This window comes from Chenopodium album, chromosome 5, assembly GCF_948465745.1.
Source record: "Chenopodium album chromosome 5, dcCheAlbu1.1, whole genome shotgun sequence".
Taxonomy (NCBI): domain Eukaryota; kingdom Viridiplantae; phylum Streptophyta; class Magnoliopsida; order Caryophyllales; family Amaranthaceae; genus Chenopodium; species Chenopodium album.
Genome location: NC_137838.1, coordinates 36,970,775 through 37,114,953, shown reverse-complemented (window position 1 = coordinate 37,114,953; position 144,179 = coordinate 36,970,775). Strand labels below are relative to the sequence as shown.

Genomic DNA, 144,179 nt, shown 5'->3' with positions numbered 1-144,179 from the left:
GCACTTAGGGCATCTTTTTACATATTGATGACAATCCCTATTCATGGTAGTCCAGTAGTATCCTTCTCGCATTATCTTTTGGACTAGCATTTTGCCATTTACGTGAGTCCCACAAATGCATCATGGACTATCCTCATTGCTCTTTGAGCATCCTTTTTTCCTACACATAAGAGAGCTCGACCCTTAGGTACCTTATTATGTAACTCGTTGTCTATGAGGTTGTATTGGGAAGCCAAGAGTCTTAATGCTCGTTTTTCTCTTTTGTCAGCATGAGGAGGGTATTCTCCTTTGGTGACATAATTAAGTATATCCGTATACCACAGTTCTTCTTCTTCTTCTTCTTCTTCTTCTTCTTCTTCTTCTTCTTCTTCTTCTTCTTCTTCTTCTTCTTCTTCTTCTTCTTCTTCTTCTTCTTCTTCTTCTTCTTCTTCTTCTTCTTCTTCTTCTTCTTCTTCTTCTTCTTCTTCTTCTTCTTCTTCTTCATCTTGGATTACTTCATCGTCTTCTACATCTTGAATCTAAGCCGGTTTATGCCTTTTTACTATAGTAAGAGGCATTTGCTCGATTTCTGTAGGAATCCTAACCATTGAGGCTAGTTTAGCTAAGGCATCAACAAATTGATTTTCCTCTCTAGGTAGATACGTGTATTCTACCTTCTCTGACTGATTGGTGAGAGTTTCCCGATAATTTTGGTAAGGGGCTAGACTTTCGCTCCTTACTTTCCATCTCTTAGAGATCTGATTGATGATCAATGAAGAGTCCCCGAATATTCGTAATTTCTTCACTCCCAATGCAAAAGCTGTTTCAAGGCCTACCACGCATGCTTCGTATTTGACAGCGTTGTTGGTAACGTCGAAATCTAGATTTATGGAGATTGGAACATGTTCTTCTTTAGGCGATACTAGTAATACTCCAACGCCACATTCTTTTTGTTTTAGGCTCCATCGAAATATAAGGTCAAGTGTCATCCTCCGTGACCATTAAGTCTTCGTCTGGAAATTCATTGTCATGTATTGGCGTTGAATCTTCTATTGGCAGGTCCGCTAGAAAATCTGAAACCACACAATCCTTTGATAGCCTTTTGAGGCATGAATCTTACATCGAGCTGGGCTAAGTTTACTATCCATCTTGATATGCGCCCATTGAGTGTAGACTTCTCGAATATATACTTGAGTGGATCCAATTGGGAAACTACAAAGACTGTATGCATGAGCATGTAATGTCTTAACTTGGTTGTGGCCCACACCAATGCGAGGCATAATTTCTCAAGTGGTGTAAAGCGTACCTCATACTCGAGCATCTTTTTACTTAGATAGTAGATTGCATTTTCTTTGCCTTCTACTTCTTGTGTGAGCATGGCTCCCATTGTTTCTTTGGTGACTATTAAGTAAAACCTAAGAGGTATTCCTGGAAGTGCTGATGCCAATACGGGAGGATTTGCGAGATAGGCTGTGATCTTTTCAAAGGCTTTTTGACACTCGTCATCCCATATTACTTGTACATTCTTCTTAAGCTTTTTGAATATTGGTTCACATATTGTTGTTAATTTTGATATGAACCTGCTTATGTATTGCAACCGGCCAATAAATCCTCGAATTTGCTTCTTTGTTTTGGGCGGTGGCATTGACATGATTGCCTTGATCTTGGTTGGGCCTATCTATATTCCTCTAGAGCTTATGATATAACCCAAAAGCTTGCCTGAGGTAACTTCAAAAGCACACTTGGTTGGGTTCTACCTCATGTTGTATTTTCTTAGTCTTTTGAAGAATTTTCTCAAGGTTATTTGATGGCCTGGGCGATCTTTTGACTTCACAATCATATCGTCCACATATACCTCAAATTCTTTGTGCATCATGTCATGGAGCAAGGCAGTTGCTGCCCGTTGGTAAGTAGCACCTGCATTTTTCAACCCGAATGGCATTACCGTGTAGCAGTAAGTACCCCATGGTGTTATGAAGGTTGTTTTCTCCATGTCTTCTTCTGCCTTGAGAATTTGATTGTAACCCGTGTATCCATCCATGAACGAGAGAAGTGCATTATTCGCAGTATTATTTACCAGAATATCGATGTGTGGTAAAGGGAAGTGGTCCTTTGGACATGCCTTATTTTGATCTCGATAGTCGACACACATTCTTACCCTTCAATCCTTTTTTGGAACTGGGACGAGGTTGGCGACCCATTCAGGGTATTTGGATACCTTGATAAAACCTGCAGTTATTTGTTTTTGAACTTCTTCTTTTATTTTAAGAGCTACGTCGGGTTTCATTCAACACAACTTTTGTTTTAGAGGTTTCATTCCTGGAATTAGCGATATGGTGTGTAGAGTTATTTCTCTATTACTACCTGGCATATCTTAATATGACCAAGCGAATACATTGATGAATTCTTTAAGTAGATTGATTAAAACGGTTCTTTCTTGTTCATTAAGTGTTAATCCGATTTTAACTTCTATTTTATTGGTTGAATCATTTGAGATATCAACCGTCTCAATTTCCTCAATTATCGGTGTCTTCTTTTCAAGTGTTTCCATTGCTTTAATAAGTTCTTTGTCATTTTCATTGTTAGTTAAGCAATGTTCGTCATCTTAGGTTAAAGAAAAGCGCGAGGAGTAAGAGGAAGAAGACATATTATTAAACTCATAAATCATTACATCGAAAAGAGATATGTCCTCAAGGACTTGATTGCTAACTATCCTAGGGGCAAATATATAAGAAGGGGGTGCTACAACTAAGGACTTAGATGACTCTACAGAAAAAGACTATGGCTCCGACTCTAACTCAGACGACTCTTCGAACATCAGTCCTTGCCTCGTCGTAATGGAGATTCTCCTTCCACTTGGAGTAGTCACCTTGACTGTCTTGCGCCACCCTTGTAGTGATCCTTCCGCTGGAGTGATGAGCTTTGAGGGGTCAAAGCTTTCGCTTTGTAGGACCGTTTGGATGAGCGAGGAGTTATCCTCTATGTACGTTGGCTCATATTTTTCTCGCCCTAATAGTAATCCCACGACATTAAAGTCAAAGCATGGGGGTGCTTTCTCCTTGAGGATAGGAGTTGGGATTTCATCTAGAAAATATCAATCTAGGAAAATTTCGAATCCCTGTTTCCTTATGCCATTTACAACAAAAGGTTCGGGAAATTCGTAGCATTGATAGTCCTTTCCTTCTTTTATGAATTCTCCATTGAGTGTAAGAGGATACTGATCCATTGGGATTGCTTTCTTTTAGATACGAGCGTTCCTACGTGCCTTTGACATTTCCTGGGCTCGCTTGAGATCTTCCCGAGTCGGTTCGAAACTAAGTCCGAAAGTGTCTAATTTAGGGAGGCCAGGTGGCTCCAGCGATTTTGCTATTCCTTTCTTCTTTCCTAGAGTCATCCAAGGTTAATGTCCTTGTTTCTTCAGAATAGCGTTCACTATCATATTGGAGTGGGGTCGTGGCAGAGAGGGGTCCTTTCATCCTACCTGATTAAGGAGACCTCTTCATTAAAGCCCCACAAGTCTTCATCGTCTTCATCGTGCTCCACGTTAATGATTGGATTTTCTATAGCTTTAATCCTCATGGGTGAAGCATCGATCGTGATGGGAAATCCTCCAACTATGGCCTTTACCTGTTAGTGGAGTGATGAAGGGACGACCTTTAGGTCATGAAGCCAAGGGCGCCCCAATAGTAAGTTGAATGAGGCTTTTATATCTACCACTTGAAATGTAGTAGCGTGTTCTATCGCTCCCGCCATTATATTCATGGTAATCTTGCCAAGAGCTTGGCGACAAGTGTTATCATAGGCTCTTATTCCTTGTGTTGACGGGGTTAAGTCTTCATCCCTTATGCCTAGCATCCTCACATTTCTGAGTGCACAGTCATTAATGGTCGATCCATTGTCTACAAGAGTCATAGGGACGTTCATTCTCTTCCAAACTACTATGAGGTTTATTGCCTTATAATACTTGTCACCTTCTGAAGGTAAATCCTTGTCAGAAAAGGTGATCAAGTTGATAGGACTAGGGAGATCACTCGTAAGGAAGTTAGCCAACCCCTCAAGAGTAGTGTCAAAATCTATCCCTATCTTATCGAAGGCATTCATCACTGCCAACCTATGCTCTCGAGATGTTGCTAGAAGCTTCCATACATTCATTTCAACCATGGTTATCTTGAGCTGTTTGACAATATCATTGTTTACTATGATAGGTATGAGAACTTGCTGCATAGTTGGTATAGGTTGTGTTGAAATGGGAGGTTGAATTCTCCCAGATCTCGTGAGGACGTCTATAGATGAATCCTCTTCAACCCAGAAATCATCCATGGAATATGACATTGAAGGTGGAGGTCCTTCCATGTCTTTTAAGTAGACATCTTCTTCATCACTATCCCAAACCCCATTAATGCTCTTTGTCTTATGACTAGCTCTTTGTCATCAATCATTTTCTGAACTAAATTTTTAAATTTAAAACAGTTTTCAATAGTGTGACCCCCTGATTGATGGTATTGATAGTAGAATCTATATGTCCTTTTTAGTGATTCAAATGGTCTCGGTTTGAGAGGTTTGACCTTGCCACACTCGGAGAGCATGTCGAACATTTTAGCGTATGACATCAAGAGTATAGAGTCTATTACTCTTCTTGGGTCTTTCAATTACTTGTAGAGAGAAGGGTTTCTTCTTTGTGGGTGGAACCTTGTCACACTTTTTCTAAGCTCCTCTAATTGTCTCTTGGCGACTTCAAGAGCTTCACGTAACAAGTTTGATCCCTCCAACATGGAGAATGTAAGCAACTGTACATCCTCTTTACTTGCTAGTTCTGGAAAGTCATCCGTGGCATTGAAAAATATTTCCTCCTCTTCTTAGATAGCATGGATTTCTTTGATTGGCTTGATGAGAGAAGAGGGATCAACCTCGTTTTCTTCATCAGATATGGCCAAGGAGTGAGCGAGAGGTGCATTGTAAATGCTCGGCTTCTTACTGGCAGGAGGCACTGGCAGTTTGTTGTTATCGATTAAATCTTGGATAGCCTCCTTAAGCTTCCAACAATTTTCGGTAAGATGGCCCCTACCTTGGTAATATTTGCAATGTGCATTGGTCTTCTAGTTAGATGTCCTCTTCTCGACTGGTGGTTCCCCAAATGATCCAACAGGAGTTATAAGACCTTTTGCATTTAGTCGGTCAAATAGAGTGTCATAACTCATACCTATAGGAGTAAAGTTTCTCTTAAACTGGTTCTTTTGTCCTTGATTATTCATAGCAAGGACTTCACTTAAGTTAAAGGTACTAACATTTTTTGAGTGGGTGGTTTTGGAAGAAGAAGGATTGTCGTTCTTCTTGCCTTTCCAGCCACTGTTGGAGTTACTGTTAGCAGCTTTCAGCTTAGCTAGGTCGTCTTCAATATTAATTCCAATGTCATAGACGACCTTGAAGGAATGGAGATTATTCTGGTATTTGAGATGCTTAGAGTACTTCTCTTGAAGGTTTTTGATGAACAACCTTACAGATTCTTTTTCGCTTGGTACTTAAATCATCTTAGCAGAGGTTTCTCTCCATTTGTTGAAGAAAGAAGTGAAACCTTCATTCTCCTTCTGCTTGAGAATTTCAAGTTCCCTTAAGTCAGTTTCAATTTGAGTGTTGCACTTGTACCTATCAATGAAATCACTTACTATAGACTCCCAAGTAAAGGTTCTTTCTTTCTCAAGAGAGAAGAACCATTGTTGGCAAACATTTTCAAGAGATAGAGAGAACAAAGAGGGAAACACCTTCTTGTCAATACCCTTAATGCTCATTATTGTTTCAAAGGCTCTTTTGTGAAAATAAGGGTTGTTAGTCGCTTTGAATTTCGGGATGTCATTGGCATTGAACTTCTGCGGAAGAAGATCCTTGTCAACCGAGACCCCTTGCGAGCTAATTCCTTGAAACTTATAGTCACTAGACAGATTGCTCAGACTTTCTTGCATGAGGTCCATTTGTTGTTGCTTTAGAGGATCGTCGATTTTGAGGATTAAAACCTTTAACGCCTCAGTCACTGTAATCAATTGGTTCCTGAGCTCATTAACTTCCTCTTGAGTTGCCATTATTGTCTTAGCTTTCCTTTTACGAGCGATTGGTTTGTTGAAAAGTTGAACTTGGATAAAAAGGTTGTCTTTGATCAAACGCCCTTCCTTTCTAGAACACACGCTGTGAATTAAACCATTTTTGTTTTAATTACTTGACTCAAATAGACTTTAACTTTAAAGGTTTTAAAAAAGAAAAAAGCAAAAATAGGGTGCATATTTTTGGCAAAAATAAGGTGTACATTTTTGGGGATTAAGTATAGGGTTCATTTTTTGGCAAAAATAAGGTGTACAATTTTGGGGATTAAGTATAGGGTTCAAACAAGTGGTTTAATTGGAGGATTAATATCCGACTTACCCCCATAAAAAAATGACGGAAAATACGTGAATACAAGACTATCTTAGACATGGTCAAAGTGTGCATAAGTGTGTGTTTTATGTGGTGAGTGTAAGTGACATGCTTTGACTCTTGTGTAAGACCATGGGACTTAGTGCTTAGACTCGATTAATGACTTGACACGGTATTATTACCAGTAAAACTTAACCGAATTGACTAGAAAACTTTTCAATTAGACATAAGGTGATGACTCGAGCAATAAACCGAACTATTGCCAAAACGACAGGACTGGCGCCTCTCTTTGCAGTGTAGCGCCAGACGACAGGACTGTCGCCAGGCGCTATGCTCCACAGAGTGGCGCTGCAGTTTTAATCTTGGCGCCATTGCTGGAACGTTGATCTGGAACTGCTTTCGGTATTATTACTCTACAGGGTATGCCTAAAGTCGTACTAAGTCAACTCTGATTAAATTATTAGACTTTAATTACTTTAATTAATTAATTAATTAATAAGGCAAAGTTCTTTTAGTCATAAATCAGTTTTGTTTAATCTTAACCAAAGTCAAACAAACGGTTAGGAAAAACACATATAGTATGCGCAACCAATAATGCACAACTAGTCAACTAGGCACAACATGATGCAATGAGTTTGCAACCTAACCATGGCTCTAGTTCTCTAAAGTTTGGGATATGGGTTAGTCAAAAGAGGGTCCAGGGTTAATTGTCCGGATGCCCCACGCGGAAGCCTAATCGTGAAGGGTTGGCACGAGTGGATGGGACATTGCGAGTTAAGAAAAAACTCGCTTCCATGGTTTGGTGAATTCAACATTCTCGGATGTACCCTTTGTTGTTCAGAGCGTTCCATCAGGTAGATGGAGCATGAATTCCCAAAGGGTTATGTTCCTATGTAGAACACATATGGGTTTCAGAAAAGTGAGAAAAACTCAATCAAGAAGTAGGATCGAGAAAACAGTGCTAAAAACTGGTCAAAATTAAAACGCATATTTCTGGCTTGGTATTGGAAGAACTTCGCGCCAGCAAACAGAGGCCGGCGCCACAATTTGGCTTTAGCTCCTGGTGACAGAAGCTGTCGATTAGTGCTAAATTCAAATAAGTGGCGCTAGACTTTGTTTCCTGAAGCTAGTTCCTACATGCCTCAGCAGCTTTTTGTGCTCAATAAAATTTTTCAGTTTCGCGCAGCATTATTTCGGTCCTAGTTGTGAAATATATTCCTCAAATTTCCTACGTGTAAAAATCCTATGTTTTAACTCATTACGAATGGTCTTTCCAATAAGATCTTTTTATGCATATGACAATAATGTTAATAAAAATTACGCACATGAAATACTTATAACTTTTCGAGTCTCATCCACTCATTCTAAATCATTGCTGAAATAAATTTCAGGAATTAAAATAGAAGTCCTCCCAGTGGAGTCGCCAAAAAACTGTAGGGAATATATTTCGAGCATTATCCCTAGCTTGAACCCCACTGTGATCATACACTAAAGTATGGTGGCGTCCAAAGGGAAAGAAGATAGAGCAAAAGAGTTGCTAATAATTTTTAGGAACATGTAAACCGTTAACGAGGTGAAGGTTACACCCCTTAACGATCCAGGAGATCGTTAACTCTAATAGGTCTGGAACCATGACTAGTAGTTCGAGGATGAAGGTACAAGCATTAGTAACTTCAAGAAAAATAAAAATCAAAACAATTAAATTAAATAATTGAAATAGAGATTGGGGACCAAACCCTTAAAAATTAAAACCTTTCACGTCTAGAGCGAAGGCAACTTCGAACTTGGCTAGGTGTTTCTTGGTTTTGTGAATGCGGAATTTTGTATGCAAAAGAGTTGGTTTAGAAAAGAGAGAGAATAAGCTTAGAGAGAGGAGAAACAAGAGAATTAGAAAACTAGAGAGTTGATGATTTTTGATAGTAATTGATGATGGAAAACGGAGGTTTTAGGAGGCTATTTATAGAGAAAATCAGCCAAACGAATAGAAAAACAAATCAGAGTTTCGAAGAGGATAAAACAAGTTAGCGCCAGATGCTGGACAATAGCGTCAGGCGCTAATTCTTGTCGTCAGGCGCAAGAAAATATTTTCACACGTTTTCTTAATTCTGATAAATCTTAGCCGTACAGAAGGGCAAAATTGTATTTTCCTTAAAAACACTCTATTATTCTGACTAAAACTTTTAAAAGTCAACCAAAGTCAATTTATCAATGCTAATTGAATTAGGAATGAAAATAACCTTTTAGAAGAATCTAGAAGACTAAAATCAATTCTAAATGCATTAGAAATAATAATTCCATATTAGGCCCTCCTCTAGATCATTGGGCTGCATATAAGTATCAAACCGGGCCCAGTTTATTAATTTGGCCATAACTTCCTCATTATTCATCGGAATTGGGCTTATAATATATCGTTGGAAAGCTCTTTTCAAGCCCCATCCATCTAAACCATTATTGGACCCTTAATATGGAACAAACAAAACAATATTGGCTGTTTTCTTAAAATAGGTTTTCAAAAACAGTGAGAAGAGAAAAGAAATTAAAACTATCCGCAACACTAGACATTCCACACTTTCACTTCATTCGATTATGATTCGACGCGAAAGGTACTCATGACCGAGTTTGGTTTTGGGGAGACACAAATGGGTGTCTACAGTTATACTTAACTTTGGGATGCAAGGGATACAATATCCCTCTAACTTTGGTAGACGATGGGTCGGCTGTTAACGTTTGCCCATTACGAACGGCAAAAAATACTTACGCCTAAATCGAGAAAAAGATTTCCAATCAAGAAAACAAAGCATTAGGGCCTATGATAACTCGAGAAGATCGGTGTGTGGAACTGTTAAGATACCAATTACCACAGGCCCAATTCAAAAGATGGTTAAATTCCATGTTATGGACATAAAACCTACATTCAACCTTTTACTTGGACGTCCTTGGATACATGAGCTTGGTGCAATACCATCCTTACTTCATCAAATGATTAGGTTGACCTATCAAGAGCTTCCTATGACTATACATACTTCTCCACTCAAAATAGCAATAAATGAACAATCACTCTTAGAAATAAACCATGATAATGATGAAGTGGACATGTGGGGATTCGCCATGGAGCCAATCTTCACAATTGAAATGGAAGAAGGCTTTGAAGAACCATTCAAGCTTGATCCATATTCCACTCCGTTAGTAAACAACATCTTGCTCAAGAGTAGTTACTTTCCTGGGATGCCTTTGGAAATAGGAATGAAGAAATCTCTTTTACTTTCTATCCCAAAGAAGAGCTTCTCCTTTGGATTAGGATATAAACCAACCAAAGAAGAATTGGAGTCATATGATGCAAAAAACAAAGCACGTAGAGACAATAATAGGAAAGGGATAATCACTTTACTCCCATCCTATCAACAAACCCTTAATGGACAATTCATTAGGGAAGGAGAAGATTGCCCATGCTACGACTTTCCGGAACCCTTAGTTTTGGAAGGAATCAAGAAGCCGGGATTTGAAATCTATCATGATTGCTACTTCTTAGATGACGATCTTAGTATCGTTAAATCAAAACACCCAACTCTAGGGTGTTATGATGGGCAAGCATTTAACTTACTATTTCGACTAGAGCAAAATCATGTCGCAACAATTGCAAATCAAAACGCCATTCAAGATGAAGCTTTTGACCCAACCTTGTTGATCACCCCTTCAAACAAAACTTTTGAGCATGGATGGAGGAAATCTTTCAAATAAATCAATCACAAAGGCGATAAACTGGAAATCGTCACAGGCGAAGAGAAGATGTTTGAAGAATCGGACAATGAATTCATTATAGACTCTAGGGAAGCTTAAAATTTAGGCCTTGTGGCCATTAATGAGTCTTTATTTTCTAGTTCTTAGGACGAAGATACCAAAAAGGATTCTTCTCTTGATGTACTTTCTTTTTTTTTAATAACATGAACTCTATTTCCGAGTATATGCCTTCTCTTGAATCTTTCGAATACTATAACAATCAAGTAAATGAAGAGGATAACATTAATAAATTGGTTGAACTAATGAATGAATGAGAACAAAAGAACCCTATCGTTGAAGAAACTGAAATAGTTAATATAGGATCTAACAAAAATAAGAGAGAAGTCAAAATTGGCTTAACTCTAAATCCGAAAGAGCGATCAACCCTCATATCGGCGCTTAAAGAATTAGAAGATGTGTTTGCTAGGTCATACAAGGACATGCCTGGAATAGATAGGGAAATCGCGGAACATACCATTCCCTTGAACCCTACTTCTAAACCAGTAAAACAAAAACTTCGACGTATGAAACCTTATGTTGCATTAAAAATAAAAGAAGAAGTACAAAAATAGTTGGACGCCGGTTTTATTCGCGAATGTAATTACCCAGAATGGGTAGTGTAGACACTCATTTGTGTCTCCCCTAAACCAAACCCGATGATGAGTACCTTTCGCGTCGAATCATAATCGAACGAAGTGAAAGTGTGGAAAGTCTAGTGTTGCGGATAGTTTTAATTTCTTTTCTCTTATCTCTGTTTTTTAAAACCTATTTTAAGAAAACGGCAAATCCAGTTTGGTTTAGTCCATAGAAAGGGTCCAATAATAGTGTATTTGGATGGGGCTTGAAAATAGCTTTCCAACAATATATTATAAGCCCAATTCCGATGAATAATGAGGAAGTTGTGGCCAAATTACTAAATTGGGCCCTGTTTGATACTTATATGTGGCCCAATATCTAGAGGATGGCCAACTATGGATTTATCATTCCTAATGCAATTAGAATTGATTTTAGTCTCATAGATTCTTCTAGAAGGTTCTTTTCATTCCTAATTCAAATAGCAATGATAAATTGACTTTGGTTGCGTTTTTAGAGTTTTAATCAGAATAAAAGAGTGCTTTTAAGGAAAATACGATTTTGCCCTTCTGTACGGCTAAATTTTATCAAAATTAAGAAAATACGTTAAAATAATTATTAGCGCCTGACGACAGGGATTAGCGCTTGGCGCTAATGCTTGGCGCTTGGCGCTAGCCTTAGCGCCTGGCGCTTATGTCCAGCGTCTGGCGCTAACCTGTTTTATCCTCGTCGAAACACTGATTTGTTTTTCTATCCGTTTGGTTGATTTTATCTATAAATAGCCTCCTAAAACCTCCATTTTTCATCATCAATTCTATCTAATTATCATCAACAATCTTCAAATATTATATTTTCTCTAGTTTTCTTATTCTCTCTAGTTTTTAAGAATTCTTCTCTCTTTAACTTTCTATACAAAATTCCGCATTCACAAGATCTACAAATACCTAGCCAAATTCGAAGTTGCCTTGGCCCTAGACGTGAAAGGTTTTAATTTCTGAGGGTTTGTTCCCAAATCTCTCTTTCAATTATTATTTAATTTAATTTTTTGATTTTATATTTTCCTTGAAGTTACTAACGTGTGTATTTTGTTATTAGAAAGAGGTACGAGGAATCCAAGTAAGTGCTTTAATTGTTTTATTGATATTTTGATATAGAAATCATGCTTAGATTGTTATTTTGATTCCTAGTATCATGTTTAGGGTAACTTTAATATCAAATATGACAATTGTGTTTCCTGCGATGCTTCCTATTTTCTTCCTAATATTCATGTTAGTATCATGTTAGGGTTGAAGCTTTGATTTTTATTGCTTAGTGACATGCTAGGGTTTGTTATTAATCTTGTTAGTATCATGCCTAGGATCTTGCTATTATTATGCTTTAACATTATTATGATTTTTTTTTTTTTTATGATTTATGATTGTAATTGTTATAATTATTGTAATGACTATTATTATTATTATGATTATAATTGTTATTTTTTTTATGTTGCTTGATATATTGTTATTGCTTGATCACACCTTTTATGCATGTTTAAAGGGAATTGCTACTTGTAATCAAGCTTAATAAGATAATTAATAATCTTGTTTAGGGTTAATTTGATTATAATTTAAGTGATCGCCAATAATAGTTTATTTGTGCATTAATGTTTAACGAACATAGATAAACAGGTTTAGGGTAAACCTATTGATTGCATGTTAGTCAGAATGCGCACATGAATACGATCAGATAAAGTAGAGGCCTATTATTAGGGCAAGTTCAATCTCTTTTAGGTTGGATTTGTACCTTCATCCCCGAACTATCAGTCATGGTTCCAGACCTATTAGAGTTGACGATCTCATGGATCGTTAAGGGGTGTAACCTTCACCTTGTGAACGGTTTACAAGTTCCTAAAACTTGTTGGCGACTCTTTTGCTCTATCTTCTTTCTCTTTGGACGCCACCATACTTTGGTGTATGATCACAGTGGGGTTCAAACTAGTTATAATGCTTGAAATATTCCTTATAATTTTTGGCGACTCCACTGGGGAGGATTTCTAATTTAAGTCCTGAAATTTATTTCGACAATGATTTAGAATGAGTGGATGAGACTCGAAAAGTTCTAAGTATTTCATGTGCGTAATTTTGATTAACATTATTGTCATATGCATAATAAAGATCTCATTGGAAAGACCATCCATAATGAGTTAAAACATAGGATTTTTACACGTAGGAAATTTGATGAATATCTTTCACAACTAGAATCGAAATAATGCTGCGCGAAACTGGAAAATTTTATCGAGCACAGAAAGTTGTTGCGGCATGTAGGAACTAGCTTCAGGGAACAAAGTCTAGCGCCAATTATTTGACGTTAGCGCCAGGAGAAAGCTTCTTTCGCTAGGCTCTAAAGACAAATTATGGCGCTGGCCTTTGTTTGCTGGCGCCAAGTTCTTCCAATACCGAGCCAGAAATATTCGTTCTAATTTTGACTTGTTTTTAGCACTGTTTGCTCGATCCTACTTCCTGATTGAGTTTTTCTCACTTTTCTGAAACCCATATGTGTTCTACATATGGACATAACCCTCTGGGAATTCATGCTCAATCTACCTAATTGAACGCTCTTAGCAACAAAGGGTAAATCCGAGAATGATGAATTCACCAAACCATGGAAGCGAGTTTTTCTAAACTCGCGGTGTCCTATCAACTCGCGCCAACCCTTCACGGTTAGGCTTCCGCGCGGTGCATCCGGACAATTAACCATGGACCCTCTTTGAATAACCCATATCCTGAACTTTAGAGAACTAGAGCCATGGTTAGGTTGCAAACTCTTTGCGTCATGTTGTGACTACTTGACTAATTGTGCTTTATTTGTTGTGCATCCTCTATTTGTTTTTTCCTAACCGTTTGTTTGACTTGTGTTAAGATTCAATAAACTTATTTATAACTAAAAGAACTTTTCCTAATTAATTAATTAATTAATCTATTTGAGTAATTAAAGTCTAATAATTTAATTAGAGTTGACTTAGTACGACTTAAGGCATACCCTGTAGAGTAATAATACCGAAACCAGTTCCTGAGCGACGTTCCAGTAATGGCGCCAAAATAAAAACTGCAGCGCCACTCTGTGGAGTGTAGCGCCTGGCGACAGTCCTGTCGTCTGGCGCTACATTGCAAAGAGAGGCGCCAGTCCTGTCGTTTTGGTGATAGTATTGTTTGTTGCTCGAGTCATCACCTTATGTCTAATTGAACAGTTTTCTAGTCAATTCAGTTAATTTTTACTGGTAATAATACCGTGTCAAGTCATTAATCATGTCTAAGCACTAAGTCCCATGGTCTTACACAAGAGTCAAAGCATGTCACTTACACTCACCATATAAAGCACACACTAATGCACACTTTGACCATGTCTTAGAGAGACTTGTACGCGCGTATTTTTTCGTCATTTTTTTTAGGGAGGTAAGTCGGATATTAATCCTCCAATTGAACCACTTGTTTGAACCCTATCACTACAAGAAAAATCTCTTTTCATAGCGATTATTTCGTAGCGATTGTACATTCGCTACAATATGCAAGTATGTTTGTGAAATAATGAAGGATGTCATATCATTTTTACAATCTCCATGGTTTTTCCATATAAAATCGATACGAAAAACATAATATTACATATCCAAACTATTTTTACACATTTATATAATTTATAGAAATCGTATCATTTACAATCGCCACTAAATCATAAAAATCGATACGAAAAGCCTTTTCAACACAAGATATATAAATATTGTTTGACAAAGAATACATTAAATATGTCATAGCTTATTGGTGAAACATTTAATATAAGAGTTTGAGGTTGCATGTTCGAATCTTGTAAAGATCATACGCATGTTTTTTTTTTCTTTTTTTTAAGAAAATGAGTTAAACATTTATAGCGATTGTAATCGCTACAATAATAACCACGATAGGATGTAGTTTTTCGTATCGAATATTGAGGCCAACCCCAGCGATATTAAAAACCACTATTAAAGGCTAAGGCAATGGGGGATATTGTATCGAATGACCATTCGTTGGGAAAGATTTTTGTTGCAATTTGACCGATTAAATGCAAAAGGTCTTATGACTCCTATTGGACCATTTGGGGACCCACCGGTCGAGAAGAGGACATCTCTTATCAAACCATTTTTATTTTTTTTTAAAGTTGAGTCATAGATTTTTTTTAAAATTTGAGTCAACCCGGATTTTTATTCTCGTATCCTGCACAAAAGTCAACTTGTTTTTGTCATATCCAGAGTTCTAGAAAGATTTACGTGTCGTGCAACCTATTGATCTGTAGGCCCAAGTTTTATCTTTCATTTGGCGTTGGTTTTGTCCCAATCTGAGTCACAGATAAAAAGTTATAACTGATTTACTACAACCTGTCCAGTTTAGGAGTCTTTTTTGCGTCAACTTTGTTTTTTTAATTTGTTTTTTTCGTGTCAAGCTAGTCTTAGCCAAGTCCTTTAATCCATGTCAACTCGTATAACATAGGATTATAGATTTTTATTTTTATTTTATTATTTTTATTCCCTTGAATCCTAACTCTTCTAGAATTCTAGTCCTCTTCCTAGTTTCTTGTGATCGATTTTTGTGTTAACCTTAACATGTGTTCTTTGTCTTTGATTGTGGTTGATCTTATTTTGTGACTAACGATTGCCAATGGACCGTTTTCACCTAGTAAATAGCATAAACATTAAAATTGAACAAATTAATCAAGTTAGTTTGTCTTTTAGTCTTCCGTGCTATTTGGTCATTGGGTCTTTTGTTTTTCACAACGTCCTCATGTCTAGCCATGCGATCATATCACGAGTCTTAATAAACTAACCTAATCACACATGTTGAGTCATTGCACACACTTTGTCTTCGAGTAATGCACTATATTGTTTATGACCGTATATTAGGACCATGCATACGTCATTTTCCGTCATAATAAGAATGAGTGGAGTATTTCCCATCAGATTTCAAAATTGTTTCATACACTCTTCCTTTCCAATCCAAGTATTGAGTGAATGCATTAAGTGAAATCATCCTTATACAGTACTTGAGTCTAAAATCACTAGGCAATAGTTGGAAGAATAAGGGGAACATCATTCCTTCCTTCTTTTCTTCTAATCAAAGCATCAAAAACAACAAATTTCTTATCCCCCCTAGCGGTAAAAAGTACTTCATAAGCAACCATGAAGACGAAGTACAAGACAAGCTTCCATACAAGATTTCATGCTTTTTTTCTTCTTTTGTTTCAACCTTCTCCCCTAATAAGTCTAGGATAGGTTCCCGATATCTATGTTCCATCAATGAGCATTCCTTTCCTTTGCAATCGATCATCGAATTCATTCGAAAAAAAAAAATAAATAAAAGTCAATTACCGAACTAAACACAAGGTGCACCAATGACTTGAGGCACCTTTGCAACCCTGTCATTCCCTATTAACAGCTCAATAACATATTCATTTCTTCGTCAACCACTTTGAGCCTCGTCTAACGATTGACTTTATTTATTCAACCCACATTAACTTAACCCTGGGATGGGAAGGTGAGCAATTTGTGTAACAGTCAAAAAGCAAGTTCAAATTAAAAAAGGGAAAAGAATAAGTAAATAAAAAAAAAAACAATGTCTAAAGGCAAGTGTTCCAATGTCTTTGATATGAACATGTCTCAAATTGCATCTCTCATCGAGTTCTTGGTACCGTGTCTAAGAAACATGAATTCTAAGTGAGTGATGGACCGCATGATCTGAGATTGCCTACATTTATTCAAAAGAATAAAAAAAAAAAAGAAATTCAAAAAAAAAAAAAAAATAAATAAAATAAAACTTGCAAAGTCTAATACATAATTGCATATCTTGGGGGCTTCTCTCGGGTCTTGAGCCTTTTACCCCTTTCTTCCTTAAACCTTAAGATTAATAACATGACAACCCTTGAAAGACCTCTTTGAGGTGAGCACACACTTGTGCAAAGTTCGGTTAGAGCTACGTTCGGCCTGATTCCTAAAGGATACGTAGGCAACCTCACATCGAGGTGCGGCCACATTCAATATTCATATCCATGCATGATCGAGTTAAAGAATATCCAACGTTTACCCCTACCCATTTAGAGCTAGACTTGGGGCTTGAACCTAAATCACTTAGCCTACATAGCCTAAAGAGTCATCATCTTTGACTCTTCTCACATCTCTTTCCATCGCCATAACCCTTGCAGCCAGCCTTAGTATCACATTCACACACTTCACTCACATATCCATATCCATATCAATCATCCTTCCTTTTAAAAGCCCTTTATCATGAAATCTTGTTTCAACAATGTGCATGTTTCATCATATTTAAAAACAACATTCATTAGAAGAAACATTGTATACTTGCTTAGCTTCCTAACCTGCGCAATATTTATTGTTTCATGCACCGCATAATGTGCTAAGAAACATTTATATATCAATGATTTTTAATCATACAAAACATATCGTACTTAGCTCCTTGACCTATGCAACATTCATTATGCAATAATCACTTGTATACGTGCTTAGCTTCTAGACCTAAGTGACGTTCAAGATCGCTTCTTTACACCATATATGATGCTTAGCTCCATGATCTAAGTTCATTCATCGTGTCACATGATGTAATTATCCTTAGCCTCCTGGCCTAAGGACATGCATCATGCATACATTACTCTCAAGAAAAGCAATTTAATCCATGCAATTCATTTTGTATTTCTCAACGAAGAAGTTCAAAACTTCTTTCTTTTTTTTCGCGTCTTTTGTTTTGGGGAAGTTTTAAAAAACTTTTTCAAAATTTTCTCATTGAGGAAATTTCGGAAATAAAAGTTCACTTTTCACATCTTTCTTTTTCAGGAGAAAGTCGGTACCCTCCACTCATGACAAAAATTGACGGAAAATTTTTGCTTTTGCATCTTTGTTTGCTTGTGTCTGCACACATACATACACACACAAACTCACAAGTCATACACATGTCATGTCACATCAAGTCAAACTTGGTCAAGTCAGTGGTCAAGTCAATCACAATATATACAAGTCCATTGGCAAATTTATTTTTGCAGGTCTCATCTACAGCCCACGTTCGGGGACAAGCGAACGAACTACAACCCACGTACGTGGACAAGCGGACCATCTACAGCCCACGTCCGGGGACAAGTGGACCATCTACAGCCCACGTTCGGGGACAAGCGAACCATCTACAGCCCACGTTCGGGGACAAGCGAACCAACTACAGCCCACGTCCGGGGACAAGCGGACCATCTACAGCCCACGTTCGGGGACAATCGAACCACCATCATTTCATGACGCAAGGTTCTTGATACACAGAGACTTGCAATCTCATCATCTATCAACTTTCCTCAAGCATGGAAAGTATTATCCGGTGGATTTCTTCAAGCATAGAAAACCGCAAAATTCCTTTGTCGGCTTTCCTCAAGCATGGAAAGCATTATCGGTGGATTTCTTCAATCATAGAAAAACGCCAAAATCATATGTCGACTTTTCTCAAGCATGGAAAGTGTCATCCGGTAGGTTTCTTTAGGCTTAGAAATCTACCAAACTCATCTGTCGGCTTTCCTCAAGCATGGAAAGCATTTTAATAAATGTCATCTGGTGGATTCCTTTAAGCATAGGAAAATACGAAACTCATTTGTCATCGATACACTAGTGTCAGATAAGCGCTCTATCCCTTTACTCTTTTATTTGTGGAATTAACATTTTTTGCAGGTATCGGAGTATAAAGAGTGATTTAGGATCGCAGAACGTCTTAAATCATTCTCCGTCCCTATCGACTACATTGACTATCGTTTTCGAAACTAACGTTTCTAAAAACTCAGTCAAAGTGGGGGCTTCTGTAGACACCTAAAAATGTCTCCCCAAAACAAAACCTAATGATGAACAACCTTTCACCGCCATTATTGGTCGGGTTGAGTATTTAATCTTGGAGTGCTTAAATCCATATATCCACTTCATAAACCAACTCAACTTCTAGCCCATTTCCCCAAACCATAACTTATTTTCCTCTTTTCGTGCCTTTAAACCCAAAATAATTCATTTCGTGTCCTTTAAAATCATTCATTCCTTGTCCTTTTTATAAAAACGTTTAATCTAGTTTATAATGGTCCATAATCCGGGTCCAATGATGGAATAGTTGGATGGGTCTTTAAAAGAGCTTTCCAACGATATATTATAAGCCTAAATTCGAGTTATAACGAATAAGTTATGACCAAAATATTAAACTGAGCCCAAACCGAATCTAAGCTCACCTTACCTACGACCCAATGATCATGTGAAGAGTCCAAATTATTTAATCCAATTTCTAAATCAATTAGGATTAATTAGAAACTTCTATAAGTTTCTAAAAGATCTTAATTATCCTTTTTGAAAAGATAAGATTAAAGAGTTTGAAATTGAATAAAACTTTTCATTTTGAAAGTCTTATTTCTATCCGAATTGAAAGACGTTCAAAGATAGACATATATTATTCTCGTGCCTCATATTTTTTTATCCAAATTTTATATGGTTGTATAGCCCTTGAAATTATCTTTCCAATGATACATTATAATATCAATTTCGAGCAATTACGGAAAAGATATGAATAAAATGTCAAACTCTATCCAAAACTGACACCGTCTCAATATTTCGGCCATATATTCTATTCTATATAATATTTTAATCTGACTTTATTTTGGTTAGAAAGTACACTTCAAGATCTTTCCAACGATATCTTATTCATCTCATTCCGCTTTCTGGATCAAAAGATATGATAAAAATAAAACCGCAAAAACTGTAGTCTACCGAGTTTTATTCCGATTTAATTCAGATCTTATCTTAATTCTTCGACCCTTTTTTTTTCTCTATAAATAGAGGTCATATCACCCCTTTTCTAAGGATCAAAAATCTTGATCACAAAATAATTATCTTCTCCCTCTTTAGCCTAAATACTAGCCACCCTATTCTCTCAAAATACTTCCCCTAATTAAGCACTCCATGGAGTTCATACAATACCCAAAGTTCTATACTTAAACCAAGGCGTGAAAGGTATAATTAACTAAGGGTTTGGACTAAATCAATTCTAATTTTTATTTAATTTAATTGTTTCAATTTGATTTATATTTTACTTGAAGTTACTAACAGTTTATTCATGATGTAGCAATTTAAAGGAACGTGTGGAATGTGAGTAATTAATTAATTTAATTACTCTTATTTTATTTTTATATTGCTAGTATCATGATTATGTTATTTATATTTGATTTGACTAACGCTATTATTTTTAAATTGCTTCCAATATTAATGTTTATTCTATTATTTTTATGATCGCCATATTGCATATTAAAGGGAATATGTAATTGAAAATCACGACTAATAAGATAATTTGGACAACCGGTTTAGGTTTCTTTTAATCTTGTTATTTAATCAAGTGATCACTAATATTTTGGAATAATATGTTGCATTAATATTAAACCAATTTAGCATAATAATAGTTTGGAGCAAATTGAATATTTTGTTTATATGCCTTTGAGATCGCAGGAATCACTTTTCACTATAAGAATCGAGTAGAGGCCAATACGGGCGAATGTGACTCCATAACTCACTTTGTACCATCATCCCCGATCTTCCTTTTGTGGTTCCGAACCATATGTAGTTAGTAATCTCATGGATTATGAATTGGGTGTAACCTTCACGGGTCAATCGTTGTTGCCTTCGTTGTCCCTTATTCGTGGTTGTCGTAAATGATCCGTGAACGGTTTACAAGTTCCTTAAAAACTTGTTGGCGGCTCCCTACTTTCCTTGTCCCTAATCGTATATGTCAATTCCTACTTCCTAAGAGTGCCAAGCATATTCACACATGCTTTAACGTAGGCGCACTTCAACCAACGCCTACACAACCGTCTCAGTTTCCTCAATTATCGGTGTTTTCTTTTCAAGTGTTTCCATTGCTTTAATAAGTTATTTGTCATTTTCATTGTTAGTTAAGCAATGCTCGTCATCGTGGTTTAAAGAAAAGCACGAGGAGTAAGAGGAAGAAGACATATTATTAAATTTAGAAATCATTACATCGAAAAAAGATATGTCCTCAGGGATGATTTCTAACGATCCTAGGGGAAGAGATAGAAGAAGGGGGTGCTACAACTAAGGACTTAAATGACTCTACAGGAAGAGACTCTGACTTCGGCTCTAACTCAGACGACTCTTCGAACAACAGTCCTTGCCCCGTCGTAATGGAGATTCTCCTTCCACTACGAGTAGTCACCTTGACTGTCTTGCGCCACCCTTGTAGTGATCCTTCTGCTGGAGTGATGAGTCGTGAGGGATCAAAGCTTTCGTTTTATAGGACCATTTGGATGAGCGAGGAGTTATCCTCTATGTACGTCGGCTCATATTTTTCTCGCCCAAATAGTAACCCCATGACATTAAAGTCAAAGCCTAGGGGTGCTTTCTCCTTAATAGAAGTTGGGATTTCATCTAGAAAATAGCAATCTAGGAAAGTTTCAAATCCAGGTTGCCTTATGCCATTTACGAAAAAAGGTTCGGGAAATTCGTAGCATGGATAGTGCTCTCCTTCTTTTATAATTTGTCCATTAGTGTAAGAGGATACTGATCCATTGGGATTGCTTTCTTTTGGATGAGAGCGTTCCTACGTGCCTTTGACTTCTCTAGGGCTCGCTTAAGATCTTCCCGAGTCGGTTCAAAACCAAGTCCGAAGTGTCTAATTTAGGGAGGCAAGGTGATTCAAGCGATTTTGTTATTCCTTTCTTCTTTCCTAGAGTCATCCCAGGAAAATGTCCTTGTTTCTTCAGAATAGCGTTCACTATCAAATTAGAGTCGGGGTCGTGGCTGAGAGGGGTCCTTTCATCCTCCTTGATTAAGGAGACCTCTTCATTAAAGCCCCACAAATCTTCATCATCTTCATCTTGCTCCACATTATTTATTGGATTTTCTATAGTCTTAATCCTCATGGGTGAAGCATCGATCGTAATGGAAATTCCTCCAACTATGGCCTTTACTTGTTGGTGGAGAGATGAAGAGATGGCCTTTAGGTCATGAAGCCAAGGGCGCCCCAACAGTAAGTTGAATAAAGCCTTAATATCTACTACTTGAAATGTGGTCGCATCTTCTATCGCTCCCGCCGTTATATTCATGGTAATCTTACCAAGAGCTTGTCGACGAGTGTTATAATAAGCTCTTATTCCTTGTGTTGACGGGGTTAAGTCATCATCCCTTATGCCTAGCATCCTCGCAGTTCTAAGTGGACAGACATTAATGGCCGATCCATTGTCTACAAGAGTCATAGGGACGTTCATTCTCTCGCAAACTACTATGAGGTTTAATGCCATATAAAGTTTGTCACCTTTTGGAGGTAAATCCTTGTCGAAAAAGGTGATCAAATTGATAGGACTAGGTATTCCTGAAATTTATTTCGCCAATGATTTAGAATGAGTGGATGAGACTCGAAAATTTCTAAGTATTTCATGTGCGTAATTTTGATTAACATTATTGTCATATGCATAAAAAAGATCTCATTGGAAAGACCATTCGTAATGAGTTAAAAACATAGGATTTTTACACATAGGAAATTTGAGGAATATCATTCACAACTAGGATCGAAATAATGCTACGCGAAACTGGAAAATTTTATCGAGCACAGAAAGCTGCTAAGGCATGTAAGAACTAGCGTCAGCAAACAAAGACAAGCACCAACATTTTAACGTTAGCGCCAGGCAAAAGCTTCTATCGCCATGCGACAACTTCTGTCGCCAGGCGCTAAAGCCAAAAGGTAGCGCTGGACTCTGTTTACTGGCGCCAAGTTCTTACAATACCGAGCCAGAAATATGCGTTCTAATTTTGACAAATTTTTAGCACTATTTGCTCGATCCTACTTCCTTGTTGAGTTTTTTTCATTTTTCTGAAACCCATATGTGTTCTACATATGGACATAACACCTTGGAAATTCATGATCCATCTACCTGATTGAACGCTCTGAGCAACAAAGGGTACATCCGAGAATGTTGAATTCACCAAACTATAGAAGCGAGTTTTTCTAAATTCGCGGTGTCCCATCCACTCGCGGCAACCCTTCATGGTTAGGCTTCCGCGCGGTGCATCTGGACAATTAACCATTGACCCTCTATTGACTAACCCATATTCCGAACTTTAGAGAACTAGAGCCATGGTTAGGTTGCAAACTCATTGCATCATGTTGTGCCTACTTGACTAATTGTGCATTATTGATTGTGCATACTTTATGTGTTTTTCCTAACTGTTTGTTTGACTTATGCTAAGATTAATAAATTGATTTATGGCTAAAAAAAGTTTGCCTAATAAATTAATTTGAGTAAATAAAGTTTAACAATTTAATCAAAGTTGACTTAGTATGACTTTAGGCATACCCTGTAGAGTAATAATACCGGAAGCAGTCCAGATCGACGTTCAAAAAATGGCGCCAAGATTTAAACTGCAGCGCCACTCATGGAGTGTAGCGCCTGGCGACTGTCATGTCGTTTGGTGCTACACTGCAAAGAGAGGCGCCAGTCCTGTCATTTTGGCGACAGTTCGGTTTATTGCTCGAGTCATCACCTTATGTCTTATTGAGCAGTTTTCAAGTCAATTCGGTTAATAGTACCTTGTTAAGTCATTAATCGAGTCTAAGCACTAAGTCCCATGGTCTTACACAAGAGTCAAAGCATGCCACTTACACACACCATATAAAGCAAACACTAATGTACACTTTGACCATGTCTAAGGGAGTCTTGTATGCGCATATTTTGCGTCATTTTTTTAGGGGGGTAAGTCGGATATTAATCCTCCATATAAATCAACTTGTTTGAACCCTATACTTAACTCCCAAAAATATATACCTTATTTTTGCCAAAATTATGCACCTATTTTTTCTTTTTCTGTTTCAAACCGTAAAGTCAAGGTCAATTTGAGTCAAGTAATTAAAACCAAAATGGTTTAATTTACAGTGCGTGGTCAATAAAGGATGGGAATTTTATCAAAGACAACCTTTTTATCTATGTCCAACTTTTCGACAAGCCCATTGCTCGTAAAAGGAAAGCTAAGACAATAATGGCAACTCAAGAGGAAGTCAATGAGCTCAGGAACCAACTGATTACTTTGACTGAGGCTTTAAAGTTTCTAACCCTCAAGATTGATGATCCTGTGAAGCAACAACAGATGGACCTCATGCAAGAGAGTTTGAGCAAACTGTCTAGCAACTATAAGTTTCAAGGGATTAGCTCACAAAGGGGTCTTGGTGGACAAGGATCTTCTTCCGCAAGAATTTCAATGCCAACGACATCCTGAAATTCAAAGCAACTGACAACCGATACTTTCATTTAAGAGCCTTCAAAACAATAATGAGTATTAAGGGTATTGACAAAAAAGTGTTTCCCTCCTTGTTTTCACTATCTCTCGAAACCGTTTGCCAACTATTTTTCTTTTCTCTTAAGAAAGAAAGAACCTCTACTTGGGAGTCCATAGTAAACGCTTTCATTGATAGATACAAGTGCAATTCAAGTTGAGACTGACTATAGGGAACTTGAAATCCTCAAGCAGAAGGAGAATGAAGGTTTCACCTCTTTCTTTAACAAATGGAGAGAAACCTCAGCTAAGATGATCGAGGTGCCAAGTAAAAAAAAGTCTGTAAGGTTATTCATCAAGTACCTTCAAGAAAAGTATTCCAAGCATCTTAAATATCAGAATAATCTCCATACCTTCAAGGCCGTCTACGACATTGGAATCAATATTGAAGATGACCTGGCTAAGCTTAAAGCTGCCAACAATAACTCCAACAGTGGCTGGAAAGGCAAGAAGAACGACAATCCTTCTTCTTCCAAAATCACCCACTCAAATAATGTTGGCACCTTTAACTTAAGTGAAGTCTTTGATATGAATAATCAAGGACAAAAGAAACTAGTTAAGAGGAACTTTACTCCTATTGGTATGAGTTATGACACCGCATTTGACCAATTAAATGCAAAAGGTCTTATAACTCCTATTGGACCATTTGGGGACCTACCAGTCGAGAAGAGGACTGCTAATTGGAACCCCAATGCACATTGCAAGTATCACCAAGGTAGGGGTCATCTTACCGAGAATTGTTGGAAGCTTAAGGAAGCTATCCAAGACTTAATAGGAAATAACAAGTTACCATTGCCTCCTGCCAGTAAGAAGCCAAGTATTGATAATGCGCCTCTCGCTCACTCTTTGGCCATCTCTGATGAAGAAAACGAGGTTGATCCATCATCTCTCATCAAACCTGTCGAAGAAATCCATGCTATAGAAGAAGAGGAGGAGATCTTTTTCAATGCCATGGATATCCTTCCAGAATTAGCACGTAAAGAGGATGTACGGTTGCTTGCATAATCCATGTTAGAGGGATCAAACTTGGTACGTGAAGCTCTCGAAGTTGCGAAGAAACTTCAGAAAAAGTGTGACGAGGTTCCACCCACGAAAAATAAACCCAGGAGAGAGTTCACACCCATGGGAATGACCTATGATACTATCTTTGATCGTCTCTATGATCAATGACTAATCAAACCTATTGGCCCCACTGAGGATCCAACACAAGAAAAGCGATATTCAAGATGGGATCCCAAGTCCTACTGCTAGTACCATCGAGGGAACGGTCACACCACAAATGAATGTTACAGGTTTCGAAACCTCATTCAAGATCTCATGGAAGCGAATAAGATCTCATTGCCTCTAGCTAGCGACGAAACAAAGAAACACTTTTCTTTGCAAGTAATCGATAAACCCAAGAGGAGTAATAGACTATATACTACAATTGGGATTCTATATGCTCAAATGTTCAAAATGCTCTCCGAGAGTGGCGAGGTCAAACCTCTCGAACCGAGACCATTTGAATCGTTAAAAAGGACAGATAGATTTTATTGTCAATATCATCAATCAGGGGGTCACACTATTGAAAACTGTTTTAAATTTAAGGATTTAATAAAGAAAATGATTAATGACAAAAGACAAGTCCAAGTTCCACAAGAAGAAGACATAAATATTAATGGAGTTTGGGACAGCGATGAAGAAGACGTTTACTTGAAATACATGGAAGGACCTCCACCTTCGGTGTCATATGCCATGGATGACTTCTGGGTAGAAGAAGATTCATCAATAGACGTCCTCACAAGATCTAGGAGAATGCAACCTCTTGTTTTGACACAACCTATGCCAACCACGCAGCAAGTACCCATACCTATCATAGAAGACATTGACATCGTCAAACAGTTCAAGAAAACCAAGGTTGAAATGAACGTATGGAAGCTTCTGGCAACATCTCGAGAGCATAGATTGACAGTAATGAATGCCTTAGATAAGATAGAGATAGATTCTGACACCACTCCTAAGGGGTTGGCTAACTTCCTTACGAGTGATCTCCCTAGTCCTATCAACTTGATCACCTTTTCCGACAAGGACTTACCTCCAGAAGGTGACAAGAATTATAAGGCGTTAAACCTCACAGTGGTTTGCAAGAGAATGAACGTCCCTATGACTCTTGTAGACAATGGATAGGCCATTAATGTCTGTCCACATAGAACTGCGAGGATGCTAGGCATAAGTGATGAAGACCTAAACCCGTCAACACAAGGAATAAGAGCTTATGACAATTCTCGTTGTCAAGCTCTTGGCAAGATCACTATGAATATAATGGCGGAGCAATAGAACACGCTACTACGTTCCAAGTAGTAGACATTAAGGCTTCATTCAATCTATTTCTAGGATGCCCTTGGCTTCATGACCTAAAGGTCGTCCCTTCATCTCTCCACCAACAGGTAAAGGCCATAGTTGGAGGAATTTCCATTACAATCGATGCTTCACCCAAGAGGATTAAAGGTATAGAAAATCCAATAATTAATGTGGAGCACGATGAAGACGATGAAGATTTGTGGGGCTTTAACGAAGAGGTCTCCTAAATCAAGGAGGATGAAAGGACCCCTCTCTTCCACAACCCCCACTCCAATATACTAGTGAACGCTATTCTGAAGAAGCAAGGACATTTTCCTAGGATGACCATAGGAAAGAAGAAAAGAATAGAAAAACCGCTAGAATCACCTGGCCTCCCTAAATTAGACACTTTCGAACTTGGTTTTGAACCGACTCGGGAAGATCTCAAGCGAGTCCAAGAAAAGTCAAAGGCACGTAAGGACGCTCGCATCCACAAGAAAGCTATCCCAATGGATCAGTATCCTCTTACCCTCAATGGTCAATTCATAAAAGAAGGAGAGGACTATCCATGTTATGAATTTCCTGAACCGTTTGTCGTAAATGGCATAAGGCAACCGGGATTCGATATTTTCTTAGATTGTTGTTTTATAAATGAAGTCCGAACTCCTATTCATAAGGAGAAAGCACCCCCATGCTTTGACTTTAATCTCATGGGATTACTATTTGGGCGAGAAAAAGATGAGCCAACATATAAAGAGGATAACTCCTCGCTCATCCAAACAATCCTACAAAGCGAAAGCTTTGATCCCTCAAAGCTCATCACTCCAACGGAAGGATCACTATAAGGGTGGCGCAAGACCGTCTAGGTGACTACTCCAAGTGGAAGGAAAATCTCCATCACAACGGGGCAAGGACCGATGTTCGAAGAGTCGTCTGAGTTTGAGTCAGAGTTTCTCCCTATAGAGTCATCTAAGTCTTTAGTTGTAGTGCCCCCTCCTTCTATCTCTTCCCCTAGGATAGTTAGCGATCAAGTCCCTGAGGACATATCCCTTTTTGATGTAATGATCTCATAATTTAATAATATGGCTTCTTCTCCTTACTCCTTGTGTTCTTCTTTAACCCAAGATGACGAGCATTGCTTAACTAACAATGAAAAGGACAAAGAACTTATTAAAGCAATGGAAACACTTGAAAAGAAAACACCGATAATTGAGGAAACTGAGACGGTTGATATCTCAAATGATTCAACCAATAAAAGAGAAGTTAAAATCGGATTAACACTTAATGAACAAGAAAGAACCGATTTAATCAACTTGCTTAAGGAATTCATCGATGTATTCACTTGGTCATATGAAGATATGCCAGGCATTAATAAAGAAATAGCTCAACACACCATACCTTTAATTCCAGGAATGAAACCTGTAAAACAAAAGTTACGTCGAATGAAACCCGACGTAGCTCTTAAAATAAAAGAAGAAGTTCAAAAACAAATAACTACATGTTTTATCAAGGTATCCAAATACCCTAAATGGGTTGCCAACGTCGTCCCATTTTCGAAAAATGATGGAAGGGTAAGAATGTGTGTCGACTATCGAGATTTGAATAAGGCAAGTCCAAAAGATGACTTCCCTTTACCACACATCGATATTCTGGTGGATAACACAGCAAATCATGCACTTCTCTCGTTCATGGATGGATACGCGGAATATAATCAGATTCTCATGGAAGAAGAATGCATGGAGAAAACAACCTTCATAACAACATGGGGTACTTACTGCTACACGGTAATGCCATTCGGTTGAAAAACGCAGGTGCTACTTACCAACGAGCAGCGACTGCCTTGCTCCATGACATGATGCATAAAGAAGTTGAAGTATATGTGGACGATATGATTATAAAGAATGTACCAGTAATATGGGATGACGAGTGTCAAAAAGCCTTTGAAAAAATCAAAGTCTATCTAGAAAATCCTCCCGTATTAGTATCAGCAGTTCCGGGAATACCTCTTAGGTTGTACTTGACAGTCACCAAAGAGACAATGGGAGCCATGCTAGCACAAGAAGTAGAAGGCAAAGAAAATGCGATCTACTACCTAAGAAAAATGATGCTCGAGTATGAAACACGCTATACACCACTTGAGAAATTGTGCCTCGCATTGGTGTGGGCCACAACCAAGTTAAGACATTACATGCTCGTGCATACAGTCTTTGTAGTTTCCCAATTAGATCCACTCAAGTATTTATTCAAGAAATCTAAACTCAATGGGCGCATATCAAGATTGAGAGTCAACTTAGCCCAGTTCGATGTAAGGTTCATGCCACAAAAAGCTATCAAAGGATATGTGGTTTCGCATTTTCAAGCAGAGTTTCCAATAGAAGACTCGACGCCAATACACGATAATGAATATCCAGACAAAGACTTGATGGTCACCGAAGACGATACTTGGACCTTATACTTCGACGGAGCCTCAAACCAAAAGGGATTTGGCGTTGGAGTATTACTAGTATCGCCTTATGAAGAGCATGTTCCAATCTCCATAAAGCTTGATTTCGACGTTACCAACAACGCTGCTGAATACGAAGCATGCGTGGTAGGCCTTGAAACAGCTTTGGCATTGGGAGTGAAAAAGCTACTAATATTCGGAGACTCTTCATTGATCATCAATCAAATCTCTAAAAGATGGAAAGTAAGCAGCGAAAGCCTAGCCTCTTACCAAACTTATCTAGAAACTCTCACTAATCAGTTAGAGAAGGTGGAATACACATATCTACCTAGAGAAGAAAATCAATTTGCTCATGCCTTGGCAAGACTAGCCTCAATGGTTAGGATTCCTACGGAGATCGAGCAAATGCCTCTAACTATAGAAAAAAGGCATAAACCGGCTTATATTCAAGCTATAGAAGATGATGAAGTGATCCAAGAGGAAGAAGAAGACGAACCGTGGTAAACTAATATAGTCAACTATGTCACCAAAGGAGAATACCCTCCCCATGCTGACAAAAGAGAAAAATGAGCATTAAGGCTCTTGGCTTCCCAATACGTACTCATAGACAACGACTTACACAAAAGGGTACCTAAGGGTCGAGCTCTCTTATGTGTAGGAAAAAAGGATGCTCAAAGAGCAATGAGGATAGTCCACGAAGAAATTTGTGGAACTCACGTAAATGGCAAAATGCTAGTCCAAAAGATAATGCGAGAAGGATATTATTAGACTACAATGAATAGGGATTGCCATCAATACGTAAAAAGATGCCCTAAGTGTCAAATCTACACTAATGTAAAACATGTTCCTCCATCTCTACTCTACACCTATACTTCGCCATGGCCATTCTCTACATGGGGTATTGATATCATTGGCAAAATCACTCCCCCAGGAAAAGGAGGTCATGAATACATTTTAGTGGCAAATGATTACTTCACAAAGTGGGTCGAAGCACAATCATACGCTAAACTCACTGCAAAACATGTAGCACTCTTTATCGAACGAAATATTATTTGTCGATATGGAGTCCCACATGAAATGAGAAGTGACAATGGAACTCACTTTCAAGCCGAGTGTGAAGAATTGCTACAAAAATATGGTATTCAAAATCATCATTCTTCTCCTTATAGACCTCAGGTAAACGGAGCAGTTGAAGCAGCTAATAAAAATTTAAAGACTATCATCGAGAAAATGACGGAAAATTACAAGGATTGGCCTGACAAACTCCACTTCGCATTGTGGGGTTATCGCACGTCAATTCGCACGTCAGCAGAAAATACGCCATTTTCCTTGGTTTATGGAATGGATGTCGTACAACCTGTAGAGCTAGAGATTCCATCTCTACGCATCGCATTAGAGAGCAAACTCGATGAAGTTCAATGGACTAGAGCGAGATATAAGGAGCTAATTCTACTTGTTGAAAAACAACTAGAAGCTCTACATCATACTCAATGTTATCAAACTCGTATGGCTAGGCATTTTAATAAGAAAGTCAAGACAAGAAACATCAAAGTAGTAGATTTGGTGTTAAAAGCATTAAGGAAAAATGTTTTGGATCCAAGGGGAAAATTCAGACCTAATTGGTCTGGACCTTATATTGTCAAAACAATCTTGTCAAGAGGTGCAGCAAATTAACTGATAGGGAAGGCAATGAGTTCTCGAACATGACAAATCTTGACCAACTTAAAAAATACTACCCATAATCACTTAATCACTTGAGTAGGACACTCAAGAGAGCTACGTTAGGCCTGATTCCTCAAAAAAGGATACGTAGGCAACTCTTTACGGGTGCGGCCACTTTATTTTTTCCAAACCTCGCAATCCAGACTTAATAAAAATTCAACAGAAGATCGAAGAAACATCGGCGTCATAGAAAAAATTCTGGCGCCAGCCGATGAACCTTAGCGCCAGACGACAACCCCTATCGCCTGACGCATGACTGCCGCAGCTGGCGCCAGTCATAAAATCGCGGCGCCAATTTTCTATACAGTATCTGGGAATATTTCGGTGTTTTTCGAAAAATTTTCGACATCCGTACTTGAAAAAATTTCTGGAAATTAAATTTTCGGTTTTCATTGCTTTAATAAATTACATTTAAAGGAGATAATTTAATTAAAAAAGCTGGAATTTCATTAATAAAATAAACTAACAATTACATTATTGATGGAATTTAAATAAAGCTTAAATAAATTAACTCTGAATTTAAGACTAAGTCTAATAATTGAAAGTTAAGCAATGCTCTTATCTTTTTTCTCTTTCTTTGCTCTCTTCCAATTTTTATCTGCCTCTTCTTCCTCATCCATAACTTTAGCTAGTAGGCATCCTTTAGAGGACCTACATTCAATTTAAGAGTAAATAGTCTCCCCCTTATCTAGGACCCGATGTTTCTTCTCTGTAGTGTCAACATTCCTTTTTCCTGTATCCTTCGTAGAGCTTTTCTTCTTAGGCATTGTAGGCGTTTTGAACTCAACTCTTTCACCCATGCATTCCTTAACAGAAATCACTTTGTCAACTAGACGACTATTCACATTAGTTTTACTCTGATTCTTCTTCATGTCCTTTGAAGGTTTCTTCAGAAGCAACTTCTTCACATCATTGGGCAAGGAATGAGGAACCTTTTGGGTAATCACTTCCCATAACGGTCTAGTGCTCCAATAAGTATCAAATTTGTCTACTTCTTGAGAGACAGGAAACTCATAGGGACGACGAAGATCACCGGAAGGAATTGTTTGAAGTAGGTCGTACTATCTTTTTACCCTGCAGGGATAATAAAAACTCATTCGGGACAAGCTTGGAAGACGGCAGAAAGGTTGCTTGTTAACACAACCATCTTTTCTATTTTCCACCAAGGGATGACCTACTTGATGGAAAAATTACAAGACCCAAAGACCTTCCATTAATGGCGCCCCATCTTAGAGAAGTGTTTCTTCCTTCTCACAAAGCAGTTTGGAGTGTACTTCTCAATATTGTCTGGAGGACTAATTAATTCTAGTCTTTCCATTAGCCACATCTGTAAAGAAATTCAATGCAAATAAATTAATGTTACTATACAAAAATATGTTTTTGATTTCTGTAATTAAAAATATTATTTTTCTACTTGTAATAAAATTGGAGAGCCCCGAAAAAGCGCCTTTGGATTCTTCTTTAATTCGACAAGGCTAAGCATAGTCTCTCCAACTATTAATGCCATTAGATTTCTCCCAAATTCAATCTACTCCAAAATAGTTGATATAATTGCTTGACCCTCATTAGTTTTACCACTAGTGAGAAGATATTGATTAATCATGCAAAAAAGAAAAGTCCTTCTATAAACATGAAAGGACTCAGAATAAGGTCTTACAAAATAATGGCGAGCAAATTCTTTCAAATTAACTATGCTACCATCTACTATTTTTCTTAGATCTTTGACTTTTAAATTAAAGAAGTTCTCAAAATCCTTATAATAATATTCATTTATTCTAGGGATTACTACAAGATCTAATGCAGCACCGAATTCTTCCGGCAAAGGGCTAATTTCATCATACCCTAATCTAAACCAATGTGTGTCCACATCCCAATATTCTAGGGCGGTATGAATAAAGTCTACATCAAGATCTACCCCTTTGACACTATAAATACCCCCCATATGAAAAACATCTAACTCTTTTCTCTCCTTGACAGTTAGAGACCGACACCATTCATGAGTGAAGTTGGTAAAACTTTTAGAGACTAGAGACATGATTATTATTTTTTTCAAAAGCTAAAAATATATTTAATCTGCTGAAATTATGATGAAAATCGGCTGGGCAGGGGGCTATTTATACAAAAAATCGCCGCAGGTTTAATCCGGTAAGGATTCGGAGTCAGCGCTCATCAGCGCCAGACTTCAAACATTAGCGCCTAACGCCAGAGCCTGGTGCCAAACGATAAGCGTAGAGCGCTAAACCAAAACGTGTGGCGCCAGGTGGCGCTAACGTGTCTTATTATACGAGCTTTCCAAAAACCGCGTTTTTGGGCCTGATTCGAGTCTGACCAATGACTTTACGGTTTTTTATTCTTTTTTATACTTTTTTTCTAAATTATATTTATTTCTTCTTCTTAATTAATATAAATATTATATTACTTATATTATTTTTTGGTTCTATTTAGAATTAACTTTTAAGTTTTTATATAAATCCAATATTTTCTACTTTTATTTTTTCATTTTTTCTTTTTGGGGGAGAAAGTCGGATACCCACCATCAATAATAAAAATGACGGAATTTTTGCGCAAAATTAATTTTCACACACAAACATGCACATAAAAATAAAAAAAATGGAAAAAATGATAAACAATAAATAAATACTGAATAAACTTATAGTAATATGTATATACAAGCATGTCTAAATAAAGAGTCCAAATAAAGGCAAAGTTCTATACAAAGTCAAAATATACAAAAAAAAAAAAAAAGCACGGGAATAAACTACGGCGCCGGGGGACGTACACCCATCATCTCATAAAACTGCACCGTACGAGGAGTAACCACTCCACTAGCTCCAGCTCCAACTCCGGTCTCCTCGGGAGGTGGAAAACTCAGCACAGGACCCGTCCACCCAAGATCAACCTGAGGCTGAGGTTGCGGAGGCTGCTGCGATGACGAGCCGACCTCGTACATCCCACCACCTCTAAGAGCCGAGGTAGCCTCTCCCTGGCCTACCGTCGCAGCATGTGCACCCTCAGATGAAGAGTCTGAGCCCTCTACCGCCTCGGTGCAGGCAGCCTCAGAACAACCACCCCGACCGCAAGAACTAGTACGGTGACGTCTCAAGCTATACCTCGCCGGCTCCCTCCGCACCTCAGGTCTCGTACGGGTACGGAATGGGCTGATCCTGCAATAGAAACCAAAATTAGAAACATGCAAAATAGAAGCAGTAATGCAAAAATAAGAAAGGAAACTACCTCCTGAACGGCGTCGTCGCGACGACATGTAGCCCTGTTCCTCATTCGAACGTGTTAGCTCCGGAAGGCGTCTATGCACCGTGCCATCGCGGTGACCACCTCGCGCGAGAACTGTCCAGAAAATAAAGTCAGTAATGATGCTTAACATATATGGACACTACCTGCAAATAAATAAGCTTACCCGAGTCTGGTGACGAGGGATCGACCGCTCCACGAAGCGCTCACCCTCAGGAGTTGGAGTAATCATCTCCTCAATCGGCCCGTATGTCCCCTGATAATGAATGGACATACGAGGTGGCACGAACTCAGTAGGATCAGCCTGACAAAAGTAAATCAAAGTCAGTAAAATGTCACTTGGGGGCTACTTAACGAAAGTTAAAAGCTGGAAATCATACCGCCACCTCCTCACCCAATACAGGGACTAGAGCTAACAACGGCAGCGGCTCCTCCTCATAGCACCGCCCAGGGATAGTATAAGATTTGCAAGGGGTACCAGCTCTCTCGGACATGCTCACCAACCTCGCGGCGTTGAACATGTGATTCAGGGGAGGAGCAAGAACAACGAAAGTGTCCGAGGAATGCTGAATAGCAACCCTCTCTCCAAGATACGCGATCGCTCCATATGTCCCCAAGAAATAGCGATGCTCAGCAGTGTACTGCGTGGCTAACCTAGGGATAACTAAGCTGACCCACGGCCGGTACAACACGTCAGGCTACTGCAAAGAATGCCTATCATATAAGAATCTATCGAAGGTAATGCAAAGTGTTCAAATATATAAAGAACCATACTGAGATGATCTAATCTTGGACATAAGCAGTGGACATCATAGTGCGGCAGCTTCCCCAGGAAGCACTCACTGGAAACCTGCGCGGCGACGGTCTCGCCAGCGCAACTGAGGGAAAGTACATGTAGAACCAGATCTACAAAAGGCAAAAATTATCAGCAAGTGCTAATCAAAGCTTAGACCTAAACTTTAAAGGGAGATAAAGTATACCTCTACGACCCTCCAAAAGCCGGATAGAGCGACGTTCCCCGTGAAGGACCGGTGTCGACACGAGTCTCGTAACGCTCGGATGAAGTAAGCATAGACCAAGCTGGCCCAGTCATAAGTCCCGATGAAGTGTAGATCACGGACTGCAGGCAGGTAGTAAAGCAGCACTCTACTACCCTTGCCAGTATGTCCCGATCAAGTGTAGATCACGGACTGCAGGCAGGTAGTAAAGCAGCACTCTACTACCCTTGTCAGGGGAGAACGTCCCTGACAGCAAGATAAGTACAAAGATGCACACCTGCTGCTCTCGGGTGGTCGCACTTAACTAGGTCGACTCTACCTCAGCACTGAACTTGGTCGACTCTACCTTAGTACGAGCCCGAACAGCAATCGGACCCAATAGCTCCTCGACCTCAGGGGAAAACACGCTGATCTCGTTGTCAAACGGCAGCGCAACAGAGCTAAACTCCAGTCCCGTAATAAGACTAGAGTCGGTCGAGGTGACCATCATCTCACCCCAATGAAAGTGGAAAGTGTTGGTGGGGTCCCAAAAGAACTCCACCAGAGCACGAACCACGTGGTGACCCCCGCTATTGGCAATCATAGCTTCTAAGGTCTCTTAAAGAGCATCTAGTCCGCAAGACTCCCAGAGATGTCTCACCTCTCCGTCGTTGCTGATGTACATCTTGTACAGGTCGCCCAAGATGTCGCAAACTGAACCATGGCAGCGCGTCCTACCAATCGAGATTTCCCGTCGCACCCTCTCAGAAATATGGTGGACGGGAGAGAAGTACAGAGGCCGCTCATCCCACTCAGGGTGTCGGCCGAGAGAAGTGGACGGGTCGGCGTCGTCCTCTACGGGCTCGTGCTCCCGTCAAACGTCTCGGGAACGTGAACCTGAACCTCGATTTCTAGCCATGCTACATTTTGCATAATCATCATAAATTAAAGTTCTATAGTATCTAAGGTTCGCGTAGCCGCATGATACTATGTTCGCAAAAACAGAGTACGTAGTACTAAAATAGAGCACAAATTCAAATTGAGAATATACGGAATTTTTCAAGCATTCAAACAATTTCTTGCAATACTATAGTAATTATTGTGACAAATTGGACAAGAATTTCTAGTAAAAACGTCAAGAACAAGCCACATTGTCTTCCCGACCTAAAGAGGTCCAACAATGGTGATTTGTTCGTTTATTCACAAAATTGAGTCAAACAAGTCTCAAATTACTCCCAATGCAATATATAAACTGATGAGTGGCATTTATGCCACTCTTTTATCCTTTTTCTCTAAGGATTCTCCCCTCGTTTGCACTTGTTTGGCCCTCTTTCTAAGTATTTTTACTTACTTTTGCTTTCTCTTTTCTTTCTCCTTTATCCTCCCTTTTCTTAGTCTTCCCGCTTTGTTCTTACTGTGCTTTTCATGCTTATGCTTTGTAGGAACCATCGAGATTTTCAAGAGGAGGAAGCTAAGCTCAAAGGAGGCTAGAGGAAGCATGATTCAGAAGAGGTTCGGCCGAACCTCCTGATGGTGTGGCCGAACCAAGGTGTGGCCGAACCAAGGTGTGGCCGAACCTGCTCAGTGGTTCGGCCGAACTTCGAGGCAGGGGCAAGATGAAAATCGGCAGTTTTGCAGGAGTGGCCGAACCGCAGGAGTTCGACCAGACCAGGATCAGGGAGGTTCGACCGAACCTACCCATGGTTCGGCCGAACCTACCTTGTAGTCCGGCCGAACCTTCCCATTTGTTCGGTCGGACCTCTCCTTTTGTCAGCTGACTCTGTACGGACTATATAAGCCCTTTTTTTAGAACGTTTTGGGGGATGAACTGAGTTTTTTTTTTTTTTCTACATTTTTAGCTTAATCTAGAGAGAGAAACTTCATTAGTAGAGAGGGAAAGTGTGGATTTCTATTGATGAACTTGGATATTGAAGAAGGAGCTTGATTGAATCTTTGTAAATCTTCATCTTCAATTAATGAGCAATCTCTTACTCTCTTTCTTTACTTTTGTATCTAGTTTTGTTTGCTTATTTTGATTTTCCTTCTTTGCTTATTGATCATGTTGATGCTTATTGATTTGATGATTGATATTGTCTTCAATATGATTTGTGAGTAGTCACCTAGCCAAGGGTGTGGGGATGGTGTAGTTGTTAATTGATTCATGCTTATGATGTTGGGGTTATGTTAATGGTGATTAAAGTCTTTGTATGCTTGATATTCTTTGGTCTTTCTTGTAAGTGCACATTGTTAGTTGATCAAAGATGAGTCTTTACTAACAAGTAATGGAAGTTGACTTAGTTGAGATTCATTAATATCGATAATTCTTTGTTTGCACCTTCTAATATATGGTTCTAATGTGGAAGCATAGAGGCTATGTTAGGAGGAATCGATTAACCCCGGAAGGCGGTTAGATCGAGCTTTATTTCGATATTCTTGCATGCTTAGTTTACCATTGCTTTGCTTCTGTGTTATTGCATGATCAAGTGACATCTACATCCACCCACTTCCCTTGGTGTTTAGTTATATTGATCTTAAATCATTCTTAATCCTTAGTTTAATCTCTTAGTTATTCATACTTCTTGTCTCGAGATAGCTTAAAGTCTTAAGTAGTGAATGCGGTGTTTATGCATGTCTCCCTGTGGTTCGACCCCTCTATTTACCCTATACACGTATTAGGTTGGTAGAGCGTTATAAATTAATTTGACTTAGGTGTAGTCGCTTAACGACACGATTATTTCCTTGTCAAATTGGCGCCATTGCCGGGGAGACGGTTTCCATTGTTATTTCATTGCTTGTTTAAGACTATCTCACCTTTATTTGTTAGTGTTTGCTACTTTTGTTACTTGTCAGTGCTTACGTTCTTCTTAGCTTTGTTGTATGACCAGAGGACGAACCCGCTCAAGATCTTTAATTCCCATCGATCCAGAGCTAGAGAGGTCTTTGTCCCTACTTCGAAGAGAAGCAAGAGCAAGGAGTAGAAATTCCCGCACTCCAAGGAGAGGAGTAAGAGAATTAGAAGATACTCCACCCTCTTCGCCCTCAAGTGAAGAATTAGATAGCCCTAAATCATCTTCGAATTCAGAAATCAACCCTTTCTCAACCTATAAGTTTGGAAGTAAAGAAGGTTCTAAAATGGGAGAGAATACGCCTTTGAGTCGTCTTGGGGCCCCCGAAGCTTTTAGAGCGCAAAGTGGGATCTTAACTCCTACTACTCAAGCCAACAATTTCGAGATCAAGCCTAATTTGATTGCCTTGATTGAGAGGAAACAATTCTCGGGTGGAAAGTTTGAGAGTCCTCATGAGCACCTAAAAGAGTTTGAGAAATATTGTGACACAATAAAGGCCAATGGAGTGACTCAAGAATATATTCGCCTCAAAATGTTTCCATTTTCGCTAATTGGGAGAGGTCTAGAATGGCTAGAGAAGGAGGTGCCCCCTAATTCTCTCACGACATGGGACCAAGTGACTACGGCTTTCTTGAGGAGGTTTTATAACCATAGGAAGACCGCCGAGGCTCGGTCTTTGATTCAAGGTTTTCGCCAAAAGAGTGGTGAGTCTCTAAGTGCGGCATGGGAACGATACAAAGAGCTTCAACGTCAATGCCCACACCATGGGATACCCAAGTATCAACTCATTCACACTTTCTATGGAGGTCTCACACCTGAAGGAAGAACAAGCCTAGACGCCGCGGCCGGTGGTCCAATTATGAACAAAGGAGAGCATGAAGTGGAGTGTATTATAGAGGAAGCCGCAAAGCACTATGATGATTGGTACGAAGGAGAAAGGGATGCTACTTCTAGCAAGGGCGTTTATGCATTGGAGCAAGCCAACGCAATCAACAGCCTTTCTACCCAAATCTCCAAAATGACCAAGCAAATGGATGAATTGATGAAAGAAAGGTCCAACCCTCATGGTAATATCTCCCCTTCAACCAAGGGAGGCAATGGTATGGATACTTCCTCCCCCTCTTCTTACAATACAATGCCCCAAGGGTGCATGTTTTGTTCTAATTGTGAAACCTATGATCATGATACCTCTCACTATGTCTATGCTTGTGAAGTTCAACCCCCTTCCCATGAACATGATAGTAATATGGAAAATGTCAATGCTATGAATTTTGCTCCTAGAATGGGAAATGTAGGAAACTTAAGGCCAAACTCCAATCAAATGGGGAATTGGAATCAAGGTGGAAACCGTGGTTGGAACCAAAATGGTGGTGATTATGATAACCAATACCATGGTGGGGGAGGCCCTTCCAATTTCAATGGAAGAGGCTACTCTAACCAAAGAGGGTATGGTAATCAAAACCAACAACCTAATCCCCGATACCAAGACCATCAAAATCAAAATTTTGGTGACCAAGGTAACATGGGAAACAATCAACAAATCAATGTTCCTAACCAAGGCACCGGAGGCAATAGGGGCCAATTTGTTTCTAACTATGCCCAAACTAATAGGCCTCCAGGTTTCCATCAACCCCAACTTCCTCCACCTCAACAACCTCTTCAAATTGAAGCCCCTCCAATAGATCCCGTAATGGCTAAATTAGATGCTCTTTTAAAAATGCGTGAGGAGGATCAAAAGAAACATGAAGAGGCTCAAAAACGAACCAATGCTCATATGAAAATGCTTGAGACTCAAATTGCTCAACTTGCATCTAATTCGTCCCCTTCTTCTTCTTATCCTTCTTCTTCTCACATCCCAAGTCAAGGAGTCAACCCAAAACCTTTGTATGCCGTGACAACAAGGAGTGGGAAGGTAGTAGGGAGTGACCCTTTAATTGAGGAAGAACCCCAAGAAGAGGCGGAGTTAGAGAATGAGGGTGAAAAACCCAATGAGCCATTGAGTGTTGAAAAAGAAAAACAGGTTGAGGTGCTCAAGGAAAAAGAAGTCACCCCCTTGCCCCTAAATCGCCAACTTAGAGAGGAGAAGCTACCCTTTCCACAACGATTTGTGAGAGCTAAACTTGATGCCCAATTTGGGAAGTTTTTGGAAGTCATTAAGAATTTGCATATCTCCGTCCCTTTTGTTGATGCTATGAAGCAAATGCCCCACTATTCCAAATTTTTGAAAGATCTTTTGAGTGGAAGAAGGGAGTGTGAGACGGTGAGTTTAACCGACAATTGTAGTGCAATTCTTTCCAACAAACTACCTACCAAATTGAAAGATCTGGGTAACTTTTCCATCCCTTGCTCTATCAATGGCATTGAATTTGATAAAGCCTTGTGTGATTTAGGAGCAAGTGTGAGTCTCATGCCCTATTCCGTCTACCAAAAGCTTAGTGTAGGAACCCTCTCTCCCACTAACATTACTCTCCAACTAGCGGACCGTTCCGTTAAGTTCCCCATGGGCAAAGTTGAGGACATTCCTCTTAGGGTAGGAAAGTTCACATTCCCCGTGGATTTCTATGTGCTAGAAATGGATGAGGATGAGAGGATTCCTATAATTTTGGGTAGGCCATTTCTAGCCACTTCTAGAGCTATCATCGATGTGAAGGAGGGGAAGATATCCTTGAAAATTGACAATGATTCTATTGAGTTTGATTTGAACAATGTCATGCAACAACCCTCCTCAAGTGGTGAATGCTTTAGGGTAGATATTCTTGATACGGTTCTTGATGAATTTTCTCGCTCCCACTTGCATGCCACTAATGATCCCCTTGAAAGTGTGTTGTTTAATGAATCAAAGATAGGTACTCACAAAGAAGACATACAATTCTATGAGGATTTGCTTGAGGAAAGCAAGGAGTGCAAAGGCGCGAGCATGGAAGAAGAGGCTCCTTACATTCACGACCTCTTTCAAGTTGAAGAAAGAGAAGAGAGTCCCAATGGTAAGGGAGCACCAAAGGTAGACTTGAAACCTCTACCTTTGGGCTTGAGGTATGCATTTCTTGGTCCCAACGAGTCTTTCCCCGTGATTGTAAATTCTAATCTAACGGAGGAGCAAACCTCCCTCTTGATCAATGTTTTGAGAAATCATAAAAAAGCTTTGGGTTATACTATTGATGATATCAAGGGTATAAGTCCATCTTTATGTATGCACAAAATTGATCTAGAGGGAGATGCCAAACCCGTCAGGCAAAGGCAAAGAAAGCTTAACCCTTCCATGCAAGAGGTTGTACGGAAAGAAGTGGCTAAGCTTCTTGATGCGGGAATTATTTACCCAATTGCTCATAGTGATTGGGTATCTCCCGTGCAAGTTGTGCCTAAGAAAGGGGGCATGACGGTAGTGAAAAATGATCATGATCAACTAGTACCCACTAGACTTGTTACCGGTTGGCGCATGTGTATTGACTATCGCCAACTTAACACAAGTACATGCAAAGATCATTTTCCACTACCGTTCATTGATCAAATGTTAAAAAGGCTTACAAAGCATTCCTTCTATTGTTTCCTTGATGGTTACTCGGGATTTTTCCAAATCCCAATTGACCCTAAGGATCAAGAGAAGACAACTTTCACATGCCCCTACGGTACTTATGCGTATCGTAGGATGCCTTTCGGGCTTTGTAATGCCCCCGCAACATTCCAACGTTGCATGATGTCCATTTTTAGTGATATGATTGAGGATGAGATAGAAGTCTTCATGGATGACTTCTCCGTTGGAGGAGCCACCTATGAAGATTGTCTATCTAATTTATCTCGTTGCTTAGAAAGGTGTGAGAGGGCTAACCTCGTGTTGAATTGGGAAAAGTGCCACTTTATGGTCGAAAGTGGGATTGTTCTTGGGCACAAAATTTCCCATGCCGGCATTGAGGTTGATAGAGCCAAGGTTGAGGTAATCGAAAAACTTCCTCCCCCCACCAACGTGAGGGAAGTGAGGTCTTTTCTTGGCCATGCCGGGTTCTATCGGCGCTTTATTAAAGATTTTTCAATGATCGCTAAGCCTCTCACATCCTTGTTGCAACAAGATAAGGAGTTTGTGTTTGATGATGCTTGTCAAAAGTCATTTTGTAGGTTGAAAGAAGCCCTTTGCACCGCTCCTATTGTCCAAGGCCCGGATTGGTCTCTTTCATTCGAGCTCATGTGCGATGCAAGCGACGAGGCCATTGGATCGGTTCTTGGACAACGAAAGAATGGGAACCTTCATGTCATACATTATTTGTCTAAAACTCTCAATGATGCCCAACGAAACTATACAACTACCGAGAAGGAGTTCCTAGCGGTTATCCATTCATTCGAGAAGTTTAGAACCTACCTCATTGGTTCTAAGACAATTGTGTATACCGACCACTCGGCTCTCAAATATTTGATAGGGAAGAAGGAAGCTAAACCAAGGTTGTTGAGATGGGTTTTAGTCCTCCAAGACTTCGATTATGAGATGAGAGACAAGAAGGGAGCCGAGAATGTGGTGGCGGATCACCTCTCAAGGTTGGGCGATGCAAGGTTTGAAGATGACGGCTTGCCAATAGAGGACGCTCTAAGAGATGATGTGCTTTATGTCCTTGAAGTGAAATCGGAGCCTTGGTATGCGGATATTGTGAATTACTTAGCTTGTAGTGCCATACCACCAGATTTCACTTCACAACAACGTCGAAAATTCAAGCACGAGGCCAAGAGATACATTTGGGATGATCCCATTTTATTGAAAAGAGGGGTCGATGGTTTGTTGAGGAGATGCGTCCCCAACGACGAGGTTCAAAGTGTTCTCCATATGTGCCACTCTTCTCCTTGTGGTGGGCATATGAGTGCTCAAAAGACCGCCTCAAAGGTCCTTCAATCTATGCTCTTTTGGCCTTCTCTATTTAAGGATGCGTGGATATTTGTCAAAACTTGTGATAGATGTCAACGGATGGGGAATATTTCTAGAAGGGATGAAATGCCGCAAAATCCCATCCTTGAGCTTGAAGTTTTTGATGTGTGGGCTATAGACTTTATGGGCCCTTTCATTTCTTCACATGGGAACAAGTATATTTTGGTCGCCGTTGACTATGTGTCTAAGTGGGCGGAGGCCGTGGCTTCTCCAACGAATTACTCTAAGGTGGTGGTCAACCTTTTCAAAAAGGTGATCTTCCCGAGATTTGGTGTCCCAAGAGCAATAATTAGTGATGGGGGATCGCATTTCAAGCACCACACCTTCGTTCGACTACTTGATAAATATGGGGTTTCTCACAAGCGAGGGCTTGCATACCACCCTCAAACGAGTGGCCAAGCGGAGGTCACCAATAGAGAGCTCAAGGTGATTTTGGAGAAGACGGTTGCTAGGACAAGGAAGGATTGGTCCTCCAAACTTATTGATTCACTATGGGCTTATAGGACCGCCTTCAAAACTCCAATAGGGACCACTCCCTACAAGCTTGTCTATGGGAAAAATTGTCATTTGCCCGTGGAGATGGAGCATCGAACGCATTGGGCAATCAAGCAAATCAACTTTGATCTCCATAGTGCGGGTGAGCAAAGGCTTCTAGAGCTACATGAGTTAGAGGAGTTGAGGATGAATGCCTACGATAGCGCAAGCATGTATAAGGCGCGGACTAAGGCTTGGCACGATGCTCAAATTGTCAAGAAGGAATTCGTCAAAGGCCAAAAAGTCCTCCTATTCAACTCCCGCTTGAAGCTTTTCCCGGGCAAACTTAGGTCAAGATGGAGTGGGTCGTACATTGTCACGGAAGTGTTTCCTTATGGAGCCTACGAAATTTCCCAAGACGGCCACTCCCCTTTCAAAGTCAACGGTCACCGTCTCAAGCCCTATCATGAAGGATTCCCAAGTGATGAACCAGTTTCTGTGACACTTCTTGATGTGCATCGTCAATTCGACCCTCCTTGATCAACTCAAGGAACGTCGAGCTAACGACGTTAACCAAATGCGCTTCCGGGAGGCAACCCGAGTTTCTAACCCTTTTATACTTTTTCTTTTAATGTTGCTTCTATTTTTCCATCTACGACTTTGGATTGTTTGGATTTTTGGGTTTTGATTGTGCTTGGGCTTTAGATATACTTTGCATCTAGCATGATTGTAATGTGTTTAGATGTGTGTTAAAGGACTATTTTTACTTGCGTGATTCTTTATGGAAGTTTGGCCGAACCACTTCATGTTCGGCCACTGTAGCAATTTCAAGGATTTATGGCAACATTCTGCCAAAAACAAAAATATTGACTTCTGGCAGAAGGTTCGACCAAACCCATGGGAGGTTCGACCGAACTTATACTGTAGTGCGGCCGAACTTCCCTGGTTCGGTCACTCCTTAATTTTTAGAAATTTCCAGCAACTTTCTGCCAGAATCTGAAAATTTGCAGTTCCAGCATAGGTTCGACCGAACCCAAGTATGGTTCGACCGAACTTAATTCGTAGTGCGGCCGAACTTCTCTGGGTTCGGTCACTCCTCTCTTTTTGCGATTTTGCTGGAACTTTCTGCCCGGATTTTAAAAACTAGAGTTTTGGCAATGGTTCGACCGAACCAAAGGGGAGTTCGGCCGAACTGTTGTTGTGGTTCGACCGAACATACCCTCGGTTCGGCCGAACCTATCTTCAGAATCGAAAAAAAAATGCTGCCATGTTTTCTATTTTGCTGCATTTTCGTGAATATCACTTCCATATTTGTCACCTACCCCATTCTTCTCCTTCTCACTCTAAACCTCCATTGCACCTCCCCTTACAACCTCAAATCTCCATCAAAATCACTCCAATCTTCATCCTTTCTCACTTATTTTCCATCCTTCACTCAACTTTTGCAATCTCTACCAAAAATTCCTACCAAACAAACCCATCTTTCCATTTTCCCCAATTTCAAGGGTTTAAGTGCTTCGGTGTTTTTGGGTTTTTACTTCCTTCCAATCAATTGTGGTATGTTTGTTATAGCTTTTGCAAGTTTATTTCTTTAATTTCTTATAGTTTTACCATGTTTTACATATTTAAGTGTGAATTATGGTATTCTTGAAATTATTAGTAATGACTTGTTTATTTCATGTGGTTCTTTGGATTGACTTGTTGCAATTGATTGGTTGTTCATAGTAGAACATGTTCTTATGATGATTATGCATGTTTATCTTGGTTTTATTTTGATCTCAATGTAATTGAGTGTTGATTTCATACTAGGGTATTCATGTTACCATTTTATGATTGAGAAACGCATGAGTTGGATGTTATTGGAGATTGTTATTCATGGTTTTGGCTTGATTTTGATGGTTTGATGATTGGATATCATGAAAATAAGGGGACATCATGCCAAATTTCCCTTAGACCTTGTTAGGACTAATTTAGGAATGACATAGGAATCCTTATTCAAACCTTGGTCAAAATGTATTCATGCGTGCCTTGAATTGTATACTCTCAAGCATACACTTTTACCTTGGTTAAGTACTTGGCTTCTTATGTCATTTCCTATCAATTTGTTCTAATGATATGCTCTTGGTGAATTTGTAGAACCACGATGTTCGGCAAGGGAAAAGGAAAGTCAAAGAGGAAGAGGGTGGGAGAATCCTCAGCAACGCAATTCCCACCTCCTCCCGGCATCAACGATCATGGCATTATTGCTCCGGACGAGCAATTTTGGCCTATATATGCATCACTCATCAAGCGTCCGATTAGGTCCACAAGGTTCTTTTGCCCTCAAACTTTGAGGAAGCTGGGAATATTGGATGAGGTGACTAGGTTGGCTCAAAACTTTGGTTGGGGCGACTTTATCCACCTCCACGCTCATACTTACGAGCGTGTGACCTTGGAATTCCTTGCCTCCCTCCGCAAGGAAGTTTTTGAGCCGGAAGATGTCGATGAGGATCCTCAACTCATTATACACTTTAGGATGTTCAACGAGGATCACTCTCTAACGGAGAGTGATCTAAATGAGATCTTCTTTTGGCACGCCACTGGCCTTGATCACCCGTCTGAAATGACCTCCTCCCATCGCATTCCTTACAACGAGCAAGAGTGGTGGAGGAGCATCACAAACAAGGATAGGTTCCAAACTAATACCTCAAAGGTCAACAACATCATCCATTTAGCCTTGAGGTATTTTGTACGGCTTCTACAATACGCCGTGTTCTTCAAAGCCAACCTCGGCTCCATGGTAAAAGACGAGGTCGCTTGCCTATTCTTGGCCGACAATCCTCAACGGCTAAAATTCTAATGTTCCTCCACCTTTATCCAACGGCTCTTGGATACTAGGGACAACCGTCTAGGTGATGAGATATTTATGGGTGGCATGATTACTATCATTGCTCTCTCTTTGAAGGGTGGAGCATACAAGGACCAAATTGAATTCCCTCCCTATGCTCTATCCATAAGCGCCCTCCGTCACAGCCGCTTCCTCAATTTCACTACTAGCAAGCGTCGTTTTATCCTCCTGGTCGATAGGGAGATCGAATGGTGTATCCTCCCGGACCCCGACCTCACTACGGTGGACCACTCCGCTCCTCTCAAATGGAAGATCCCTCAGCAAATCATCCCCAATGAGCTGAGGCGAACTAGAGCCCGGGGTGGAGCTCCTCAACCTCCACCGGTCCTCCATCAAGAGCAAATCAATCCCCCCCTTAGCGGGGGAGGTGAGGCATCTTCTTCTTCTTCCTTTCCTCCTTTTGATTTCAATGCCCTTCGTAGTACCCTCGATGATATTCGTCGAGACAATCAAGCTTCCATTGAGCAATGGGGGTACTACGCGAGGACAAATTATGACAATCTTGTGCAAGCGGGCATTCAAGCGCCCTATGTGAACTACCCTTACCACCCTCCTCAAGAGGGTCCGGTCAATCATTGGGGACCCTATGATCCTCAAAACCCCACCCCCCCTTGCTACGCCTATTGGGAAGGTCCCATCGACCCTACCCAACGCGTTGGCACCCCCCCATACGACCCCTATCGTCCGGGTGGGTGTGATCCGGCTTATGACCCGGCTTCCGCATCCACCCCCGCTCCTTTTGATGGTGGTTGGGGTGCCCAAGGGTGGCCCTATGAGCACTTTAACCAACCCTTCCACCCTTTCATGGATACTCCCGGGTTTGATCCTAACAACCCCCCTCAACCTAGGGGGCGAGGAGATGATAACCAGTGATGCTGTGGGAAATCTTCCCTTTCCCCCCGATCTTCTCACTTGTCACTTTTGCTCGGGACGAGCAAAGGAATAGCGTGGGGGAGGATGTCCTTTTGGTTGGTTGAAGTGTACATAAGAAGGTAGAGTGGTAGGGTAGTTGCTTGCACATGAGGAGGATAGTGAGGATAGTGGCTTTGTGGTATTGTTGTGGCGTTGTGGCGGTGGTGATGATGTTGGTGATGTTGTGATGGTGATGTGATGAGATGGTGATGTTTTATGATTATTGATGTGATGATGATGATGATGTTTTATGGTTATTTTTGCTGATTTATGATGATTTTCTTTGATGATCCCCGAGTCTTTGTAGGTGGAGATGCTCCCGAAAAGAAAAAAAAAATCCAAATTTCCCGAAACTCCAAATCCCCTTAATCCAAACTTTGTAGATAGCTTTTTATTAATTTTTCTTCTTTTTGTTTGATTCTTTAGTCTTTTTCTTTGTTTTCTAACCTTTTCTTGTTTTGTTGTAGTTTCTTTTGTTTGGCTCACCTTTATTGAAGCTTGAAGCGGAGATGTAGGACGTTAAGGAGCAACACTAGCTCCCTTGGTGAGATTGGATATTTTACCTTGTCTTATATTTCAAGCGGCATTCGGTGAGACCTTTCCTCTCTTTCTTTTCCTTTTTTTCTTTGAGTGCTTAGTTTAGGTCTAGTTTAGGAAGAGTTGAATGGTTCGAGGTTGATTGATTTTGGTTCCAAGGAACCTGGGATCGTTGATGTTGATATCAACGATCACTTGTATGTCGATTGGGATTTATTTGATTTACATGCCTCGATTATGAACCTTTTTAATTTCTTCCTCCCTTTTGTGTGTTTTTCTTGTTCTCTCTTGTGTAACGAGCATGACTAAGACAAGTTGAGACACTTTTGATGTGGATTTGCTCATTCATTTGGATTCAAGAATTTATGTGCCTTTTTGATGACATGGCTTTGAATGCTTACCTTCCTAGTTGATGAGGGTTTACACAGTTTAAGAATTCTTAAGGTTGAATTAGACACATTGTAAGCTAAGGTAGCCCGGTTTAGAACTCTTGATGACGTTTGAACCCCTTAGTTCACGGGAAAGTGGTAAGATGGTGTTGCTCTCCGTAGTGAATAGGATTCCCTTGGTTGGTATTTGCTTATTTTTATCCCGTGTGAGCGTCATTTGTTCTAGCCTTCATCACTCTTGTGAGCGGCGTTTTGGATCCTTAACTATGCATGTCTTAATCTTTGTGTTGGTAGTTAGCTCCCGAGATCGTGACCAAACAACTTTAAAGGAGGAAGAGGGCATTTCTTCTCATTTTTATTTGTTTTCTTTGTGTTTTGTTACAAATTTGGTATTCATTTTTACATCCACCCACTTGCTAACCAACTTGGGCCTCATTCCCCTTTCTTGATCTAGCCATATTACAAACCTATCGGCCTATGTTCTACCAACCCTTGTAGTTAGTGAAGCATTGGTTTTTGAGGTACGAATTCGAGAGTGTTGGTTTTAGGGCAAGAAAGTTGTGAATATTGGTTCAAGTGAGATTTTGAAAGTTATTCATGAAAGAAAATATTTGCAAAAAGTTTGTGAGGAAGGATGCAACGTATGAAGTTCAAAAAAAAAAGGGGGAAGGAAGAGGAAGAGGAAATGATGAGAGAAATGAAGTAATGTTATGAAATTTTGTATTGAAGGTTGTAATTTGAATTTAGGTTCAATTCTTAGGTGGTTCTTGAGAGATGGCCACTCTTTTGCTTCACTTAGGATTTGCCACCAAAAATTTTCAAATTAATTCCTAACCTTAACCCTTAGCCATGACATTACAACCCAAGTTAAAACCCTTGGACTTGGAGAAGTGCGGTCAGAGAACGGTGGAGGGAGATAAATTTCAACCCTATGGAAAGAGTGTGCATAGTTGAGATGTCTGGATAACCTCATGACTCCACAATGAATTCTTTTTCCGGTTCCCTCGAGGAACCATGAGGAGCTAACTTGGGGATGATTTGAAGCTAGTGGAGAGAACGCGGACCGTCTTGGTTGGAGCTAGGGCAGAGGATGAAATCATTAGTTCTCTACGCTTAGCTTAGGTTTGTCTCTCTCAACCATGAGCATCTTAGAACGTGTTCCCCCTCTTTGAGTTGAGAAAAGTAAGCATTATTTGATTCATGTCCCTATGTTAGAGTCCATTTGGAGCATTTCCCATCGTGAAACTTGATTGATTTTCTTAACCCTTGTCATATTATGCTTGTTGTGTGTGTTGTCTTTTTGTTTTAGTATTCCTTGCTTGAGGACAAGCAAAAGGCAAGTGTGGGGGATTTTGATGAGTGGCATTTATGCCACTCTTTTATCCTTTTTCTCTAAGGATTCTCCCCTCGTTTGCACTTGTTTGGCCCTCTTTCTAAGCATTTTTACTTAGTTTTGCTTTCTCTTTTCTTTCTCCTTTATCCTCCCTTTTCTTAGTCTTCCCGCTTTGTTCTTACTGTGCTTTTCATGCTTATGCTTTGTAGGAACCATCGAGATTTTCAAGAGGAGGAAGCTAAGCTCAAAGGAGGCTAGAGGAAGCATGATTCAGAAGAGGTTCGGCCGAACCTCCTGATGGTGTGGCCGAACCAAGGTGTGGCCGAACCTGCTCAGTGGTTCGGCCGAACTTCGAGGCAGGGGCAAGATGAAAATCGGCAGTTTTGCAGGAGTGGCCGAACCGCAGGAGTTCGACCAGACCAGGATCAGGGAGGTTCGACCGAACCTACCCATGGTTCGGCCGAACCTACCCTGTAGTCCGGCCGAACCTTCCCATTTGTTTGGTCGGACCTCTCCTTTTGTCAGCTGACTCTGTACGGACTATATAAGCCCCTTTTTTAGAACGTTTTGGGGGATGAACTGAGTTTTTTTTTTTTCTACATTTTTAGCTTAATCTAGAGAGAGAAACTTCATTAGTAGAGAGGGAAAGTGTGGATTTCTATTGATGAACTTGGATATTGAAGAAGGAGCTTGATTGAATCTTTGTAAATCTTCATCTTCAATTAATGAGCAATCTCTTACTCTCTTTCTTTACTTTTGTATCTAGTTTTGTTTGCTTATTTTGATTTTCCTTCTTTGCTTATTGATCATGTTGATGCGTATTGAATTGATGATTGATATTGTCTTCAATATGATTTGTGAGTAGTCACCTAGCCAAGGGTGTGGGGATGGTGTAGTTGTTAATTGATTCATGCTTATGATGTTGGGGTTATGTTAATGGTGATTAAAGTCTTTGTATGCTTGATATTCTTTGGTCTTTCTTGTAAGTGCACATTGTTAGTTGATCAAAGATGAGTCTTTATTAACAAGTAACGGAAGTTGACTTAGTTAAGATTCATTAATATCGATAATTCTTTGTTTGCACCTTCTAATATATGGTTCTAATGTGGAAGCATAGAGGCTATGTTAGGAGGAATCGATTAACCCCGGAAGGCGGTTAGATCGAGCTTTATTTCGATATTCTTGCATGCTTAGTTTACCATTGCTTTGCTTCTGTGTTATTGCATGATCAAGTGACATCTACATCCACCCACTTCCCTTGGTGTTTAGTTATATTGATCTTTAATCATTCTTAATCCTTAGTTTAATCTCTTAGTTATTCATACTTCTTGTCCCGAGATAGCTTAAAGTCTTAAGTAGTGAATGCGGTGTTTATGCATGTCTCCCTGTGGTTCGACCCCTCTATTTACCCTATACACGTATTAGGTTGGTAGAGCGTTATAAATTAATTTGACTTAGGTGTAGTCGCTCAACGACACGATTATTTCCTTGTCATAAACATAATAAAGCAATTTCATGGCATAAAATTTGATAAAAAAAAAAGAATAAAGCAATTTAAGTTTTGAATTTTCAAGAAATTCGTGAACAAACATGTGCAAAATTCTTTAAAACCGGGGTGAGTTTGAAGAAAACTTACACAGATCAGGAAAATGGATGGAGTAAGATTTTATTTGCAACAAATTTGAGCAAATTCGGTTGAGAAACGAGCAAGAACGAGCAAATTAAAGTTCTGAGTGATTCTCGAGCAAAAAAACGAGCAGCAGCAGCGAAAATGAAGAAGAAATGGGTATTTATGGAAAACCCGACTCTAGCGCCAAGCGACAGGCCTTGGCACTAGTCAATAAGGTTTAGCTCCTGGTGCTAGTGCCAGCGTCTGGCGCTACATCCAACTATGCGGCGCTAGCATTATATCAGCGGCGACATATTGTTCAGCCACTCATTGCGGGTTTTCCAACCTCTTGCAATATATTTTGGGTTCCTTGGTACGCTAGTTAGCCCCTCTAAGCAATTTGACATGATTTTAGTAATCGGCTTGATTAGAATTACATAAAGTGATCGACCTGATGAATGATCGTCTCACTTAGCTTAAAGCGCCTAAGCATTGGCTCATCGCAAAGCACCGACATTATGGTTCTCATAGCAAAGAACTAACAAAATGGTTCATAATGGTTCATAATGGTCCAGCAAAAGGAACCGACATACATGTTAAAAATTCAGCAAAAAGCACCGACATATAGGTTCAAAAGCAGCAGAAGCGCCGACGTACTGGCATAGCGGAAGCAAAGTTCAAGCGACCTTTTCAAAGATCGACAAGCGTAGGTCTTCGGTAATTTTCTTTGGAATATAATCGCAACAGATGAGGATATCTTCAAGCGAAGATATCTTCGGCAGCGTTCCCTAGCTTGCAGAGAGTTGTCACAAACAACTGGAGGTGATTTCAAGCGAAGTTGTCTTCGATCGTGTTCCCTGGCTTGCGGAAGATGGTCACAAAATGCTAGAAGGTTGTTTAAAACAAAGCAGTCTTCGATCGGGTTCTCTAGCTTGCAGAAGTCTATCATAGCGGAATTGGAGGCAGTTAGAAGCGTATTAGTCTTCAGGCGACATTCTCTTGCTTGTAGGAGGTCGTCAAAAATATAGAAATACAGCGATGCGGCAGCAAATCGGCTACTTTCAAAGACGTGTGCTTGACGGTGCAAGATACACGTTTCTTAACTCTTTTATCTATTTAACTAACGCTACTTTACCGGTATCGGTGTTACTAGAGTTATTTAGGATCACAGTACGTTCTGAATCATTCTCCGTCCCTATCAATACTTTGACTTTTGTTTTCGAAACTTGCGTTTCTACAAAATCAATCAAAGTGGGGGCTTCAGAAGACACCAATTTGTGTTTCCCAAAAACCAAACCCGGTGATGAGTACCTTTCACGTCAAATCATAATCGAATGAAGTGAAAGTGTAGAAAGTTTAGTGTTGCGGATAGTTTTAATTTCTTTTCTTTTCTCTCTGTTTTTGAAAACCTATTTTAAGAAATAATCCAATCCAGTTTGGTTGGTCCATGTCAAGGGTCCAATAATGGTGTAGTTGGATGGGGCTTGAAAATAGCTTTCCAACGATATATTATAAGCCTAATTCCGATTAATGATGAGGAAGTTATGGCCAAATTACTAAACTGGGCCCGATTTGAGCCTTATATGCGGCCCAATGATCTAAAGGAGGGCTTAATATTGATTTATCATTCCTAATGCAATTAGGAATGGTTTTAGTCTTCTAGATTCTTCTAGAAGGTTCTTTTCATTCCTAATTCAATTAGCATTGATAAATTGACTTTTGTTGACTATTTGGAGTTTTAATTAGAATAAAAGAGTATTTTTAAGGAAAATACGATTTTATCCTCCTCTATGGTCAAATTTTATCTGAACTTAGAAAACGCGTAAAAAATTCGATTAGCGCCTAACGCCAGTCATTAGCGCCTAGCGCCTGGCGCTAACTTCGTTTTTTCACTTCAAAACTCTGATTTGTATTTTTATCTTCTTGGCTGATTTTCTCTATAAATAGCCTCCTAAAACTCCGTTTTCAATCATCTACAATCACAAATTCTTTAATTCTCTTCTATCTCGAAGCTAAAGCTTTCTTTCTCTCTATTTTCTTAACCAACCCCTTTATACAAAATTCCGCATTCACAAGACAAAGAAACACCTAGCCAAGTTCAAAGTTGCCTTCGCCCTAGACGTGAAAGGTTTGATATTTCTGAGGGTTTGGTCCCAAAACTCTCTTTCAGTTATTTAATTTAATTGTGGTTTATTATTTTCCTTGAAGTTACTAACGCGTGTATTTTTTTATTAGAAAGAGGTACGAGGTATGCAAGTAAGTGCTTTAATGGGTTTTATTGATATTGTGATGTAGAAATCACGTCTAGGTTGTTATTATGATTCCTAGCGTCATATTAAGGTGTTTTGATCTTCCTAGCATCAGGTTTAGGGTAACAACTAAAGAATGCTAATATTAAGTATGATTAAAAGTATGATGCCTTTTATATTCTTTCTAATATTTATGATTGTTAGTATCATGTTAGGGCTAAAGCTTTGATTTTTAATATTTAGTGACATGCTAGGGTTTGTTATTAATCTTGTTAGTATCATGCCTAAGATCTTGCTATTATTATGCTTTTACATGATTTTTTTAATTATTATGATTATAATTATTATGATTATTATGTTGCTTGATTATATATTTATTGCTTGGTCACACCTTTTATGCATGTTTAAAGGGAATTTGTACTTGTAATCACGCTTATATAAGATAATTAATAATCTTATTTTGGGTTAATTATGATTATAATTCAAGTAACCGCCAATAATAGTTTTATTTGTGCATTAATATTCAACCAACATAGATCAAACAGGTTTAGGGTAAACCTATTGATTGCATGTTAGTCAGAAAGCGCACATAAATACGATTAGAATAAAGTAGAGCCCTATTATTAGTGTAGGTTCAATCTCTTTTAGGTTGGATTTGTACCTTCATCCCCGGACTACTAGTCATGGTTCAAGACCTATTGCAGTTGACGATCTCCTGGATCGTTAAGGGGTGTAACCTTCACCTCGTGAACGGTTTACAAGTTCCTAAAAATTGTTGGCGACTCTTTTCCTCTATCTTCTTTCCCTTTCGACGCCACCCTGCTTTAGTGTATGATCACAGTGGGATTCAAGTTTGGGGTAATGCTTGAAATATTCCCTACAGCTGTCCTAAGAAAATCATTTTCAATTGCTATATGCCTCAAGGCTAATAAGTCTCTGACATGAAACAATTCCAACTCTCTTTTGTCAGCATTGGTCAAAGAATAAGACCAGTCGCGCAATGTATTATAAAAATTCTGAGACATTATTATTGAAATATGAAATTCTAATTAATTTATGTTTTGTAATTTATGCTTGGAAATACTCAAAATACTCTTTCTATGCGCGCAAACCACACCGCTGCAGAATAAGCGCACGGTGAACCAAAGAGTCCCTCCATCATCCGGCTACGAGGAGTAGTATCCCTACTAGTCCCTATAGCTCTAGTAGCAGAAAAACTCAAAGCAGGACCCGTCCAACTGGAAAACGGCGTAGACTGACTCCAAGAAGTAGGAAGCGTCGGTGGAGGAATCGTCTAAGACACTGGAACTGAAAACAAGCCGGGCACCGGTGGAGGAAGCGCCCTAGACAACGAAACTGAGTATAAACCCTAGTCCACAGGAGTAATGATTAGCTTGAACCCAGGCTGCGAAGTCTAGTAAGATGAAGGTCACTGCCACTCACCTTGGAAGTGCTGGAATGGCTGGGAAGGCTGAGGCTGCTGCCATTAAGTCTCCTGAAGAGGTTGAGAAGACCGAGGCTGCCGCTGAGACTGAGAATGTCGACGAACCTCAGGAGATCGTCTCCCACGACTAGGCTCCCCCTTGTCAAAGCCTCTATGCCTCGAGCGCGAGCGGAACCTTTGTCGCTCCTAAAAGACACAAAATCAAAAGATGTCAATGGTGTAAAAGTGAACATACCTCAAGAACATCGCCTGAACCGCCCCGACAACTCGCACCACGCCGAAGCTTGATGATGCAGTACTTCAAAGCGTCAACCAGCTTCATGAATTCCATCATCTCCAGGTGCGTAAGCTGAGAACAAAGCTAAGAAAAATCAGTAACAAGCGGTATTAAAAAGGATGAATAATGTGAAAAAAAGCTTACCGGCTTAAACACATCAGGCAAAGACTCCTGCGCCTGTCTGAAACCCTCTGGCATTTCAGTAATATGATCCTCAGTAATACCGATCGTCCCTGGGTAGCGGACGGATTGAGGCGGGACCTCAATCTTCCCCACACGGCAAACAGTCGTCTGAAAATACGATCGAATAATCAGATTATTCGACATTTTTAACAGAGACTAGCAATAAAATTCTCAAAACAAATCATATCTAGGGAGACGAGGTGGATGAGCCAAAGAGGGAAGAAAGTCCTGCGAATAATCGCCCTCCATACGCACAAGCTCCTGCCAAGGAAAAGTGTAGAGCTCACCCCTGTTTATCAACTCCCTAAGCAAACGTAAGTCCAGCATCGACTCCGGTGGAGGCAAGGGCACCGCAAAGCGATCATCACTGTGCTGACGAACAACAGGCTCCCCAAGATACCAAGCAAAGCGTCCAGTACCAACAAAAACAGTACAGTACGCAGAAAGCTGCAAGGCCTCGGGAAGATCAGTTATCCCACCCCAAGGCCGATACTCGATCTCAACAGCAACCTGAAAACCATAAAAAGTTGCAATGAACGCCAAAAATAACGTCAAGGTAGAGAATAACATGCTGCAAAAACAATTCTTACTCCAACGGAAGAGGTGCCTCGGCGTAGCAGCCAACGCAACGTAGGAACGGACTCCACTTGTGACTCGCCTCAGTCACCCATAGCTAGCTCCGACAGGGAAGTCATGGACTGCTCCATGACGCCGTCGAGGGGCCAATCCCGAAAATTACTCATAGAACCATAGCTACAATGAAAAGTACTCTCTATGCACATGAGTCAAACAGATTAAAACAAAACAAGAAGAAGAAAGATCGTCATCTCTACGGCTCTCCATAAACCGTAGACAGTGGCAGGGGCCTAGTCATTCAGCTGCATACAGCCATGACGTAGCGACAAGGAAGATCGGCATATCCAAGGCTGACCCAACTAAAGGATCCTATCTCGCCGATCTTGACCAGAGAAGGTAGGTAGGAAACGAGCGCACGCGAACTCGTATCAGGAGAAAGAGTCACGGAAATGAGATTCAAAATGAAGATCCGCACTTGCTGCTCAGGTGATATCTCATCTATGTCAAAGCCATGGGCCAGAACATAAGCCAACTTTGATCGCCCACTCTTAGGACCACCTCGAGGCACCGGCTGAGTCTTGATATTCTGAATGACCGGACCTAACAAATCTGATACCTTAGCCGCCCCCCAAGTAAGGTCACGAATTTGTCGCACGACCCAATCGGTGAAGCATAAACCGCTGATCATGCTAAAATCTAGGGGGGTCACTGTCATCTCCCCCCAAGCAAAGTGAAAAGTGTTGGTAGTATCCTAAAAATACTCCAACAACGCGCGAACGACTGTCGAGCCACAACCCCGGGGGCTGCGAAACCCCACGACCGCCGAATAAAAATCTCCTAAACCAGGAGATTCCCACAAGGCGTTCGTAACAGGATCTCTCGTGATAATCCCGTATAGCCAGGGAACCAAATCTCCAGCTCCGGATCCATGATGGCGAAGCGTGCCATCAACTATGCCGCCAAGTGGACGGTGAGAAACGTGGTCCTCACGGCAGAAAACCCACTCATCTGGCGTCCACGGAGGTGAAATCCACCTGCCCCTACTCGAAGAAGGGCGAGGATCGGTCTCTAGGGCATCGTCACCCATACCCTCAGGAACTATGGGAGTGTCCTCCTGAAAAGCCTAACACCGGCCATGGGTAGAAAGATCGCGATCCCGTTGTCTAGCCATGTTATTAAAAAATATATATATATAAATGCTTAGCATCGTTTCCTAAGTTTTTTAGTTATTTATTCAAAAGCGGCTTAACAGCTACCTCAAGTTGCATTTTCTATTATACGCAAAATTTTACCTCAAGGTTAAAAATTATCAAAATAATGGAATTAGTTCTAATATTTAGTTTCTCCATGACGAACTAATACTATGTTCTCCTAATTGCATGATACTATGTTCTCCATGACAATATAGTACATACACAAGACAAAACACGTTTTAAAATTGCACAAGAACGATAAATCGGCACATCATGGCATATTTTACAAGATCTACAACCAACATATCACAATTTCAAGTGCAAAAGAATAACATGAACAACAAGAAAACCATTTCACGCAAGTAGTATCAAAAAATGGTGATTTGCTCAATTTCTCACCAAAACACACAAACTTGGTCTCAAATTGCTCACAAACACACATATATTCATATATAAGTCCATTCATAGCAAGAATTTTTACATGGAAGCTCAAAATTAAAAACCCCCAATTTGATATTTTAGGGTTTCAAGCAAGTATGGAATTTACAAATAATTTTGAGACAAAGCAAAGGAAACTTACATAGATCCTTGTGAAAAATCAAAATTAAGGAAATTAGGAAAAAAAATTGGAGCGAATTTGGTGGAGATTTGAGCTACAAAAGCTCGAAAAAACCCGCAAAAATGGTGCAGCAACCACCACGACACGGTGGTCTAATGTCGTGGCACGGTGACGCTACCCCGTGTCACGGTGAATCTAGGACGGCGGCAGAGCTCAGGCAGAAGAAACGGCAAGCAGCGGAGCTCAGGCAACAATAGCAACGGCGAGAAAACGGTGAGATAAGTTCTCACGCACCGAGAACAGACACTGTGTCACGGTGATGGGCTTCGTGGCACGGTGGCCGAAGACGCCAAAATAAAAAAAAAATAAAAAAAAAAAGAAGAAAAGGTGAGAACAGAAGGAATTTGAGAACAAAAACTGGCGAAAATAGGAAGCAGGAGCTCAAATTTAAAGACAAAGTGTACCCCGTTCCCGTGCCACGAATCCTGCTACCACGTATAGGCATTCACGCGCGTGGGACGGTGTTTTTATCGTGGCGCGTTGACAATTTCATTAAAAAAAATAAATAAATAAAGGGGTCCCGCGTCATGGGGATTTCCACCGTAAGACGGGTAAATCCACCGTGTCGCGGGATTCATCCCCGTGACGCGGTGCCCTTTTGTTTGTCCTGCACGCTCCTTTCAACCTTCTGACAGTTATTTTAACATCTTTGACCCAGTTGGAACGATTTTTCGCAAATTTTGGTCAGTTATTTTCTCACCGGAATTGCGAGGAAAATTTTAATTGGTATTTAAAGGATATCAAATTTACCGATTTGCCCCTAACAAGCATTAGGGTTGCATTTTAGAAATTTTCAACACGTAACATGGTCGGATAGTCGACTTGAAGGTAAATCATTTGCGGCCCACGTTCAGGGATAATTGAACCATCATACTTGCAAATTTCAGCAATTATATCAGTAGTCGGTTTTCCTCAAGCATGGAATACATTATCGGTGGATTTTTTCTTCAAGTATAGAAAATCGCCAAGTTGGCTTTCCTCAATCATGGAAATCATTATCGGTGGATTTTTCTTCAAGTATAGAAAACCGCCAAGTCGGCTTTCCTCAGCATGGAAAGCATTATCAGTGGATTTCTTCAAGCATAGAAAAACACCAAAATCATATGTCGACTTTCCTCAGGCATGGAAAGTATCATCCGGTAGGTTTCTTCAGGCTTCAAAAGCTACCAAATTCATTAGTCGGTTTTCCTCCGGCATGGAAAGGATTTCAAGAAACGTCATCCGGTGGATTCCTACAAGCATAGGAAGGTGCCAAACTCATTTGTCACCGATACACTGGAGTCATATATGTATTCTATCCCTTTAGTCTTTTATCTGTGGAACTAACATTTTTCTGTAGGTATCGGCGTATCCCTATCGACTACTTTAACTATCGTTTTCGAAACTAACGTTTCTACAAACTCAGTAAAAGTGGAGGCTTCTATAGACACCTAAAAATGTTTCCCCGAAACCAAACCCGATGATGAACAATCTTTCACCGCCATTATTGGTCGGGTTCAGTATTTAATCCCGAGAGTGCTTAAACAATCGTGTTTAATTAAATTCAATTTTTGAATAGTCCATGGATTAGTCTTGATGTTTAGTCAAAGCATAGTTCATTTTTAATTTCAGCCCAAACCTTTTTATTTTATTTTATAATTTTTGCCCAAACCTTTTATTTATTTTATTTTTTAATTATTTTGGCCCAAACCTTTTATTTATTTTATTATTTATTTATTTATTTTGGCCCAATTAATAATAATAAATCAGAAATGGCCCGAAATCATCAATCGGCACTTAAAAATGTTGAACGAAATTAGGGTTAAAAATGAATTTAGACAAAAAAAACGGACTACAGGCTCCCGCGTCACGGCAGCTGTCCATCGTGTCACGGGATCCAATGTCGCGCCACAGTGGGATTCCCCGTAACACGGTGCCTGTGCTATGACACGGGGCAATTTCGTGTATTTTCCAAGTATACCCTTCACGCGTTTTATTCCTCGTACCCTAAATATTTCCCGCGTCACACAGCTATCCACCGTGTCACGGAAATTTGCCCCGTTTGACGGTGCCAGGCACCGTGACACGGTGCCCTCTGCCGTGTCCCGGTGCTATTGTTTAGGGTTTTTATCTTTTTAGGGTTTCCTGTGTTCCCTCAGCACATTTTTTCTATAAATACCCCCTCATTTCTGATGTACGGGGCATCAATTAATTCTCTCTTTTTCTCTCTTCTATACTCTAGCCTAAACACTAGCCTACATTTTCTCTTTCAAAATTCCCTCTTCAAGCACTCCAAAGAGTTCATACTTTACTCGTGGTCCTGTCCATTAGCCAAGGCGTGAAAGGTAGAACTATTTGAGGGTTTGGCCCCAAATCAACTCTATTTAATTTAATTTAATTTAATTGTTTTTTTATTATTTTTCCTTGAATTTACTAACTCTTTATTATTTTATAGTTGCAAGCAAACAGAATCAAAGTAAGAATTATGTTCCTTTTACTTCTATTAATTTTCTAACGATTTTATATTGTTGGATTTATTGTTAAATTGCTTCCAATATTAATGCTTATTTTATGAACACCATATTGCATGCTAAAGGGAATATATAATTGAAAATCACACCTAATAAGATAATTTGGACAACCGGTTTAGGTTCCTTTTAATCTTGTTGTTTAATCAAGTGATCACAAATTTTATAGAATTATATGTTGCATTAATATTCAACCAATTTATCTTAATAATAGTTTGGAGCAAATTGAATCTCTGTTTGTATGCCTTTGAGATCGCAGGAATACTTTTCACTATAAGAATCAAGTAGTGGCCAATACGGGCGAATGTGACTCCATGACTCACTTTGTACCATCATCCCCGATCCTCCTTTTGTGGTTCCGAACCATATGGAGTTAGCAATCTCATGGATTATGAATGGGGTATAACCTTCACGGCTCAATCGTTGTTGCCTTTCGTTGTCCCTTTATCGTGGTTGCCTTAAATGATCCATGAACTGTTTACAAGTTCCTTAAAAGCTTGTTGGCGGCTCCCTACTTTCCTTGTCCCTTATTGTATATTTCAATTCCCACTTCCTATGAGTGCCAAGCATATTCACAACATGCTTAACGTAGGTGCACTTCGAACGACGCCTACAACGCCTGGTTCATTCGGTCATGTAAATTCCTTAACTGGGTTGCGAACATGGTGCTTGTAAAGAAATCCAATGGTACCTGGTGCATGTGTGTAGATTACACTAACTTGAACAAGGCATGTACATAGGACAGTTACCCGCTTCCAAAGCTTGACAGTCTGGTCGACTCTACAGCCGGGCATTACTTGATGAGTTTTGTGGATGCCTACTCCGGCTTCCATCATATACCCCTGTGGAAAAAAGATCAAAAGAATACGGCCTTCGTCACTGATCAGGGGTCATTTTGTTATACAGTGATGTCGTTTGGCTTAAAGAATGCGCCATCTACTTTTAAACGGATGATTAATACAATCTTCATTAATCAAATCGGGAGGAATGTAGAGGCGTATATTGATGACATGATAGTCAAATCCAAGCTATAGACTAAAAACCTTGCTGATCTCCGAGAAACCTTCACCACAATCTGGCGGCATAAGGTCATATTAAATCCTAAAAAATGTGTTTTTGGTGTTGGGTCTGGGAAGTTTCTTGAATTCCTCATTAATAAAATGGGGACAGAGGCTAACCCCGAGAAGTTACAGGCGATGATTGACATGAAGTTACCCCGCTCTATCAAGAAAGCTAAGAGGCTTACCAGTTGTCTGGTTGCGCTTGGGAGATTCCTCAGCCGGTCAAGTGACGAATGCCATTATTTCTTCCAAGAAATTAGGAAGAAGACTAGATTTGAATGGGGAGATGATGCTGAGGCGGCCTTTCAGAAATTAAAAGAACATTTACAATCTTAGCCAAGGCTTGTTAGCCCTCTTCCAAGGGTGACACTGTATATATGTACCTAGCCATCTCAGATCATTCCCTTAGTGCTGTTCTCCTTGTTAAGAGAGACGGTATTCAGCTCCCAATCAAATTCATTATCCATGTTCCTAGAAATGCTGAACTCTGGTACCCCATGGTTGAAAATTTTGGCCTCGCTCTTTACATGGCTGTTAAGAAGTTGAAACCATACTTCTTAGCACATCCTATGGTGATCTATACAGATCAACCCCTCACGCGGCCAATGACAACCCTGGAGTCATCCGGTAAAATGCTCAAATAGGATATTGAAATGTAGAGTCTTGAAATTACCTACAAACCAAGGAAGGGAGTGAAAGGTCAGATATTTGTCGATTTCATTGTCAAAATGACAAGGCCGGTTGCTCCAAAAAACCTTGATCAGGTTTGGAAGGTACATGTAGACAGGTGCTCTACTATGAACGGCTGTGGTGCAGGCATAATCTGTCAATCTCTGGAAGGAGATAAATATGAATTTGCACTACGTTTCAAGTTCCAAGCCTCAAATAATGTGGCAGAATATGAATCCCAACTAGCCAGCATCTGCATGTGTAAGGCAACAAAGGCAACAAAAATTGACGTCTCCGGCTATAATCAAATACTTGCATGCGGTCAAAGCTGAGGCTTGTACACTTGAAGAATTTAATCTAAGTCAAGTGCCAAGGTTTAAGAACAACCAGGTGAATGCTTTGTCATAATTGGCATCCTCCACCTCTTGTGATACGCCTCGGTCGGTCTTACGGAAAGTTATTAAAAAGAGGAGTGTATCTGATGAAGTGCCCGTTGGAGTACTTGACCGAAACTCTACCTGGATGGATGGCATCCGGGCATATCTGACAGACGGCACGCTCTGTGACTCACCCCAGGAGGCTGCCGTACTAAAGAAGCGTGCTGCAAACTTTGTGATAAGGGAAGGAAAACTCTTTAAAGCGGGGTTTTTGAAGCCTCTACTGAAGTGTGTCAACCCAGAAAAGGGGAAAGAATTTCTCAACGAATTGCTTGCGGGATACTGCGCCTCTCAAGCAGGCGACAGATCTTTGGTCGTTAGAGTCAGGCGGCACTATTTCTGGCCCACTCTTGAGTCAGATGCCATGGAGTTTGTTAAAAAATGTGACAAGTGTAAAAGATTAGGCAAGTTGATCATCATCCGGCTACTAACCTGACGACAATCCACATCCTAGTCCTGGTTGCCAGAGGCGGTCAAGGGCATCAAGAAAAAGGATGTCATCTCCTTCATCTGGAAGAACATTATCACCCGGTTTGGAGTACCTATGTCTATGGTGTTTAATAATGGTCCTCAGTTTGAGATACCTCAAATTAAGACTTGGTTGGGAGATCAAGGGATCTCATAGTGTTTTGCATCAGTCCACCGACCCCAAGTAAATGGCTAAGTTGATGCCCTCTATAAGCTCATCTCAGACGGTATCAAAAAGAAAATTGAAAGAGCTTGTGGTTAATGGGATGAATAGTTAATTCATGTCCTATGGGCCATCTGAACAAATAAAAAAGGGGGAACCGATGAAACCCCATTTCTCATGGTTTACGATGCTGAAGCCATCTTTCCCATCAAACATTATGAGCCAACTCTACAAGTCATGATATACAATGAAGAGGCAAACTGAGAGGCCATGCGGCTAGCATTAGACTCACTTCCGGAGCGTAGGGGCAATGCTGCCTTGCGTCATAAGATTTACTGTGTAAGAATGACTTGTGCCTATAACAAGAGAGTGCACAAACGGCCCTTGAAAATTGGGGACTTTGTGTTATGTAAGATGGAGGCAATCGGCAGGGCCAATGAGCAAGGAAAGCTAACTCCTAATCAGTAAGGCCCCTACCGGGTCTATGAAGAAGTGAGAAACGGCACTCACCGCCTAGAAACTCCAGACGGTAGGCGGCTGCCCAGAACTTAGAACGTAGACAACTTGAAAAAGTACTACTTCTGAGACTTGTAAAGTTTTGTAAATAAAAAGCCTATTAATGAAAAAAGTTGCTATTTGTTTTCAAATCATTTTAATTACTTTGTATATATACATGTGTAATGGTAAAGGACCATCTATGCAATGCACAGATGGTCCATTAAATGAATTAAGCAAAGTTAAAAACTTAGTGGCTAAATCAATGTTTAAATTAAGAGGCCAATGGCCGGATGTAAACTTATTTTATAAATTCGTCTGCTCCAACATGAATATGGCGTCCGGCGAAGCCTCTCCGAATGTTATCGTCGCAGAGGGCATTCTATAATTTGCTCTACAAACACATGCAGAAGGCAAAGATTAAACGGTCAAATTAGTCAAGTCATAGTTGTCAGACTAAAATAATCTAAAGAATGATTAACTTTAAAAGCCGAATGTCAAATGACATCAGTCGGTTGATAATCGAAGTTCTGAATTAGATTATTTGACGAAATTGTACAAGTCTCCTCCATAGGGCAGACGAACTAAGTGCAATGGATTGCACGTACCCCAAACAGCCTTAAAGTTGTGTAGGGACCATCAAGCTCACAATTTGTCCCCTGCTTCATCAACTACCAGGCGGCAAGTTTTAGCCTGATTTACTGAAAGAAAGTTTTACTGGATTGCAAATACCCTAGAAGGAGGACTGACAAGGGGAGAACTGTATGTCGTTATCTACCCTTCCCCCAAGTCAAACAAAATTTGTAAACACCTAACCAACCTTATATGAATATAGGGCAAGTTAAGGGTCGATCCCTAGGGAATGCAATGATGAAAACTAGAGTCTAAGTCAAGCTACCTCGAAGATGGAGTTGAGATTATGGTTGGCACTATGGTAAACTAAAGCAAGTCTAATCAAGTAAAACAAAGGTCTAAACACTAGGGATATGGGTTCCACATGCAAGTTCAATGATAATGCTAGTTTAGAGCTCAATCAATTAATTCAAGTATTGCAATGGACAAACAATATTAGCAATCAAGAGAGTTCAAATGCTATCTCCTATAGGCCAATCTAGGTGTCACTATGAAAGGCAAATCAAGAAGGATCACAAGCAAACCCAATCAATTAGAGCAACTTTCAATTCAATTGTTCATGTCATTAAGAGTTGCAATGCAATCTAGATTAATCTTATAGGTTGATCACTCCTAGTCTAATCAATCACATGCAAAACTATGTCAACCAATTTAATTGCAACAAATCAATTAATCAAAGAGCATCAACTAACAATTTCATTAATCAAACATGCTTCCCCCTTTCCCTAGCAACTAATCTACTCACTAATCATGGTGAAATTCAAGAACAAATAACTAGAAATTGCTTTAATCTTCATTTCTATATCAAAATCCAAGAGAAATCAAAATAATCAACAATATCAAATTCAAATCCAAAGAAGAACAAGCAACAAGCAAAAATCAAATAGCAAGTAAGTAAAAGATGAAAGAAGAAAGAGATTCTCACTAATATTGATGATTGAAAATGAAGAAATCCAAACTTGATTGATCAAATGTTGAGTTACAAATCCAAAACCAAGAACTTCTCTCTAACTTCTCTCTAAATTCTCTCTCTAAAACTAAGCTAATGAAAATTATCAAAAAGTTCCCTTTGAAAAGGAATTACAATTCTATTTATAGGTAAAGAAGAAACCGGAAAATCCCGCGGTCTCTCTCGATGAATCCGCGGCCGCGGAGAAATGGGTACGGAACCCTCCGCGGGCTTTCTGGGCAGCACCCGCGCCCGCGGCCAAAGGTGCCGCGCCCGCGGCCAATCCCCTGCTCCCAAAACTCAATCAGGGGGCCGCGGTCTCTCTGAGAAGGAGCGCCCTCTCCAGATTTCCCGCGCCCGCGGAGAGCCAGCGGGGCAACCGCGGGGAGCTCCTGCCAAAATCTTGCAATTTGCTCTTCTTAAGCCCGCGCCCGCGGCTCCACTTACCCGCGCCCGCGGCCTGCTGGAAATACCTTGGAGACCTCTCCGAGGTCTCTCCAAGGCCTCTCTAAGCCCTCTCTAGCCAAATGCTTCTTCCTTACTTGATCATTAAGGCCCCAACTTGATTCCTTTGCAAAGGTGATACTCTGAATACCTACACAATCAAACAAAGAAAGGAAATAAAAGGAAAAAGAGCCAAATAAAAGGAAAACACGAGGAAAACACGAGAACCATAAAGAAAAGAGGAGAAAGAGAAACCTAAGGAAAAAGGACCAAAAATAAAAGAAGAAAGCATGAAAAGGGAAAGAAATAACCTTAAAAGACTACCCTATGAGTGCCATAAATGACACTCATCAAATTCCCCTAAGCTAGACTTTTGCTCGTCCCGAGGAAAACAAAGGCTAAAAAGGAATAAGAAGGGCTTATTCGAAGTAAAAAGAAAAAAAAAAAAAAAGGGGCGAGAATTTACACTAAGACTCACTGTCGTAGGAATCACGGTTGTTTTTAGCTACAACAAGCCATTTAAACCCCTAGATCGCTCTAGGGGACGAGTGATGCTCTCGTAAGGGTATCCTAAGAGTTTACCCATAACTCTCCACCAAACCCCCAAGAGGCAAACAAGAGAAGGAAAAGAAAGAGGAAAAAGGAAACAAAATCTTTACGAAATGGACTTTACAAAGAGACTATAATTCAAATGAATAACAACCTTTCTAAAGAGAATTATGGTATGCACGTTATAAGATACCTAAGGTTGATTCAAACATAAACATGCTAAGCATAGGAACTAGTTATGACATTCCACTTTCATCCCAAACGGTTTTACTGCATTCCCCCTACTTATCTCATGTCTCCCCTTAGTGAGCATCTCATAGATTCCGCGAAGGAACCGGAGAAAGATCAAATTTTTGGGCTACTCGACATCTTGATTTCGCATCCCCTTTCCTTAGTCTACAACCTATGATTCCCTCCACCGATGAAAGACTCAACTCCTAGGTCCAAAGGTCTTCCCCAAGGTTGTAACGCAAGGCAAGAAGGGTTAAGGTAGACTAAAATTTAAAATTTGGTGGTTATCCTAAATTGTGAAGCAAAGACCGGCCAAATCTCAACACCAAAATTAAGTAATCACCAAACAAAAACGTATTAACACCCCCAAGCTTATTCAAAGCAACAATCTACAAACATTAGAAGAAAAAGCGCAAGCGCTTTCCCCCCAAGCTAAAAGAAACATTGTCCTCAATGCATAGAGAGGAGAAAGACACTTGAATTTTTTTTTTTTTTTTTTGTTTGCATTTTCTCATTTATAAATTTGTTTGAATTTCCTTGAACTCCTTAAAAGCATTAGTCCTTGCCTTTTTTTACTAAGGACGGCTTTTACATAAGCATTTTCCATTATTTACCAAATATAAACAACTCAATTATGTGTACCAATTCGAACCAAACCCCAACTTCATAGACCACAATCACCAAACATTTACCTTTGCTTCACAAAAACCAAAAAAAAAAAAAAAAAAAAAAGAAGGAGAACGAAACAAAAGGCTCAAGATATCTAATTATGCGGCTTGAAAAGAGGGAAAAGGGTTCAAAGGGGTATCAAGTAGGCAAATGTATCCCAAACCAAAAAGGGACTATCCTAGAAAGAGAAAAATACCTCCCCGAAAAATTGCCTTTGTCCTCCCTAGGTAGTTCGGTCACGGTCGAAGGAATCATACGCTAAGATTCTAGATTAGGTTTGCGAAAATCAAGGATCCATGCCGCTCATGCAAGAGTATGATAAAAGCTTGAACAAATATAAATCTCACATGGTTGTAGCAAAGACTCACTAAGGGTGTCAAATCAAAGATAGGGAGCAACTACCAACATGCCACAAACGAGTAGAATCCGGCTTCATGATCCCCCTAGTTCTAGACCACTATCTTAGCATGCTTTATCCTAGAATCAACCAAACGTAATCTCAAACCGTGCATACCATTATCACCTAAGAAGACTATTATTCAAAAGCAAAAGTCCATTGCATACAAGTCCAATTTTCAAAAAGAGAAAGAGTGAAAATAAAGACTCAAAAAGTTATGCACACAAACAAGATTAAAAGAAAAGGAAAGAAAAGAAAAGAAGAAAATGGAAAGCTTAGACAAGGACAAGAAAGGGAAAGAGGAAAAGGGCAAAGATGCAATCATAACACGTTTATCCCAATCGACATACAAGCGGTCTAATGGCCACATCGCCAAAGACCCCAAACACACTAGGTGTTAAAATCATACATCCTCGAACCGTTCAACTTCTCCTAAATCTAATCTTAATCTAAGCAACCAAGAAAATGAAGAAGTGAAAATAAAGAGGTAAAATAAGAAAGGCCTCACCAAGCATCCGTGCTAAATTAAAGTACCCAAGGAGTAGGAACGTGTTTCTCCAAAAGGTTCCGCAATCCAAAGAATAGGCTACGAGCAAGGTGAGTTAAAGAAAAAGGCTATATATATACAAAATGAAATTGTTAGTAACTTCCAAACAAAAGCAAACAATAAAACACTTAGATACAAATTATATACAAAAACCTAGAGAAACCATCATCATCAAAAAAAATTTATTTATGTTTTTTGTTTTTTTTTTCTTTTTTTTTTTCTTTACAAGACACTCCCAAAACATCAAGAAATGAAACAAAACAACAACAAGCACAGACCAACGAGACCATTAAAAGCAAAAGTCCACCAAAAGCCTTATCAAAGACTTCCCACCGAGCCCCAGGTGCCTCCCCAAACCAACATAAAACATCCTTTTTTACCCTTCCCCTCACAAAATGAAGGCATCGACTACGGTGCCTATAAACATGCAAAATAGGGAAAGGGGAGAACAAAAAGGGAGACAAACATGCATAAGGGGACTATTGGCCACTAGGGCCGGCACCATCATCACCCGTATCCCAACCTCCGGTGTAACCGGGAAGGGAAACCATAGTGACCCTGGAATAGGTCAAGTTGGGATCGGGTTAATTGGTCATAGGGCTCAGGCTGAACAAGGGGCTCGGGGTGATGGGGGTGAACATAGTAATATGCGGGATCACCCCGATAATATCTCCCCCCCGAGACCCGATAATCATAAGGTGGGAAATCGCGCCTTGGCACGTCGGGGTCCTCCACCCCGGGCCAATACGGGTACGTAGGGAGGTTGTCACCACCCCATGAAGGTACCGACCCTTGTTGGGGCGGCACATCAGGGTAGTTGACCGGAGGTGTGACCTCCTCCCTACGCACACTAGCGTCATACAATGCGCTAGTTTGATAAGACAAAGTTTGGTGGTCCGAGTACATACCTTGTCTCTCATGGCCTCCATCTCTCGGAGATAAGCATCTCCTTGGAAACCTTGTTGTTGTTGTTGTCGTCTTCTTTCTCTTCTTCTTCTTTGAGCATCATCATGAAAATGCTCATGTTGTTGTTGTAGTTGCAGTTGTTATTGCTCTTCATCATATTCTTCTCCTCCTCCTTCCTCCTCTTCCTCATCATTCTCATCACCCCCATCAATCTCATCATCCTCCACCATCTCATCCTCAATCCTCCCATTGTCCCTAGGGACCATCCAAATGTTCCTAGCCTCACGAAAGATGGAGGTGGTGGCCGGGTTAGGGAGAAGGCAATGGTGGGTATTTCTCACTAGCCAAGAGTAAGTGCCGGTTCTCCTAGTGCTAGTTATGAAACGTAAAGTGTTAACTTGCTTCAAACTAATCCACACGTCTTCACTCCTTCCAACCGGAGTGCAAGACTTCAAGAACCCCTCTTGCTTAAAATACGACACAAGACGTGTCACCATGCCCCCACAATGAATTTCCCCCGTTTTGACCCCATGCATTATATCCTTGCAACAATTCATGAAGATATAGCCAAAATTAATCCTTGACCCTAACTCCGGCTTGGTAGCCATCCATAACACCATAATCTCCTCTCGAGACAACTTCCCCAAATCTTGCTTATTAAAAACCGAATACCCAAGAATTCTATGAAGGATCCTAAGGGCCGGATGGATAATCTCACTAGCAAGAGACTTTTTCGAATCAAACTCCCTCTTGTTGGCTATGGTTCTCCACCAAGAAACCTTATTATACTCAGATTGGACTAGGGAGATAAGGGGCTCGAAGATATCACCATTGGGGTTGAAACCAAGGGCTACATTGAACTCGGCTAGGTTCATGGTGTGCTTGACATTGAAGAGTTGGAAGGAAATAATAAAATCGGTTTCCCCCACCTTATTGAACTCAAATGTGGAGAAAAATTCAATGGAAGGCTCCAAATAGGTTCTAGGGGCCGATTTTAGAAACTCACCCAAGCTTAGGTTATCTAGAAGGATGTCAAGGTCATTTTCAATTCCTAACTTGGCCATATCCTCACGAAAGTATTGCCGGGAGGGTCTAAACTTCCGGTCTTTCATTTTGTTATAGATGGGGGTTTGTTTAGACCGGTTCCAAAATTTGAGAGGGGGTAAAGGAGGAGGAGGAGCATCATCTTGAGTTGTGGAATGCGGTTGGGGTTGAGGGTTTGAGGATTGGCCTTGAGAAGATTGGCCAGGGGATTGGTTTGAGCGCTTCATGCTACTTTTGACTCTTCTTATCAAATCCATTTTAACAAAATTCACAAAAGTCACAAGAACACAACAAACTCCCTCAAACAAAACAACTTCCACCAAAAATAACTCACAAACCTCCTTACAAATCCAACCAAACCACCACAAACTACAAGCTACCTGTTCCAATCAACACAACAACCAAAATCCAACAACAAACAACAATATCAACAATCATTCAACAATATAATCATGAATCAACAAGAAAAAGTAACAATCACCCCAATATACCAATTTTCCCATAAATCAACCATAAAACACAAAAATCATACTCAAATTCAAGGTAAACAAACCAACGTACAGAAATCAATTGAAATTGACAAAAATATTACTAAGGTTAGAAGTATACCAAGATTGGAGACTCAAATTAAACTCAAAGCACTTCAAAGACCCGAATTTTTCCGAAGAAGCATGAGAAAGAAGAGGAGGAGTGTTGAAAATGGAGGAATATGGAAGAAATTGTGAAAAATTTGGGCAAAAGGTGAAGAAATTTGTGAGAAATTGATGTTTTGGGGTTAGGGTTTGAGAGGAGGTAGAGAGAGAAAGGGGAAAAATAAGGAGAAGAGGAGGAAATAAGAGAGGGGAGAGAGAGAAGAGAGGTGTGCCCCGGGTTAAAACCCAGATCGCCGCGCCCTCTCCTGAAAATGCCGCGCCCGCGGCAAATCTCCCGCGCCCGCGGAAAGACCGCGGGGCAACCGCGGGGACTTCCTGGAATTTTAGAATTTTAATACCTGATGGGGGGCCGCGCCCTCTCCAAAACCTCCCGCGCCCACGGAGAGACCGCGGGGCAACCGCGGGAAGTCCCTGGAATGGGGTTCCAAATTTGCTTGAATTTAGGCCGCGCCCTCTCCCAAAAATTCCGCGACCGCGGCAAATCTCCCGTGCCCGCGGAGAGACCGCGGAGAGACCGCGGGGCAACCGCGGGGACTTCCTGGAATGGGGTTCCAAATTTGGCCAAATTGAGGCCTGCGCCCTCTCCAAACATGAGGCGCCTTCTCCAGAACCTCCCGCGCCCGCGGAGAGACCGCGGGGCAACCACGGGAAGTCCCTGGAAATGACATTTCAATTTTGCCCAAGAGGTGAAATTTCCCCCGAGGTCTCTCCTTGCCCTCGGGGAGCCCTCTCCCCTGCACTCTAAACTTTTCTTCAAACCCCCTTTTTTCCAACAAGTGATGATAATGGGCGACCTACAAGACAAACACAAAACTAACTCAAAAATAAAATCAAAAACCAATCAAGGAAAAATAAAAGAAAAGAAAGGAAAAAGAAATGAGATGAGAATCCGGGTTGCCTCCCGTAAGCGCTTTTGGTTAACGTCGTTAGCTCGACGTGCACCACCATCTCAAGGTGGCTTAAAAAGAATCATTTTATGAACAAGTCCAACAAACACTCCATCATAATACTTCTTGAGCCGATGACCATTAACTTTGAATGAAGATGAGGAGTTCAAAGGAGAAATCTCCACGGCACCATTATCAAAAATATCTTTCACCAAGAATGGCCCACTCCATCTTGACATGAGCTTTCCGGGAAACAACTTCATCCTTGAATTGTAGAGGAGGACTTTTTCACCTACACAAAACTCCTTTTTCTCAATCAACTTGTCATGAACCTCTTTTGAGCGAGCCTTGTAGGTGCTAGCACAATCGTAAGCATCAAGTCGAAGTTCCTCTAGCTCATGAAGATCCAACCACCTCTTCTCCACCGCACTAGCTAAGTCAAAATTTATCTTCTTGATAGCCCATAAGGCACGATGTTCAAGCTCTACCGGGAGATGGCACGATTTGCCATAGACAAGGCGATATGGAGTGGTACCAATAGGCGTCTTAAAAGCCGTCCTATAAGCCCAAAGAGTATCATCTAACTTGTTCGACCAATCCTTTCTATTCCTTGCAACCGTCTTCTCAAGAATGAGCTTTATTTGACGATTGGAGACCTCAACTTGGCCACTCGATTGAGGATGATATGGAAGGCCGAAACGTTGATGCACTCCATGTTTCCTCAACATCTTTTGGAAAGCGTTGTGAACAAAATGAGATCCGTTATCGCTTATCACAGCCTTAGGCACGCCAAACCTTGGGAAGATGATTTTGTTGAACAACTTCAACACTACTTTGTGGTCATTAGTAGGGGACGCAATGGCCTCAACCCATTTAGAAACGTAGTCCACAGCCACAAGCATGAATTGATTACCATATGAAGATGGGAATGGTCCCATGAAGTCAATCCCCCAAACATCAAACACCTCTAACTCAAGAATGGGTTGTTGAGGCATCTCATTCCTCTTGGAGATATTACCAACCCTTTGACATCGGTCACATGACTTCACAAAGCCCCATGAGTCCTTCAAAAGATGCGGCCACCACAAACCACATTGAAGAACCTTGGTAGCGGTCTTGGAAACACCCATATGCCCACCACTAGGGTTCGAGTGGCACATCCTTAAAACACTAGGCACCTCTTCATTTGGAACACAACGCCTAAGTAAGCCATCAACCCCTCGTTTGTATAGGATGGGATCATCCCACAAGTAATGTCTTGCCTCCCTTTTGATTTTCTTCCTTTGGTTGTTTGAGAAAGAGGGTGGAAACTCCCCACATGCTAGAAAATTCACCAAGTCGGCATACCATGGGAGTTCCTTCACCTCTATGGCATATAAGAAGTCATCAAGCATTCTATCCTCAATTGGTGAACCATCATCATGAATGTGATCACCCTCAAGGCGAGAAAGATAGTCCGCCACAACATTCTCCGCACCCTTCTTATCCCTAATCTCAATCTCAAAAGTTTGCAATTCAAGCTCCCATCGAATCAACCTAGGCTTGGACTCTTTCTTGGCAAAGAGATACTTGAGGGCCGCGTGATCCGTGAAGACTATGGTCTTGAAACCCAACAAGTAACAACGGAATTTCTCTAAAGAGTGCACAATTGCTAAAAATTCCTTTTCCGTTGTTGTGTAGTTCTTTTGAGCCCCATTAAGTGTCTTGGACATATAGTAGATCACACGAAGCTTCTTTTCTACACGTTGTCCCAAAACACCTCCAATAGCCCAATCACTTGCATCACACATCAATTCAAAAGGAAGATCCCACCTTGGGGCTTGAACAATAGGAGTGGAGATAAGGGCCTTCTTCAATTTATCAAATGCCTTCAAGCATTTGTCATCAAAAATGAACTTAACATCCTTTTAAAGAAGGTCATTTAGGGGCTTAGCAATAAGTGAAAAATCATTGATGAATCTTCTATAGAAACCCGCATGACCAAGGAACGATCTCATACCCTTGACATTCACCGGAGGTGGTAGTTTCTCAATAACTTCTATTTTTGCCTTATCCACCTCAATGCCTCTATTTGAAATCTTGTGCCCAAGCACTATACCTTCCTCCACCGTGAAGTGGCATTTCTCCCAATTCAAAACAAGATTGACCTTAACACATCTTTCCAAACACTTCTCAAGGTTCACAAGGCACTCCTCAAATGAGACACCCCCCACCGAAAAGTCATCCATGAAGACCTCAATTTCCTCCTCCAACATATCCCCAAAAATACTCATCATGCACCTTTGGAATGTAGCGGGTGCATTGCATAACCCAAAGGGCATTCTTCGATAGGCAAAGGTCCCATAAGGACATGTGAAGGTAGTTTTCTCTTAATCATCGGGGTGAATGGGGATTTGGAAGAATCCCGAATATCCATCGAGGAAACAATAGAACTTGTGCCTTGTTAGTCTTTCAAACATTTGATCAATAAATGGAAGAGGGAAGTGATCCTTCTTGGTTGATGTGTTTAGACGTCTATAGTCTATACACATCCGCCAACCCGTGACCGTCCTAGTTGGAATGAGCTCACCCTTCTCATTCTCAACCACGGTCATGCCCCCCTTCTTTGGAACGACATGCACGGGGGAGACCCACCTTGAGCTAGAGATGGGGAATATGATTCCCGCATCTAATAGTTTGGTGATCTCCTTCTTAACTACCTCTCCCATTTGGGGATGTAGTTTCCTTTGTCGTTCGATAGAAGGAAGGGTGCCTTCCTCAAGTGTTATGTGGTGTTGGCACAAGGCGGGGCTTATACCTTTAAGATCATCAATTGTGTACCCCAAAGCACCTTGGTGCTTTCTCAAAACACCACATAACGCTTGAGCTTGGCTCACGCTCAAGGATGCACTAACTATCACGGGATAAGTGGAATGAGGGCCCAAGAACTCATACCTAAGGTGTGATGGTAGAGGTTTGAGCTCTACCATAGGCACACCATTACCTTCCTTTGATGTGGCCGCTTGCAAAGCCTCTTGGCTTGAGATTTTCAAGCACATTTGCTCATCCACTTCCTCCATGCTTCCATTAAGAAATTCTTCATAGAATGCCACTTCCTTGCATGGTGTACCTACTTAGTCCTTGTTCAACAAAACATTCTCAAGAGCATCGTTAGAGGTGAGAAAGTGCTCATGCATGGAAGACACAACATGATCAAGTGAATCAATCATCATGCAATTTTCTAGAGAAGAAGATGGATATTTCATGCTTTCATTCAAATCAAATTCAATGACCTCATCCCCTACCTTAAGGGAAATCTTTGCACTCCTCACATCAATCATAGCACCCGAGGTAGCAAGAAAGGGTCTACCTAAAATGATTGGAATGGTAGCATCTTCATCCATTTCAAGCACAATAAAATCCACCGGGAACACAAACTTCCCAACCCTAAATGGAACATCTTCTACCTTACCTTTTGGAAACTTGATTGACCTATCGGCTAATTGCAAGGTAATGTGAGAAGGTAAGAGTTCCCCTAGTTCAAGCCTTTGATAAACCGAATATGGCATTATGCTAACACTAGCTCCCAAGTCACATAAGGCATTATCAATTTGCATCTTGTTAATGGCACAAGGGATGGAGAAGTTTCCGGGGTCTTTCAATTTGGGTGGCATTTTGTTCATGATGATAGCACTACAATTTTCGGTCAAATTGATAGTTTCCACAACCTCACAAGTCCTTTTCCCACTCAAAATGTCCTTGAGGAATTTGGCATAATTTGGCATTTGGTTGATCACATCGGTAAAAGGTAGAGAAAGATGAAGTTGTTTTAGCATATCAATGAATCTCCCAAATTGCTCATCCAATTTGTGTCTCATGAATTTTTGTGTGTAAGGGAGCTTAGGTTTCACAATTTCTTTCTCTACTCTCACCTCTCTAGGTGTCTCAACCACAACCTCATCCAATGATGCCCTATCCCCCTCATTCTCAACCAAGGCTTTCTTAGGAATCTCCTTATCCTCACCCTTCCTAGGCAATCTCTCCTCAAGAACCTTACCACTCCTAGTAACAATAGCATTCACGTGTTTCTTCGGATCAAGACCTTGGGAAGGTAAAGAAGAAGGGCTTGCATGATCTTTCAAAGCATTAGCAAGTTGAGAAATTTGATTTTCAAGCATTTTATTGTGGGTCATCATTTCATTGAACTTCTTATCACTAACGGTCATGTATGTGTTCAACAACTTGGTTTGATTCTCAATTATTTCTTCCAAATTGGTCCTAGGTGAAGAAGGTTGGGAATAGGAATTTTCTCCTTGAGTCCTTGGAACAAATCCGGGTGAGGGACCTCTTTGAGCATTATTTTGAAAATTGCCCTTCCCTTGGTTGTTCCAAGTACCCCTATTTTGATTTTGTCCATAACCTTGATTATGGTTACCACCACCTTGATTATGGTTACCACTACCTTGGTTGTGATTTCCATAACCTTGGTTTTGATTACCATAATTTTGGCTTTGATTTTGGCCACTATAACCTTGGTTATTATAGCTACCACGAGAACCTTGGTTCCCTTGGTTTCTATAACCACCACCTTGATTATAGTTGTCAAAATTGCCTTGGTTTTGGTAATTCCTATTCCATTGACCTCTTTGATTATCAAACCTTTGAGCATTATTATTTGACACATAATTCACATGCTCACTCTCATTGTTATCAAACTCATCAACACATTCATTAGGACAATTAGTAGAGTCATGATCATACGATCCACATGCATCACAAAACAAACAACCCATAGGCATATTATGTGAAGAGGGAGGGGGTTGAGAGTTAGAAGGAGTACCTCTCCCCTTAAATTGGGAGGGAAGATTCGAAGCTTGGGATGAAGTAGAAGTGCTCTCCAACTTGGCTTTGATTGTGGTCATCTCCTTTCCCAAGTTTGTCATTTGGGAGGAAAGGTTGTTGATCGCATTTAGATGGTCTACCGAGTACAATGAAGATTTCTTGCTTGAAGAGTCTCTCTCCCCATCTTGCCAATCTCTATAGTACGTCACCACGTCCTCAATGATGTCCACCACTTCTTCTTCGGTCTTGTTCATGATAGGACCCCCGGCCCCCGCATCAAGGCATGACTTGCCTTGGGGACTTAAACCGCCATAGAAGATTTGGACCACTTGGTATGTTGGGATTCCGTGGTGAGGGCACTCCCTTTGATACTCTTTGTATCTCTCCCATGCTTCGTAAAGGCTTTCATTTGGCCTTTGCTTGAACCCTTGAATCAAGGCTCTTGTTTCCGCCGTCTTCTTTTGAGGGTAGAAACGGGACAAGAAGGCCTTTGTAACATCATCCCATGTTCTCAAGGAATTGGGCTTCACCTCTTTATCTAGCCACTCTAAGGATCTTCCTATGAGAGAGAAGGGGAACAACTTGAGGCGTATGAACTCTTGAGAAACTCCGTTGACTTTGATGGTGTTGCAATATTTTTCAAATTCTTTAAGATGGTTCAACGGGCTCTCATTCTTAGCCCCACTATATTGCCTCCTCTCAATTAAGGTGATCATGGCCAGCCGAATCTCGAAATCATTTGCCGGTGTTGTAGGCGGAGCTATGCCGCTCTCAAACCTATAAGCACCGGGTATTCCTAGCTCCTTCAAGGCCACTCTCGGATTTTCTCCCATGCCTTGCTCTTCTTCAATCTCTTCTTCACTTGAAGAACTATACCCCAAGGAGAATCGATTAGCTATTCTTCTCCTTGAGAGAGTCCTTTCAATTTCCGGGTCAAAAGGCACAATGGATCGATCACGAGCTCTATGCATGCAAAACTTCAAAGAAAATATTAGTAGCACGGCTACAAGTGTAGCCTAAAAGAAAACAATATTTTTTCGGTATATTTTTTTTTTTCAATTAAAATGAAGTATACTCAACAACAAAAGCTAAGCACCAATAGCATTCCCCGGCAACGGCGCCATTTTGACAAGATGAGAACTGTATGTCGTTATCTACCCTTCCCCCAAGTCAAACAAAATTTGTAAACACCTAACCAACCTTATATGAATATAGGGCAAGTTAAGGGTCGATCCCTAGGGAATGCGATGATGAAAACTAGAGTCTAAGTCAAGCTACCTCGAAGATGGAGTTGAGATTATGGTTGGCACTATGGTAAACTAAAGCAAGTCTAATCAAGTAAAACAATGGTCTAAACACTAGGGATATGGGTTACACATGCAAGTTCAATGATAATGCTAGTTTAGAGCTCAATCAATTAATTCAAGTATTGCAATGGACAAACAATAGTAGCAATCAAGAAAGTTCAAATGCTATCTCCTATAGGCCAATCTAGGTGTCACTATGAAAGGCAAATCAAGAAGGATCACAAGCAAACCCAATCAATTAGAGCAACTTTCAATTCAATTGTTCATGTCATTAAGAGTTGCAATGCAATCTAGATTAATCTTATAGGTTGATCACTCCTAGTCTAATCAATCACATGCAAAACTATGTCAACCAATTTAATTGCAACAAATCAATTAATCAAAGAGCATCAACTAGCAATTTCATTAATCAAACATGCTTCCCCCTTTCCCTAGCAACTAATCTACTCACTAATCATGGTGAAATTCAAGAACAAATAACTAGAAATTGCTTTAATCTTCATTTCTATATCAAAATCCAAGAGAAATCAAAATAATCAACAATATCAAATTCAAAACCAAAGAAGAACAAGCAACAAGAAAAAATCAAATAGCAAGTAAGTAAAAGATGAAAGAAGGAAGAGATTCTGACTAATATTGATGATTGAAAATGAAGAAATCCAAACTTGATTGATAAAATGTTGAGTTACAAATCCAAAACCAAGAACTTCTCTCTAACTTCTCTCTAAATTCTCTCTCTAAACTAACCTAATGAAAATTATCAAAAAGTTCCCTTTGAAAAGGAATTACAATTCTATTTATAGGTAAAGAAGAAACCGGCAAATCCCGCGGTCTCTCTCGATGAATCCGCGGCCGCGGAGTAATGGGTACGAAACCCTACGCGGGCTTTCTGGGCAACACCCGTGCCCGCGGTAAGATGGACCCGCGCCCGCGGCCAAAGGTGTCGCGCCCGCGGCCAATCCCCTGCTCCCAAAACTCAATCAGAGGGTCGTGGTGTCTCTGAGAATGAGCGCCCTCTCCAAATTTCCCGCGCCCGCGGAGAGCCCGCGGGGCAACCGCGGGGAGCTCCTGCCAAAATCTTGCAATTTGCTCTTCTTAAGCCCGCGCCCGCGGCTCCACTGACCCGCGCCCGCGGCCTGCTGGAAATACCTTAGAGACCTCTCCGAGGCTTCTCCAAGGCCTCTCTAAGCCCTCTCTAGCCAAATGCTTCTTCCTTACTTGATCATTAAGGCCCCAACTTGATTCCTTTGCAAAGGTGATACTCCAAATACCTACACAAACAAACAAAGAAAGGAAATAAAAGGAAAAAGAGCCAAATAAAAGGAAAACACGAGAACCATAAAGAAAAGAGGAGAAAGAGAAACCTAAGGAAAAAGGACAAAAAATAAGAGAAGAAAGCATGAAAAGGGAAAGAAATAACCCTAAAAGACTACCCTATGAGTGCCATAAATGACACTCATCAAGGACTAAGGCTATGGTCCAGCTAATTCCCTAGCTAGGTAAAACGACTACTTATTGGTTTTGTGGACGCCTTTGTACTTGGTTTGGGGCAATAACTACTGTGATTGATTGTCTTACAAACATTTCATACTCCTTAAAGTATCAAAAATTCCCAAGTAAATCAATCAAAGAAGTACTGAAACCAACCAAACAGCCGCCAGGGGCAAGAGTAGCTGGTATACAGACTGTCGCATGCTATAAAAAGATAGGCAAGAATTGCAAAATTTAAGTACAAAAATTGAAAAAAAATTAACAAATTAACCATGCCGACTCAATTGGCAAATTTCATTTCAAAACCGGCAAAGTCAGGAAATACTTTTAACCGAATTTGCATCCGGGAGAAAGCAGATTAAAATTGTTACCCGACTCCTAAGACGGGGAAATACAAAGATACTCGGCTCTTAGGCTGGGAAGATTAAAATGGCACACTGCCGCAAAAAACATAAGAGAAGATGAGCTAAGGCTTATGGGTCTACTCCGACTGGTCCTAGCCAGCAGGGAGGTTTGCTTCATTTTGCCCAGCCAAGACTTGATCATCTTAGATTTGATCAGCCTGGACTTCATTAGTCTTGACTTGATCCGCCTAATCAGCGGCCGGCTCTTCCTCGTCATCAGAAACCTCGAAGCCTTGCTCTAAGGCCCATGCCTTGAAACAAGACGGAGCCTACTCATTCAGCACTTATGCATCGTACACCGCAGTGGCGTAATTATATCTCAGCTTCAATACCTCAAACTCAATGTTTGGGTGGTCCATACCCTAGGAAATCCGCAGATGGGCTTCAGGTCTCGCTCATTTTCAGCAACCAGCCGGTTTTGCTCTTTGGCAATTTCTTCTTATTGTTGGTTCCTCAGTTGAACGTGCTCGACACCCAGGCGGCTGACATCCCCCCTCAGCTTAGCATTTTTGTTATCATCTCCCTCCAAGGCCTTGAGGTCTGATTAGGCCTTCTTAATATCCCACTCAAGCTTGGCAACCCGTTCGTTAGCGGCATCACTAGGAGTCGTCAAGTTTTTAATCAGCTCCTCCTGTTTCAACTCTACTACTTTAATTTCAACATCACACATTATTTTACTTTATTCAGCAAAGTTGAGAGCTTGGGTAGCCCTCTGTTTAGAATCATTTACCTCTTCTTGCTTCCGCATGAAGGGGACCCTCAGCCCGTCTAGCCTCATCATCACCTAAAAAGGTAGGGTCAGACATTTAGCTAAACACTTGAAAATTCTAAAGTAAAAAACATGAATTAATAAGTAAGTACTAAGTTACCTCAGCCAGCAGGCCCTGAATTCTGTTGAAATCCACCGCCTACACATCATGCATAGAGTGCTTCTCTGTCTTGATCAGAGTCTGCACCATCCACTTGGCAAATGCCTGCATGTTAGGCGGGCCTTAGGGGGTATCTACACTAAAATAAGTACTTGGTAAGAAAGCAGCATAGGTGGCACCCGACTCATGTCGGCTGCTCATTGAACCTTCAAACGGGCTGACCTGAGTCTTGACTTGCATATAGTTAACCGACCAAGGGAGTTCGATTCATGTCTTACCTTGGGTGCGAAGCTGAGAAGACTCCACCCCTTCAGCTGCTGTAGATTAGAATCATCGAATGCAGCGGTGAGTGGCTCGCCACTCTTTGTTGCTGTAGAAACATCCGGCTTTTTCCCTTGCTCTGGCTTTCGCTTAGAGCGTTCATCACAACCGGGCTTTTGCCCCCGGTTGGGGTCTATCAGGGTTGGCTAAAGATGTGGAGCAAGAAGGGTCCATCTTTCCCATATTAGTTGGGGTTTTGGTCGCTCATCCCCTAGAGGCTTAATAGATTTGTAATAGGGCGGGGAATTGACTTGCTTCAACTCTGCAACAGAGAAATAAGTTACTGTTGGAAAAGTTTTAGGTTAAGGGAAATGGTTACATCTAGTAAATAATTAAGTTGATACTAAAAAGCTAGAAAGCATGGAAGGTGAACTTATCCCTCCCTCTTAGCCTCATTGGCCTCTAAGGCAGCTCTCTTCTCTAGCAGCTGCTTGTTCTTCAGTTGAGCAGCCGACTTAGCAAGCGTCTTTTCTGGAACCACCATGTTCTTTGCGTCTTCTGCAAAGGGAAAGAAACAATTGGTTAAAAATATCAACAAAAGTAGTAAAGGCATTAATATAGACGGCAAATTGCCGAATGTGTAGTAAGTCTATCCTGTGGGAACATGGTGCTAAGCCCACAAGCGGAAAGGAAGGCCTCATCCTTCAAAAAATCCGGATGGGGTATTGTAGACACCCAAATGCGTCTCGCCAAAACCAAACCTAGTGATGAATACCTTTTATGTCATTTGATTTTCGAACGAAGTGAAAGTGTAAAAAGTCTAGTGATGTGGATTTTTTATTAAAATATATTTCTTTCTGTTTCCAAAAATATTTATTCTTAGACACTATTTATTAAATATAGCCAGTCTAATTTGGTTTGGTCCATGATGAGGGTCCAATAATAGTGTAGTTAGATTGGGCTAAAAAGAGTTTTCCAACGTTATATTACAAGCCCAATTCCGATGAATAATGAGGAATTTAAGGATTTTATATGTGGCCCGAGGATGACCTATTAATTAATATTCCTAAAATTTTTTAGGACTAATTTTAATCTTCTAGAATATCTAGAAGGTTCTTTTAAATTAAAATAAGATTAGGATCGATAATTATATTTTAAAGAGTTTTATTTTGAATAAAATATGTGATTTGTCACAAACATGATTTTAATCTGATCAACGCGGAATTAGCTGCTTAATCGTATTAAGAAGATGATTCCCCTTACAAAGCGCGTTTTAATTATGACTTAGCGCGAGACGACAAGGTTGTCGCCTGGCGCTTACAGCTGTCACCTGGCACTAATCCTGTCGTTTGTTGCTAACTCCTGTTGTTGGCGATATGAGGTATTTTATTCCGAATATGGCTTGATTTGATTCCGGACTATTTTTCTATAAATAGAAGTCGTATCTCCTCGTTTTTATGGATTCACAATCATTATTCACAACCATCTATCTCTCTCTCTCTAAAAGCTAAAAGCCTTTTTTCAATCTATTCTTTTTCTAAACCTTCCCTCTCTCAAAATTCCACATTCATTAGTTCTAGACACACCTAGCTAAGTTCGAAGTTGCCTTTGCCGTAGACGTGAAAGATTGATAATTTCTAAGGGTTTGGTCCCAAATCCCTATTTCAATTATTTAATTTATTTGTTTGATTTAATATTTTCCTTGAAGTTACTAATGTGTGTATTTTGTTATTGGAAAAAGATACGAGGCATCGAAGTAAGTAATTTAATTACTTTGTTATTCTTTTGATATAGAATTCATGCTTAGATTATTTAGTTGATTCCTAGTATCATGTTAGGATGTTTTATTGTTTCCTAGTCTCATGTTTAGGATAATAACTAATATTTCTAATATTATGCATGTTTTGATGCTTTGTGTTTCTTTCCTTCTATCATGTTAGTATCAAGTTAGGGCTAAAGCTTTGAAGTTTATTGTTTAGTGACATGCTAGGGTTTGTTATTAATCTTGTTAGTATCAAGCCTAGGATCTTGCTATTATTATTATGATTTGATTAGAATATTATGATAATGATGGTTATTCATGATGCTTGATATATTGTTATTGTTATTGATTGATCACGCCTTTTATGCATGTTTAAATGGAATTCGTACTTGTAATCACGCTTAATAAGATAATAATCTTGTTTAGGCTAATATATATGATTATAATTCAAGTGATCGCCAATAATAGATTTGTTTATGCATTAAAATATATTCAACCAACATAAATAAACAGGTTTAGGGTTAACCTAATGATTGTATGTTAGTCAGAATGCTCACATGAATATAAGAAGAATAAAGTAGAGGCCTATTTTTAGGGCAGGTTCAATCTCTTTTAGGTTGGATTTGTACCTTCATCCCTGAATATCTAGTCATGGTTCCAGACCACTATGGAGTTAGCAATCTCAAGGATCCATTGGGATGAACAACGATACCGCCTTCGATCGACTCCATGCCAAATGACTCATCGCTCCTATTGGACCTCATCAAGATCCAGCACCCGAAAATAGGTCACCCAATTAGAATGCTGACGCTCATTGCAAATGCCATCAAGGTAGGGGACATACTACTAAGAGTTGTTGGAAGCTAAAAGAGGTCATCCAACATTTGATTGATAATAACAAGCTTCCCATACCTCCGGCTGGCAAGAAGAGCGAGTGATGATAAGGCACAAGACAAGAGGCGTGCTTCAATGACAAAATTTCGTGACCTCCTTTTCTATTTCTATTATTCATCATTTCCCCAATAAGACTAGCATAGGCACGTTTTATTTTCCTTTGATCTTATTTTGTAGGTTTTTTTTTCTTTTTACCTTATAATAAAATGAGCATTTCTTTTCTTGCATATGATTATCACGTTGCATTGCAGCAAAAAAAAAAAATAAAAAAAAAAAAACTAGCACAAGGTATACCAATGATTTGAGGCACCCCTTGTAGCCACATCATATTATCTTTCACCTTTCAAATATACAATCCTTTCTTTAAAAATCACTTTGAGCCTCGTCTAACGGGAGACCTTTCTTTCTTCAACCTTCATCTATCTAACCTGGGGATGGGATAGTGTGCAATTTTTGTAATTTTCAACGAATAAAAGCTTGAGTGATTTTACATAGAACTCAAAAATTCAAAAAAAAATCAAAAATAATAAAAGTGTACAAATGGACAAGTGTTCTAATGTCATTGACATGAATATGTCTTTGATAAGAACATGTCTCAGATTGTGTCTCTTATCGAATGCTCGGTACCGTGCTTGAGAAACATGAATGCCAAGTGAGTGATAGACCACATGATCGGGATTGCTCACACTTATCAAAATAAAAAATGATAAAGCAAAAAGAGAGAGAAAAAGAATAAACATAAGAAAGAGAGTTTAAAAGTGAGGAAATCTCGAGCATAAAAGTACAAAGATTCCAAAGCATGGTTGTACACCTTAGGGGATTATCTGGGGTCTTGAGCCTTTATCCCCTTTTTCTTCAAACCATTAGCCTAACCACGTTGCAACCCTTAAAAGATCTCTTTGAGGTATACACATACTTGTTCAAGGTTCAGCTAGACACTAGTTGAATAAACGAAATTGGCACCGCTTCAAAACCCCTCAATGCCACCAGTTTTGAATCGGTGCCAATGTGGGGGGTGCCAGTTACTTGAATGAAAAGCCACTGGTTCAAAATGGTGGCAAAATAGGTTTTTGGCACCGGTTAACCAGTGCTAAAAATGACCCAAACAAATTTATTCATTGTTAACCGGTACCAAAAATGCCCAAAATATTAAAAAAAAAAATTTGGTTTTATTCACTTAAATATTAAATAAACTAAAATAAATAAGACACAAAATGTAAATTGAATATCAATCAATATAATCGAATGTCTATAATATATTATCAAAAAAATATGCAATATTGATAAATTATAACATATAAATCAAAAAAAAAAATTACAACATCAAAATAAAAAATAACCCCATACAACATCTAAATCTGTAAACATGCATCTTGATTCTTGCATCAATATACCTGAACCAATTAAAACAAAAAAAAATCGATTAAAAAAATTACAGTAAACACCAAGAAAAAAAAAATCACTTAAACAACCAGAAAATTAAAAAAAAAAGCGAATAAAAATCGATTAAAAAAACAGAAAATAGACCACGCTCCGAATTAAAATAACCCAGAAAATAAAAAACAAAAACAAATTAAAATCTAGAAAATAAAAAAAAAATCGAGTAAAATAAAAATAGCCCAGAAAATTTAAAAAAAAAAGAAAAAAATCGATTAAAATAAAAACAAAATCGAAAACCAGTTTAAAAACCCAGAAAATTAAAAAAAATCAAATTTAAATCGATTAAAATAACCAAAAAAATCGATACAAATATAAAAAATAATTAAAAATCCCTAAAAATAAAAAAAAATCGAATCAAAATAAGTTAAAAATCCCAGAAAAAATAAACCAAAAATCAAAATCAGTTAAAAACCCAAAAATAAAAAAAAACGAATTAAAATCAATTAATGTAAAAAAATCGCTTAAAAAACTGATTAAAATATAAAAAAAAATCGATTAAAACAAAAAAAAATCGATTAATATAATTATGCTTTGAGAAAAAAAAAAAGAAATTCAAACTCGGAAATTCAATCCCAAAAATTCAAACCTAGAAAAAAAATTGAAACGAACAAAACGCAGAAAAAAAAAATTGAAATCGAAAAAACCCAGACATCGAAAAAAACTAGAAATCAAAAAAATTGAAATTGAAAAAAAATAAAAATCGAAAAAACCCCGAAATATAATTGAAATAAAAAAAATAAAAATCGTAAAACAAAAATCAAAATCGAAAAACAAAAATCAAAATCGAAAAAAAAACAAAATCGAAAAACAAAAAACCCGGAAATTGAAATCGAACGGTCTTGATGTTGCATGTTGGTGGTCTTCGAAAGAAAGAAAGAAAGAAAGAAAGAAAGAAAGGAGAAGGAGATCGAGAAAGAGAAATATCAGGAGGAGAAAGAGATTGAGAACGAAAGAGAAGGAGAGGAGAGAGAAACGGTTGTGAGAGTTTTCAACGGTTGGGGAGTTATATAGCTAAGGGCCGGTTTTTTTTATTAAATAATGGCACCGGTTCAAACCGGTGGGCTTTATTTTTTTCCACCGGTTTGAAGTGAATCGGTGCCATATGTCTGTGTTCATTAGGCCGCCATTTTTGCCACCGGTTTTGATTGAAGCGGTCGCAATTAGGGGGTGCCTTTTTTATTATTTCTACTAGTGAGACCTACGTTCGGCTTGATTCCTAACGTATACGTAGGAAATCTCACATCGAGGTGCTGCCGTAATAAAGATGCATTTATACATGATCATATCAAGGGATTTCCAATTCTCTTCCCTATCCATTTAGAGCTAGACTTTGGGGGCTTGATCCCTACATCATTAGCCTACCCAGCCTAAGGGTCACCACTATTTGACTCTTTTCAAAATATTTTTCCATACACTTAGGCTTTGCAGCCTAGCATTAGTGTCACTTTCACACACATCACAAATACATAGACAAATAATCCTCCTCTTAGGAACCTTTTGTCATGAAATCTTGACACAACGTTGAAGTACGCTTTGTCATATCAGAATCACTATACATTACAGCACATAGTATGAATTGCTTAGCCTCCGTGCCTAAGTTACCCAAATACTTTCATCATCGAGTCAAATATTGAGATAGACTAGGATGTTATAGTCCTTGTGTAGACATCTACTTTTGGCCTCTTGTCCCGACAGGAAGTGCAATGACGATAAATAAAACCATATTCAATGCTTATGGATAACTAGTGTAGACACCTAAAAATGTCTCCCCAAAACCAAACCCGATGATGAACAACCTTTCACCGCCATTATTGGTCGGGTTGAGTGTGTAATCTTTGGAGTGCTTAAATCCATGTTCATTCCCAATCCATATCATAAACAAACCCAAAATCTAGCCCATTTCTCCAAACCATAACTTATTTTCTTCTTTTCGTGTCTTTAAACCCAAAATAATTCATTTCGTGTCCTTTAAAATCATTCATTTCGTGTCCTTTTTATAAAAACGTTTAATCCAGTTTATTTTGGTCCATAATCAGGGTCCAATGATTGAATAGTTGTATGGGGTTTGAAAAGAGCTTTCCAACGATATATTAGAAGCCCAATTCCGATTATAACGAATAAGTTATGGCCAAAATATTAAACTAACCCAAACCGAACCTAAGCCCACCTTACCTATGACCCAATGATCATGTGGAGGGTCCAAATTATTTAATCCCATTCTTAAAACAATTAGGATTAATTGGAAGCTTCTATAAGTTTCTAAAATATCTTAATTATCCTTTTTGAAAAGATAAGATTAAAGAGTTTGAAATTGAATAAAACTTTTCTTTTTGAAAATCCTATTTCTATCGGAATTGAAAGACGTTCAAAGATAGAAAGATATTATTTTTGTGCCTCATATTTTTTATCCAAATTTTATATGGTTGGATAGCCCTTGAAATTATCTTTCCAATGATATATTATAATATCAATTCCGAGCTATAACGGAAAAGATATGAATAAAATGTCAAACTCTATCCAAAACTGACACCGTCTCACTATTTCGGCCATATATTTGATTCTATAAAATATTTTAATCTGATTCTCATTGGGTTAGAAAGTAGACTTAAAGAGCTTTCCAACGATATCTTATTCATCTTATTCTGATTTCAAGATCAAAAGATATGATAAAAACAAAAATCGAAAAACTGCAGTCTATCGAGTTTTATTCCGATTTAATTCGGATCTTATCTTGTTTTTTCGACCCTTCTTTTTTCTCTATAAATAGAGGTCATATCACCCATTTTCCAATCATCAACAAGCTTGATGATCAAATCCTTCTCTCTTTCTCTCTTTGACACCAAAAATCATTCTTCTTCCCTCTCTCATATTCTAAGCCTTAAACCTATATTCCTAATTACACCATTCTTCCCTTAAGCATTCCAAGGAGTCCATACAATACCCGAAGTTCTATACTTAAACAAAGGCGTGAAAGGTATAATTAACTGAGGGTTTGGACCAAATTAACTCTATTTTTATTTAGTTTAATTTAATTTTCATTTGCTTTATATTTTTTTTTTATTGAAGTTACTAACAATTTATTCATGATGTAGCACTTTACAGGAACGCGCGGAATGTGAGTAATTAATTAATTTAATTACTTATTTTATTTTTTTATATTGCTATTATCATGATTAGGTTATTTTATATTTTATTTGACTAACAATTTATTGTTAAATTGCTTCCAATATTAATGTTGATTCTATTATTTATTATGATCACCATATTTCATATTTAAAGGGAATATGCAATTGAAAATCACGCCTAATAAGATAATTTGGACAACCGGTTTAGGATCCTTTTTAATCTTGTTGTTATTGAAGTGATCACAATATTTTAGAATTATGTGTTGCATTAATATTAAACCAATTTAGCCTAATAATAGTTTGGAGCAAATTGAATATTTTGTTTGTATGCCTTTGAGATCGCAGGAATCACTTTTCACTATAAGAATCGAGTAGAGGCCAATACGGGCGAATGTGACTCCATGACTCACTTCATACCATCATCCCCGATCCTCCTTTCGTGGTTCCGAACCATATGGAATTAGTAATCTCATGGATTATGAATGGGGTGTAACCTTCACGGGTCAATCGTTGTTGCCTATCGTTGTCCCTTGTTCGTGGTTGCCTTTTATGATCCGTGAACGGTTTACAAGTTCCTTAAAAACTTGTTGGCAGCTCCCTACTTTGCTTTGTCCCTAATCATATTGTCAATTCCCACTTCCTATGACTGCCAAGCATATTCACACATGCTTTTAACGTAGGCGCACTTCGAACGACGCCTACAATTTGGCGACTCCACTAGGGAGGATTCTTGGTTATTTATCGATTTGAGTGATCGGTATTTAATTAAGAGGAGTGGATGAGACTTGAAAGATTCTTGATTTGTATTCCTGCGATTTAATTGGCATTGTCACATATGCATATGATATTTTTTAGGTTACCTATTTTGCCACAATAGTACGTGTTCTACGTATGTGGCTAGCCCGGGGGATTTATGCTCTATCAACCCGAAAACGCTCATGGCAAATAAGGGTTCATCCGAGTTTTTAAATCCACCCAAACCATGGAGTCGAGTTCGATTTCATCACGAACTCGCGGCGCCGCCCGTTGGCATACACCCTCAAGGGAGGCTTCCTTGCTAACGCGTCCAAACTCTTAACCATGGTACCCTTTGACACCCAAAAGCTTGACCATAGTCGAACATAGAACTTGACTATAGGTTGCGAACTTTATTGCATCATGCGTGACTATATGCTTATGTGTATATTTTTTTATTGACCTTTTTTTAATTATTTTTTTTTCTCTTATCAAAACCCCTTTTTTTTATTATTAGAGTCTAGCCATAGATTTTTTTTTTTTTAATTTTTGAGTCACCAGGATTTTAATTCCCGTATACTGCACAAGAGTCAACTTATTTTGGTCATATCCGGAGTTCTAGAAAAAGTTACATGTCGTGCAACCTATGGATCTGTAGACCCGGGTTTTATCTTTCATTTGGCGTTGGTTTCATCTAAATCAGATTCACAGATAAAAATTTATTACCGATATACTACAGCCTGTCCGGTTTAGGTATCTTTTTAGCGTCAACTTTCTTTTGTTTTATTTTTAAATTTATTTTTATATCTTTTCGTGTCAATTTAGTATTAGCCAAATCCTTTAATCCGTGTCAACTCGTATAACATAGGATTATAGATTTTTTTTATACCCATGAGTCCTAACTCTTCTAGAATTCTAGTCCTCTTCCTAGTTTCTTGTGATTTTTTGTGCTAACCTTAACATGTGTTCTTTGTCTTTGATTGTGGTTGATCTTATTTATGACTAATGATTGCCTTTTAACCTAGAAAATAGCATAAACATTAAAATTGGACAAAATTAATCAAGTTAGTTTGTCTTTTAGTATTCCGTGCTATTTGGTCATTGGGTCCTTTGTTTTTCACAACGTCCTCATGTCTAGTCATGCGATCATACCACGAGTCTTAATAAACTCACCTAATCACACATGTTGAGGGATTGCACACACTTTGTCTCCGAATCATGCACTATATTGTTTATGATCATATACTAGGACAATGCATGCATCGTTTTCTGTCGTAGTAAAAATGAGTGGAGATTTTTCTCACTTGTTTTCAAATGTCTATTTTTTCCCTTCCTTTCCTATGTTGAGCAATGAGTCGAACCATTAAGTGAATTATTTTATTTCAAAGTACTTGGTCAAGGAGCAGGGATAGATTAATACGATTTGAGTCATTACCGCAACAATCTCTCAGATCTAATAGGCGTTCAAAGAGAACTTTGCCATCACCACATTACTTGTCACCTTTTAATGGCCACTAAAGAAGATATTGAGAACATTAACAAATCCATCGAGGCACTGTCTGCCATGATGCAAACCCTTACTACTAGGGTTACTACCATGGAACAAAACAAGGTCACTGTTTCCACCCTTGACAAATTGAAAGAGCAAATGAGCAAGATTTCTGAGGATTTCACCTATGTGGAACAGCCTCCCACTCCTTTGGATGTGAAGGACATACTACCTGAAAAGTTCTCCACTGCTGATATTCCAAAGTTCAAGCCTACTGACAATCCAATATTCCATTTGAAGGCGTTCTATGCTACCATGGCTCTTAAGGGATTGGACGTAACACTCTTCCCTACGGTGTTCCCTCTCTCCTTAGAACATGCTTGCCAACAATGGTTCTATTCCCTAGATGCCAAGCGTACTGCGACTTGGCAAGATGTCACCGAAAGTTTCATGAATCGTTACAAGTGTAACATTCAAACTAAAACTTCTGAACGTGAAGTCTCCATTCTCAAACAGAAAGAGAATGAAGGCTTCACCGCTTATCTGAACAGGTGGAGGGAAACGGCTTCACTCTTGGTAGATCCTCCTAAAGAAAGAGAGATGGTTCGCCTCTTTATTCAAAATCTGACTCACAAGTATAGGGAACATCTCAAATTTCTTCCACTGAACACTTTCGGAGTTGTAAACGACATCGTCATCAATGTCGAGGATGAGCTTATAAAGACTGCTGGCAGTAACAATAATAACACTTGAAAAAACAAGAAGAACGACCATCCTTCTTCTTCGTCTTCTAAGCACGAAAATACTACCAACAATATAAGCCAAGTTAATCTCAATGAAGTGTTAGCTCTTGATGCTCCATTGCCCAAGAAGAAAAGAACTTACACTCCTTTAGGAATGACTTATGATGCAGCCTTTGATCGCCTCTACGGTCAAGGCTTGATCACACTTATTGGGCCATTTTCAGAGCCAAAACTTGAAGAAAGGAGCGCCAAATGGAATCCCAATGCCCATTGCAAGTACCATCAAGGAAGGGGCCACACTACTGAGCAATGTTGGAATTTGAAGGACGTCATTCAAGACTTGGTGGATGCAAACAAACTTCCTGTCCCTCCAGGCTGCAAGAAGTAATGAACACAAGGCGCACAACAGATCCTTTGTGCAAGATTTCATGATTTCTTTTTTGTCATTCATCTCCATTCCCCCATTCATGTCTAGCATAGGTTTTCCATTTCAAATTTTTATATGTCTCATGTATTTCATTAATAAAATGAGAAAATCTCCTTTACATCTCGATCATAGCATTTTTCATTCACTCATTCTAAAAAAAAAATCAATTACCGAACTAAACGCAAGGTACACCGATGACTTGAGGCACCTTTGCAACCCTGTCATTCCCCTTAAACCATTTTCAATCAAATATCCATTTCTTCATCAACCAATTTGAGCCTCGTCTAACGGTTGGCCTCATTTATTCAACCCACATTCACTTAACCCTGGGATTGGAAGATGTGTAATTGTATAACATTCAAAAGGCAAGTAAAAAAAAAAAAGCAGAAAAGCAACAATAAAACAATGTCTAAGGGCAAGTGTTCCAATGTCTTTGATATGAACACATCTCAAATTGCGTCTCTCATCGAGTGCTTGGTACCGTGCCTGAGAAACATGAATGCTAAGTGAGTGATGCACCGCATCATCTGAGATTGCCCACATTGATTCAAAAGAAAAAAAAAAGCAAAAAAAAAAGAAGAAAAAATGAAAATAAACTTGCAAAATTCAAAACAAAAAAATATATGAAAAATAAAACTTGCAAAGTCTAATACACAATTGCATATCTTGGGGGCTTCTCTCGGGTCTTGAGCCTTTTTACCCCTTTCTTCCTTAAACCTTCAGCTTAACCACATTACTACCCTTGAAAGACCTCTTTGAGGTGTACACACACTTGTGCAAAGTTCGGTTAGAGTTACGTTCGGCCTGATTTCTAACGGATATGTAGGCAACCTCACATCGAGGTGCGGCCACATTCATATCCACATTCATATTCATATCCATGCATGATCGAGACAAAGAATATTCAATGCTTACCCCAACCCATTTAGAGCTAGACTTGGGGGCTTGAACCCACATCATTTAGCCTACCCAGCCTAAAGAGTCATCATCTTTGACTCTTCTCACACATACATAGCCATATCATCTTTCCCTTAGGAACCCTTTATCATGAAATCTTGTTACCCCACTGTGCATGCTTCATCATCTTTCAAGATAACATTCGTTAAAAGAAACATTGTATTCTTGCTTAGCTTCCTGACCTGAGCAATGATCATTGTTTCATGCATCGCATAATGTGCTGAGAAACGTTTATATATCAATGATTTTTAATCATACAAAGCATATCGTGCTTAGCTCCTTGACCTGAGCAACGTTCATTATGCAATAATCACTTCATTTGTATACGTGCTTAGCTTCCAGACCTAAGTGACGTTCAAGATCGTTTCTTTACACCATAAATGATGCTTAGCTCCAAGATCTAATTTAATTCATCTATCGTGTCACATGATGTAATTGTCCTTAGCCTCCTGGCCTAAGGACATGCATCATGCATACATTACTTTCAAGAAAAGCAATTCAATCCATGTGATTCATTTTGTCTTGCTCAACGAGGAAGTTCAAAACTTCTTTCCTTTTTTCGCGTCTTTTCTTTTGGGGAAGTTCAAAAACTTTTTCAAAATTTTCTCATCGAGGGAAGTTCGAAAATAAAAGTTGAGTTTTCACATCTTTATTTTTCGGGAGAAAGTCGGTACCCTCCACTCATGACAAAAATTGACGGAAAATTTTGCTTTTGCATTTTTTAATTGCTTGTGTCAGTGCACACACTCACTCAAGACACACACACTCACAAGTCAAACATATTTCATGTCACATCAAGTCAAACTTGGTCAAGTCAGTAGTTAAGTCAATCACAATATATACAAGTCCATTGGAAAATTTATTTTTGCAAGTCTCATCTACAACCCACGTTCGGGGACAAGCGAACCATCTACAGCCCACGTCCGAAGACAAGCGAACCATGTAAAGCCCACGTCCGGGGACAAGCAGACCATCTACAGCCCACGTCCGGGGACAAGCGGACCATCTACAGCCCACGTCCAGGGACAAGTAGACCATCTACAGCCCACGTTCGGGGACAAGCGGACCATCTACAGCCCACGTCCGGGGACAAGCGGATCATCTACAGCCCACGTTCGCGGACAAGCGAACCATCTACAGCCCACGTTTGGGACAAGCGAACCATCTACAGCCCACGTTCAGGGACAATCGAACCACCATCATTTCATGATGCAAGGTTCTCGATACACAGAGACTTGCAATCTCATCATCTGTCGACTTTCCTCAAGCATGGAAAGTATTATCCAGTGGATTTCTTCAAGCATAGAAAACCGCCAAATTCCTTTGTCGGCTTTCCTCAAGCATGGAAAGCATTATCGGTGGATTTCTTCAAGCATAGAAAAACGCCAAAATCATATGTCGACTTTCCTCAAGCATGGAAAGTGTCATCCGGTAGGTTTCTTCAGGCTTAGAAAGCTACCAAATTCCTCAATCGGCTTTCCTCAGGCATGGAAAGCGTTTCAACGAACGTCATCCGGTGGATTCCTTCAAGCATAAGAAGCTGCCAAACTCATTTATCACCGATACACTGGTGCCAGATACGTATTCTATCTTTTTACTCTTTTATTTGTGGAATTGACATTTTTCTACAGGTATCGGCGTATACAGAGTGATTAAGGATCGCAAAACATCTTAAATCATTCTCCGTCCCTATCGACTACTATGACTATCGTTTTCGAAACTAACGTTTCTACAAACTCAGTTAAAGTGGGGGCTTCTGTAGACACCTAAAAATGTCTCCCCAAAACCAAACCCGATGATGAACAACCTTTCACCGCCATTATTGGTCGGGTTGAGTGTGTAATCTTTGGAGTGCTTAAATCCATGTTCATTCCCAATCCATTTCATAAACCAACCCAAACTCTAGCCCATTTCTCCAAACCATAACTTATTTTCTTCTTTTCGTGTCTTTAAACTCGAAATAATTCATTTCTTGTCCTTTAAAATTATTCATTTCGTGTCCTTTAAAATCATTCATTTCGTGTCCTTTTTATATAAACGTTTAATCCAGTTTATTTTGGTCCATAATCAGGGTCCAATGATTGAATAGTTGTATGGGGTTTGAAAAGAGATTTCCAACGATATATTATAAGCCCAAATCCGAGTTATAACGAATAAGTTATGGCCAAAATATTAAACTAACCCAAACCGAACCTAAGCCCACCTTACCTACGACCCAATGATCATGTGGAGGGTCCAAATTATTTAATCTCATTCCTAAACCAATTAGGATTAATTGGAAGCTTCTATAATTTTCTAAAAGATCTTAATTATCCTTTTTGAAAAGATAAGATTAAAGAGTTTGAAATTGAATAAAACTTTTCTTTTTGAAAATCCTTTTTCTATCAGAATTGAAAGACGTTCAAAGATAGAAAGATATTATTTTCGTGCCTCATAGTTTTTATCCAAATTTTATATGGTTGGATAGCCCTTGAAATTATATTTCCAATGATATATTATAATATCAATTCCGAGCTATAACGGAAAAGATATGAATAAAATGTCAAACTCTATCCGAAACTGACACCGTCTCACTATTTCGGCCATATCTTTTATTCTATAAAATATTTTAATCTGATTCTAATTGGGTTAGAACTTAGACTTCAATATCTTTCCAACTATATCTTATTCATCTTATTATGATTTCTGGATCAAAATATATGATAAAAACAAAAACCGTAAAAACTACAGTCTATTAAGTTTTATTCCGATTTAATTCGGATCTTATCTTGTTTTTTCGACCCTTCTTTTTTCTCTATAAATAGAGGTCATATCACCCATTTTCCAATCATCAACATGCTTGATGATCAAATCCTTCTCTCTTTCTCTCTTTGACACCAAAATTCATTCTTCTTCTCTCTCTCATATTCTAAGCCTTAAACCTATATTCCTAATTACACCGTTCTTCCCTTAAGCACTCCAAGGAGTCCATACAATACCCGAAATTCTATACTTAAACCAAGGCGTGAAAGGTATAATTAACTGATGGTTTGGACCAAATTAACTCTACTTTTATTTAGTTTAATTTAATTTTCATTTTCTTTATATTTTTTTTTTATTGAAGTTACTAACAATTTATTCATGATGTAGCAATTTAAAGGAACGCGCAGAATGTGAGTAATTAATTAATTTAATTACTTTTTTTATTTTTTTATATTTCTATTATCATGATTAGGTTATTTTATATTTTATTTGACTAACAATTTATTGTTAAATTGCTTCCAATATTAATGTTGATTCTATTATTTATTATGATCACCATATTGCATATTTAAAGGGAATATGTAATTGAAAATCACGCCTAATAAGATAATTTGGACAACCGGTTTAGGATCCTTTTTAATCTTGTTGTTAATTGAAGTGATCACAATATTTTAGAATTATGTGTTGCATTAATATTAAACCAATTTAGCCTAATAATAGTTTGGAGCAAATTGAATATTTTGTTTGTATGCCTTTGAGATCGCAGGAATCACTTTTCACTATAAGAATCGAGTAGAGGCCAATACGGGCGAATGTGACTCCATGACTCACTTCGTACCATCATCCCCGATCCTCCTTTCGTGGTTCCGAACCATATGGAATTAGTAATCTCATGGATTATGAATGGGGTGTAACCTTCACGGGTCAATCGTTGTTGCCTATCGTTGTCCCTTATTCGTGGTTGCCTTTTATTATCCATGAACGGTTTACAAGTTCCTTAAAAACTTGTTGGCGGCTCCCTACTTTGCTTTGTCCCTAATCGTAATGTCAATTCCCACTTCCTATGATTGCCAAGCATATTCACACATTCTTTTAACGTAGGCGTACTTCGAACGACGCCTAAAACTAGCTAAACCGCAAAGACACAAAAAGACTAGCCTAACCCAAAAAAAAACAACAAAACAAAACAAGGTCCAATTAACTAAACTCGATCATAATTAGGCTTAAGCCCATGCTTAAGACCCAATAATGATGGATTTAGAGGCGCCTAGGTTAAAATTAATGCTGCCGCAGAAAAATCCGCGCATCTCAATGAGTCGCGCTGAGCTGGCGCGTGCAACTAATTCAGTTGTGGGCAACACCCAACAAGACTTCTAGAGATGCGCTCGCGAAAAATTCAAAAGTATATAATAGAATCGAATCTTGGCATAAAACCGCACACAAGACATTTAGTTGTGCTGCCCAGCGCAACTAAATCACTTACGCTGGAAAGCTGCGAGCAACTCATTCAGATGCGCGCGACACCTGCTACAACAGAATTCTTAAAACCCTAATTGCACCCATTCCCTATAAATAGGGGCTTAATCAGAGACTTGAACAGAGAGAAATTAACCTAAAAATCCTAACAGAGACTCTTGTGAACTTGTGCTACCAAACCCTCTTGTCCTAAACACTCACCCCTCTTAATCTTTGTTACTACGGTGGAGGTTCCCAGACAAGAAGGAGTCCATAAGTGTTCTAAACGGAGATCTCGCAAAGAGAAGTGGTAAATTCCTAAGCACTTAGATAAATCACATATACTTTTCTTATTTAAAAGAAATTTAATTAATAAAATAGTGTTGTTTGACCACTTTAAAAGGACATTTAATTAATCGATTCCATGTAGTATCTTGTGTTAAACATAATTAGAATTGAATAATTAATTGATTGATTGATCACCTAAGCCAAGGCGAATCTTGTTTATTTTTGCTCCTTTCACGAATTTGAATTAAATAAAGAATAATGACATTGCAATGTAATTCCAACGTGATTAATGCTTGTAAATAAAATCAACTAACTTAGTTTTAGGTATCGCGTTGCATATATTGTTTGGTGATGAAATTGTTAAAAAGGAAAAGCTAGTAGAGGCCGCACTAGGGCTAGAATAGCGATTCTCCTTTAAAGGGAACATTATTTTAGTACCCTCGCTCCCGAACTCATTTCTGGTTTATGTAGAACAATTTGGGCATGGGTAAACTTACTATTTGTGCTAAATTTCCTATGAACTCCACATGGGAGAAAGGCATGAACGAGGTTTATGGGTTTTCCTAAAACTCATTGGCCACTCCTACTTGTTTCTTACAAAAAAGTGTGATGATAAAATCAATCTAATTTAAGGATCCCCAAACAGTCAAGAATTCAAATCCTAATACACCCTAACAAGTGTAAAGTCCTAGGCTTTTAAATGGCCATGGGCATCTAAGGAAGGACCCCCTACGATGGGATCAACGTCCTTACACCTTACACTATGAGAAACAATACCAATGCGTACACTTGATTAAGCTCATTTAACATGCACTATCAAACACTTGCTTTGATTCCTTTTTGCGTCTTTCTTTTTCAGGAGAAAGTCGGTGCCCTTCACAAAAATGACGGAAATTTTTTGCTTTCTACATTTTGAGTCATGCACATTGGTTCATGTCACCTTGAATTGAGTCTAACACATGTGTCAAAACACATTAAATCACACAAGAGTCACACACGTGTCAAAATACATTGAGTCAACCTCAAGTCATTCAATCACCTTAGGTCAACCATAAGAAAAACATAAGCAAAGTCTTGCAGTCTAAAACATATATGCAGGTGCACTAAGTCCCATACGGACAAGTGATCTTTACAAAGATCTGAGGCAGAAGACACAAGTTTTCAAAGACATGCAAAGCTATCACTTCCAAGGCAAGGAAATGAGAAAATTTGAACAAAATGGCTCAAGACGTAGTGGTCTTTGACAATACTCCCTAGGATGCGAAAGTCGTCACCCTATTTGAGAAGATAACTCAAGGCAAAGCAATCTTGCACGGTTCTCCAAAAGATGTGGAGGTTTTCAAATAAAACAACTTTGATTCAACAAAAATTGATTATGTCCTAAGGCACAAACGGCTCGCACAGCAAGTTTCTCAAGACAAAGAGACCCCTAATTTTCGGACAAGTTTACAATCGACGAGAAATTGTCGATTGATGCACACTTTTCGAGGCGTAGAAGTTGGCAATTGCATCCCAAGGCGTGGGTACTTAGCGGAATTTCACTCAAGAGCTACACAAGGCGTATGAGCTCACGACAAGATTCTCAAAACGTGGAAACTGTTATACTATTAGGCTTCCCAAGGCGTGGAAAATCATCATTTGGAAGACTACTCAAGATGAAGGAGTCTACGACATGTTACCCGAGGCGAGGAAATTTTTCATTGTTCATTTGTGATTTGCTCGAGGCGCAGAAGCTCATGATAAAAATTAAACCCAAGGCATGAAAAGCCGTTATTTAGTGAATTTCTTAAGACGTGGTGGTTTCCTGTAGAATTCCCAAGGCGTGGAATATTGTCGTTCAATGGATCGCTCGAGGCGTGGTGGTTCACGATAGAATTTCCAAGATAAGTAAGGTCCTCACAATAGAATACAGCAACGAATCAGTTACTCCAAATGCGTGTGCTCGACGGTGCAAGATACGCGTTTATTAACTCTTTAATCTGATTAACTAACGCTTGTTTGCAAGTATCGGCGTTACAAGAGTGATTTAGGGTAGCTAAACGTTCTGAATCATTCTCCGTCCCTATCGCTACTTTGAATTTTATTTTCAAAACTTGCGTTTCTCCAAACTCAGTCAAAGTGTGGGCTTCTGAAGACACCCAAATGTGTCTTCCCAAAACCAAACCCAGTGATGAATACCTTTCACATCATTTGATTATCGAACGACGTAGAAATGTGACAAGTCTAGTGATGTGGATGTACTTATTAAAATATCTTTCTTTCTGTTTTCAAAAATATTTCTTCTTACACTCTATTTATGAAAATAGTAAGTCTAATTTGGTTTTCTCCATGATGAGGGTCCAATAATAGTGTATTTGGATTGGGCTCGAAAAGAGCTTTCCAACGATATATTATAATCTCAATTCCGATGAATAATGAGGAAATTATGGATTATATTAAATTTGGCCAAAAATGAATTTTATATGTGGCCCAATGATCTAGAGGAGGGCCTATTAATTATTATTCCAAAGTTATTAGGATTGATTTTAATCTTATAGAATATCTAGAAGGTTCTTTTAAATTATAATAATATTGGGATCGATAATTATGTTTTAAAGAGTTTTATTTTGAATAAAATATGTGATTAGTCACAAACATGAATTTAATTTGATCAACGCGTAATTAGCTGCTTAATCGTATTAAGAAGATGATTCCGCGTACAAAGCGTGTTTTAATTTTGACTAAGCGCGAGACAACAAGGTTGTCGCCTGGCGCTAAGCCTGTCGCCTGGCGCTAACTCCTGTCGTTGGTGACATGAGGTATTTTATTCTGAATATGACTTGATTTGATTCCAAACTATTTTTCTATAAATAGGGGGTCGTATATCCCCGTTTTTATGGATTCACAATGATCTCTCTCTCTAAAAGTTAAAAGCTTTTTTTCTATCTATTCTTTTTCTAAAACTTCCCTCTCTCAAAATTCCACATTCATTAGTTCTAGACACACTTAGCCAAGTTCGAAGTTGCCTTCGCCCTAGACGTGAAAGGTTTATTATTTCTGAGGGTTTGGTCCAAATCTCTATTTTAATTATTTAATTTAATTATTTGATTTTATTATTTCCTTGAAATTACTAAAGTGTGTATTTTGTTATTAGAAAGAGATACGAGGCATCCAAGTAAGTAATTTAATTACTTTGTTATTCTTTTGATATAGAAATCGTGCTTAGATTATTTAGTTGATTCCTAGTATCATGTTAGGATGTTTTATTGCTTCCTAATCTCATGTTTAGGGTAGTAACTAATATTTCTAATATTATGCAAGTTTTGATGCTTCCTATTTCTTTCCTCCTATCATGTTAGTATCATGTTAGGGATAAAGCTTTGATCTTTATTATTTAGTGACATGCTAGGGTTTGTTATTAATCTTGTTAGTATCATGCCTAGAATCTTGCTATTATTATTATGCTTTGATAAGAATATTTTGATAATGATAGTTATTCATGTTGCTTGATATATTGTTATTGTTATGGCTTGATCACACCTTTTATGCATATTTAAAGGGAATTTTTATTTGTAATCACGCTTAATAAGACAATTAATAACCTTGTTTAGGTTAATATAATTATAATTCAAGTGATCGCCAATAATAGATTTGTTTGTGCATTAATATTCCACCAACATAGATAAACAGGTTTAGTAGGGTTAACCTAATTATTGTATGTTAGTCATAAATCGCACATTAATATGAGAAGAATAAAGTAAAGGCCTATTTTTACGGCAATTTCAATCTCTTTTAGGTTGGATTTGTACCTTCATCCCCAAATATCCAATCATGGTTTCAGACCACTATGGAGTTAGCGATCTCATGGATCGTGAAGGGGTGTAACCTTCGCCTTGTTAACGGTTTACAAGTTCCTAAAACTTGTTGGTGACTCTTTTACTCTAGCTTACTTCCCTTTGGAAGCCACCATTCTTAAGTGTATTATCACAGTAAGGCTCAAGTGTGGGATGCTTGAAATATTCCCTACAGGTATCAAGTTCTTAGGGACTATTATTTGGGTCCCATCCTCCAAGGGCTCGGTCTATGTCTCAAAGAAGCCATACCCCATTATTTGTTCATAGGCCCTAGACGGAATTCGGAGAAGGCGGATTTCTTCCCGAGTAACGCAAGGTCCTGATTGTACCGGCGTAAAAACCGGTTGTGTCCCAACATGGGAGAGGAAATCAAATAAAACTTCACCTTTGAGCCGGACCATTTGGATGGTTTTTCCAAAGAAATTAGATATTGCGTGTGTGTGGTTAGAGTGTATCACACTCCATACTCGCCCGAAGCCCGGCTCATGTAATGCATATGAGTAAACGACGCAAAGCTTGGCTTTATGTTTTGAAACTCGCAGGCGGCAATGTAGCTAAATATGTTTATCCATGAGTTGGGGGTAAGTTGCCAGACTCCTAAGTCATACCCCTTTAGAATTTTCTTAATCCCTTTATGGAGGGGAAATCGGAGGCTGGCTTTAATCACTGCTTCATAACAGAGGAAATTGTTGCCTCTGCAGGCGGAACCTCTATTCTCCATCCTTTCCCAACCGGATGTGCCTCCGCAAAAGCTCATAAGCTACTTCTCAAAACCGCCAGGTCTCTGGAAAGCATCCTATTTTCTAAGGGATTTGGCAGGACTGGCCCCTTAAGCGGCTGCTGGTAGTTAGCCGCAATGTTCTCTTGGCTAAAGCTCGATGCCTATGATCCGGATCTTTCGGCAGTTTCCTCACCGTCTGACTCCTCTTCACCACTTAACAAGAATCTAGGGAAGATGCATCATCCTCGCCATCTGGCTCCTCTAGAATTGTGTCACTTGGTTTGACGGGGTGCCATCCGGAAAAGATCCCGCCTACTCCTCCGAACCCTCGTATTCCACATCGGGAATAACTTCATCAACGAGCACTTTTCAAGTGCACCGCTTCCTAGGCTTAATAGCCATGTGTTTGACACATGCCATTATGTGCTGCATAAACACAGAGACGGAGGAGTTCGGGGATGAGAAAATCAGGTTCGAATGTCCAGAAAAGGCACCCCAGGTTCTAGATTCAGCCGTACCAGGAGACCGGCTGAAAAACCTAGGCGGTGTCGTGCGTGTCGATGGAGAGTCCATTTTTATTTTGGAAGCTTAACTATTGTAGGCGTCGCTCGAAGTGCGCCTACGTTAAAGCATGTTGTGAATATGCTTGGCACTCATAGGAAATGGGAATTGACATATATGATTAGGGACAAATAAAGTAGGGAGCCGCCAACAAGTTTTTAAGGAACTTGTAAACCATTCACGGATCATAAAAAGGCAACCACGATAAGGGACAACAATAGGCAACAACGATTGACCCGTGAAGGTTACACCCCATTCATAATCCATGAGATTACTAACTCCATATGGTTCGGAACCACGAAAGGAGGATCGGGGATGATGGTACGAAGTGAGTCATGGAGTCACATTCGCCCGTATTGGCCTCTACTCGATTCTTATATTGAAAAGCATTCCTGTGATCTCAAAGGCATATAAACAAAATATTCAATTCGCTCCAAACTATTATTTAACAAAATTGGTTGAATATTAATGCACACATATAATTCTAAAATGTTTGTGATCACTTGAATTAATTAACAAGATTAAAAAGGATCCTAAACTGGTTGTCCAAATTATCTTATTAGGCGTGATTTTCAATTACATATTCCCTTTAACATGCAATATGGTGATCAATAAATATAATAGAACAAACATTAATATTGGAAGCAATTTAATCACAATTCCAACAACATAAAATCGTTAGAAAAATAATAGAAATAAAAGGAACATGATTCTTACTTTGATTCTGTTTGTTTGCAACTACAAAATAATAAACGAGTTAGTAAATTCAAGGAAATAATAAAACAATGATCAAATTAAATTAAATAAAGTAGAGTTGATTTGAGGCCAAACCCTCCAACAGTTCTACCTTTCACGCCTTGGCTTAAGGACAGAACCACGAGTAACGTATGGACTCCTTTGAGCACTTCAAGAAGGAATTTTGAAGTGAAAAGGGTAGGCTAGAGTTTAGGCTAAAGCATAGAAGAGAGAAAAATAAATCAGAGAGTTAATTCATGCCCCGTACATCAGAAATGAGGGGGTATTTATAGGGAAAATGTGCTGAGGGAGCACACGAAACCCTAAAATGATAAAAACCCTAAAAAAGTATCCCGTGACACGACAAACTGTACCGTGACACGGGAAGTCCCACCATCAGACGGCAAACTTTCCCGTGACACGGTACATTTTTGGTGTGACGCGGGAAATTTTCAGAAAACGGGAAAGAAAACGCGTTAAGGGTTCACGCGTAAAAGACACGAAATGTCCCGTCTCACGGAAAACTTCCCGTGTCACGGGAAAATCCACCGTCAGACGGGAAGGATTCCCGTGACACGGTGGATGTCTACCGTGGCGCGGGAATTTCCAGCCCATTTTTCCGTCTAAATACATTTTTAACCCTAATTTCATTTGGCATTTTAAGTGCCGATTAATAATTTCGGGCCTTTTCTGATTATTATTATTTGGGCTAAAATAAGAAAATAATTAAATAAAAATAAATAAAAGGTTTGGGCCAAAAATAAATAATAAAATAATAAAAAAAAAGGTTTGGGCTAAAATTAAATAATAAGTTTGGGCTGAAATAAAAACTATGCTTTTACCAAACATCGAGACTAATCCATGGACTGTTCAAAAATATGAATTTAATCAAATACGATTTTTTAAGCACTCTCGGGATTAAATACTGAACCCGACCAATAGTGGCGGTGAAAGGTTGTTCATCATCGGGTTTGGTTTTGGGGAGACATTTTTAGGTGTCTACAACTATATAAGCGGAAAAGTATAAAAAGCTTGAAGGGAGTAGAGGCGGTTACCTTTAACTTAGCTCTGAAAAATATGAAAACTGCTACAAGCGGTGATCGGATGTGATCCTTGAAACGCAGACAGAAGTCTCAAAATTCACTGCAGATAGAGGCAGAGTCTCTCTCTCAAGTGAAAAAGTGAGAGGAAGGAGGGGGTAAAAGCTTTGTGAAAAGTGAGAGGAGTGAGGGGGTAAAAGCTCTATTTATAGAAAGGTAAAACAGGGGCATCCCCGTCATACCTCTGAAGGTGAACAGTTTTTTACTGTTCACCACTCCCGGAATACCGCGTGTCATAGGTAGCACGTGGCTGTGAGGGGCAAATGTTTTGGGTAAAAATACCCTATTCATGTAGACCAATTAGTAAGGGCCACGTGTCAAGCCCAGGCAGGTCCATTTGGGCTAATAGCCAGCTGACATGTGTCAACCTCAGATACCTTCTAAAATTGCGGCCTTCAAGGCACAATTCCCAAGAACGCCGCAAAATAGCACAGCCCACCAAATCTAGGTCAAATGACCTAGAGAGGGCACCTTTCCCAATGGCCCTATGAATAGGGAGATATCCCCCATTTTTGGGACACATTCAATCATTTATTACACCTACCCTACATTCACTTACATCAGAGAAACCACCTGATCTTGGAATCCGAGAAGATCCTCTTTACTTTCCGCACCTTTTTTATTCTCCTGCGTATTCTAACTCGATCATCGGAGGCGGAGCTCCTACCACCCGGAGTCTCCGTGGTTTTGCAGGTACAGGCGTACTCAGATAAGTCTCTGAGCTGTAACTCTCCCAAGGGATAAAAACACCCAAAACACTTAACATTACTGAAAGATTCTCTATTCTTAGGGAATTTTGCAGAATGAGTCTCGGATTTATTTCCTTGGCTTCTTTGATCCTCGTCTATTCTAGACTCGATCAAAGTGGGGGCTAACTTTAGACATCTACTACTGGCCTCCTATCCTGACAGGAAGTGCTATAACGATAAATAAAATCATATTTTTGTTAGATCAACATGAAGAATGCTTATGGACAACTAACTGAGCCACAAAAATGCAAAACATCTAGCCTAACCCAAATAAAATTGAATTAAAGTCTAAATTAACAAATCTCGATCATAATTAGGCTTAAGTCCGAGGTTAAAACCTAATTTTGACGAATTTAGAGGCACCTAGGTTAAAAATTAAAGCTGATGCAGAAAAATTCGCGCGCAACTCAATGAGTCGAGTTGGTCTTGCACGTGAAACCTAGCTCAACCCTCTAGTGATGCGCTTGCAGAAGATTTAGAATTTCATAAAAATATAAAATCGAATCTTACCATAATACCGCACGTAAGACATCCAATTGTGCTGCCCTTAGCAACGCATCTACAGCAATTGTGCTAGGCTTTCGTGCACAACTGATTCAGGTGCGTGTGACACCTGTTGCGGCAAAACACTCAAAACCCTAAATGCATTCATTCCCTATAAATAGAGGCTTAATACGAGGCTTAAACAGACAGAAATAAACCCGAAACTCTGGCAGAAACTTTGTCAACTTGTGTACTCTTAACCCTCTTGTCCTACACACTCACCCCTTTACTACTTGTTACTACGGTGGAGGTTCCCGAACAAGGAGTCCATAAGTGTTCTAAGAAAAGATCTAGCTAGGAGAAGTGGTAAATTCCCAAGCACTTAGATCAATCATCTTTTCTTTTGTTTAAACAAACCTTTAATTGATTAATTAATGTTATTTGACCATTTTAAACAAACTTTTAATTCATTAATTTTACATAGTATCTTGCGTTAAATAAAAAAAAGAACTGAATAATTTATTGTGGTTTAATCACTTAGAACAAGGAGAATATTGTTTATTTCTTGTTATTTTTCACAAATATTGACTAAATAAGAAAAACTACTTTTGCAATGTAATTCCTATGTTATTAATGCTTGTAAATAAAATCAACTAATTTAGTTTTGAAGTATTTGAAGGAGTTGTGTCTTCGATAAGTGCAATTACTAGATATATCAAGGATCACTATTATGGAGATAATAAGTTCATTTTATAGGGTCGTCAATGTTTGGTGCTAGATATGACAATTGATCTTTGGGCTAGCTTAATGGCCCAAAGCCTTATAGAGTGGATCCTACAAGGTCACACATAAGAGTATTGGGTTAAACAAGTTAGAGGCCCATTATTGGGCCTCATGAGTTCATGACATACCATGTTGATAATTGGGCTTGGATAGTTAGAAGAGTCTAATGGGTTTTGGACTTGACATGGTTTTATTTCTAGGTATGATCTATAAATATAAACCATGTCTTGGGTTGCATGATAGAACAATTGACATGCAGTGAATTGTCACACAAGCAACCAGGTTTCCCAAAAACCCTAACTCTCTCTCTCTCTACTCGGCCCTCTCTCTCTCCTCCCTGTCCATACGGCTTTCCTCCCCGGGTGGCGCGTGTGGTGGCGCGTGGGTGGTGTTGTGGTGTGTTCGTGGCTCAAATCTCTGTTGAAGGTTGATTGAAGTGTTCAGTCACAACTAACTAGTATTAGTGGAGGTTTAATCCATGCTCGTGGACTAAGTAGAGGAATCACGCTTGGGGTTCTTTATCTCCCATTGTTCTTGCTCGATCGCACGTGGAATCACGCTTCAAAGGTACGATTATATGTTCTTTATGTGTTATGCATTAGATCTTGGGATTAGGTACTGTAGGAATATGATTCATGTTATTTCCGCTGCGTAGTACCTATAATTCCCTACAGTGGTATCAGTTAGCCTATTGCAGTTATGCATATTGACTATAATTCTTTGATAGTCCACAATTTTAATTCAATTAGGAGAGAGAATAATTTAATTATGGGTCAATTATTATATTAAATGTGATTTAACTCTTGGAATTGATTAAATGTGATTTAATAATTAATGCTCAAAATAGCCATGAAGAGATCCGAATTTTGCCCCTAATCACTCGAAAATTTCGAACCCCCACCCTATTTTTTCCGAAAATTTCGAAACCCTAACCCTAAATTATGAATTTTGTGTTTTGGTTTTGATTTAATTCGTTTACTATGTAATTAATGATTTTAATCTATTTGATTTAATTTCTTCATAAATTATGAATTTTTCATGATCAAATTATTTAATTTGAGTGTTAAATTAAATTGGGGATTAATTTCATGAAGAACCCTAATTTCAAGATTGAATGTGATTTAATTTTGAAATTAATTGGACCACATTAACATTAATTTAATTTTACAAAATATGTTTTGTTTTATTTAAATAAAAAAAATAAAAAAAAAATTTAGCAGCGGCAACCGCGGTTGGGTGGCGCAGCCACGGCGGTTGCCGCTGCAGGTGGTCCGGAGGGAGGGGAGAAGGCGGGGCAAAAGGACGGGTCAGCAAAGGCAGCAACAGCAGCACCGTGCAAGGGTTGTGCGGCACTGCTGCTACTATGCACCGCTGCAGAGCAGTGTACACCTCACGGTGTACGGCCACCGTGGCCGGCTTTGGCTGGCCACACCACGGTGGCTGATGCACGGTTTAAAAAAAAAAAAAAAAAAAAAAAAAAAAAAAAAAAAAAAAAAAAACTGTTTTGAAAATATTACAAGATAATTACAAAATTATTTTGGGATAAAATTTGTTTTATTTTGGATAAATGTTGTTTATTATGGGATAAAATCAAATCTTTCAAAAGTTGTTAAGTTTGATCTTATCCATATTTAAAGTTGTTATTTTAATAATTATCCATAATAAAAGTGGTTAATTTTGGATAAGATTTGTTAGGATATTCTGAGCATATTCCAAAAGGATAATAATTGATTTAAATAATGTGATTATCCCATAATTATTTTTTGATGTAATTGATTTAAAATTTTGTGATTGGCTAGTAATTAGGATATAATTTCCTAACTTTGTTAGGATAATCTTTGAGGATAAATATGATTTATCTTTTAAGATTAAAATAAGATTTGATTCTATCTCATGACTAATTTAAAATATATGATATTTTATTGATGATCATGAATAATATATGATATTATCTAATTACAGTAATTAATTATAATATGAGATATTTAGAAGCCATGTTTCCTTTATTGTGAACATTCGATGATGTAGTTTAGGAAAGCATGATGAGTGATTTATTATATGGCACTTTATAATATATGATATTGTTTATTGCTATATATAGACTAGTATGGCCCATAGATTCTAAATACGATCTGCGCATCGTGATGTATTTTTGTAATCTAAATACGGTCTGCGTGCCGTTAAGTATTTTTGTAATTTATTTTATTTTATTTAAGTAGTAGATAGAATAGAATAGTATTACAGGTTGTAGTTGATCCAAAAGCCAATGAAGTGAAGGCCCAAAGGAGCAAGATGGATGAGATCCATGAAGGTTCAAGTGGGAGCATTTTTGCTTTATTAGTTTTCTTAGGATTAAGGGGCCATACTATGTCATGTTTTATTTATGCATTAGTAGATTATGCATGTTTAGGTTTATTTATGTTGCTTGATGTAAACACCCATTTGTGTCTCCCCAAAACCAAACTCGGTGATGAGTGCCTTTCACGTCGAATCATAATCGAATGAAACGAAAGTGTGGAAAGGTCTAGTGTTGCGGAAAGTTTTATTTCTTTTTCTCTTCTCTCTGTTTTTTGAAAGCTTTATTTTAAGAAAACAGCCAATCCAGTTGGTTGGTCCATGATATGGGTCCAATAGTAGTGTAGTTGGATGGGGCTTGCAAAGACCCTTCCAACGATATATTATAAACCCAATTCCGATGAATATTGAGGAATTTATGGCCAATTTACTAAACTGGGCCCGATTTGAGTTTTAAGTACGGCCTAATGATCTAGGGGAGGGCCTAATATAATTTATCATTCCTAATGCAATTAGGAATGGTTTTTAGTCTTCTAGAAAATTCTAGAAGGTTCTTATCATTCTTAATTCAATTAGGACTCTTCAGAGTTTTAATTAGATCAAATAGCATTTTCGACTGAAATTATATTATTTTATCTTCCAGTACGGTAAGTTTATCAGATTTTCGAAAATGCGTTGAAAGCCGATTTGGCGTCCAACCCCAGGCCTTGGCGCCTGGAACCAGGATTGGCGCCAGACGCCAACATTGGCGCCTGGCGCTAGCCACTGGACCTGGCGCCAAAGTTGTTTTGTGGTCTTCAGACTCTGTTTTGATAAATTATCTTTTTTGGATGATTTTCTCTATAAATATCGTATCAAAAACTCCGTTTTGATGGACGGATTATCAATATTCATTCACCAAGAATCTTCAATTCTCTTCTTAAAATCATTCATTCTTTCTTTTCTAAAACTTTGTTTTCTCGAATACAAAATTCCGCATTCGCAAGATCTTGATACGCCTAACCATATTCAAAGTTGCCTTCGCCCTAGACGTGAAAGGTTTTAATTTCTGAGGGTTTGGTCCCAAATCTCTATTTCAATTATTTAATTTGATTGCTTTGATTATTATTTTCCTTGAAGTTACTAACGCGTGTATTTTGTTATTAGAAAGAGGTACGAGGCATCCAAGTAAGTACTTTAATGGTTTTATTGATATTATGATGTAGATATCATTCTTAGATTGTTATTATAAATTTCTAGTATCATGTCTAGGGTAACTTTAATATTAAGTATGATTGCTATGATACCTTTTATTCTCTTCCTAATACTTATGATTGTTAGTATCATGTTAGGACTAAAGCTTTGATTTTTATTGTTTAGTGACATGCTAGGGTTTGTTATTAATCTTGTTAGTATCATGCCTAGGATCTTGCTATGCTTTAACATGATTATAATTATGATTGATATTATTATTATTAATGATGTTGATTATTTATTATGTTGCTTGACACATATTATTTTATATTGTTATTGCTTGATCACCTTTATTGCGTGCTTAAAGGGAATTGGTATTTGCAATCACGCTTAATAAGATATTAATAATCTTGTTAGGTTACTTGTGATTATAATTCAAGTGATCTCCAATAATAGTTTATTTGTGCATTAAAATTCAACCAACATAGATTAAACAGGTTTAGGGTTAAACCTATTGATTGCATGTTAATCAGAAAGCGCACATGAATACGAGTAGAATAAAGTAGAGGCCTATTATTAGGGCAGGTTCAATCTCTTTTAGGTTGGATTTGTACCATCATCCCCGAACCCTTATTTGGTTCATGACCTTATGGAGTTGACGATCTCTTGGATCGTTAAGGGGTGTAACCTTCACCTCGTGAACGGTTTACAAGTTCCTTAAAAACTTGTTGGCGACTCTTTTGCTCTATCTTCTTCCCTTTTGGATGCCACCGTACTTTAGTGTATGATCACAGTGGGGTTCAAGCTAGTGGGATTTAAAGGCTTGAAATTATTCCCTACAGTTTTTGGCGATTCCACTGGGGAGGATTTCTATCTTAATTCCTAAATTTGTTTCGGCAATGATTTAGAATGAGTGGATGAGACTCGAAAAGTTCTAAGTATTTCATGTGCGTAATTCTGATTAACATTGTGGCATATGCATAAAAAGGTTCTCATTGGAAAGACCATCCCTAATGAGTCAAAAACATAAGGATTTTACACGTAGGAAATTTGAGAAATGTCTTTCACAACTAGGACTGAAATAACACCGCGCGAAACAGGATGATTTTATTGAGCATAGAAAGCTGCTGAGGCATGTGGGAAGTAGCGTCAGGGGCCAGAGCTTGGCGCCAAACTTTTAGCCGTAGCGCCAGACGCCAGTATTGGCGCCAGGCGCTACAGTTAAAAGTTGGCGACAGTCTCTGTTTGCTGGCGCCAATTTCCCCCAATACCGAGCCAGAAATATGCGTTCTAATTTCGACCGGTTTTTCGTATTGTTTGCTCGATCCTGCTTCCTGATTGAATTTTTTCTCATTTTTCTGAAACCCATATGTGTTCTACATATGGACATAACCCTCTGGGAATTCATGCTCTATCTACCCGATTGAACGCTCCTGGCAACAAAGGGTACATCTGAGAGGTTGAATTCACCAAACCATGGAAGTGAGTTTTTTCTAAAAACTAGCGGTGTCCTATCCACACGCGTTAACCCTTCACGGTTAGGCTTCTACGCGGTGCATCTGGACAATTAACCATGGACCCTATTTGACTAAACCATATCTCGAACTTTAGAGAACTAGAGCCATGGTTAGGTTGCGAACTCATTGCATCATATTGTGCCTACTTGACTAATTGTGCATTATTTGTTGTGCATACTCTATGTGTTTTTCCTAACCGTTTGTTTGACTTGTGTTAAGACTAAATAAACTGATTTATGACTAAAAGAAGTTTGCCTAATGAATTAATTAATTTGAGTAATTAAAGTCCTATGCTCCTCTTAACCGTTTGTTGATTTGTGTTGAGATTATAATTAATGACTTAAAGAACTTTGCCTAATTAATTAATTAATTATTTAATTCGAGTCAATAAGGTTTTTTTTTTCTTTTAATCGGAATTGACCTAGTACGACTTTAGGCATACCCCAGTTGACTAATAATATCGAAAACAGTCCCTGACCGAGGCTCTAATATTGGTGCCAAAATCTGAGTTGTAGCGCCACTGTATGGTGTGTAGTGCCAGACATTTACTAAAAAGTCTGGCGCCAACCACCATATTGTGACGCCAGTCCTGTCGCTTGGCCGACAGTTCGGATTATTTGTCGAGTCATCACCTAATATCTAATTAATCAGTTTCCTGTTTAATTCGGTTAATTTTGCTGGCAATAATGCTTAATTGAATTAATATTCGAGTTTAGGCACTAAGTTCCATGGTCTTATACAAGAGTCCAAGCATGTCACTTACACTCAATACACACACCAATACACATGTCTTGACCATGATTAAGCGAGTCTTGTGTGCGCGCGTCATTTTTCGTCATTTTTTTTAGGGGGGTAAGTCAGATATTAATCCTCCAATAAATAATAATACTTAAGTTCCCTAAACACATGTACATTATTGCTCCCTAAAAATATGCATACTGCATACTTTTTACATACCCTTTTTTTAAATAAAAACCATAAAGTCAAACTGATTCGAGTTAAGTAATTAAAGCGCAAACTGGCTTAATTTACAGCGCGTGGTCAAGAAAGGAAGGACGATTAATCAGAGATAACCTCTTCGTACAAGTCCAACTTTTCGACAAACCTATAGCCCGCAAGAGAAAAGAAAGAGTCATAATGGCAACTCAGGAAGAAGTTAACGATCTCAAGAATCAACTGGCTACTGTAAATGAGACACTGAAGCTTCTCGCACTTAAGATCGAAGATCCCGCAAAGCAACAACAAATGGATCTCATGCAAGAAAGCCTAAGCAAGTTGTCCAGCGACTACAAGTTTCAAGAACTCACATCCCAAGGGGTCTCGGTGGATAAGGATCTTCTTCCACAGAAGTTCAATGCCAACGACATCCCAAAGTTTAGGGCAATCGACAACCCATACTTCCATCTAAGAGCGTTTGAAACAATAATGAGTATCAAGGGTATCGATAAGAAAGTTTTCCCTTCTCTGTTCTCGCTATCTCTCGAGACCGTTTGCCAACAATGGTTCTTTTCTCTTGAAAAAGAAAAGACCTCTACCTGGGAATCCATAGCAAACGCTTTCGTCGATAGGTATAAGTGCAACGTTCAAGTCGAAACTGACCATAGAGAACTTGAAATCCTCAAACAGAAGGAAAATGAAGACTTCACATCTTTCTTTAACAAGTGGAGAGAAACCTCAGCTAAAATGATTGAGGTACCAAGTGAAAAAGAGTCCGTGAGACTGTTCATTAAAAACCTCCAAGAAAAATATTCAAAACATCTTAAATATCAAAATAACCTTCATACCTTTAAGGTTGTTTATGATATTGGGATTAATATCGAAGATGACTTGGCTAAATCTAAAGCTGCCAACAATAACTCCAACAGTGGCTGGAAAGGAAAGAAGAACGACAATCCTTCTTCTTCCAAAACCGCCCACTCAAATAATGTTAGCACCTTTAATTTAGGAGAAGTCCTCGCCATGAATAATCAAGGACAAAAGAAACCGTTTAGGAGTAACTTCACTCGTATTGGCATGAGTTATGACACCGCGTTTGATCGACTAAATGCAAAAGGTCTTATAACTCCCATTGGACCATTTGGAGATCCACCAGTCGAGAAGAGGTCGTCTAATTGGAACCCCAATGCACATTGCAAATATCATCAAGGTAGGGGCCATTCTACTGAAAGCTGTTGGAAGCTTAAGGAAGCTATTCAAGACCTAATTGACAGTAACAAGCTGTCGTTGCCCCCTGCCAGTAAGAAACCGAGTATTGACAATGCACTTCTAGCTCACACATTGGCTATCTCCGATGAAGAAAGCGAAGTTGACCCCCCATCTCTCATTAAGCCTGTCAAAGAAACTAACGTCGAAGAGGAAGAAGAAGAGACCTTTTTCGACGTCGAAGATAATCTTCCAGAACCAGCAAATGAGGTACAGATACGAATACTCACACTATCTGAGGGAGACATCGCAACTGTTACATGAAACTCTCAAAATTTTGAATGAACTTCACAAGGAATATGATGAAGAACCTAAGAGAGAATTCACACCAGTAAAAACGACTTATGAGGCAAAATACTTTCCCTTACAAGTCACCGAAAGACCCAAGAAGAGCAATAAAGTTTATACTCCAATTGGGATCCCGTATGCACAAATGTTTAAAATGCTCTCCAAGAATGGCAAGGTCAAACCTCTCGAACCGAGAACATTTGAATCATTAAAAAGGACAGATAGATATTACTGTCAATACCATCAGTCAGGAGGACACACCTTAGAAAACTGCTTCAAGTTCAAGGATTTGGTGCAGAAAATGATTGATAGAAAGGAATTAGTCCAAGTTCAGCAAGAAGAGGACATAAATGTTAATGGAGTATGGGACAGTGATGAAGAAGATGTCTATCTAAAAGACATATTAGGACCTTCACCTTCTGTATCATACACCACGGATGACATTTGGGCTGAAGAAGATTCATTAATAGACGTCCTCACAAGATCCGGGAGAATACAACCTCCCGTTTCAACACAACCTATGCCTACTATACAACAAGTTCCCATACCTATCATCGAAGACAATGACATAATTAAACAATTCAAGAAGACAAAAGTCGAGATGAACGTATGGAAGCTTCTGGCAACATCTCGAGAACACAGGTTTGCTGTGATGAATGCCTTGGATAAAATCGGGATAGATTCTGACACCACTCCTGAAGGACTAGCTAACTTCCTCACGAGTGATCTCCCTAGTCTAATTAACCTAATCACCTTCTCTAATAAAGATTTACCCCCAGAAAGTACAAGCACTACAAAGCATTAAACCTTACAGTAGTCTGCAAAAGAATGAATGTTCCCATGACTCTTGTAGACAATGGATCGGCTATTAATGTCTGTCCACTTAGGACTGCAAGGATGCTCGGCATAAAGGATGAGGATTGAACTCCGTCTACACAAGGAATAAGAGCTTACGATAATACTCAGCGTCAAGCTCTCGGCAAAATAACCCTAAATGTGACGGCAGAAGCAATAGAACATGCTACTACTTTTCAAGTGGTAGACATCAAAGCCTCATTCAATTTGTTGTTAGGACGCCCTTGGCTCCATGACCTAAAGGCTGTCCCTTCATCTCTCCACCAACAAGTGAAAGCCATAGTTGGAGGAATCCCCATCACCATTGATGCTTCGCCAATGAGGATCAAATCAATAGAGAATCCAATCATCAACGTGGAGCACGACGAAGATGATGAAGACCTATGGGGCTTTAACGAAGAAGTCTCCTTAATCCAAGAGGATGAAAGGACATCTCTTTGCCACGACCCCCATTCCAACATGATTATCAACACTATGCTAAAGAAACAAGGACACTTCCCTGGGATGACCTTAGGAAAGAAGAAGGGGATAGCAAAATCTATAGAGTCACCTGGCCTCCCTAAACTAGATACTTTCGGACTTGGTTTCGAACCGACTCGGAAAGATCTCAAGCGAGCCCAGGACAAACTGAAAGCACGTAGGGACGCTCGTATTCAAAAGAAAGCAATTCCAATGGATCAGTACCCTCTTACGCTTAATGGACAGTTTATAAAAGAAGGAGAGGAATATCCATGCCATGAATTTCCCGAACCATTTGTTGTAAATGGCATACGACAACCAGGATTCGAGATTTTCTTGGATTGCTATTTCACCGACGAAGTCCCAACTCCCGACCATAAGGAGAAAGCACCCCCATGCTTTGACTTTAACGTCATGGGATTACTGTTTGGGCGAGAAAAGAATGAGTCAGTTTATGAGGAAAACAACTCTTCATTTATTCAAACGGTCCTACAAAGCGAAAACTTCGACCCTTCAAAGCTAATTACTCCAGCTGAAGGATTATTACAAGGGTGGCGCAAGACTATCAAGGTGATTACTCCGAGTGGAAGGAAGATATCAATCACGATAGGAAAAGGGCCGATGTTTGAAGAATCGTCAGAGTCTGAGTCTGAGTCAGAGTCTTTCCCCATATAATCTTCTAAGTCTTTAGCTATAATGCCTCCCCTTCCTATTTCTTCTCCTAGGATAGTTAGTGATCCAGTCCCTGAAGACATATCACTCTTTGATGTAATGATCTCAGAGTATAATAATATCGCTCATTCTTCTTACTTCTCGTGTTCTTCCCTAACCCAAGATGACGAATATTGCTTAGCTAACGATGAAAAAGATAAAGAAATTATTAAAGCAATGGAAACACTTGAAAAGAAAACACCAGTAATTGAAGAGACTGAAACAGTTGACATCTCAACTTATTCAACTCATAAAAGAGAAGTTAAAAATCGGACTAACATTGAATAAACAAGAAAGAACCGATTTGATTAACTTGCTTAAAGAATTTATCGATGTATTTGCTTGGTCATATGAAGATATGCCAGGCATTAACAGAGAAATAGCTCAACACACTATACCATTAATCCCAGGAATGAAACCTGTAAAACAAAAGTTGCGTCGAATGAAACCCGACGTAGCACTTAAAATAAAAGAAGAAGTTCAAAAACAAATAACTGCAGGTTTCATCAAGGTATCCAAATACCCCGAATGGGTCGCCAACGTCGTCCCAATTCCAAAGAAAGACGGAAGGGTAAGGATGTGTGTCGACTATCGAGATCTAAATAAGGCAAGTCCAAAAGACGACTTCCTTTTGCCACACATCGATATTCTAGTAGACAACACAGCAAATCACGCGCTTCTCTCATTCATGGACGGATACGCAGGGTACAATCAGATTCTCATGGCGGAAGAAGACATGGAGAAGACAACTTTCATCACACCATGGGGCACTTACTGTTACACGGTAATGCCATTTGTGTTGAAAAACGCAGGTGCTACTTACCAACGTGCAGCAACTGCCTTGCTTCATGACATGATGCACCAAGAAGTTGAAGTATATGTCGACGACATGATTGTGAAATCAAAGGACCGTCCAAGCCATCAAGTAGCCTTAAGGAAATTTTTCGAAAGGTTAAGAAAATACAATATGAGGTTGAATCCATCAACATGTGCTTTTGGAGTCACCTCAGGCAAGCTCTTGGGGTACGTCATAAGCTCTAGAGGGATAGAGATAGATCCAACCAAGATTAAAGCAATCATATCAATGCCACCGCCCAAGACCGAGAAACAGATTCGAGGATTCATTGGCCGGTTGCAATACATAAGTAGGTTCATATCAAAACTAACAACGATATGTGAACCAATCTTCAAAAAGCTCAAGAAGAATGTACCAGTAATATGGGATGATGAGTGTCAAAAAACCTTTGACCGGATCAAAGCCTATCTCGCAAATCCTCCCGTATTAGCGCCAGCACTTCCCGGAATACCTCTTAGGTTATACTTGGCGGTTACCAAGGAGACAATGGGAGCCATGCTAGCACAAGAGGTAGAGAACAAAGAGAATGCAATCTATTACTTAAGTAAAAAGATGCTCGAATACGAAACAAGCTATACACCACTCGAGAAATTGTGCCTCGCTTTGGTGTGGGCCACAACTAAGTTGAGACATTACATGTTGGTGCATACCGTTTTTGTGGTTTCTCGATTAGATCCACTCAAATACTTGTTCGAGAAATCAACACTCAATGGACGTATTTCAAGATGGATAGTCAACTTAGCCCAGTTCGATGTGCGGTTTATGCCACAAAAAGCTATTAAAGGATCCGTGGTGTCAGACTTTCTGGCAGATTTTCCAATAGAAGACTCGACACCAATACAGGACAATGAATTTCCAGATGAAGATTTGATGGTCACCGAAGATGATACTTGGACCTTGTATTTCGACGGAGCCTCAAACCAAAAGGGATGTGGTGTCGGAGTGCTACTAGTATCACCTAAGGAAGAACATGTCCCAATCTCAATAAAGCTTGATTTCGACGTTACCAACAATGCTGCTGAATATGAAGCATACGTGGTAGGCCTTGAAACAGCTCTGGCATTGGGAGTAAAGAAGTTAAGGATATTCGGAGACTCTTCTCTGATTATCAATCAAATATCTAAAAGGTGGAAAGTAAGGAGTGAAAGCCTAGCCCCTTATCAAACCTATCTGGAAAATCTTACCGATCAGTTAGAGAAGGTAGAATACACATATCTACCTAGAGAAGAAAACCAATTTGCCGATGCCTTGGCAAGATTAGCCTCAATGGTTAGGATTCCCACGGATATCGAGCAAATGCCTCTAACTATCGAAAAAAGACACAAACCAGCATATATACAGGCTATAGAAGACAACGACCCAGTCAAAGACGGAGATGAAGAACAAGAAGAAGAACCATGGTACACAGACATTCTCAACTACGTCACCAATGGAGAATACCCTCCTCATGCTGACAAAGGAACAAAACGAGCCTTGAGACTTTTGGCTTCTCAATATGTACTCATAGACAACGAGCTACATAAAAGGGTACCTAAAGGTCAAGCTCTCCTATGTGTAGGGAAGGTGGATGCACAAAGAATAATGAGAATGGTCCACGAAGGAATCTGTGGAACTCATATAAATGGCAAAATGTTAGTCCAGAAAATAATGCGAGAAGGGTATTATTGGACTACCATGAATAGGGACTGCCATCAATATGTGAAAAGATGCCCTAAGTGTCAAATTTATGCCAATTTACAGCACGTTCCTCCATCTTTACTCTACACCTACACATCACCATGGCCATTCTCTACATGGGGAATTGAAATAATCGACAAGATCACTCCACCAGGGACAGGAGGCCACGAATTTATTCTAGTAGCAATTGATTACTTTACAAAGTGGGTTGAAGCGCAATCATATGATAAACTCACTGCAAAACATGTAGCACTCTTTATCGAGAGGAATATCATTTTTATGGAGTCCCACATGAAATGATAAGTGACAATGGAACTCACTTTCAAGCCGAATGTGAAGAATTGCTACATAAATATGGTATCCAACATCATCATTCGTCCCCTTATAGACCTCAAGCAAACGGAGCAGTCGAGGCAGATAATAAGAATTTAAAGACTATCATCGAGAAAATGACAGAAAATTACAAGGATTGGCCTGACAAGCTTCACTTTGCATTGTGGGGTTATCGCACGTCAATCCGTACGTCAACAGGAAATACACCATTTTCTTTGGTATATGGAATGGATGTTGTACAACCTGTCGAACTAGAAATACCATCTCTACGTATTGCACTAGAGAGTAAACTCGATGAAGTCGAATGGGCTAGGGCACGATATGAAGAATTGATCCTACTCGACGAAAAACGACTAGAAGCTCTACATCACACTCAGTGTTACCAAACTCATATGGCTAGACATTTTAATAAGAAGGTCAAGACAAGAAATATCAAAGTAGGAGATTTGGTATTAAAAGCGTTAAGGAAAAATGTTTTAGATCCAAGGGGAAAGTTTAGACCTAATTGGTCTGGCCCCTACATTGTCAAAACAATCCTGTCAGGTGGTGCAGCAAAATTAACTGACATGGATGGCAATGAATTCTCAAACATGACCAATCTTGACCAACTTAAAAAATACTGCCCATAATTACTTGAGTAGGACACTCAAGAGAGCTACGTTCGGCCTGATTTCTTAGGAAAGGATACGTAGGCAACCCATTACGGGTGCGGCCACTTTATTTTTCGATATCTCCGCGTTCCAGAATCAACAAAAGTTAACAAAAAGTTGGAAAATTATTGGCGTCACAGAACAGAGTCTAGCGCCAGCCAAAAGCCATTAGCGCCAGACGATGGAGTTGGCACCTGGCGCCACATCTCAATAGCTAGCGCCAATCTGCAGTTACTGACGCCAATTCAGTCATAAAATCTAGGCGAATTTCGGTGTTTTTTCAGAAAATTTTCGACTTCCGTACTCGAAGAATTTCTGGAAATTTATTTTTTTCGGTTTTTCATTGCTTTAATAAAATAAATTTAAAGTAACAATTTAATTGAAAGCTGAAATTTCATTAATGAAATAAAATTACATTGTTAATGGAATTCAAATAAGGCTGAAATAAATTAACTTTAAATAAAAATTAACAAATCTAATAAATCTAAAGCTAAGCAATGTTCTAGTCTTTCTTTTCCTTCTTTGCCCTTTTCTAATTCTTTTCCGCTTCCTCCTCTTTATCCATTACTTTAGCTAGTAGGCATCCTTTAGAGGACCTACATTCAATTTTCGAATAGATTGTTTCTCCCTCATCTAGCACCCCATGCAGAACCACTTCTTGTCTGTAGCTTTCCTTTTCCCCTTGTCTTTAGTAGTATTCTTCTTCTTAGGCATTGTAGGTGTTTTGAACTCGATTCTTGCACCTAAGCGTTCCTTGGCCGGTGTCACCCTGTCACCTAGACGATTCTTCACATCAGTTCTACCTTGATCAATTGAAGATTTCTTCAACAACCACTTCTTTACATCATTAGGTAAAGAAGGGGGAACCTTTTGGGTAATCACTTCCCATAAAGGTCTAGCGCTCCAGTAAGTGTCAAATTTATCTACTTCTTGAGATATGGGATACTCATAGGGAGGACGAAGATCCCCGGAAGGAATATTTTGAAGCAAGCCATATTGTCTCTTTACCCTGCACGGATAATAATATGTCATGCGAGACAAGCTTGGAAGACGGCAGAAAGGTTGCTTGTTAACACCAACCATCCCTTTTATTTTCCACCATGGGATGACCCACTTGATAGCGAAATCACATGATTCAAAGACTTTCTTCCACCCATGGCGCCCAATTTTTGGAATGCGCTTCTTTCTTCTCACAAAGCAAGTGGGCGTATAATTTTCAATGTCGTCCGGAGGGCTAATTAATCCTAGCCTCTCCATTAGCCACATCTGTAAAAAAAAAAAAAAAAAAAAAAAAAAAAAAAAAAAAAAAAAAAAAAAAATTCAATGCAAATAAATTAATATTACAATACAAAAATATATTTTTAAATTTCTATAATTAAAAATATTATTTTTCTACCTGTAATAAAATTGGAGAGCCACGAAGAGGTGCTTTTGGGTCCCTTTTCAATTCATCTAGACTATGCATAGTCTCTCCAACTATCAATGGCATTGGATTTCTCCCTGATTCAATCTGTTCTAGCACAGTGGTTATAATTGATTGTCCATCATTAATTTTACCACTACTAAGACAATATTGATTAAGCATGCAGAATAAGAACGCCCTTCTTCTATATATGTGAAAAGATCCAGAAAGCGGTTTATCAAAATAATAGCGTGCGAATTCTTTCAAGTTCATTACATTGCCATCTACTATTTTTGATAAATCCCTTTCCTTCAAGTTAAAGAAGCGCTCAAAATCCTTATAGTAATATTCATCTACTCTAGGGATTACTACCAGGTTTATTGCAGGGAAGCCTAAAATAGCGCCAAATTCCTCTGGCAAAGGGCTAATTTCATCATACCCTATTCTAAAACAATGTGTTTCAATATTCCAATATTCTAAAGCGGTATGTATGAAGTCTATGTCTAGATCTACCCCTTTAATGCCAAAAATTCCCCCCAAGTGAAATAAATCCAATTCTTTTCTTTCTTTAGCATTAAGAGATCGACACCATTCATGAGAATATTGGGTGAAGGTTTTAGTGGCTAAAGACATGATGATTATTATTTTTTCTAAAAGAGAAGAATATTTTTCGATGAAATTATGAGAAGAATCGGGTGAGCTGGGGGCTATTTATGCACAAATTATGAGGAATTTCAATCTGAATGAAATACGGAGTCAGCGTCCATTGGCGTCAAAACCCCGATATTGGCGTCACACAACAGCTTATGGCGCCACACGCTAGGTATAGCGCCTGGCGCCACGCGCCACAGGCTAGCACCAGCTGGCGCCAAGTCAGCAGGACGGCCGCGCGTGCTCAGTTTGCGTTTTGATATTAAATTGGAGTCGGTTAATGACTTTAGGGCCCCGTTTTAATTTCTTCTAAATATCTTTCTATCCTTTTCTTAATTAATTAAATATAGCAAATTATTTTTAGTTAATTTTCATTTCTTTTTGAATTTTATATTAATTTTTAAAGATCAGCTTTTTTCTCCGTTTTATTTTTTCCTTTTTATTTTCTTTTTAGGGGAGAGAGTCGGATAATACCCTCCATCAATAATTAAAGTGACGGAATTTTTGCGCAAAATTGTTATCACACTTGCACACACTAACACACACTAACATAATAATAGATAAATAAAGTACAAAGTGTCTAAATAATAAGTCAAAGGCAAAGTTCTATAAAAAGTCAAAATAAAAAAACAAATACAGAAGCAAACTACAGCGCCGGAGGACGTAGGCCCATCATGCCATAAAACTACGCCGTCCGAGGAGTCACCTCTCCACCAGCTCCGGCCTCAGCACCAGCTCCAGCCTCCGTAGGAGGAGGGAAACTCAAAACAGGACCGCTCCAGCCAAGGTCAACCTGAGGCTGAGACCGCGGAGGTTGCTGCGATGACGAGCCAACCTCGTGCACCCCACCACCTCTGAAAGCCGAGGTAGCCTCTCCTACCGGTGCAGCAGGAGCACCCTCCGAAGAAGACCCTGAGCCCTCAGCAACGTCGGCTCGAGCAGCCTCAGAACGACCACCTCTACCTCCGGACGAAGTGCGACGACGTCTTGAGCTAGACCTCGCCGGCTCTCTCCGCCCCTCAGGCCTCGTACGGGTGTGAGAAGCAATCGGCTGACCTTGAAAAAAGAATTAAATCAGAAGCAAGGTAAAAACAAGCCATAATGCAGATATAATAAGTAAAGAAAAGTTACCTCTCGGACAGTGTCGTCTCGACGACAGGTAGCTGCATTCCTCATCCGAACGAGCTGGCTCCGGAAGGCATCTATGCATCGTGTCATAGCCGAAACCACCTCGCGTGAGAACTGTCAAGGAAAGTTAAGTCAGTAAAATGCATGATAACTGAATACAAGATTCTGAATTAGAACTAGGCTTACCCTAGTCTGGTGACGAGGAATCAACCGCTCCACAAAGCGCTCGCCCTCAGGAGCCGGAGAAATCATCTCCTCGATCGGCCCGTACATCCCCTGGTAGTGGATGAACATACGAGGTGGCGCAAACTCAGTGGGACCATCCTGATGAAACAGAAAGAAATCAGCAAGGTATTACTTGGGGGCTACTCACCGAAAAACAAAAATTTAAGGATCTTACCCTCACATCCTCGGCCGGTACAGGGGCTGGAGCCAACAAAGGAAGTAGCTCCTCAGCATAACTCCGCCCAAGGATCACATGGGACCGCCAGAGGGAACCGGACTCCTCAGCCATGCTCGACAACTCTCTCTCGTCGAACATGTGACGTGGTGGAGGAGCAGGAACGACAAAAGCACCGGAGAAGTGCTGTCTAGCAACTCTCTCTCCTAAGTACACAACCGCTCCGTAGGTCCCCAGAAAGTAGCGGCGCTCAGCAGAGTACCGTGCGGCTAATCCAGGGACTGTCCAACCACCCCATGGTCGGTATACTACCTCAGGTCCCTATAAAAATACCAATCGGGTAAGAACATGTCTAAAACATCACAGAAGAGCAAGATAAACACTAAAAGTCGTACCGAGATGATCCGACTCCGGACACGTGCAGTAGACAGGTCAACATGGTGGCCGCCCCAAGAGGCGCTCACCGGATACCCCCTCGGCGATGGTCTCGCCGGCGCAATGGAAGGAAAATACTCGTAGAACCAGATCTACAAAAAAGCTAAAGCATGAGTAAATGCTGCCTAACATATAGGGCTAAACTTTATAGGGAATAATGTTTACCTCTACGACTTTCCAGAAAGCAGACAGAGCAACGTTCGTCCTAAAGGACCGATGGCGACACGAGTCCCTCAGTGCGCGAACGAAGTCAGTGTAGGCCAAGCTGGCCCAGTCATAAGTCCCGATCCGCTGGAGATCGCGAATAGCAGGGAGGTAGTAAAGCAATGCCCTACTACTGCTGTCAGGGGAGAGTGTCCCTGACAACAACATCAGCACAAAGATGCGCACCCGCTGCTCTCGGGTGGTTGCATCGTCATCAAGAGCCGCTGCCAGCGTCGAGCGGCGAATCCCTCTAGCGCTGAAATGAGTCGTCTCGACCTCAGCTCGGGCTCGAACAGCAATCGGCCCCAACAGCTCCTCGACCTCTGGAGAAAATACATCGATGCCGCCGTCGAATGGCAGCGGTACAAAAGAAAACTCCAGTCCTGTGATGAGACTGAAGTCTGTAGGAGTGACCATCATCTCGCCCCATGGAAAATGAAAATTGTTGGTGGTGTCCCAGAAGAACTCCACCAGAGCGCGTACTACGTGGTGACCCCCGCTGGAGGCAACCATAGCCTCGGAGGTCTCGAACAAGGCAACCAGTCCGCAAGACTCCCATAGGAGTCTCGTTTCTCGATCTCTGGCGATGTGCATCCTATACAAATCGCCTAGACCATCACAGCCAGAGCCGTGATGTCGTGTCCTCCCAGGCTTGGTTCCCCGTCTCACCCTTTCGGAAATGTGGTGGACGGGGGCAAAGAACAAGGTCTGCTCATCCCACTCTGGGAACCGACCAAGCGAAGTGGACGGTGTAGTGTCGTCCTCCACGGGCTCATGCTCCCGTCTAGTGTTTCGGGACCGTGAACCTGAGCCTCTTTGTCTAGCCATGCTACATTGTGCAGAATCATCATAAATTAAGGTTCTATAGTATCTAAGGTTCGCCTAGCCTCATGATACTATGTTCGCAAAAACAGCGTACGTAGTACTAAAACAGAGCACAAATTCAAATTGAGCATGACAGCATATTTTCAAGCAATCAAACAATTTCTTGCAACACTATAGTGATTATTGCGACAAATTGAACAAGAATTGCCAGTAAAAACATCAAGAACAAGCCACATTGTTCTTCACGACCTTAAGAGGTCCAACAATGGCGGATTGCTCGTTTCTTCACCAAATTGAGTCAAACAAGTCTCAAATTACTCCCAAAGCAATATAAAAACATAAACAAGCAATTTCATGGCATAAAACTTGATAAACAAAGCAAATTGAGCATTGTAAGTTTCGAATTTTCATGAAATTCGTGAATGAACATGCCAAAAATTCATAAAAACCGGTGTGAGTTGGAGGAAAACTTACATAGGTCGGGAATATGGATGAGAAGAGCTTTGATTTGCAACAAATTTGAGCAAATTTGGTTGAGAAATGAGTGAGCAATGATCAATTGAAGTTTTCGGACTTCTCTCGGGCTGTTTCGCGACGAACAGAGCAAGAAATAAAACGAAAAATTGAATTTAAAGAAGAAACCGTGCTGGCGCCAGTCCCTAGGCATTGGCGTCACATTCTGTGCTTGGCGCCAGACGCCAATTTCAGCGCATGGCGCTAATGCCATAAGGCTGGCGCTGATTGTTTTTCAGCGACGCCAAAGCAGCCAGCCACCTGTTGGGGTTGTGCTAGCTTTCTGCAACATATTTTGGGTTCCTTGGTACGCTAGTTAGTCCCTCTAAGCAATTTGACATGATTAGGTAATTGGCTTGATTACGTAAAGTGATCGACCTGATAAAAGATCGTCTCACTAAGCTTAAAGCGCCTAAGCATTGGCTCATTAGCAAAAAGCACCGACATACAGGTTCATTAGCAAAAGGCACCGACATACAGGTTCAAGAGCAAAGGACACCGACATACAGGTTCAAGAGCAAAGAGCGCCGACGTACAGGCATAGCAAAAGCAAAGTTCAGGCGAACTTTTAAAGATCGACAGGCGTGGATCTTCGGTATTTTCCTTTGGAAAATTATCGCATCAAATAAGGATGACTTCAAGAGAAGATGTCTTTGACATCATTCCCTAGCTTGCGGAAAGTTGTCACATACAACTGAAGGTAATTTCAGGGCGAAATTGTCTTCGATCATAATTCCAGAGGCATGGAAGACGATCATAATGCGGATGAGAATTATTTCAAGAGAAATAATTTTCGATGATATTCCCTTGGACGTGGAATATTATCACAGCGGAGAAGATAGTTTCAGGCGAAGCAATCTTCTAATTTGGAAGCAGTTACAAGGCGTAGCAGTTTTCAAGCGGAATGACATTCTCTAGCTTGTAGGAGGTCGTCAAAACAACAGCAAAGCGGCAACATGTGGTTACTTTCAGAGACGTGTGCTCGACGGTGCAAGATACGCGTTTCTTAACTCTTTTATCTGTTTAACTAATGCTAGTTTTGCAGGTATCGGCGTTACAAGATTGATTTAGGATCGCAGAACGTTCTGAATCATTCTCCGTCCCTATCGATACTTTGGCTTTCGTTTTCGAAACTCGCGTTTCTCCAAACTCAGTCAAAGTGGGGGCTTCTGTAGACACCCATTTGTGTCTCCCCAAAACCAAACCCGGTGATGAGTGCCTTTCACGTCGAATCATAATCGAATGAAACGAAAGTGTGGAAAGGTCTAGTGTTGCGGAAAGTTTTATTTCTTTTTCTCTTCTCTCTGTTTTTGAAAGCTTTATTTTAAGAAAACAGCCAACCCAGTTGGTTGGTCCATGATATGGGTCCAATAGTTGTGTAGTTGGATGGGGCTTGCAAAGACCCTTCCAACGATATATTATAAGCCCAATTCCGATGAATATTGAGGAATTTATGGCCAATTTACTAAACTGGGCCCGATTTGAGTTTTAAGTACGGCCTAATGATCTAGGGGAGGGCCTAATATAATTTATCATTCCTAATGCAATTAGGAATGGTTTTTAGTCTTCTAGAACATTCTAGAAGGTTCTTATCATTCTTAATTCAATTAGGACTCTTCAGAGTTTTAATTAGATCAAATAGCATTTTCGACTGAAATTATATTATTTTATCTTCCAGTACGGTAAGTTTATCAGATTTTCGAAAACGCGTTGAAAGCCGATTTGGCGTCCAACCCCAGGCCTGGGCGCCAGACGCCAGCATTGGCGCCTGGCGCTAGCCACTGGACCTGGCGCCAAAGTGGTTTTGTGGTCTTCAGACTCTGTTTTGATAAATTATCTTTTTTGGATGATTTTCTCTATAAATATCGTATCAAAAACTCCGTTTTGATGGACGTATTATCAATATTCATTCACCAAGAATCTTCAATTCTCTTCTTAAAATCATTCATTTTTTCTTTTCTAAAACTTTGTTTTCTCGAATACAAAATTCCGCATTCGCAAGATCTTGATACGCCTAGCCATATTCGAAGTTGCCTTCGCCCTAGACGTGAAAGGTTTTAATTTCTGAGGGTTTGGTCCCAAATCTCTATTTCAATTATTTAATTTGATTGCTTTGATTATTATTTTCCTTGAAGTTACTAACGCGTGTATTTTGTTATTAGAAAGAGGTACGAGGCATCCAAGTAAGTACTTTAATGGTTTTATTGATATTATGATGTAGATATCATGCTTAGATTGTTATTATAAATTCCTAGTATCATGTCTAGGGTAACTTTAATATTAAGTATGATTGCTATGATACCTTTTATTCTCTTCCTAATACTTATGATTGTTAGTATCATGTTAGGACTAAAGCTTTGATTTTTATTTTTTAGTGACATGCTAGGGTTTGTTATTAATCTTGTTAGTATCATGCCTAGGATCTTGCTATGCTTTAACATGATTATAATTATGATTGATATTATTATTATAAATGATGTTGATTATTTATTATGTTGCTTGACACATATTATTTTATATTGTTATTGCTTGATCACCTTTATTGCGTGCTTAAAGGGAATTGGTATTTGCAATCACGCTTAATAAGATATTAATAATCTTGTTAGGTTAATTGTGATTATAATTCAAGTGGTCGCCAATAATAGTTTATTTGTGCATTAAAATTCAACCAACATAGATTAAACAGGTTTGGGGTTAAACCTATTGATTGCATGTTAATCAGAAAGCGCACATGAATACGAGTAGAATAAAGTAGAGGCCTATTATTAGGGCAGGTTCAATCTCTTTTAGGTTGGATTTGTACCATCATCCCCGAACCCTTATTTGGTTCATGACCTTATGGAGTTGACGATCTCTTGGATCGTTAAGGGGTGTAACCTTCACCTCGTGAACGGTTTACAAGTTCCTTAAAAACTTGTTGGCGACTCTTTTGCTCTATCTTCTTCCCTTTTGGACGCCACCGTACTTTAGTGTATGATCACAGTGGGGTTCAAGCTAGTGGGATTTAAAGGCTTGAATTATTCCCTACACTTGATGATGCGCTAGAGTTCACTAAATAATCACAACATAATAAATCTAGATCCCAGTAATATTGATGCAGCTTTTCCAATTGAAAACCCGACGAAACCTTCGATCGTTTATGATAGGTCGGCCCTCAGCAGAGTGTCATAATATATCTTGGGGAAGTGGGGGTAGGACCTCATTCTACACTTTTAATTGGTTATATTCAACAAGGTTACCTAAAGCGTTTAGAACCTTGAAGCTAAGGGTAATAATTAAACATGTGATGGTTAATTATTCAACCAAGAATTACAAGAGTTGTAATCAGTAAAGAGTTTACTCACCTTGAAAATGTAATGGTTGATGGTAGGGCCAAAGTCCGGTCAATCGTTGCACAAATAAAGGATCTTGGAATCATTTTATTCAATAGGGATCAATTGAATAAATGCTTTAAAGTTGCCAATATAATTCGCTTATGGCACTTTAAATTTTTATTAAACATAATTGAATTTTGCGTTTACTTACAAGTAACATGTCGTTCTAATTTTATTATTATATATAATCTCCTCGATTGAAAATAAAGTTGAGAAACGTTCTCAAAAGTTTAAAAGATAATCCATAAACCTATATTCCAATTTTGCTAAGATGGTTCTAAAAGGCAAGTTTTAGAAATCCATGTCACATGTCTAAGGTTGGTTTTATTCAAAATGTTTGAGTAAAATGCCAACACATCTTCATTTTGAAAAGTGTTTCAAGGGATATAATGAGATGGGAGGTACAAACCCTCTAAAAGACAAGTATAGAAGTCCAATAAAATCTCTTATCTTCAATATGATTGAATATAAGAAAGTGATTGGAAATTTCTATGATCAAAAGTTGATCAAATGACGCTATTCTTCATCCACTTTATATAAGAGTTAAATAGTTGATTAAACTTTAATATGAATGATGATTTAATAGACTTAGCAAAATCATGAAATGTGCTTAAAGTAGTTAAGCAAAGCATCATTTTGAACCTAAGAGAAGTGTTCTAAGTGGCTCAAATGGGAAAGGTTTAGGAATATATGAGGATTGCATTAAGAAGTTATGGGCCAAGAAATGCAAACAAGTTGCTACTTCTCAAACCTAGAACTACTTACATGCTAAAAGTTGTTATGAACAACAAATGTTTCAAATTAAATGGACCAATTCCAATTGATTAGAAACTACCTCATATAGTTGGAAGGTAAAAGAATGGAAATGTTCCAATTTAAGAAGTATATTATAGAAATTGATTTAGCACATTGATACTTCTTGGACATATGATGTCTTGTTTAGTTCTCTCATTGAGAATGAGGTTAAACTAAATGAAGAAGTATGGCTAAGGGAGAAATAAATCTACAAGTTTAGAAGCAAATGTTGCTACTTCACTAGTAGAATCTACAAGTCTTGAAGCAAAAGTTGCAACTTTACAAGTAGAACCTATATTTCACCTTACCTTGTTATTGGCTAGAATTAAATAAATGTTATTCATTCTTGCCATCATCAAAACACCATTCAATGTTAGTAGTGACTAAGCATCGAAGATTCAAAAACGTGGAATAAATGTTATTCTATGCTTCATTGAGTTATAATGTGTTTTGAGATTGCTAAATAGGTTCAAAGTTCTATATGATAGAAATAACTAAACCATTTCTATATATGAATTGTCTCTAAAATGTCAAAAATTCGAATGAAAATGAACATTACATGCTGAAGATCCAAAGGGATGGACTTTCAATATCATTGGATTATGAATCCATTGATATATGTAAATATCATTCTAATTTGAAATTATTGACAAAGTCACCATTTAGAGAAATGATGATGAGAACTCAAGGTCGAATACATATCAATGTAAGAAAACCAAAGGTTCAAAGACTAGAGACGCACAATAAAACTTCATTTGTGATATGATCACTATTTATGCCTAGTTAAAGCATGGAAGTGAAAATTTTGAAAAGTTCAAAATGTTCAGTATGAAGTTCAGTATCAACTTGACAAGATAATGATTACATTACAATATGATTGTAATTGTGAAAATTTGAGTCAAGACATTTACTTGGAAACACATTCAAAATATTGCAATATGATCGTAATAATGAAAATTTAAGCCAAGACCTTGATGAACATCCAAGAGTTGTGAAATCGTTTTACGACAAACTTCGAAAGAAAACCTTGTGAAGTGTTTATGAAGGGAGCTATCAATCTATATGAGATATATTTTGATAATGGATGAAAATTACCTATCTTCCAACCATTGTTCAAGGGATATACTTTTAAGATAAGCTACAAAACTAAACAAAGAAACATAGGGTAAATCAAATTGTAGCAAAGGTTTCATATGTGATATGGATAAGAAGAGTTCTTATAAAGTCTTTCTACAAAGCAAGGATTAAAAGTTGTATTAAATCGTTTAATGCACGATCAATTCCTATACAGATCACTAGGTACTACTACACAAATCATACTTAGCACAAAATGTTTGTTTCTCAAGTAGGTGCCCTTATGGAAATTGTTCCAAAAGGTCAAGTGGGAGTAGTGTAAATCTTGAAAGAGTTCGAGAAAAGAAACAAACAAACATGGTTCAAACCATGGTTGGTTCACCCTATGCTAAAAGTGCCTCCTCAAAAAGGCAAGTGGGAGTATAAGAATCTCGAAAAGTTCGAGAGCCTTGAAAGAGTTCAAGAAAAGTGATTTCGAAAATCTTGAAGAAATTTGAGAAGTAATCGAATCAAAGCAACAATATGAGCATGATTCACCTCATGTTACAAGTGACAACGCATGGTCTCATTAAGTGTAATGGGAATAATAACCATGTGTCGAAGGTAGTACATTCCAAGTGCACATCCTCAATTGTCGTTTCTCATTGAAACTAAACAAAGTTGTTGTATAAGTTTCAATTGTTGCATCAAAACCCACAATGATGACTAGCATATGTAAAACTTAGCCAAAGAAATATGATTTCATATTGATTAAGAGTTCTAAAATATTCATTTTGGAACATGATGATTATGCAAGTAACAAAGATGATTTGACAAGTAATGACTCCAAGTGGTTTAAAAACCAGGAAATCTGAAATAGATTCTATATCTGTAAGCAAGTGTATGACACTTGAATAATTTGCCTAATTGGGCGAGACCCATTATAAGCAAAACAGATAAGAAAGAAAAATGTTTTCTAACTAAAGCAAAGACTTATTAAAGGATTTAACTAATTCATAGTATGACTATGACTACGATGAAAACTTTATATTAGTCATGTTGCAAAGATCTATTAAAGATATTTTAGTGATTACTACCTTATGAGATTTGGTAGATGGATTTCAAAACGCTTTCTTGAAATTGTTCATGAAAGAAGATTTGTATATGATACAATCAAAAGTTTGAAGATCCAATAATCCCAGGGATTCATAGCATCATGGAGTTAGTGTTCTTAATTTTGTGAGTAAATCAAATTGTTTGATGTTCTCGCAAAATGAAGAAAAGGTCTTGTGTGTACAAGATGTTTAGTGGGAGTTATGAAGTCTTCTTGGTCTAGTATAAAGAGAAAATTATTCATTGCTTGAAGAGTCAAGTGGTGGGTAGTGCATTTTGTATGAAAAACCTTGAAGAGCATGATGAGTACATTTGGGATTCAAGATCTATAGTGATAGGTCTCGAAGGATGTTTGAGTTTGGTTAAGAAGCTTATATTGATAAGATTCTTATAAGGTTCAACATTATATTGAAATGAGTTTCAATCCCATGTAACATGGCACATTGCTTAATGATTCAATGCTTTGAGAAAGGTTGATGAAATTAAGGTGTTGAGTGATGATCCTCATGCAATATGCAAAGGATGCATCATGCATATCATGGTCTATACTCATCTATTTGATTCACGTGTTTTTAGAACAAGTGATGATAGATTTCAATCAAAATCCAATATAACGTTGGAATACAAATTAGAAATTCCAAAGTTCCTTGCGAAAGGACGAAGGAAAATTCTTAGTGTATGGAGATGAAAATGATTATAAAATTTAGAAATTGCAAAATTCATGTTTATGAGAATGTCTCATAAACTCTTCTTAGTAAACCCCTTCCATTTCCAAAGCATGAGAAACATGCTAATGAAACTGGATTGAGGCAAATGATGTAATTAGAAGTTGTATTTGTTTTTGGAGAAAAACAAGTTACATATGTAATACATTCATTTGCAGAATTATGTTTATCAATTGAAACAAAGTTTCAATCTTATTTAATCGTGGTTTCAAGATTAAATAAAATGTCCAAAATAATTATGAATTGATGGGCTCATCAGATTGATGACCTGGTGAATGAAACCCCACAGGTGAACTAAATTCATATATTATTTAAGTTCCTAGTTCGAAATCATTAAAGTGGACATAAATGATTTCAATTAATGGACTAGCATGTAAGATTGATTGGATAGCGCAGTTTCATGGGCTATAGGAGCGTAGTGAAGCTCGGTCAATCACATGGATTTGCATGAATGATGCATGATCGAACTATTGACCTACTTTGAAGTTCAAGTATAGAACTTCCGGATATATTAGTGGATTCCTTTGACATGAGTGGAACATTAATTTCATTCAATGGATGTTATGGCTGTGGTACACTCAAACGCCTGCCCGTAACTGGAGATTATAAAGGGTGTTTCCCGGTTATTTCAGAAGTTGAGTGGGAGCTTTGGTTGCCACAAGATTGGATTGAGTCTACCTATTTAATTAGGAATGTGTCTTGGCCCCTTGAAGAGGGAGAATTCAGAAAATGCATGGCCGTGCTCAAATGCATTACATAGTAATCATTTGTTCTGTGAATCTCACTCAGTATTTCAAGAAAAGATTTGTAGACTAATATGATCACGACATGAGATGCAATCATATTATCAAATCGACACACATTGACTTAAGGAATTTGAATATTGCGCACTTGTCTCAGACAAGTGGGAGATTGAAGGAGTTGTGTCTTCGATAAGTGCAATTACTAGATATATCAAGGATCACTATTATGGAGATAATAAGTTCATTTTATAGGGTCATCAATGTTTGGTGCTAGATATGACAATTGATCTTTGGGCTAGCTTAATGGCCCAAAGCCTTATAGAGTGGATCCTACAAGGTCACACATAAGAGTATTGGGTTAAACAAGTTAGAGGCCCATTATTGGGCCTCATGAGTTCATGACATACCATGTTGATAATTGGGCTTGGATAGTTAGAAGAGTCTAATGGGTTTTGGACTTGACATGGTTTTATTTCTAGATATGATCTATAAATATAAACCATGCCTAGGGTTGCATGACAGAACAATCGACATGCAGTGAATTGTCACACAAGCAACCAGGTTTCCCAAAAACCCTAACTCTCTCTCTCTACTCGGCCCTCTCTCTCTCCTCCCTGTCCATACGGCCCTCCTCCCCGGGTGGTGCGTGTGGTGGCGCGTGGGTGGTGTTGTGGTGTGTTCGTGGCTCAAATCTCCGTTGAAGGTTGATTGAAGTGTTCAGTCACAACTAACTAGCATTAGTGGAGGTTTAATCCATGCTCGTGGACTAAGTAGAGGAATCACGCTTGGGGTTCTTTATCTCCCATTGTTCTTGCTCGATCGCACGTGGAATCACGCTTCAAAGGTACGATTATATGTTCTTTATGTGTTATGCATTAGATCTTGGGATTAGGTACTGTATGAATATGATTCATGTTATTTCTGCTGCGTAGTACCTATAATTCCCTACAGTATGACATAGCATATATTGGTTGGTGATAAAATTGTGAAAAACAGAAGAGCTAGTAGAGGCCGCACTAGGGCTAGGATATCGATTTCTCTTAAAGGGAACGTTAATTACATTGGTTCCCTCGCTCCCGAACTCATTTCTGGTACACGCAGACCAATTTGGGCATGGGTAAACTTACGATTCGTGCTAAATACCCCTTGAAATCAACTTGGGAGAAAGGTATGAACGAGGTTTATGAGTTTTCGTAAAACTCATTGGCGACTCCTTACTTGTTTCCTGCCAAAAAAGCATAACGATACGATCAACTCTAATTCAAGGTCCCCCAAGCAGTCAGGAATTCAAATCCTAATACACCCTAACAAGTGTAAAGTCCTAGGATTTTAAAGTTCTATGGGCATATAAGGAGAAGGATCCCTATGATGGGCACACCCTCCTTACACAACCCAAAAAAACCTTTGTAATGTGGCTAGTGGCGCATTAGCTTCCTTAATTTGAAGAAAAATTTCATTGCATTCTAATAATTCTTCTTCTTTGCACTAGAGCTAAGCTCTGTTAGAGATATGAGACATCGATAAATATATATGTGATATACTATCCCTATATATAGTTAGAAGAGTAAACTATATAGTTAGAAGAGTAAAATCTTTTGGATTTATAGTTAAGGTAGTATATCTTTTAGGAAGATTGTTTTCGATCTTATGATCTTAGGTTTTGTATAAATACTGGGCCTATTGATGAATAATAATCAAGTCATTCTATTATCTCTACCGCCCCAAATTTGTCATGGTATCAAGAGCAGGATAGATTTTGGGAGAGTTAAAAAAAAAATTCCCATGCCGGTGGGTTAGAATATTAAGCCCACTGGTGGGATAAACCTTTAGCCAAAGATATTAATGGTTTTAATACTTCCGCAATTGAAGGCTCTTTAAGCATCTAATGTTTGCTTGGTGATGACTTGATGTAATTACATCATGCGTGGCTTTTGTCACTCTTTAAGAATGAGATTAAGGTGATTTTTTTTTGTTAGTTTCTGTTGTTGATGTGGTGAAAACAAAGGGCCTTAACCTTTGAGCTTTATTTTTAAAAAAATTAAAAATAAAAAAAGACTTTTCAACTTTCTTTTATCCTGACGCAAGACTTATTGGTTCTCCATGAGTCGTGAGACAAGATTTTAAATTATATATTAGTTCTCCTTATGCTTTGAGACAGGGTATGGTTTCCTTGACCTTGAGACGACAAGACAAGGATATTGGTTTCCTTGTACCTTGAGACGACTGGACATTATACCTTGAGACGACAAGGCAAGGATATTCAGATAAGAATGGATGTGGAAGCAAAAAAATGAACAGTAGCAAAGGATGTTGCAGAAGACCATAAAATCTAGAAAAGGGACGTGACAGAAGACCACGGAGACTAGCAAAGAGTCATGGATGCAAAAGTTTGTTTTTTTAATCATCTTTTTTAATGATTGATTAGTTCAAAAAAGATAAACGTTCTCATTATTTAGTAAAAATAGAAAATTGAAGGTGACATCAAGAAGTAGTGCATCTCGGCTTCAACACAATGACAAATTTCCAATCACAACGGTTGTTTTTACTGTTGTTACGATTGCGGGATGGTGTTATAGATATGAGATAATGGAAAATATATGTGTGATATATTTTTCCTAGATATTATCAGGAGAATTATATACTTATTAGGATTTATATATGTTAAGATGTTATTTAGATAATATATCTTTAGGATTAATAATTATGGTATTATATCTTTTAGGAAGATTGTTTCCTATCTTTTGATATTAGGATCGTAATATCTCTTTCACCCAAATATATCAATAACTAACTCTATACTCTACAATAATCATTGAAAGTCTTATCTTAAAGTGATGAAGTATATTTGAGATAGTTGCTTCTTGTTTGGTATTATAATTAGTTTTCTATGTGCAAAAACATATATTCCAAGTATTGAAGTTTTTCTAGCCTCTTAATGAAGATTAAGAAAGTTATTTGAAGTTCTTAATCAAGTTAAACTCCAAGACTTGAAGAACATGATATGATAAGGATTGGTGCAATTAGTCTAATTATGTTGTAAGTGAGCATGAATACTTAAATAATTTGGCAAGTGTTCTCAATATATTAAGGCTAGTTAAGTGTTGTGAGTATTAGGAACAATTGAGCTAGAACTCAAGATACTACCAATTCATCTCCATCCTAAGGACTATTTAACACACTTATATTTCCAGTTTCAGCTTTAGTTTTTCTTGCATAAATTAATTGTTTTTTCATTATAATTTATAACCATTTTGACTCCTCTAATACTGTTTGAATCTAACATCATCTAGACTTTTCACATATACATCCGGGATACGGATTTGCATAGAAATTCTCTTCTTCTCTTTGGTTAGGCCCAACTCTTCTATATATGGGAGAACCTATCCTTCCTTTTTGTATGCGCTTTACTTTTGAAGAAAAATCTTTCCAAGATATATCTTTTTTATCCAATTGATCAACAAGCTTCACAAACCTCTTTCTGCAAAAGAAAAAAAAAATGTTCTTTATGTTTTATCAATAATTAACTCTCTCTCTCTCTCTCTATATATATATATATATATATATATATGTGTGTGTGTGTAGTGTGTACTCATATGAAAAATGTAAGTGAAAATGACATACATGTCAGGACTAATAGTCTTCCGAAATCCTTCATACATCCTGTGACCCTTCACTGCTTTAGCCATATGTCCATCATAAGTATAAATGAATATGTCGCTTTCAACGGCAACCATATAGTCGATAGCAGCAAGTTTATTACTATGATCTTTAAAAGATGTCACTTCATCTTCAATGGATAAGCTCATGTGATCATACAAGTTTGGATACTTTGCTCGTAAAGGTTCAAGTCCATTATGACCATATATCTCACCTGCTACTATATAAATTATAGTGTTGTTTGGAAAGCCTAAGGATTCTAAGAAGATAGCAACCTCCCTTGGTGTCATTGGACATGCTCCTTGTAGTCTCATGTTTTCACCATTGATTTTTTTTTCTTTCCAATGTGTTGTGTGACGCCTCAAACTTGTAAGCTCTCTAGCCTCCTTAGAAGTCAGGTTGTGCGTGCAAGCCGTGAAAGCAAGCATGTCTTTCTCATACCTAACTTCAATTGTTACAACACATCTTTAGTGGTAGGTTTTGTGATATCTTTGTTGTACTATGTAATTTCAATTTTTAAAAAAAAATGAGACTAAAAAAAAACATAAATCCAACCTCTCTAATGCCATGTTTATTATGATATTAATTTCGAATTAAAATGTTAGTAATAAATATTATTTTCAACAAAGGTTAAAAATCTTCAATATTATTGTTATCAACATAACATCTTTAGCGTAATGTTTTAAATAAACACATCATATGTCTAATATGTATATATATTTCTTTCAATGATATATTTATCAAGACTTAAAATAAATATAGAGATACAGTAACAAGTAAAATAATTGAGAAACGGATAAAAGGAACAGGCATACCTTAGGTGCAGTGCGATATAAGGATTATTGTTTCTTCGAAGAGTCTTTATAAATTTTTTTGCGAGGAATTTAATTTCATCGGTGTATTGAAGAGCCTCAAACATGGCTCGACATCGCAATCTTTGGATCGATCCCGAAAGGCCATTATTAGCAAGACGTGAATTGGTTTGGCTAAAATGAATCACCTTATATTTCTTGAGTAATCTTGACATCTCCCATTTGTAGTAATTAGCCTTGAAAAAAAATTAGAAAATTGATTCATAACATTTTCCTCTTGCTTTCTTGTAACTCCAATATGATAAATACATTCACAAACTACTTTCACATTGATTTAAATTATTTACTTAAATCCATTATTGGTTTTTTCACTGTATCTCGACAGGTATATCATTATCCATCAGGGGTGAGCAAAATTTCGGGTACCCGGAATTGGAACCGGAACCGGTTAGGAACCGGCGGGTCCGAAACCGAAATTGGACCCGGTGGTTCCAATTCCGGGTAATAAATTAAGGACCCGGTTATAACCAATTCCAATTTCAATTTCAATGCTCAACTTTTTGGAACCGGAACCGGTTGGGTACCCGGTTACTTAATATATGCTAAACTAAATAAATTTTAAATAATTAAAATGTGTAGAATGTATCTTATTTGTAAATTAAAAAAGTATTATTACTACCTAACATAAATAAAAATAGCTTAATGCATAAATAAATATAAGTATTAAGCGATAAAAATTAACTTAGCTAAATAAGAATTATAATTTGTATTATATTTTAACAATTACATACATAAGTGGGTATCCGAAATCGGTACCCGGTGGTTCCAATACCAATTCCTAAATTTTAGGACCCGGTTGAACCAATTCCAATTCCGGATCCGAATTTTAGGAGCCGGTTCCAACCAATTCCAAGTACGGGTCCTAAAATTTTGTAGTCATATAATTGTTGATAGTTTTTTCACCAAAAGTTTTTGAAATTTTTTCAAAATGCTCTTGCATTACAATTACAACAACTATCTAAAATTCGCTAGTTTGAAATTTTGATATTGTCAACAGATTTGATCATCAATTCATTAAGTAGGGATAGATTTAGATCCTCGATAAAGTACCGACAGCTTGGATCATCGTTACAACTTTATAGTCGTCGAAAATTTCGACGGCTATTAAAATCACTGTAATTTTAAATATACCAACAGTTTATCTTGGGCGTCGGTACCAAGCCATTGCTGATTGGTTATTTTATAATCCTCGTTGTTTTAAAAAACCACCAAATACCCCTTACTTTTTTTTTGACCGGACCAAATACCCCTTACTTTTTCATAAGTATCTTTAATGAGTAATGGGTTTTATCTTCGTTAGTCATTCATCCTTAACTAACTCCTTAACCCACTAATCAACCTCTTACCCATTTCTGGTTTATGTTTTTATTGCTTTATCTCCCTCCCTCCCACCCACTATCCCATTCCTACCAAAAAAATCCAATGAGTAGGGAAGGAGAGAGATAAGGAGGTACTGCGGGAGGGAAAGGGAAAAAAAGGGTGCAGTGGGGGGCGGTCAATAGTCACATTGGAGGAGAGAGAAAAGTGCAGGATGTTTGGCCGACAATTACGGAGGAATCAAGGGAAGAAGAAAGGGGCGAGGTGCTTAGCCGTCAGTTAGGGAAGGGGAGAAAGAGAAAAATAGATTCGCTTCATATTAATAACTAGTGGAGTGGACGATCGTTAGGCATTAATGGTATTTTTTAAAAGATAAAAGGTATTCGGTGAATTCTAAAGACAAGAAAGGCACTTGGTGATTTTTGTGAAGAGCTCGAAGGTATTTGGAGAAAAAACATGTTAATTTACATTTGAAAGTAGTGTGATATTAGTTTCTATTGTACCGTTGATTTTAGTGTGTGTATAGTCTAATTACATTTTTAGTTACCAATTACACAGGGAAAAATGGGTACATAATCAAGTATAGTTGAACCATGAATAATTTTAAGGAAAGGGAGTTCATTTTTTAGATTATTAAAAAAATTAAATAATTAAAACATGCTCAGGGTGTTACACTCTCTTCCATGCCAAAATGGAACAAATATATTTCCATACCTTTGACCAAGAAACTGCAGCCTTGACTAGGAACTTTCTTCTTTGAAACTCGCGCGGAATATCTTCAACTATCATTATGTCGGCTTTGAGGACTTCAACGAATCGCTCCCAATTAAATATATCATTAAATTCACTAAAATGGTAATATTGGATTTGTCAAATTAATTATAATTTAGTAATGGTTTGATTTATTGAGCTTAAAGATTGCATCAAACATTAAATATATATTGGTAAATTTAATAACTATGAATGAATTGAAATAATAATGTGTTCATCAGTATTATACACATCCTATTTATACGTACTATATTATCTTTAAGCTATACTTAAAACCTTACAAGTATGTGTTAAACAAATTGCTCCATTCTAGTAAGTCATTTTAGAAACTTTTGTCCTTACTATTTTTAATTTATTTTAAGAACCATAATTAAGATGACTTTGGTTATCTAGCCATACCTTATGTCATATTTTAGTTAAAATTTATTATTTACTTTATGATTTATGATTTGTGTTCTCTTTCGTTTCACCCTATACTTTGTCTTTATCTCTTAACTTTTTTCAATATCTCTAGAAAACAGCACTTTAACATTATCTTTTATGAAAGTAGAATTTATTTGTGGCAATATGCAACATATAACAAAGTTGCAAATCATAGTAATGATAAAAAGTTATTAAAAATTATTATGAGTGTTAAAAAAAAAAAAAAAAGAGCTGACAAAATTTGAGAATTGAAGGATTAGAGTGTTGTAGTGAATAGTAATAAATTGACATTCTTACTCTTATATAGATTTGCTTAAACTGATGGAATGCTACTCTGTAATTTCTCAATTCATTAACCTCTATCTTAAATTTCTCTGGTCTTAATCCTTAAGATAAACTTGTTGAAAGGGCTTAAATACGAATACATGTATTGGTAATTTATTGAGATTTTTTTTGTCCTATATATGGTTTTTTTGTCTTATTTTTATTTTGCATGATTTCCAACAAAATACTATAAATAAAAAATTTCAAATTGTGTAATACAAGATTTATAAAAGCACATACTTGGAAACAAAAAATCTGTACAATTCTAACAAGATCTCCATGACATGTTATGAAAGATGAAAAAATCATTATGTATTAAATTTTCGTTTGCATTATTTACTATCTCAAAATTTAAAACGACACAAATAAGAAAAACGAAGATAGTGAAAATTAAATAGAAGTCGAGGATATTAAACGAGAACACAAAGTAGGGAATAAATAAAGAAGTGAACTAATATGTATAGGAGCTAATAGATTTGAAAAAAGAACAAGGGAAAAAGAAAGAGGAAACATTATAATATAATAGAATTATAATACTTCCTCCATTCTTTTTAACTACAATTTTTAAGTTTGCAAAACAGTTGCAACTTAAATTTATTGAATAATGATTGTTTATATCTCCTTTTCCATATCACTCTCTTTTTTTTTTTTTTTTTTTTTCTGGGTCGATTGTTTTGGTTTTGGTGCAATTCATGAAACAAGCTTGCATCAGGCCCGAAATATGGGTATCCAATCCTTTCTCCTGTCTCTTGAAATACAACATAACTCTCTCTCTCTCTCTTCCCCCCCCCCCTAACAAACACACACATACATATACACACACATGGGAAAGTAAAAAATACTACGGAGTACATGAGAGCTAAATGATTTTTACTGATAATATGTATTGTCTATGTTATATTAGTTGTGTTTATTTAAAAAAACAAAAAATAAAAATATACTTTATATATACTTCCAGTAGCCCTAAAAGTTACGCCGTAGTAATTTTGTAAATCAAATTTTAAAATCTTTGACCACAATTTATCACTAATCTATAGGGTCTTTCATTGTCTATTTTAAGAAATCATATTAATTTTTATTATTTTGCTTAAATGGATTTTTAAATACATAGATGTTTTTATATGTAAGGCCCTGTTTGATTCACCTTAATTTTGCTGAACTGAAATTATTTTTATTGAACTAAACTTATTTTTACTGAATTGAACTTAATTTTACTGAATTGAAATTATTTTTACTGAACTTAAATTATTTTTACTGAACTGAAATTATTTTTACTGATTTTCTATTATAATTCTTCTTTAAGAAAACTGAATTTTACTGAACTGGACTTATTTTTACTGAACTGAAATTATTTTTACTTAATTGAAATTAATTTTTACTGAACTGAACTTATTTTTACTGAATAGAAATTATTTTTACTTAATATTATTTTCTTAAGGTGAATCAAACAGGACCTAACTCAAACACTGTGAAAAGCCAAATAAAAAAAAACAAATTAAATAAGGATAAAGAGAGTATATGAATAGAAAGTAGTCCTTTTGTTTCAAAACAAATGACACAAATTCTCACTTTTGACTATTTCAAAATAATTAATCACCATTATTAAATTATATAAAACATACCCACCCTGCATAGTCCAATAACTTTTATCACTCTCACATATCCCATCTATAAATAGTATTAACTAAATCCACTAATTTTAGTTTATGTTAAACAACTCATTTTATTATCTAAACTCTTTATTGTAACACGAAGTTGTACACCTTTTAAAAAAAATATAGAGATATATATGAATTACAAAAATAAATAAAAAACATAAGATATATAGAAGGAAAGAAATATTGGCCAACTAAAGTAATGTTATTGTTTTGGGGTTTTTTGGAATCCCTCGGGATACTAGTCACGCTTCGCTGGCAGTGAGACTCGGACACCTGCAAAAAACACGGAACTCCGATGGCCAGAGATCCGCCTCCAACATTCAATTTAGTGACCGAAAAACGGAGTAAACTAGAGAGAGAAAATAGAGAGAAGTTGGTGCAATTTAGTGCTCTATTAAATGTTATTATGTCACAATCCACCCCTCCCATCATAAATAATTGGGGTATTTATAGGGGTGGGAAACTTTGTCATTGCCCTAGAATGATGTGATTTGATTGACGGCGCAATCAAGTTACGCCACGTGTCTAGGGATCAACGCTGTTTTGCGGCTATCTCGGGATTTGGGCCTTCTGATGTAAGAAGGCCCTTTTCTCTCATTTCAGGTGCTCTTTTTTAGCATTGACACGTGTCGCCTTCCCACTGGGAAACGTGTCACCCTTTGATTGGACCACGTGTCACTACGGGATTGGACCACGTGTATGGGGTATTTTTACCCTAAACATTTTCCCCTCAGAGGAGGGTGACTCATACGCTACGAGCCGCCTCCTCTGATCCTTTATATTTCCTACTACGTCTGCGTAAGAAGGTCTAGGCTTATGGTTGAACAGGCGGACAGATCCGTTCGCCTATTTTGATGGATGACTATCTTTGGGAAAAAAATCATATACCGTCCGTCTGCAATCATCAAATGGACAGCTGAGTCTGAGAATTTGGCGGACGGACCCCGACACATCATCTTCTTAGAGGGGAGTTTGGACGCCCGACTTTTTAAAATGGCAGTTTTTAATCTACTGACGTGGCCGTCGATTTGGACGTGTCGTTATACATCCGTCTCTTTTTCCGTCTAAGTTAACAGGGGGTTCTTTTTAACCCTTCTGAATTTTAGGTTCAACTTTTCAAAAAATAACCGGTCGAATTCTTAGGCGGGACTTAATGATTTTCTGAACGGGGGACTTGCTGCAAGGTAAAATGTTCTAGGTTCTCGGCCTCCTCTTTGACCATATGCAGGTATTTAATCATGGTCGGCTCCTTGGTTTCATAGTCACTATTCACTTGGTTGACTATCAGCTGAGAGTCCGAGCTTGCATCAACTTTTGTTGCCCCAGCCGTCTTACACATTCTAAGGCCGGGCAATAGGGCTTCATACTCGGCCTCATTATTAGAGGCATGGAACTGAAATCTCATTGCATATTCAAACTTATCTTCTTCGGGAGATTGACAAATAATCCCAGTACCGCATCCGGTTGCTGTTGCACTACCATCCACATATAATTTCTAAATTTGGTCCCCAGCCGTCTGCAATTCCGGCTTAGTCATCTCAGCTACAAAATCAGCAAAGACTTGCCCCTTGATTGCCCTTCTAGGTTCGAATGTGATGTCAAAACCTCTCACTCTAAGGCCCATTTAAGCATGCGGCCACTGGCTTCCAATGTTGCAAACGGCTTCTTGAGTTGCTGGTCCGTATAGACCAAAATTGAATGCGCCAGAAAATACGGCCGAAGCTTCTTTGACGCCATGTACAACGTAAGGCCAAATTTTTCAATAGGGGGATACCTAAGCTCGGCATTATGCAAAACATGGCTAGTGAAATATATTGGAATCTGATGGCCGGTCCCTTTTAGCAAGCAAGACGGCACTTAAAGAGTGTTCTGATATAGCAAGGTACATGTATAGCTTCTCGTTCTTGAGTGGATTGACGAGCCGAGGTAATGTATGCAAATGGATTTTTAGCTGAATTAAGGCTTCCTCGGCCTCCTCTGTCCACTCGGACATAGGTTTTTAATTGATCGTCTCAAAAAAGTGTCGGCACTTATCCCCTAATCTTGACAAGAATCGGACGAGGGCAGCTAGACATCCCGTTAATCTTTGCACCTCCTTAATTGTCCTCGGCGACTTCATGTTCAAGACGGCTTGAATGTTCTCAGGGTTGGCCTCAATTCCTCGCTGGTCAATAAAAAATCCGAAAAATTTGTTGGACTTAACATTAAAGACACACTTCTTTGGATTTAGCATCCTCTTATGCCGCCTGAGTTCGGTAAACATTTCTCGGAGATCCTTTAGATGGTCGGTCAGCTTCTTTGACTTGACAATCATGTCATCAATATATGCCTCCATATCCCGGTTGATCTAATCTTTGAAAATTGTGTTCACAAGTCTCTGAAAGGTAGCAGGGGCGTTCTTGATGCCGAATGGCATAACTTTATAACAATACAGCCCCTGCTCAGTCACAAATGCAGTTTCCTCTTGATCTTCTTCCCATAATGGGATCTGGGGGGAATTAGGAGTATGCATCCATAAAACTCATGAGAGCGTATCCGGCCGTAGTGTAATCCCCCGTATTTTAAAAATATTTTATAAATGAAATTTTATTTTATTTATAATATTTATTTGTTATTTTCCGGAATTTAATTTCAAAAGTTTCAAATTATTAATCTGGGTCGAAAATTATTTGAACAAATTATTTTATGCACCTTTATTCTACAATTTATGTCCAATCATACAAGCCTAACCCATTTGTTTACTTAATTGACCCATTATTTTTATGAGGCCCAATCTTCCTATTTACCCTACAATTCTCTCCTATAAATACCCCATGAATCCCCAAAAATTTCCCACACAAAAAGGTTAGTCTTATTTTCTTCCTCCTTTGTTTCATTATTTTGCTTAACGTTAATTTAATTGTTTTGGGTTTTGATTTTATTATAAAGATTATATTTTTAGTATCAAATTATATTTTGATGGTATAAAGATTATAAATTTCAGATTATATTTATGTTATAAATTTTCATATTTTATGAATTATAAACCTAGGGTTTCAATCTATTGAAATTGGGATTTTAGGGTTTTTATGAACAATTGATTTAGGGCTTTTATATTAATGATGTTTTGAAATTTTGGTGATTATAACTAATGATTAGTTTAACTTAATTTCAGATTATTTTGAACACTTAAATTCGTGTTTTAATTTTTAGATTTCCGTTCGTTAATATTAATCTCGTTTTAATCCCGATCAGGTTCTGAACTCATCCGATTTTGATGAAAAAGTAGTGTTTTTCATATGGAAACAACGTTTTAGGAAAGACTCACTACCATTGGTAGTGAACACCACCCTCTAGTGGCCAAATTCAGCCTGTAAATATGATTTTCGGGCAGTTTTTGATTTTAATGAATTTTTTTATACTTAAAATATTACCCTTGAGTTTGATTGATAAAATTAATTATGTTTAAAGTTAATTAAGCATAAATATATGTTTTTATTGAAGTTTTAAGTGCTGAAAATAGTTTCTATGTATTACTTTTGATGTTTTATAAAGAGGGTTCAATCACCCATTAAAAAGGGAGATTATTAGGGGTTTTTAAATAATTTTAAGATTTTTATTAAACTTTAAACTTGCTGTAATTTCATGTATAAGAGTGTATTTTAAGGTTTTTATGAAGAAAATTTAA

The 144,179-nt window shown here is 38.8% G+C and overlaps 1 protein-coding gene, 1 non-coding gene and 1 pseudogene across 2 annotated transcripts; 1 reads left to right on the top strand and 2 right to left on the bottom strand.

The window, feature by feature from the left end:
• Positions 1-38,306: 38,306 nt before the first annotated feature.
• On the bottom strand, positions 38,307-38,412 carry LOC145633482 (small nucleolar RNA R71). The gene has a single exon (XR_014112806.1). It is a non-coding gene; the product is annotated as a small nucleolar RNA R71 (small nucleolar RNA).
• A 16,277-nt stretch (positions 38,413-54,689) lies between these two features.
• Positions 54,690-135,461, bottom strand: LOC145632831 (O-fucosyltransferase 28-like). The gene is made up of 4 exons (XM_081685164.1): positions 135,112-135,461; positions 134,899-134,968; positions 55,261-55,351; positions 54,690-54,730 (listed from the first exon to the last, which is right to left on the bottom strand). The coding sequence occupies exons 1-4, from the start codon at positions 135,459-135,461 to the stop codon at positions 54,690-54,692; spliced, it is 552 nt and encodes a 183-aa protein (XP_081541290.1).
• On the top strand, positions 76,102-76,200 carry LOC145633550 (small nucleolar RNA R71; annotated as a pseudogene).
• Positions 135,462-144,179: the final 8,718 nt, after the last annotated feature.

Coding starts and splice junctions, on each gene's coding strand:
- LOC145632831 (XM_081685164.1), bottom strand. CDS start 135,461: ATGAGACTACAAGGAGCATGTCCAATGACACCAAGGGAGGTTGCTATC. Junction 55,352..134,898: donor GGAAAGATTTTTCTTCAAAA/GTAAAGCGCATA, acceptor TATGGTTTTCAG/GTTGCTGTTGAGATCGAGTA. Junction 54,731..55,260: donor GTACTGTACTGTTTTTGTTG/GTACTGGACGCT, acceptor CTTTGTTCTCAG/CTTACGCACCTGGAGATGAT.